This window comes from Oryctolagus cuniculus, chromosome 13 (assembly GCF_051225735.1).
Source record: "Oryctolagus cuniculus isolate XC-2025 breed Fujian yellow rabbit chromosome 13, ASM5122573v1, whole genome shotgun sequence".
Classification (NCBI taxonomy): Eukaryota; Metazoa; Chordata; class Mammalia; order Lagomorpha; family Leporidae; genus Oryctolagus; species Oryctolagus cuniculus.
Genome location: NC_142879.1, coordinates 36,335,443 through 36,479,621, shown reverse-complemented (window position 1 = coordinate 36,479,621; position 144,179 = coordinate 36,335,443). Strand labels below are relative to the sequence as shown.

General features: G+C 41.7%; 1 long non-coding RNA gene across 2 annotated transcripts; it reads left to right on the top strand.

The window, feature by feature from the left end:
* The first annotated feature begins 77,896 nt into the window (after nucleotides 1-77,896).
* LOC149122543 (uncharacterized) lies at nucleotides 77,897-125,279 on the top strand. 2 transcript variants are annotated; one of them, XR_016219671.1, is made up of 2 exons: nucleotides 77,897-78,371; nucleotides 125,032-125,279. It is a non-coding gene; the product is annotated as an uncharacterized LOC149122543 (long non-coding RNA). The 2 variants fall into 2 exon arrangements; XR_016219670.1 differs by lacking the exon at nucleotides 125,032-125,279 and adding an exon at nucleotides 89,907-90,241.
* Nucleotides 125,280-144,179: the final 18,900 nt, after the last annotated feature.

The following is a 144,179-nucleotide window of genomic DNA, read 5'->3' as shown; positions in this document are numbered from 1 at the left end:
AACAGCCCTACCTACTGATATCGTCACTTAGAGGGTTAGGGTTTCAACATGAATTTTGAGAGGCACAAACTTACAGACTGTATCAGTATTACTCACATACAGTAACATTTACCTATGTTCAGTATACATTTTATTAATTCTGAATCACACATCATTTTATAACCACCACCACCACCACCACAGCCAAGACTATCTTCCTCACCCTTAGAAGTTCTCTTGAGTTCCTTAGTTCACCCCTTTTTCCCAGGCCTGGCTCCAAGAAAGCACTGACTTGCTTTCTCTTCTCTACTTCTGTTGTTTTCCCCCCAGAGATTCATATATACGGAATCATAGATTATGTATCTTATTATGTTTTTTCACTTAACATAATGATTTAGAATCATTCATGTTGTTACATGCATTAATATTTGTTCCTTTTATTGCTGAATAGTTCTCCATAGAATGAGTACACTATAACCAAATCCATTCTCAGTGGATGAATACCTAGGTTGCCTCTAGTTTGGGGCTATTACAAACTATATTGCTGTGAACATTAGCATACATATCTTTGGACACATGGTTTTATTTCTTTCCAGTGAATTCCTAGGACATATGCTAAGCGTATTGTAAATATTTTAAGAATACTGACATTTTGTTTTCCAAAATGAGCATAACATTTTGCATTTCCACCAGCAACATATGAGAACCCCAACTGCTCATATCCTTGCCAACACGTGGTATTGCTGGTCTTTTAGTTTTAGCAATTTTATGGGTTGTGTAATGGTACATCATAAGGGTCTAAATTTTAGTTTCTCCAGTGATTATTGATGTTGAGCTTCATTTATGTGCTTGTTGACTGTCGCTCCCCCTCTTCGCGGAGGAACGACATAGGACCCTGCGCTGTTCTTTTGTCTGCTCGGCCCTCCCCGGGTTTGCTGCTGGTTCTTCCCGGGTTGGCTACCGACCCTTCCACCTCCATGGAAGGGCGGGCCCCCCTACCACTTTCCCCACTTCCGCGGGGGAGCGGCACACCACCGGCCAGCTCTCTCGGGGGCTGCTCAGGTGTTCCTTCAGATAGATGTACCTGGTGCACATTGTCTCTCTCCTCCTTTATAGTCCTCTTCCACCAATCCCAACTCTGCTACCCACACGCCGAGTACGCTGCTCTCCTCCAATCAGGAGCGGGATCAGCTCCTGCAGGTTACTGGTTGAACTGGAGGCAGCTGTGTAAAAGTTGTTTTTACTCCTCTCCCAGCGCCATATTGTGGGAGAGCAGATGCATAGAATAAGTCTTAATTCCAGTAACTTAGTCTAGTCCGAGTTGCTCCCCACAGTTCCCCCTTTCTTTTTATTTTTGGCATTGATACGCGCCTGTCTTCGGTGCCCCGCGGCACACACTCTGCTCTGCTTGCTGGAGTTGCCCACAGGTGCTTACAAGCCCTACCAATCAGGCAAACCGAATCCGGGTCCTCTCTTCGCCATGTTGTGAGGAGGTTTTTAGGCGCTGATGCGTGCCTGTGTTTGGTGCCCTGCAGCACATGCTCTGCTCTGCTAGAACTGCCTGCAGGTGCTTACAAGCCCTACCAATCAGGCAAACCGAATCCGAGCCTTCTCATTGCCGTATTGTGGGGAGACTTATTGATGTTGATTCGTGCCTATCTTCGGTGACCTGCAGCTCATACTCTGCTCGAGCTGCCTGCTGGTGCTTATCGCCTAATCAGGCAGACTGAATCCAAGCCCTCTCATTGCCGTGTTGTGGGGAGGCCTTATTTTTCTCTATTTCTCTATCTCCGGGCATTCCTATTTCTCTTATTTTACTTCTATCTGCCAGCATTCCTATTTCTCTCATTTTACTTCTATACTTCTGTTTCTCTTATCCCCATGGCTTCCCGGCGCCCGCCCCGAGGCAGCTTCTCGGCGCCTTGCCCCGCGGCGGCTTCCCAGCTCTGCACGGCTTCCCGGCTTCGCATGCTCCGTGGTCTCCGCGCCCTTCGCGCCCGCACCACGGCCTTCGCGCCAGCCCCACACTTCCTATCTACTCGCGCCCTGCACGCTCTCTCTGTGCGCGCGCCGAATCACACAGCCTAGCTCACGTTTCTGCCATCGGTTGGTTTAGTTTTCAGTCTAAGTTCCCCGGGCTAACCTGACGAATTCAACCTAGCTTACGTCTCCGCCTTTTGGTTTGGCTTCCCGTCTTTTGCTCCCCGGGCTAATCTGACGGATTCCAACCTAGCTTACGTCTCCACCTCTGGTTTTAGATTTTCGCCTTTTGCTCCCCGGGCTGACTTGACGAATTCCAACCTAGCTACGTCTCCGCTTCGGCCTGCCCCCGTGGCTTCATCCTCCCTAACATATTTTTCTCTACCCAGTATGTTTCCTAACTTTTCTTCCAACAATATTCCCCTCTCATTTCTCCTGGCTTCTCCCCACAGTCTGTATCTGAGTCTAAGTTTCTTCTAGCTTTCACTTTCGCTTTCAACCATAGATTTCTCCTAACTTTCCCGCCATAGTCCGTATCCGAGCCTATGTTTCTTCCAGCTTTCACTTTCGCTTTCAATCCTAACTCCTTCCGGCACTTTTTCCGTCAGGCTTTTCCCTAGGCTCTCTCTAATCTCTCTCCAGTATTTTCCCACTTTTTCCCGCTTCTTCCCTCCTAGGTTTCCTATCCAAGTCACGGCACCATTATGTCACTCCCCCTCTTCGCGGAGGAACGACAGTTGACCACTCATATATTTCCTTTGTGAACTGTCTGATCAGATCATTTGTGTATTTTAATAAGTTGTATGTTTTCATATTACAGAGTTATAGAAGTTCTTTATATGTCCTGAATATAATCTCTTTACAAATGTGTTTTGTGGGCCGGTGCCGTGGCTCAATAGGCTAATCCTCCGCCTTGTGGTGCCGGCACACTGGGTTCTAGTCCTGGACAGGGCGCCGGATTCTGTCCCAGTTGCCCCTCTTCCAGGCCAGCTCTCTGCTGTGGCCTGGGAGTGCAGTGGAGGATGGCCCAAGTCCTTAGGCCCTGCATCCGCATGGGAGACCGGGAGAAGCACCAGGCTCCTGGTTTTGGATCAGCACGGTGCGCAGGCCGCAGTGCGCCGGCTGTGGCGGCCATTGGAGGGTGAACCAACGGCAAAAAGGAAGACCTTTCTCTCTGTCCACTCTGCCTGTCAAAACAAAAACAAACAAAACAAAACAAAACAAAATGTGTTTTGTGAAAGTTTTCTCCTGGCTTTCAAATTGCTTTTATAACTTCCTTAACTATAACTTGAAGAGAAAAAGCTTTTACTACTCATGGGATCTGTTTTATCAATATCTTCTTTTGCACTTTTTTTCCCTGCTATTGAGAAATTTTGCCTAACCTATGTAAACAATTTTTCCCCTTGTTTTATTTTAAGTTTACTGGGTTTTTTCTTTGATTTTACAGGGATTAATGGGGCAGATCTCTCAGAGACGTACCAGTCATAATCACAAGGATTATTGTAACTGAAAAAAAACACAAAATAAAAAATGTTGGTGACACATAGATAAACTGGAACCCCATAATTCCTAATGCTGATAGGAATATAAAATGATGCAACTATTTTGTAAATCATTTGGTGGTTAATCATAAAGCTAAATATAGAATTACATGTGGCCTAGACATTCCATTCCTCACTATATGCCCAAAGAAATAGAAAGCTGGGATTCAGACATATACTTGTAAACAAATATTCATTATCTATTATTCACAGTAGTCAAAAGATGAAAAAATCTCATGTGCCTTAATATTACAACAAAATAGTATTCAGCCATAAAAAGAGAGAAGTTCTGAAAATACTGTAACCTAGATGAACTTTGAAAATATTATACCAGATGAAATAATCCAGAAACATAAAGGACAAATACTATAATTTTCCACTTAAGTAGGGCACCTAGAATAGTCAAATTCATGGAGGCATAAAGTAAGTTAGAGGTTATCATAAGTTGATAAGTTTCTGTTTATGAAAAATTTTTGGAAATGGATGGTGATAAAAAACTGTGAATGTCATTAAAACTAGTAAAGTGTACACTGAAAATGGTTAAATATTATAAAGTCATATAACAAATACCATTGGCTTTACTTTTTAAGCTGGCACATTTTAAAAAGATGCTACACTTAAATGGATGAATTGTATGGCATCTAATATACATATATATATACACACATATGTATATCAATGTATTTATATATGTCATTGTGTATATATAATATAATGTTTTGATATATTGATATATAAACATATATATGAAAATAAGAATATATGTGTATATATACATACATATGTGTGTATATATATCAATGAGGCTTTTTTTCCACAGAAACTTTTTATTTAAGGAATACAAATTTCTGCATTTCATAAATACAGCTTTAGGAATATAGTGATTTTTTCCCATTGTACCTGCCCTCACACTCACACTCCCATTCCTCTTTCTCCTCCCTCTCCTATTTCCATTCTTATTTTTCACTAAGATCTATTTTCAATTAACTTTATAGACATACAATTAACTCTATACTAAATAAAGTGTTATACACATACAATTAACTCTATGCTAAGTAAAGTGTTCACAAATTTGTATGAAAAGAAAAACTGTTCCTTAACAGTTGGGACAATGGCTGTTCAAAGTCATTGCATCTCAAAGTGTTAATGTCACTTCTATAGATTACCTTTTAGGTGCTCTATTTGTTATCACAGATAAGGGAGAGCATATGGTATTTGTCCATTAGGGACTAGCTTACTTCATGCTGCTAGCTTACTTCATGCTGTTTTCCAGTTTCATCCATTTTGTTGCAAACGACCAGATTTTTTTTTTTTAACTGCTGTGCAGTATTCCATGGTGGACATATCCCATGATTTCTTTTTCATTTTTAAAGATTTATTTATTTTACTTGAAAGTCACAGTTACACAGAGAAAGAAGGAGAGGCAGAGAGAGCAAGAGAGAGAGAGAGGTCGTCTATCCACTGGCTCACTCCCCAAATGGCCACAACTGCCAAAGCTACAATGATCCAAAGCCAGGATCCAGGAGCTTCTTCCAGGTCTCTCACATGCGTGCAGGGGTCCAAGGACTTGGGCCATCTTCTACTGCCTTCCCAGGCCATAGCAGAGAGCTGGATTGGAAGAGGAGCAGCTGGGACTAACAGGCGACCATATGGGCTGCTGGCACTGCAGGTGGCAGCTTTACCCACTATGCCACAGCACCTGCCCTCCCATGATTTCTTTATCCAGTCTTCAGCTGATGGATATCTGGGTTGATTCCATGTCTTAGCTATTGTGAATTGAGCTGCAATAAACATGGGGGTACAGATAATCCTTTTATATGCTGATTTCATTTCCCTTGGTTAAATTCCTAGCAGTGGGATGGTTGGGTCATATGGTAGGTCTATTTATATTCAGATTTCTGAGATATCTCCATACTCTCTTCCACAGTGGCTTATACCAGTTTACATTCCCACCAACAGTGAATTAGGATACCTTTTGCCCTACATGCTTGCCAGCATTTATGTTTGTTGATTTCTGTATGAAAGCCATTCTAACAGGGATGAGGTGATTTGCATTTCCCTGATGTCTAGTGATCCTGAGCATTTTTACATGTGTCTGTTGGCCATTTGGATTTCCTCTTTTGAAAAATATCTGTTTAAGTCCTTTGCCCATTTCTTAACTGGGTTGTTTGTTTTATGGTTTTGAGTTTCTTGATCTCTTTATATATTCTGGTTATTAATCCTTTATCAGTTGCATAGATTGCAAAAATTTCTTACATTCTGTTGGCTGCCTCTTCACTTTGCTGAGTGTTTCTTTTGCAGTGCAGAAATATCAATTTAATTTAATCCTATTTGACAATTTTGGCCTTAATTGCCTATGCTTCTGGGGTCTTTTCCAAGAACTCTTTGCCTACGCCAATGTCTTGCAGGGTTTCCCCAATTTCCTCTAATAATTTGATGGTATTGAGTCATAGGTTTAGGTCTTTAATCCATTTTGAGTAGATTTTGTGTAAGATGTAACGTAGTGGTCTTGCTTCTTACTTCTGCATGTGGAGATCCAGTTTTCCCAGCACCATTTGTTGAAGAGACTGTCCTTGCTCCAGGGATTGATTTTAGCTCCTTTGTCAAAGATAAGCTTGTTGTAGATGCATGGGTTGATTTCTGGCATGTCTATTCTGTTCCATTGGCCTATCTATTTTTTTTTATTTTTATTTTTGACAGGCAGAGTGGACAGTGAGAGAGAGAGACAGAGAGAAAGGTCTTCCTTTGCTGCTGGTTCACCCTCCAATGGCCGCCGCGGCCGGCGCACTGTGGCCAGTGCACCGCGCTGATCCAATGGCAGGAGCCAGGTACTTTATCCTGGTCTCCCATGGGGTGCAGGGCCCAAGGACTTGGGCTATCCTCCACTACCTTCCTGGGCCACAGCAGAGAGCTGGCCTGGAAGAGGGGCAACTGGGACAGAATCTGGCACCCTGACCGGGACTAGAACCCGGTGTGCCGGCGCCGCAAGGCGGAGGATTAGCCTAGTGAGCCACGGCGCCGGCCATATCTATTTTTGTACTAGTACCAAGCTGTTCTGATTATAATTTTCCAGTAGTATAAACTATCTTGAGTCTGGTATTGTGATACCTCTGGCTTTGCTTTTGTTGTATAAGATTACTTAAGCTATTCAAGATCTTCTGTGTTTCCATATGAATTTCAACATCATTTTTTCTATATCTGAGAAAAATGTCCTTGATCTTTTGATTGTTATTGCATTGAATCTATAAATTACTTTTTGTGATATGGACATTTTGATGATATTGATTCTTCCAATCCATGAACATGGAATATTTTTCCATTTTGTTGTATATTCTTCTATTTCTTTCTTTAATACTTTGTAATTCTCATCGTAGAGATCTTTGATATTCTTGGTTAAATTTATTCCAAGACATTTGATTTTTTGGTAGCTATTGTGAAAGGGATTGACTTTAAAAGTTCTTTCTCAGCCATGGCATTGTCTGTGTATACAAAGACTGAATTGTGTGTGTTGATTTTATATCCCCCCACTTTACCAAACTCTTATATGGGTTCCAATAGTCTCTTACTGGAGTCTTCTATATATAGAATCATGTCATTTGCAAATAGGGATAGTTTGATTTCCTCTTTCCCAGTTGTATCCTTTTGATTTCTTTTTTCTTGCATAATGGCTCTGGCTAAATCTTCCAGAACTGTATTGAATAGTAATGGTGAGAGTGGGCATCCTATTCTTGTTCCGGATATTGGTGGAAATACGTCCACCTTTTCCCCATTCAATAGGTTGCAGTCCTATTGGTTTGGCCTACGGGTTTGTCATAATTTGGCCTATGGGTTTGTCATAATTGGGTTTGCTGGCCTATAGGTTTGTCATAAATTGCCTTGATTGTGTTTAGGAATGTTCCTTCTATACCCAGTTTGCTTAGAGCTGTCATCATGAAAGGTGATTGTATTTTATCAAATGCATTCTCTGCATCAATTGAAATAATCCTATGGTTTTTGTTCTTCAGCTTGTAATGTGATGTATCACATTGATTGATTGATTTGCAAATGTTACTTTGGATTTCCTTTGTACTTTTTCAGGGAGATTTTCTGCCTTCACCTTTTTTCATAGTGATGACCATGTTTTTGTGTTTCTTTGTGTAGCATATCCTTAAGCATCTTTTATAAGGCTGGATGAGTGGTGTTAAATTCTTTCAATTTCTGTTTGTTATTGAAGGCCTTATTTCACCTTCATTCATAAATGAGATCTTTGCAGGGTACAGTATTCTAGGTTGACATTTTTTTCTTTTAAGATTTGGGATATATCTTGCCATTCTCTCCTAGCCTGTAGGGTTTCTGATAAGAAATCAAATCACCTTTGGGTCTAATTGGAGATCTTCTGAAAGTAATGTGATGTTTTTCTTGGCACATTTTAGAATCTTTTCTTTATGTTTTACTGTGGAGAGTTTGACTACAGTGTGTCATGGTGAAGATCTTTTCTGGTCATTTCTATTAGAAATTCTTTGTGCTTCCTGTACTTAGACATCCCTTTCTTTCTCCAAATTAGGGAAGTTTTCTCTAATTATTTCACTAAAAAGGCCTTCGAATCCATTCTCTCTTTCCATGCCTTCAGGAACTCCTATGACTTGCATTTGGGTTATTTGAAAGTATCACATAAATCTCTGAGGCTGTTTTAGTTTTCTAATTTCTTCTTTTTTTTTCTCTGACTCTAAAATTTCCAAAGATTTGTCTTCTAACTCAGATAGTCTTTCTTCTGCCTGATCAAGTCTGTTACTAAGGCTTTCAATATGTTTTCATTTGTTCTATTGAATTCTTCATTTCTAATTTTCATTTTAAAATCTCAATTTCACAGGGAAATTTTCATTTATGTCATGTATGGATTTCTTTAGTTCATGAATTTGCTTCTGATTATTTCTAAGTAATCCTATGATCAATTTTTGAATTCCATTTCTGGTATTTTGTTAGTCTCTTCATCTTCAGATTCTTGTATTGAATTGTTGCATTATTTTGGGGTCATCATGTTGTCTTCTTTGTTCTTGTTTCTTGAATTGCTGCAATTATTATTAGACATTTGTGGTGATACTTTTTTTTTCCTGTGATGGCTTTTATCTTTGGACTGTGGCTTAATGGAATGTCTGCTCTTTCAGTGAATACCCAAAGACTTGTGTTGGGCGTTGTTTGGGAGTTCTGTTCAGTGTTCCAGGGTTAAGGAAGTGTCACCTTGGGTGACAAGTTGGGCATGGTAAATCTTTTTTTTTTTTTTTTTTTTGGTCTTGGGAGAGGTTTGTTCTGAAGTACATTTTTGTCCCACAGGGGCTTGCCATTTGCAATAAGACACTTCCAACCGCCCAGTCCGCAACTCATGGGTGACGGGCTGCCAGGAAATGAAAGGGTTGACAATGAGCCTCATAACATCTTTTCTGCCAGATATCTTTCCCTTTTTAAGGGTTTCTGAAAGATTCCACCTCTCTGCATTGAATTATGGCCTTGGGCAAATGACTTTCCATTTCTGAGTCTTAAGGCAAATGGCTTTGCATTTCTGAGTCTTAATTTCCTTTTTTATAAGTTTAGGCTAATAGTTCTCATCATTGACACTTCATACCTGATGTTCTAGATCTACTGAATGTGTCCTGTCCTGGTCTCTACTATTGGATTCTGAGCTCTTGGAGAACAGGGACCCTGTCCTCCTCTTTGGGAGGTTACAGTGTCCAACACAAATGTTCATGGAGAATCTCTGAATCACTGATGTCCTGCTACAAGCTCATTTACTACAAGGGAGAGAGAAAGTCCTCCAAAGCCACTGACCTGGCTACCCATTCTATGTCTTGGATTTCCCTCATGATAAGACATCAACAGGCAGGCTGTCTTAAGTTTAAAGACTTCCAGTAAAATAAGCCTAGCCACTTCAAGGGATGGTTATTTCATGTTTGAAAATTCTGCTTGGTATAAACTTCTTTTCTGTATTTAGCATAAGATTTTGTTAGAGTCATCAGGTTTTAGATTTGTCTTTGGCATTAGATATGCTTTTGTCCCCATATGTCAGTGTTGAGAGTGTAAATGGGGGCAAGAGGGGCAGGAGTAATGAAAGAGTGAAATTGGGTTAGGGGCTGATAACCCCAACAACATTCCTCCTATGACTCCTGGAGTGGCCAGGCAGAAAATCACTATTCCATATGCTAAAAATAACCCCATATTGGTACCCCCTTCTCTACAGGCATTGATGCAATTGGCTGCTTCCTAGAACAGTCAGTTGAGAGCTGTCCTGAGGCCACTGTACACTACCAGCACAGAGAGAGAGAGACAGAGAGAGAGAGAGAGATGTTGGAATTATTACACTGACACAGATCTCCGGGAGCACCTGGCCTCTTCTCTCTCTACTGCGTCCTCCCAACTCCCTTTTCTGTAAATTCAGAGGCTTGAAGAAACATAAAGCTTTCTAGGAGGGCTTAACAGTATTGTATATTGCTGCTGCTATTCCTAATGCTTCTTCAGGGAATTGCTATGACTCTACCTTGTGTATACTTTTCTCCTGTCCCTTTTCTTACACCCCACTGAGTTTGGCCTGACAACTTTGGAAAATAGAGGCTTACAAAAAACTAAACAGCTTCTGGGCTTGCATGTGTTGCTTTCCTTGTGCTCCATCCACTGGGTATTTTCTCAGCCAGACGTGAAAGCTAAGTCTGCTACCTATCTCTCTTACCTCTGGGTTTCTTCAGATTTGTGGGATATGGATGTGTGGCATCAAAGTGCGCTTTAGAAAGCCAAAGAGCTCAGTGAGTTGACAAAGTACCCATGTGTTATCTCACTGATGTGTCCCATGGCTCAGAGTAGGTGGTTGGATAGATGATACACACCCCAGTTCCAGATAAGGAAGGTCACACAACTTTTCTAGACAGAGGTCTACAAGAATTCACAACTGAGATTTCAACCTCTGTCCTTTGACTCATATGCTGCAACTCCATCATTCTATTTTGTAAAGTATTAATACTATCTTTGCTCATGTGCCCAGAGATTTAAAATCCTTACATCTTTCATTCACAAATACTCTGTGTGACTGGTATAGCAACTATATATTATATGCCACACCATCTAAAAGCCATACCTGATGAAAATATTCATGTCTGATGAAAATATTCCCAGTATGTCGTCATTATCTCTAAATGAGCTTAAGTAGGCACTTCAGTTGCAATTGCACCAATATTAGGGGAAACATATAACTAATTCTTCTAAACAACAGGTGCAAACCAGTAACATTCCAGGTGAATTGGAACATACATTCATTCTCATCATTAAGGAAGAGGAAAGAAAGGAGAAAATTATCAGATTTAAAATCCTATTATGTGCTTGATGTTGTGCTAAGTATTTAACATATTTTAGATTATCAAATTAGTGCAGATGTGGGAAAATCAAGAAGTTTCTGCTAGACAGTGAAGGTTAGCGATTAAAATTGCTGTCAGAAGGAGAATTTCTAGCACATTTATCCAACCAGTATTTACCAAATACATATACTTTACACACAGTTCTAGCCACTGGGGATAGAGCAAGAATGGACAAAGAGCTTAAATTAAGTAGATCTTAAAAACCAAAACAATAATTTATTAAGTAAGATAAATAGTTGTATCATCCTTTCATAAGCAGGTGGTGATGAATATGAGAAAGAACAAAGCAGGATAAGGGGATAGGAGGATGGAAATGTTACTTTAAGACTGATCAGACGAGGCCATTTGAACAAGTCCTTTGAATAGAGATCTAAAGGAAGTAAGAGAGTGAGTAGTGTGTGTGGGCAGTGGAGGGAAGTGTGTGTCCAGGCAGAGAGAAAGCAAATGCAACGGCCCTGAGGCAGGAGTTTGCTTGGTGTTGTGTAAGGACAGCAAGGGGGCCAGCAGTGGAATGAAGGAAAAGGAGTGGTAGATAATGAGACTTGAGAGGCTACACAGGGCTAGAAAACTGGAGTCCTTGAGGTAAAGACTCTGGATTTTATATGGAGACAGAAAGTCACTCTTCTGTTTTGAGCCTAGGACTTACACAATCTGACTTGCAGTTCTTTAGAACAACTCTGGCTGTTGTATGGAGTTTTCAACCAGAGTAGTAGAGGTATGGGTGGTAAGCACCAGTCCAAGTGATCAATTTCAGTTCACAATTGATCACACTGATAGGTCTAAGAGTCAAAGGGATCACATAAACAAGACTAGTGTCTGCTAATACTAATTGATAGAATAAAAAAGGGAGAGAATGATCCAACATGGGAAGTGGGATACACAGCAGATTCATAGAATGACAGGTGTCCTAAACAGCACTCTGGCCTCAGAATCAGCCCTTAAGGCATTCAGATCTGGCTGAGGAGCCCATGAGAGTATTTTAGGCATGGAAAGCCAAGACACTCTGGCAAAAACAAAAACAAAAACAAAAACAAAAACAAAAACAACAACAAAAAAAACACCTAAATGAAAGATCTCTGCGAGTGAGATCCCAGTGGAAAGAACGGGGCCATCAAAGAAGGAGATACCTTTCTCTGAAGGGAGGAGAGAACTTCCACTTTGACTATGACCTTGTCTAAATAAGATCGGAGTTGGCAAACTCAAGAGGCTTCCATAGCCTTGGCAACTCATGACTAGAGCCTAGGGAGATTACTGACACCATAAACAAGAGTGTCAATTTGTTAAGTCAACAATAGGAGTCACTGTGCACTAACTCCTCATGTAGTATCTCTGTCCTTAATGTGTTGTTTAATGTGAATTAATGCTATAACTAGTACTCGAACAGTATGTTACACTTTATGTTCTGTGTGGGTGCAAACTGTTGAAATCTTTACTTAATATATACTAAATTTATCTTCTGTATATAAAGAGAATTGAAAATGAATCTTGATGTGAATGGAATGGGAGAGGGAGCGGGAGATGGGAGGGTTGTGGGTGGGAGGGAAGTTATGGGGGGTAGAAGCCATTGTAATCCCTTTGAGATTGTAGATTCATATTTAATAAAAGTTTAAAAATGCCAGAGAAAAAAAAGATTCCAGATTTTTTTTAATTATTTTTTTTTATTTATTTATTTCATGAATATAAGTTTCCAAAGTACGACTCATGGGTTACAATGGCTTCCCCCCATACCGTCCCTCCCACCCACAACCCTCCCCTTTCCCACTCCCTCTCCCCTTCCATTCACATCAAGATTCATTTTCGATTATCTTAATATACAGAAGATCAGCTTAGTATACATTAAGTAAGGATTTCAACAGTTTGCTCCCACACAGAAACATAAAGTGAAAAATAATAGATGATTTTTTTTTAATGATGATGAAATCAGATCAGACCTATTGTCATGTTTAATCCCAGTGAGAGTCAAGTTGGGAGTTGATAGTTTCTTTTTTTTTTTTTTTCTTTTTTTTTTTTTTTTACAGAGGATCAGTTTAGTATGCATTAAGTAAAGATTTCAACAGTTTGCACCCCCATAGAAACACAAAGTGAAATATATTGTTTGAGTACTCGTTATAGCATTAAATTTCAATGCACAGCACATTAAGGATAGAGATCCTACATGAGGAGTAAGTGCACAGTGACTCCTGTTGTTGACTTTACCAATTGACACTCCTGTCTATGGCATCAGTAGTCTCCCTATGCTCCAGTCATGAGTTTCCAAGGCTATGGAAGCCCTCTGAGTTCTCCGATTCTTATCTTGTTTAGACAAGGTCATAGTCAAAGTGGAGGTTCTCTCCTCCCTTCAGAGAAAGGTACCTCCTTCTTTGAAGACCTGTTCTTTCCACTGAGATCTCACTCACAGAGATCTTTTGCCAGAGTGTCTTGGCTTTCCATGCCTGAAATACTCTCATGGGCTTTTTAAATTAAATTTGTTTTCCAAAAATCGGATAAAAATAGCACATGTTTATGGAATACCAGGGATGTTTTGACATATGTATACATGATGTAATGTCCGATAGGGTAAATGTATTTTCTCAAACATTTAACAGTTCCTTCTAGTGAAAAAATACAAACTCCTATCTCCTAGTTTTTTAAAAAATTTGTTGGAGCTATTATATTTTTAGAAAACTTTTATTTAATAAATAGAAATTTTGAAAGTACAACTTTTACATTACAGTGGTTTTCCCCCCATAACCACCCTCCAACCACAAACCATCCATCTCCTACTTCCTCTCCTATCCAATTCTTCATTAAGATTCATTTTTAATTATCTTTATATACAGAAGATCAACTTAGTATGTACTAAGTAAAGATTTCAACAGCTAGTGTGTTGGATGTGAAATATGAGAGATTTATAGGAATCAATGATGACTATAAAAATTTTAACTTGAAGAGTAAAATAGTCATTTCCTGATATGGCAAAGGCTGTAGGAAGAACAGACTTAGGGGCCCAAATCAAGAGTTCTGTGTTGGACATGATAGATCCAAATGACTGTTAGACTTCCAAGTAGAGATATCAAGAAGTGTTTGCTTCATATTTATTTGTTAAACTGTACTATGTATCTTGTATACTCTTCTCTTTGTAAAACGTTAGCTCCAATAAAACAAACAAAACACATCAGAGGAAGAGGAACACTGGAAAGGATGATAGAAAATGTTTTCAAGAGTTTTACTGTAGAGCAGAGCGTGGTTAATTGGAAGGTCAAAGATTTTGTTTTGTGTTTTAACACAGGAGGTATGTTTGAGTGCTACTGGGGATTACTGAACACACACGGGAAAATCATTGGTTAGAAGTGAGAGAGGCAGATCGCCTCTATCCATATCCATTTATAAAGTTCTGGGTTTGAATAGGCTTTCCTAATCAAGCCTCATTTGAGGCTTGGTCCCCAATGTCATGGTATTGAGAGGTGGTAGGACCTTTAAGAGCATTTTGGGGCATGGAGTCTCCACTCTTAGAAGGATTAAGGCAAGTCTCAGAGAAATGGGTTAGGTCTGATGAGACTGGGTTAGTTTTCCTTTCCTTTCTTTTTTAATTCTTTAAAAATTTTATTTGACAAGCTGAGAGAGAGGGAGAGACAGAGATCTTCCATCTGCTGGTTTACTCCTCAAATGCTCAAAATGGCCAAGGCTGATCCAGGCTGAAGCCAGTATCCCAGAACTCCATCCAGGTTCCCCATGTGAGTGGTAGGGAGGGGCCCACATCTGGGCCACCCTTTGCTGCCTTCCCAGGTTCATATGTAGGGAGCTGGATTAGAAGCAGAACAGCTGGGCTGGAAACAGCACTGCAGTATGGGATGCTGCTGTTGCAAGTGGCTGCTTGCCTTGCTGTGTTACAGCACCAGCACCTGGATTAGTTTTGCTGAGAATGAGTTGCTATAAAGTGAGGCCATCCAATGCGTACGGCCTCTTTTGCACATGTGTGCTTCTCTTTCTGCTTCTCTGCTGTGTTAATGGGGCTCCGGAGCCCTCACTAGATGTCAGTTGTGCATTTGGACTTTGCAGCCACCAGAACCAAATAAGCTTATCTTTATGTATCATCCAGCACCAGGTATTCTATTGTAGCAACACAACACAGACCAAGACAGTACACAATTTGCTCACCTCTGATTTATTTCCAAACTTCTGTTCCAGCACCAAAGTTCGGGATCTACCTGTGTACATGGTCTGTGTTCCTTGGCTTGTGGTCAGGCCCCTTAGTGCTTCTCAGAGCTGTGGCCCAATTCTTATAAATCTTCATATATCTGAAAGACTATGTTACGGCTAATGCAAGGCCATGGCCAACGTGGGCAAGATTGCTGAGAGGATAAAGAGAGGGGTATGGAAATCACCCCAGGATCAGAAGACCTGCGTTCCAGTCCTATCCTTTCCTCTTACTGGCTATACTTGTATAATGTTGGACAGACATTTTACCCCTCCTGGCCTCAGATTTCTCAACTGTAAAATTGTGATAATAAATGACAAAATTGTGATGATGATAATAAAATGATGTATAACAATCTTATGAGAGAATTCAATAGACATTGAATTCCTTTTATAAACTGTGTGAGATGGCAGGGCAATAACTGTGACTAAGACCTGGGACCTTTTTTCCCAGGTGTGATGGAGGAATACTGGCCTAATGGAGTGAGAGAGAGGCTTCAATAAATTGATGGAAAATGAAATTAAAAGAGCAAGCAAATTGTCCATGAACTTTTTGAGATCCCCTTATATATGAACATGCTTTGTATTGCACTGCATAAATGCGAGGGAAAATAATTAATAGAGGGATTGGAAGAAAGTAATGCACTGTTTGGAATTAGTGGAATACACTGGAGAGTTGATTTGTCAGTAGGCAATTACCTATCCAATATAATTACTGGTAAAATTTTTAAAAATATGAATACATGAACTTAAATCCCAGACATTATAATTTAATTGGTAGTGGAGGATACAGGCTGTGATTTACAAGACACATGAACTCCAGAAGATTTTCTTGATCTGCCAGAGTTTAGAGCACTTTGCTTCATGATTTACCCAGCTAAAGAGGGAGGGGGTGTTTGCCACTGTATATTTCAATCAGGTGTTACTAGGTGCATGCCTTTTCTCTTATAACATGGCTTTAGATATCTGCCCTTGACTCCATAGCCCTGTGTCTCTGGGAGAGGCGGGGCTTTCTACTGCATCTTTGAATTAAATGGAAGGTCCCCCAGACTAGATGATATTGGGAATGCCAGAGGAGCCAGGCTATTAGTTACCACAAACTCAAGACAGATGGAGAGTGTCAGGATAATTCTTAGAGCAGCCGAGTTACCAAGGGAGGCAAAAAGAGGAAAATTAATCAGCAGCCAGGAGGGAAGGGATACCCTGGGGTGGGGAAGTGGCTGGAGGTGTGTTCCGGATACCAAGCCAGAGGCTCACAGATCAGTGTAGAAACAATCAGAGGATTTGCAGATTTGGTCAGCAGTGCTGTCTGTCCCTGGGACACAGGGTCTGGGGCCTCAGCAAGCTGAGACTGCAAGCACAGTCTGAGTGATGTTTGTACCCTCCAGTGAGAGACACTGCTGCCTTCTCTTGTGGGCTCCCCCAGCACTGTTCCCGGCCACCCTCTTCAGGGCAAGAAGGATGGCAGCAGCCTTGGTGTGAAGCCAGGGACAGCCAAGGTAGCAGGTCACCTACTGTCTCTATTTGGTCAAGTTCCTCCTGCTCTCTGTCAGCCCACTTTGTAGACCTTGACATCAGTCTCAATGTCTCTCTTGTTTGTCTGTTTCTTAATGTGGTCAAGGGTTCTGACCTTGGCTTTGACATTTGTACAGAGTATTTCTGTCCCTCTATCAGTAGAGGTGGGACATTACCCTTCAACCAAGCCCTAACAGTGGTCCTGACAACACAAGACCACTCTCAACTCTCCCGGCCACATCTACCTGTCCATCCTCAGGGCAACACAGCTACTTTGAATTCCCTGCTTGCTCAGATTGCCTGAGCTCATGGTCGCCTGAGGCCTAGAGAGAAAAGGTTTGAAACAGGCTGGTTGAACAGCCTGTTGGGCCTCAGCCTCAACCTCATGCTGTGAGAATAAGGATCAGAGTTAGGTGACCAAACCCACTGAGTCCTGAGCTCCCAGGGCAGGGGCTGGACTTTGCAGCCAGGTGAGTGCCCCCAAACCCAGGTGGTCTGACTACTCTTTGGCTTTGGAGATGCCAAGGATGTGTCCTACATCATCCGCAGACTAAGTCATGGTCTTCCTCCAGGTACCATTATCCCTGCCAAGGCAGCTGTGAGACTCTGAGAGCAGATGAGATGGTGTATGTGCAAGTGCTCATGGGTAGCACAGCACTCTGTGCTCACAAATCTTTCTTAGCAAATTGCACACATTTGCTTGTTTACTGACTTTCCTTCCCAGTCCAGCCCTGCTTTGGAATCCATCAGCTGGATGTCTCAAGTGAGATGACTCACTGCTGAAGTGTGAATATGGTGGACTGGGCAAGACGGGGCACCAAGTTCACCTTCCTCATGCCGCTTGCCCTCCCCAGCCCTGCTTTTAGACCACATTTAGTCATCCCCTTCTCTATTGCAAGTGAGAAAACTTAGAGAGTGATTTTTTTTTGCAACTTATTCCTGTATACACATTTATTTGACCACTTTATCTTGATTTTCCATTGATAACCCTACCTTCTCTTTCCTTTGAGCTCCATTATAGTGACAAGGGTCCAGTACCTGGCATGGGAATAGCCAGGGTCAGTTAAATCTTATCTGTGTCACCTCAAGACAGCCTTGGGCCCTGTGGACTCTTCATTTGGAAAGTATATACCATGTAAAGTCGTGCTTTATTGGTGATAACACACTTAGTAAATGTAATGCTAGGCTTATTGGTCTAATAGGCCTTATGCATTGTGGTCTATATTACTAAGCTCCTCAGTGCATCAGTATTTATGACTCTCTTCTCCCTGGACACATGGACACCACAGCTCCCAATTCGTCTGCATGAACCAGAAGGGGAAATAACGTGTCACTTCTGAGCTGAAGCCCTTCAAAGCAGAGACATGAGTTGCTCGCTGTGGCCATGGGGAGACAAATGCTGAGATGGGCATGTGTGGCACTTGGGTCCTGTGATGGTAGAGAGTTGTGCTTGACTTTTGCTCCCTGGGCAGAGCCTATGTCATTGTCAAGCTCTAAGCCAGCACTGTCACCAAGCGACTATAGCAAAATCAGATGCCACCTCCCTCCAGCCTCCTGCTTACTGTCTACTGGGTGTCATGAAATTCTCCAGAGGAACAAAGCAAAGTTAAGGGAAGAATTTAATGGGGTAAGTTTGAGTTTTGGCAAATCCCACAGTGCTGTCTTTATGTAGGAGAACCACATGGCACTGGGGCTTTCCCTGAAGGGTGACTTGTGTCTTACATAGCAAACCACGACCTGCCTCCTGCCCCATCTAATCAGTGATTTCATCATGCACATCTTAGATTAATCTGCCAATCTAAGCAAGAAGTGTGGCTGCAAGAAGAACATTTGCCTGCAGAAGTGAGAAACAAGCCGTCTCCAGGACTCTTTTAAAATGGGCTGTTTTCACTTCCTTGGCTCACAGGCCAGCTGCTGGACTCAGGCTTGCATACGGATGCTGACCAAGACTAAAAGAGTCATGATTGGGCAATGTCACCAGTTGCCTTAATAACTGCTTTGGGTCATTAAGATGCCTGAATTGGATTTATCACCAAGGATTGGATCGATTACGTGGTGCTCAACTGCAATCTACATCTTTCTGAACCTCCACTTCAGTTATTTCATTAAGATGAATGTGCCGGTTATGCCACCCCCTTGGGAGGCTCGGCTGGAGAGTTCTGCCTGAATGGAGCCTTAGACACAAAAATAAACTGGGCATGCAAGGGGCAAAGGAGCTGAGAAACAGGATTCTTTGTTCACATCCCTGGTGCCCAGGAAGCCACAAGGCCTGCCGCTGGTGGTGACAGTTCCTGAGGGCTCTCAGGAGGCACTCCTTCTCCTTACAGGGGCTGGCTTTTGTGGAGTGTGAATGTGTTTGTGTGGAGGTCCTGGAGGTCTTCAGAGCTCTTGATCCCAGGACTGGCTTGCACCCTACACAAAATTTGTCTTCCAGTTCTGGTCTCTGTCAATTTTACTAGGTCCATCCTGCTATGCTTGGGGACAGACATTACTGGAGAAGCTAAAATAGCTAAATACCCTTCGTGTTAGAGTCCTGTGGTTCCTGTAGTAACTACAACAGAACAGCACAAGGAAGCAATAGCTTCTGGTTGTTGTCCTAGTAGTAATGATTGGCATCCTAGCAAAGACCCTGCAGACTGCCTGCCTTGAAAGGCTCTGACTTATCCTTTGTAGACCATTGATCTTTGTAGGGGCAGCCCAGGGATCTTGGATGTACAGCTAACTTGGGTCATTGCTACCCTCACCCTGTAGGATTTCGGGATCCCAAGAGGTTCCATGCTCCCAAATCAAACACAATGCTGCTCTTGTGTGTATTTGTGTAACTCTGAGTGGTACATTCACTATAACTTCACAATCTCACTTAGCCCTTAACAATCTTGGTGGATGGTTTTTGAGACCTTGACCATCACAAGAAGAAGACTCTACTTGTATTTCCAAGAATATAAGTAGAGCTTGAAGTGAGTACATACGTATCTAGTCTCTTCACCCAAGAGTATCTCTAGGCCCTAGGGCTCTGTCCATGGCTGTTACTCACAGGTAGCCTGACCCCTGCACTGGGAAATGCTCCTAGGCTTTTGACTTTGGAGGCAGGCTTTTATATATATATATATATATATCATTATATTTAATGATATTTCACAATATCATTTTAAACTTTCTTTGTATATAACAGTTCCCTTTTTTGAGATCCATAGTACAGCACCTCTGGGTGAATAGCCTGCTTGGGCCTGTGAGGTCCCTTGGGCTCCCTCTCTTAGCAAAGGGGCCATGGCTACTGAACTGACCAGCATGCTGGACCTGTCTTGAGAAAGACAACCTGGTTACCCCTATATGGTTGCCTGTCTCTCAGCTCTTCCTGTTCAGTTACAAACAAATTCCTTCTCTTTTCTCTTCCTCTACCTACTTCCTTTTTTCTCCCTCTCTTTCCCCTCTCTATCCTTTCTTCCCTTCCTTGGAAAAGAGTATTTAATCTTAATGACTCCAATGCTTTCACTCTAGAGCATGAAACTATTGATTGCAAACAGCTCTTTGATGTTCATGAAGCCTTTGGAAGTTTTTAATGAGCTTCTGAAAGTTCTTTGGATTACAGTGATTGTTAGCAAATCTAAATGGCCTCATTTGATAGGGGTTAGGAGGTTGTTTGAACTGAGGTTTTCCTTAGGAAGAAGCTGGCCAACCCTCAGTCTGTGGGACAAGGGGACAGTAACAATTATGGTAAATTCATATACTTGTTAAATGCTGCCATTGGTCTAAGTGCCTTACCTGTCTTTCATCTCATAGAATCCTCTGAGCCACCACCCGCCTCATGAGATGGAGACGAGGCACAGTCTCTCACCATCCACGTGGCTTCCATTTCTCTGACCAAAGTGACATAGAAGCTCCACCAGTTCCTATTGTCCTGCTATTGAAACCCCATAAACAGCCATTCTGCCCCCCAAAAGTCCTGGTAAGCATGGTTTTAGAGCAGAGAAGCCACAGGAAAAGGCTTCCGTTCAAGTACCAGCCTTGATACTTCCCATCCAGGTGACCGGGGCCAGCTGGTGAGCCTCACCGAAGCTTGTTGGTTCATGAAACAGTTTCTGAGAGTCTGCTCCTTAAGGAAATGTGCCACATTCTATACAAGTGCTCAATAATAATGGCCATGATGACAGTGGCCATGGGAGCTACCATGCACCGAGCTAGTAGCATGTGTTAGGCACTAAACTATGAGTTTTTTTTAACTTTTATTTATTTATTTTAAATGGAAAGGGGGGGGGGAGAATCTCCCATCCATGGTTCACTCCCTAAATGCCTTCAACAACAAGGACAAAGCCAGGCCAAAGCTGAGTGCCAGAAACTCAATCCAGGCCTCCCACAAGGGTGGAAGGTAACCCAATTACCTGAGCCATCACCTGTTGTCTCCCAAATACACATCAGCAGGAGGCTGGAATTGAGAGTAGAGCCAGGATGTGAATCTAGACACTCTAGTATGGGACATGTGCATCCAGAGCAGCATCTTACCTGCTACATCTAATGCCTGCCCCTGGTCCCTTCATATGACTTTTCACTTGATTCTTTCATAAGCCTTTAATGTAGGCACTGTCAACACTGGGGAAACAAGAGCCAAGACAGTCTAATTAGCTTCCTTCTAAAAGTCACACAGTTTATAAATGACACAGCAGAGAATCTGTCTCAGCTCTGTTGGACTTGAAAGTCATTGTTTCAAATCACCAAGTCACTAAAATGACTCACATGGTAATCCTCTGTTTAAATGTTTAGAGATTAAACCTGTGTGTGACTAAGATTGGTGTCTTCAGAAAGATAATAACTTATCAGACGACAAATGCTAAGATGCTAAGAGCTCAGTCAATAGAGAAACTGTTCCAGCCTGGGGATCAAGGAAGACTTTGTAGAGAAGTTGCCATTTAACTTGGAAAGCCTGTTATGGTTTGAGAATGAGATATGTGTTTATTTATTTTTAAATTTTACTTAATAAATATAAATTTCCAAAGTATAACTTTTGGATTATAGCAGCGTTTTCCCCTTATAACCTCCCTCCCACCCGCAACCATTTTGTCTCCTGCTCCCTCTCCCATCCCATTCACATCAAGATTCATTTTCAATTTCTTTATATACAGAAGATCAATTTAGTATAAATTAAGTAAAGATTTCAACAGTTTGCACCCACACAGAAACACAAAGTATAAAGTACTGTTTGAGTACTAGTTATACCGTTAATTCACATAGTACAACACATTAAGGACAGAGATCCTACATTGGGGAGTAAGTGCACAGTGACTCCTGTTGTTGATTTAACAAATTGACACTCTTGTTTATGGCATCAGTAATCAGCCGAGGCTCTTGTCATGAGTTGCCAATGCTATGGAAGCCTCTTGAGTTTGCCAACTCCAATCTTTTTAGACAAGGCCATAGTCAAAGTGGAAGTTCTCTCCTCCTTTCAGAGAAAGTTACCTCCTTCTTTGATGGCCCATTCTTTCTTCTGGGATCTCACTCACAGAGATCTTTCATTTAGGTTCTTTCTTTCTTTCTTTCTTTCTTTCTTTCTTTCTTTCTTTCTTTCTTTCTTTCTTTCTTTCTTTCTTTCTTTCTTTTTTGGCTGAGTGTCTTGGCTTTCCATGCCTAAATCACTCTCATGGGCTTTTTAGCCAGAACCGAATGCCTTAAGGGCTGATTCTGAGGCCAGAGTGCTGTTTAGGACATCTGCCATTCTATGAGTCTGCTGTGTATCCCGCTTCCCATGTTGGATTGTTCTCTCCTTTTTTAATTCTATCAGTTAGTATTAGCAGACACTAGTCTTGTTTATGTTATCCCTTTGACTCTTAATCCTATCATTATGATCAATTATGAACTGAAACTGATCACTTGGACTAGTGAGATGGCATTGGTACATGCCACCTTGATGGGGTTGAATTGGAATCCCTTGCATGTTTCTAACTTTACTGTTTGGGGCAAGTCCGATTGAGCATGTGCCAGACTGTACATCTCCTCCCTCTCTTAATCCCACTCTTATATTTAACAGGGATCACTTTTAAGTTAAAATTTAAACACCTAAGAATAATTGTGTGTTAATTAAAGGGTTCAACCAATAGTATTAAGTAGAACAAAAAAATACTAAAAGGAATTAAGTGCTGTCGAGATATGTGTTTAGATAATGATGAGAAGGAAGGCCCTTCCTGTTCTGGGAGTTCTAGCAGGTGCTACACTAGAAATTTGTGCAGGTAGAATAGAGGTCTGGGGGAAGAAAAGGATGGTTCAGTTTGGTGCAGCAATTCTTCGTGAAAATAAATATATGAATTAAATTTATCTTTGTCATCTGTATCTACCTACACCTGTATCTCTTTACTTCATCACTCTCATGGGCCTAATTTCACCCCTGAGAATACATCCCGACAAAATTCCTCACACAGACACAAAAATGTGTACCATGGTGTTTTTCACCATGCTGTATATATGTATGTGTGTATGTATGTATGTATGTGGAGAGAGATGGGAGGCACACTGCAGCCCCTCATGTCACCACTGGAATGCATATAGCAATGTGCATGAATCATACAAGTACAGACCTGAGTAGAAAAGGGAGATACATACACATTACTATTCATGTAAGCTAAAAATCTTTTGAGAGTTAGCCCCTAACTCCCCGCTCCATTATACTACCTGGACGGGGAGTGGCATCAGGAAAGGCTGCACCCTGATTACAGCTTAGGTGCTTACTTGGTGTGCAATGGATTACCTGATCATTGAACATGGGTCTGCACCCAAGGTCTGGAGAGTCTGCATAACAAATAGGCCTGGAATCTGAGGGACTGAATGAAACAGAAAAGGGTCTGATCTGGATGCTGTTTGTGTATGTGTTGAGTCAGAGAGAAGAAATAAAGGTCCAGCCAAAGGATAGGGAGAGCTGACTGGAGAGAGAGGGTTTTGGGGAGGATCTGAGTATAGAATGCACATACCTGGCAACGAGATGGAAGGGAAAGCTTGGTACTCAACGGAGACTGGGAAGCAGTGAGTGAATTCTGTTTATACGCAAAGCTTCAGTTGTGTTGCTTAGGCTGAAGTGGCCCCTTAAAGAGGTTTCTCCAGGACAGGTATCTCATGGAACCCTTCTCCCTTGCTCCACCCTCTGCCTGTACACCAGGACTCCCCATGTTTGCTGAGGGACTTGGTGCTGCCCTTTGGAGGCTGAGGCTGAGCTGGCTCCTAGTGAAGTAGGCAGGCATACAGGTTAAAATTGATCAGATTTGTGAACTGGAAGACCACGCCTTTGCCACGCCCCTGTGTGGCCTCATCCCCTACCTGGCCACACCTGGGTGCCCACCAGCCAATCAGGTTCATTAACCACTCCCCTTTGGAAGTGGGTTAAAAGCTGGGCCACGGTGTGGCCTGGCCTGCTCTTTTTCCCTGGCCTCTTGCTAGGAAGGGGCTTGCTGTAGCCCCGTGCCTCCAGGGTACATGGCCTTCGGGCCATGTGCTCTAGGCTTCCTGGCCTAGATGCTCTTCCACGTGGCTGGTTCCTGGTGCTCGGTATGATCCCCCATTCACTTCTCTCTCTTAAATAAAGCTCTCACTCTCCTATGGATCTTTCTCACTAAATAAAAGCTTAAAATGTACCATGCTGCCTCGTTTATCTGTGCCTGTATTTAGAATTCTTCTCTAAATATTAGGCAAGAACCCTCTTGGGCTTCTTAATATCAGGGATTTAGTAATAAGCCCGTTGTGAAATCGTAAGGCACCCCAAATTCCGGTAGCACATGTGGCACCCTGGATAGCATTTCTAGGGAACTTTAAGGGGCCACATTTCAGGGTAAATTTTAGGGGGTTTTCTCCGATTTCAACTGGGCTCAGTCCTAATGATTCCCAATTGTTGATATGTCAAGGAGCTTGCCCGTGTCAGGGCTGGATCCTCTCACAGAATGCACTGAGTTGTTCACACTGGAAACAGACTGAGACTTACTGGCATCATCTAGAGTTGAAATGGACTTTGGGGGCAGTGCCCTTCAGTGGCCTCTTCTCTGTCATGGGCGTGGTCAAGGCTTCCCTCTACAGAAGTGAGGCACCCAGCTCTCCAGATGCTGCACCTCAGACAGGGGAGTCCACTCAGGAGACAACACCCTGGTCACCCACTTCACGGGCACCCAAAATGGGGAGGTTCTCAGGTCAACTTCTGAGTTTTCTTTTTCCACAATTGAAATGATAATTGTTTCCACCATGTCCTCATAGAGCCCATCTGTTGTTCTAAAAAGAAAATGCAGTCATTAACAAAGGCAAGAGGATGCCTGAGGTAGAGTGTGGGCAAAGAGATAGGTGTGCTGCAGCGGTAGGAGCAAGAGAACGTGGCAGGTGATGGGGCAGTGGGGAAGAGTCTCAGAGGCTAGTGGCCACTGCAAGGACTTTGGCTTTCATCTGAGTGAGATAGGAAAACACAGCAGGGTTTGGAGAAGAGAGGCGACGTGATTTTACCTAGAATTTAAACTATTTTGGAAAACAGGGGGCCTGTCTTAATCATCTCTGTAAAAATAGTGTCAGCAAATTCTGACAAACTCTGGCACCAGAGATAGGCTTAATAAATTTGAACAGAATTGTTAGTACACTACTAAGACAAACAGATAAAAAATATAGCAATGTCCCAGGTCATTGATAGAGAACTAGTCATACTCAATGAATTAAAATTTATTAAATTTGTCACTTAAATGCCTACATCCCAATAACTCAGCTATTGGATATCCAATCAAAGTCAGCTCCTTGTACAATATTTGTAAAGCTTCCTACAGCTCATGAATCTCTGTGTCTACCTTGTACCTCTGCTCGATCAGGACTGTTTTCAACAGTTTAGTTTCCAGTCCTCAGGTTGTGAAAAATATCAACCATATTCAGAAGTGCCTTGGTAATTGGACCATAATTATTATAATCCCTAGGAAATCATGGAACCAAAATAGTTTTATCATTCAGCAAAAAGTAAGCTTTTATCCTCTGTCCCCAGCTGACATACTTTTATGGAGGGTTGTCTTTGATCTGCCATCGTTATTTTTGGTTTGTTTGGATTAAGTTTGTTCCCTCATCAAGGCTGTGAGCTCACTAGAGACTTTCTTCAGGAGAGAAAGCAAATGAAGTTCTGACTGTGAATTTCTAGGCTTTTATGGCAATTTCAAAACTACCCCTTTCAAAAGGGTCCTAAGTACCATGGGTAGAAGCCTGGCTGGGGAGTCCCCAGTAGGTATAGCCTGATCTAGCACTAGAACTTTGGATTTCAAATCCTACATAAGGGTTCCAGTTCTGACTTTGCCATCCATTAGCTGGTGACACTGGGTAAGTCAAATTGTCTTTCAGCACAAGGTGCAAAGGAATTAGCTTCCACTGAACTTGTGTTCATGGCTTCAGCCCTGGAACAGTTGCTAACATTGTGATAATCTGTTTCTAGCCTTTATAGCAACTTTAGGAAACAAATATTTTTCATGTTACAGGAAAGGGAATGGAGGTTCAGAGAGCTTCAATAAGTGGCTCAAAGAGAGTTGACTCATGAGTTTTTTGTTATTGTTGTTTTGTTTTGTTTTTCTTGACAGGCAAAGTGGACAGTGAGAGAGAGATAGAGAGAAAGGTCTTCCTTTGCCGTTGGTTCACCCTCCAATGGCCACCACAGCTGGCGCGCTGCAGCCAGCACATCGCGCTGATCCGAAGGCAGGAGCCAGGTGCTTTTCCTGGTCTTCCATGGGGTGCAGGGCCCAAGTACTTGGGCCATCCTCCACTGCACTCCCTGGCCACAGCAGAGAGCTGGCCTGGAAAAGGGGCAACCGGGACAGAATCTGAAAGCAGAATCAGTGTGCCCCCAAAGACAACACATTTGCATGGCCACCTTTCTCACTTAGGCTTATTCCTTTGTAAGATAAATTCATTCCTCCAAGGTCCTTTTAGCTCCAAATTTTGATTGAGTGTGGTTGGACTCTGATAGCGTGGGAGTTATTGCCTAGCACTGTAAATCAATTATGCTCATAGCAAACCCTGCTCCTTCTTCTACCAAGATGTCCCATTCATACAGGCTGGCCCCCGACTCCCACCTGGCACCCTGATGTCCCTTCTTATCACTCATATTTGCTTCATTCTGGCAGTGTTTTCTTTCATCTCCAAAAGCTGTTCGTTTTTCTTTTCTTCTGCCTCAAAACCTTTTTTCCTTATCCTCCTACCTGCCTATATTTTGAAATATCCCTGTATAAAACTCACCTTTTCTTGTTTCAGGCATACCTCACTTCTTTCTGGAAGTCTTCTAGTTACATAAACTGTCTGAATGGCTTTGGAAAAGTCATTGCAAATCAACACTTAGTTTTCACTTGTAAGTTGAGAATGCTGGCAGACATGGTCTCCCTGGTTCCTTCCAGTGCCAATGCTCTGTGATCATAAATAAAACTCTAATCTCTTCCTTTCTCCTTTGTCCCCTTAACATCTGTGGGTTTTGTTTTTATATTTGGTCAATTTGCAGTTTCCACTGTACTTCTATGCTCTTATTCTTGGATTTTTGCCATTTGCAACTTTTAGGTAGTTCTAACTAGACTGTAATCTCTTGAAAAGAAGTGACCATATGACTTCCGTCTTCCCATCTCACTCTATTCCTAGTCCATAGGATAAATCCAAGAACTCAAGGGTTGTAATGCCATCAACTGCTGGATAGATGACAGATGGCAAGTCACATCCACAGCCTTATTTCCTGATGTCCCTGCCATATTCCTGACACTAAGTGTTTTTTAAAATAATATCTTCAGTTACCTGTATGTATTAGAATTAAGTTTTAGCTAGTGGCTATTCTATGAATGGCTCTATTAACAAAAACAAGCTGAATCTGTGTTTGTGCCCTTAGTTGGGAGGAGAGATTCAGATAGAATTGTGTTCTTGTGGTGTGCTCTGGATTTCAGGAATGAAATTTGGGCCCTCTTTGAAAGGATGCATAAGACCTGCATCTTAATCAGAGATCTGTCAGCACCTTAAAGTTACATTTAACTAATTTACAAAATGTGGCTATCCATGGGATCTAGTATCTGTATTGCATTGATGAAAGATAATATTTAATCATTCATGCAAAAATTATCTCACTGAGCACTTATTATGTACCAGATCCTGGGAGTACACAGCAAGTAAACTTAGTTCTTTCCTCTAAGAAATGTTTGGCCAAAAAGGAAATGGATACTGAAACAGTTACTACAATACATCAAGATGCACTATCATGTAGTATAGACAAGAGGCTCTGAGGAACTTAGAATTGGTTATAACCCAAGACATCCACAAGATGTCACAGAGTGGGTAAATTTAGGTCTAATTTCTTGTAGGATTTGGCAGCAAAAGGGCAGAGGACATTCCAATCAGAAGGCACAGGCTGTGTAAAGACATGAGGACAAGTGGTGAGAATGAGCACATGGGATAAAGGGACCTGTGAAAATCAGGTTAAATAGCACCTGAGAGTGAATGACTTTGAACGTCCTTCAGAGAAAATAGGCCAGTGGCTCCCAAGCTTTAGTAGGTTGAAGGCTCATCCAGATGCTTGGTTGAAAATTTAGATTTTGGGGACCCAATGTTTTAATTCTGTTGCTTTGAAGTAGGGCTTAGAAATGTGCATTATAAGCCAATTTCCCAGAGGACTCTGATTTAGGCAGTCTGTTAATAGCCTTGTGAAAACATTACTGTGGGCAGTGGGAAATACAAAGTGATATCATCATACTGGGGCTTAGAAAAACAAGTCTAGCAGGTGGGTTGAAGGAGAAAGGCTCAATGTGGGATGGTTAGGATCCTTTGATGGTTCACATGGGAAATGTTGAGTGTTTGTGGCACAGGCAGGCAGTGCTAGTGCAGAGAAACAATTTGAGAAATCTTATACAGGTAGTATCCTTGGGCATTAGAGAATGACTGGAAGTTGGGGAGAGGACGAGGGAAGGCTCACAGGAGTCTCTAGAAGTTCTCATAGGCAAAATTATGATCTGGTGGGGCCACTAATAGAAAATAAAATGTTTGGTCTGGAGCATATTGAGTTTTTGGTCTCCATGATGCTACAAATAGAAATTTAATTGAGGTCTCCATATTTTCTTTTAGGAATGGTGATGTGTATTGATTATTGTTGAAGCTATGGGAGTCCGTGAGATGACTTTGGGAGATAATGTTGAGAGACAGCAAGAGATTAGAAAAAGCCAAAGACAGGACCTGAGTCACTTCTAACGAAGACTGTGAAAACAGGTGAGTGGAATCTCACCTAAATTAAGGAGAGGCATTTTATGCAGGGCTTGTTCACATCAGTCTGAGACTGAGGCACAGTTTGCCCCCTAGAGGGAAAAAGGGACATTGCGTTGCAGAGAACTCCATACAGTGCTGAAAGACACAGGTGTGCTAAGGATTCAGATGATGGGTGTGTTGAGATGTGTCTGTGTGTGTATCCAAGTGCACATAAATGTGCATTTGTGTGTGCACCTTGGTGTATATGCATCTATGAAATTTTTTGCTCATTTATGTGATATGTATGCAAAAAATAGCCTTCTATGTGCCAGGAATCTGACAACACCCTGAGTTAGGTGAGAGAATAACAGCCAATTGTGGAGCACACCACGGGCTCATAAGTCAAAGAGCAAGAGAAAATGAGGGGCAGCAGCTGCTGAACCAGGCAGTGGCCTCAAGGAGTTCCGGAGAGCGGTGCTGACTCACATGGGCAGGTCAGCAGAAATCAAGTGTGGCCAGAGGTGGCTTCTCAGGAGAGGGTAGCTGTGCCAAGTGCCACAGAGGAACCTGAAAAACTGAGAAGTGGCCTGGAGATTGTCATTTGGAAGGCCATCGGTGACCTTTCACAGTTTGTTTTCCGTGGAGCCCAACCTAAGAGTGAGTGGAGGATGTGGAAGCACTTTGAACAAAAGGAAGGGGAGAAGTGATTTTCAAGTTGGGAGCAGAGATGAGATAAGGCGAGGGAATTTTGCCTGTTAAACTTATTGTGAGGAGTTAAGGAAAATTTGTTTTGGACAACTTGCATTTCAATAATTAGTCCTTTTCCTAAGAAGATGTTAATTGTGCTAAGTGAAATAAGCCAGGCACAGAAAGACAAATTCCACATGTTTTCTCTCCTATGGGGAGATTATATATATATACACAAATACTGTGTTGATGGCACTTTTTTTTTGTATATATGTAGTTATGTGTTGTTTCACTGAATTATACTCTTTACATAATAATATAACCTTCTTTCCTCACTTTTTGTTCCTTATAATGAATATCATATTATGTGACAATAATATCACCAAGAAAAAAAGATGAAAAATAAAGTGTAATCATAAAACATACTTCTTTGTAATATTTAAATAGTTTCTGGTCCTGACAGTTGTTAATACCCAATACTCACTTCTCCAGGAATTTTAGACCTTTGGTAATAAATCAAGTAACTATTCTAACATAGAAAATAAAATTGCTTTTCACTCATGAAGTATCTTTTATAAATAACTTTCGTGTTAACTGTCTCCTGGGTATATATATATGAGCGTGTAGATACGGGATGTGTCTCTGTGTATGCTCATTGAATCAACTAATATTTTTCATACTGTGTATGTCAAACAGTGAAGGTGCTGATCATATACCAGTAAACAGGGAAAACATGATTGAGCTAGTTATTTAAGTGAGTTGAGGTGAGTGTGTGTGGCCAAATTCTTTTGCGTTGCATTGGCAAGGAAGAACTAATTAAAAGTAGGGAGCTCAATGAGCCATGACATGAGTAAGTTTAAGATGCCTTCTATTCCCAAATAAGGATGATCTCATGAAGTGTGCTGGTTAGATTTGGGGATGCAGGGAAAAACCATGATATGTAGCACGTGCCAATAACCATGGTTTATGTACTCTCACCATGGCTGATTTCAAACTACCAATGTGATATCACTGAGTTTGGAGGGAGGGGAAGAAGTGTACACTATTGGCTTTTGCAAGCTAGCATGAACTAACTCCAACATATCACTAACCATTTATGCCAGCAGAGGAATTCTGATAATAATAATTCCTTTCATTTGTGGAGCTGCTTACAGTTCAATAGGTGCATTCTTAACCTACACAACACCTTAAGCGTGATTTTAGAGAATATGACTTGAAGAGGATGGAAAGCTCTTTGGTGAGCCACAAAACCTTAAATTAGCAACAAGGAAACTCACTCTGTTATTACATTCGTAAACAGAGACAGCGTCTTTTAATGAGTAAGATATACGGCATATAAATATTGTTAACCTAGGATAAGATAAGAAAGATCATCATTTTAGGTTACCATTGGATTGAGAAGAGACACCAAAGAGGCCATTGAAAAGGAAGGTTGGGTAGCCAGGTAAAGAGAATGTTCAAAGGAGAAATATAAGGATACTAAAGATATAAATTTCCTGTCACAATTTTGCTTATGGTATGGTCTGTTCCTAGATCATATATCTTGCCAAATATAGTTCATGCTTCATTATCCACTCTAATGGAGGAATGTTGAACAATATAATTCAAAACAATGGACAACCTTGAAAGGTCTGTATGATTGGATTTGTAGAGGAGATCGGGCCTGTTTGTTGCTATCTTTAACATCTTTGTGGATGGCTTACCTATTTTCCCTGTGGAGCTTGAAGAACCTAATCATAATACAGTGTCTGGTAGAGAATTACAAGAAGTCACAGGATTAGTTTCAATCTAGGCTTTTTTTGTATAAGTAGGTATGGGATTGAAGTGGTTATATCCCCTTATGTGGTATAAGCTATTTAATAAAGTTTCATGTAACAGTTTCAAGTAAAGGATAAAAAAACTCTTGTTCTGGAAATGAAAATAATTCCTCTAGGAGAAGCATGTTTAATTAATTCGACTATCAGGTTTAATTCATTTGACTATCAGGTTTATAGGGTATTTTTGTGTGTGTGTGTGTGTGTGTGTATACAGAGCACATACAAGTTCAACTGCTGCTGACTATGGGAGAAATCAATATCTGGCCGCTGGCAGTTTTGGGCTGTTATCACTTGGTGACAGTTGATATATTGGTGGCCAGCAATGAGGATAAGGGTGGGTGTGCATCCTATCAATTTTTAGAGCATATTTTATCTGTAGCAGTAACAGTGGCTCAGCATTCCATTTGTCTTTCCTGCCCTTGAAAGTAGGATTTGATAAATGATAATATCTTGTAGCCCAGCAAACCACATGCTTCTCCACATCCCACAGCTCTGTCAGAGTGGAAAGATAGAAAGAGAATTCTAATATGTAATGAATTTGGGGGTACCAGGATATAGACTTGGGTAGGAAATGCAAGCCCAATGGTGACTTCAGTAAAAAAGGATGCAATTTTGGTGACTGCAAGTCCCTGTGTTGAATTTTGTTTCCTTTGGTCATCATTAAAGAGAAAACTTTTTTAATTTTATCTCTGTTGCTCCAGCACCCACCAATCCAATCAGAGACCAACCTTGACTTTTCTCTTCAATGTATTCTGCCTGTTTCTAGCTATCAAAACTTTTCTGCCTCCAGGCCATTCTAGGATTTTATTAATTTACATAGGGATAAATATAATACCTTCCTGATGGTAATGCCTAAAATCTGAAGAGGTCACACTTGATGGGAGACTCTCATCTGTGATGTTGGAGAGAGAGCAGCTCAAGCTTACACAGTTGTCAAGTACGGATGAATTCTTACATTTAGAATCCAAATTAAGTGTGCTGTCCCTCACCTAGATTTTCCCAATCTCCTTTTGTTCTCCTGGCCTCTCTTTGCTTAGATATACTTGTGATGGGGGTACGTCCTGATAAGCCCATTGTCAGTTGAAAATATGGCAAGTTGAAAATGCATTTAAGATACATGACTTACTGAACATTGTAACTTAGCAACAGAGCACACTGTACAGTGTGGATTGTTTACTTGTGGCTGATTGGAGCTGCCCTCGCTGCTGCTGCCCAGCCTTAGAAGAGAGGATTGTATTGCTAGGCTGGGAAGAGAGCAAGCTTCAGAAATTTGAAGTAGGGTTCTATTGAATGTGTATCACTTTCACGGCATCTGTAAAGCTGAAACATCATGAGCTGAACCCATGCTAAATCAGAGATGGTTTGTACATAGTTGCTAGAACAATCGCCCCTTACACTCTCAGTTTCTGTGAGAACCTGTTTGGAGCAGATCTAGCCTAACCACTTTTGTCTTTTTGCTCAGACCCCCCTGAGCACTCAAGTATGTCCTGGATAACCATTGGCCACTGGTTTCTGCCTAAGCTGGATTTCATACTTCCCCACCTTATCTCATTTAATCCCTGTAACATTCTTATGATATTCCATGCAGGGCATAGGATCAATGAAAATGTCTGAATCTTCATGAAGATTTATGAATCACTTGGTCACGTGACAATAGATATTGATAACACAGAGAGGAAAACTGCCAATCAGAAAAGTTCCATATCTTCTGCTTTGAAATAGCCTTCCTTCTTGCATCTCTGTGATGAATATCTGCATCCTTCAAGGCTTCTCTCACATGTCATTTTTTCCTGGGATATTTTTCTGATTCTCCAACAAACATGATCTCCCTATTTTTCTACCTTTTTGTTACTTGTTCTGTTGACATGATTTTTGTTAGTTTTCTCTTGCTCTCTAGTAAATTTGTGTAATTCTTGGAGTTAATAACAAAGAATTTCACAACAATAAATACTGAATTCAATTGAAATTCATTAGTCTGAAGACACTCCAATCCAAAGAAGCCATTTTATTCAATGTGGTTTCTACAATATCTTTTAGTTAATGTAAAAGATACATCTACATGGGCAATTTTTAAAAAAAGCTATATGTGTACCATAAACCATTAAACTTAAAACCTACTTTTATTTGTCTTTTTTTTAACGTGGAAACAAGAACTACTCTTTGAGTTTGGGTTCACTGATGCAAATTCTTATTTTTTTCTTGTACTAATCATACTCATAATAATTTTTTTAAAGATTTATTTATTTAAAGGCAGAGTTATAGAGAGAGAGGGAGAGGCAGAGAGAGAGGTCTTTCATCTACTGGTTCACTCCTCAAATAGCCAAAACAGCCAGGGCTGGGCCAGACTACAGCCAGGAGACAGGAGTTTCTTCCAGGTCTCCCACATGGGTGCAGAAGTCCAAGCACTTGGGCCATCTTCCACTGCTTTCCTAGGCATGCTACCAGGGAGCTGCATTGGAAGTGGAACAGCCAGGACTTAAACCGGAGCCCATATGGGATGTCAGCATGGAAGGTGGCAGCCTATCCCAGTATACCACACATTGGCCTTCACGATAAATAATTTAAAATTTCCAATTTAAGTTTCTTCACATGGAAGGAGAATTTACAGACATTTAAAATTCAATCTGAATGCAGTAATGATCTATTAAAATCTCCTGCCAATCCATAATAGCTGTTTCTATTAATTAAACTGCAGTAACTTAGTTTCACTGTCTAACTGAGAGTTACATTGCCCAATACAGTTGCCACTAGAAACATGGATATTGAGCAATTGAAATGTGGCTGATCAGGGTAAGTTTTATCAGAAGTGTCAATTACACACTGGATTTCTAAGACAGTAAAGTGAAAGAATATAGGATATCTCATCTTATTTGATTATCTGTTGAAATAATAGCTTGAATATACAGTGTGAGTTAATTACAATAGGTTATTAAAAAGTAATTTCATCTGTTTCTTTGTAGTTTTTAAATGTGACTCCTAGAAAATGTAAACTTACCTATGTGGTTTGTGTTGTATTGGATAGCACTGATTCACAGTCATGTTTGTTGATTCCTCGCAAAGCTCTCAGTGCAGCTTTCATGGAGACAAGGACTCCTTCCTCGTTAATTTAAATTTCTTTTCTTTTTTTTTTTTTGACAGGCAGAGTGGACAGTGAGAGAGAGAGACAGAGAAAAAGGTCTTCCTTTTGCCTTTGGTTCACCCTCCAATGGCCGCCACAGCTGGCGTGCTGCGTCCGGTGCACCATGCTGATCCAAAGGCAGGAGCCAGGTGCTTCTCCTGGTCTCTCATGGGGTGCAGGGCCCAAGCACTTGGGCCATCCTCCACTGCACTCCCTGGGCCACAGCAGAGAGCTGGCCTGGAAGAGGAGCAACTGAGACAGAATCCGGTGCCCCGACCAGGACTAGAACCCGATATGCTGGCGCCACAGGCGGAGAATTAGCTTAGTGAGCCGCGGCGCTGGCCTAAATTTCTTAAATGTACCTAAAAGTCAATTAAGTTGCACCATTATGGTACGAGGCACAACTTTAATAATCAGGTCTGCAAGCAAACACAATGGGATTTTTAGCATGCTCACTGTTCAGCTTGTGGGAACAGAAGTCGATGGGCTATTTAGAATCACCTCCTTGTGCATTTAGGTGCTGCCTTGTCAGTCAGATTTTACTGAACAGGGCAGAAGGTGAGTGTGGTTTATTTGGTGAAGCAGTTAAGTGGAGACTGGTTAAGAGCTTCTGCTGGGCTCTGTAATCCTGATATATTAATAGCAACAGCTGGGAGATGTTGGCTTTTTGATATGCTGGTTTTTTTCTTTTTTTATTTGACAGGTAGAGTTATAGACAGTGAGAGAGAGAGAGAGAGACAGAGAGAAAGGTCTTCCTTTACCATTGGTTCACTCCCCCAGATGACCGCAACGGCCAGAACTGCGCCGATCCAAAGCCAGGAGCCAGGTGCTTCTCCTGGTCTCCCATGGGGTACAGGGCCCAAGCACTTGGGCCATCCTCCACTGCACTCCCGGGCCACAGCAGAGAGCTGGACTGAAAGAGGAGTAACCAGGACAGAATCCGGCTCCCATATGGGATGCCGGCACCACAGGCAGAGGATTAACCAAGAGAGCCATGGTGCTGGCCCATGCTGTTTTCAAAGGGCAATATCACAACATTGGTTTCCATTAATTCTCTTGACACTCTCAGAACTGTAGACTTCAGAAGCAAATTTGAAGAATATGCTGGTGAAATTGAAAACGAATTCATTCCCTTATGAGAAAACCAAACAAATAATGGTTGTCTTAACAGAAATGACTAGCAAGGAGTATAACCAAGGTATCAGAGACAAGACATTGTCTTCTACCAGGTAGTTAGTCCTTAAGAGGCTGTTGGGGTTTTGGGTTGGTTTCAGGCTGCAAGGGTAAGAAAAGAGGCACTAGTCTTGGAGAGAAATTTGCTTTTGATCAGGATCTGGCCTGCAGTCCATAGTCATCCTCATCCTACTTGCTCTGTTGCAGTCTGCTGGAATCATGATGAAGTACTTACTTCCATATAAGAAGACTCTCCTTCACCGGCAACCTTGTGCACCTAGAAGGGATAAATAGTTTGGCAGTTATGTTATGTCTGTAGGGCATGTGAAGGAGGTCTGGGGAATCTGCTTGAACATCCTCGGTCTGACCAGGACATGAGATGTGAATTGTCTCCTCCATGCTGTGGGTGGGGATCGGGAGTGTGTATGCACTGATCCATCTGTACCTTACCTCTCTGTGTCTGACAGCACCTCACTGTGGTGGAGGGCCTGTGCAGGAAATGATGCAGATCTATTGTTGTGAATCCTAGTGTGTCCAGTTTGAGCTCACCAACTACAGTGACAGAGGCAAGACAATATTTCTTCAATGATCCTCTCTAATAGACCTTTCTCCCTGAGTACGCAGTGCTATGGGAATGGGTGTTTTAAACCTAGATGAGGTGGGTATCATGCAGACCTAATCCTAAACTCAGCAAATGTCAAGGCTGGACCACTAAGCTCATTCAGGCTATTAAATTGTGCAGTGCTCAGAGAGACTGCACCATAAGCTGATTTCAGAGATAGAAGGCTGGTTAGGAGGTGCCTTTTGTTGAGTGCTATTGGTTTGCAAATGACAACAAAGAAATAATAACTGCAAGAAAAAAGATTGAAATGAAGCTCTCTTCTATCCTACTCTGCTGTGTAGTAGGTACATGGAGCAAGCACATTGAATCTCCATGGTGTGTTCCTTTTATGGTAGTTCTGTTGCATAGGTTCCCTCCTGGAGGACGTGTGAGATGCCAAGCTGTGAGCTGGGGAAAGTTGTGCTGAGAAGGACTGTTGGGGTCAGGGGGGCCTTGCAGATACCAGAAAGGGAGTGACCTCTGAGCTCCCTCTCAGCCTCCTCGCTTTGCTGGGAGGCTGAGAGGACCCCAGCGGCCTCCCCTCTCACTGTAACTCGGACTCCAGCCCAGATCCTGCGATGAGACTCTGAGTCTGTGTGCCCTGTGCAATCCTGCCTTTTCAGGTCTCACCCGATTCTTCCCTCCCGTGTGAGGGAGTGTATCTGGGAAGGAAGCCTCCATGTAGTTTAGCTCTGGAGAAAGCAGAGTCTATGACGCAACTTCCCTCTTGGATATAAGGACAGAGGAGAATGAAGTCTTCCAGAGGATCAGGAAAACATGAAGAAGGAAGTGGTATCCAATACTGAAACAAAAACCAGGTTCCTCAATTTTGAGTGTGTGAGGAATACTCATGTTTGTTTCTCCATCCCAAATTTGAGAAAGGGGAGGCAAATATGTTTCTGTTGCAATCTAAATAACTGTACTTCTTTGTGTAAAGCTTAGATATATAATGCTCACACTGTGGCTAAATGAAATACTACGACCAGCAGTAGGGATGCTTGTTACAAATGGTCATATAACTTTAAAAAATTGTTTTATTTGTGTTCCTTTTACTTGAAAGGCATAGAGACAGAGATAGGCTTGTGTGAGGTTTGGGGGAGGGATTTGAGAGAGGGAAGAGAGAAAGAGGCAAGGAGATACCCTTCATTCACCAGTTCACTCCCCGAATGCTCACAATAGCCTTGATTGAGTTAGGCCAAAGTCAGGACCCAAGAACTCAATCCCATTCTCCAACGTGGGCGGCAGGGGCCCAACTACTTGAGTAATCAGGGCTGCCTCCCAGGGTGCACATTAACTGGAACCTGGAGTCCAGAGCATAGGCAAGTCTTGAACCCAGGTGCCCCACATGGGGTGTGAAAGTACCAGGTGGTGTTGTAACCACTGCACCAGATGCCACTTCCAGTGTGCACATTTTAGATACTTAGAAACTATGGCCTGTGATACTTACTATCCTGGTCATTTTATTCAGTGGCTGTAGAATTTGGGGCAGTATTTCCAGTCACATTCTGTTCATTTTTTTTTTCTTTAAGGTAATCATCACACAGATTAGACTATGGGGGAAGCATATGGGGAGAGGACATAGCTTTCTTAAAAATCATCCAAAAATGCCGGAGCCGCGGCTCACTAGGCTAATCCTCCGCCTTGTGGCGCCGGCACACCGGGTTCTAGTCCCGGTCGGGGCGCCAGATTCTGTCCCGGTTGCCCCTCTTCCAGCTGTCTGCTGTGGCCCGGGAAGGCAGTGGAGGATGGCCCAAATCCTTGGGCCCTGCACCCGCATGGGAGACCAGGATAAGTACCTGGCTCCTGCCATCAGATCAGCGCGGTGCCGGCCACGGCGGCCATTGGAGGTTGGTTCCAACGGCAAAGGAAGACCTTTCTCTCTGTCTGTCTCTCTCACTGTCCACTCTGCCTGTCAAAAAAAAAAAAAATCATCCAAAAGTAAGCCTAGTGATTTCCTTCTGTTTACCTTCTGTTTACCTCATGTACTATGTGTTTTCTATGCTCAACTTAGAGGTTTAGTCAGTTTAATCAATTTGGAAAGTGAAAGTCTCAAAGAAATTGACCAGCATGTTTATTTCTAATAATAATGCAGTAATTTTATTGTTATTATTAAGGCAAACATTTACTGTATTCTAGGACTGGCTACACACTTTTTTTTAGATTTATTTATTTGAAAGTCAGAGTTACAGAGAGAATGAGAGGCAGAGAGAGAGAGAGGTCTTCCATCCACTGGTTCACTCCCCAATTGGCCGCAATGGCCGGAGCTCAGCCAACCCAAAGCCAGGGGCCAGGAGCTTCTTCTGGGTTTCCCCATGTGGGAGCAGAGACCCAAGGACTTGGGCCATCTTCCACTGCTTTCTCAGGCCATAGCAAGAGAGCTGGATCAGAAGTGGAGCAGCCGGGACTCAAACTGGCACCCAAATGGAGTACTGGCGCTAAAGGCGGTGGCTTTACCCGCTACTCTACAGCACTGGCCCCTGGCTATACACTTTATGTATAGCACTTTATCTAATTTAATCCATACAACAGTCTGAAGAAAGAGCATTGCTATTTCTATATTCAGATGAGGAGACCAAGGTGTAGGGAACTAAGGTCATTTGCCCAGAGCTACTGAGCTTGGAAACGATGGAACTAGCATTTTAATTCACACACTCACATTCTTAAGAACTACACTGTTTTACATTAAAACTGCTAAAAAAGCTGTTTTAAATCAATATTTCAAACACGAATCAAAATATAACCAGAAAAGTCCCAAGACCAATTTCCATCCTGATTTCTTGGCCTTGTAATGCTGAGTGAAAACTGCTGAGTCTTTATCTTAGAAGAAGCATTTGAAGTGCAACACAGGAGAAAATCTTGATGCCAGGAGTTGTCTCAGGTTTGCCTTTAAACCATAATGGCCTGGAGCGCCAGGGCTGGAGTCAGATTTATTAATCACTCATCATGTGCCAGCTACGGCAGTCCCTCTGGCTGGTAGAAAGTGTTTTACAATTGACAAGGCACACTTGCTTACATAAATCTACATGCTGAATCCTGGAGCCAGCTCAGCGTACACAGCAGAGCAGGAAACTGAGGCTTAGAAAAATTGAGATCTCAGCTTAGGGTGTGTAAAAGATAGGGCTCAGATGAAATCTCCTGTTCCCAGACGGAGGTCTAATTTCCGGATGCTCCTTTCCCTTATGCTTCATGGCCTTTTCCATCCCATTTTCATTCTTTCTTCAGCAACAACCCTGCATTTGTTATTGTTGCTCTCTGATATCTCTTGAATTTGTTGCTTCAGCACAGATAGGGTTGATTTGAATGGTCTTAGTAAGTTGTTGATAAGTGCACACCACTTTTTTTTTTTTCCCTTAAAAATACTGTCCATGGAGTAGATGTTTAACCTAGCAATTAAGACATTTTTATCTAACATTGGAGTATGTAGGTTTGATTCCTGATTCTGGTTCCTGACTAGCTTTTTGCTAATGCAGACCCTGGGAGGCCACAGTGGTAGCTCCAGTAAACTGGGTTTTTGCTACCCACTTGGGAGACCTAGATTGAGTTTTCAGCTCCTGGCCTTGACCCCAGCTCAGCTTCAGCTGTTCTGGGCATTTGGGGAGTGAATCAATAGGTGACGGTTCTCTGTCTGCCTTTCTTTGTGTCTCTTTCTCTCTCACATAAATAAATAAATAAAAATTTTAAAAAATGTACAATTATAATGAATGAATTATTGTTTTTTGTGTTTTTTTTTAAAGATTATTTATTTGAGAGGTAGAATTACAGACAGAGAGAGGGAGAGACAGAAAGAAAGGTCTTCTGTCCACTTGTTCACCCCAAATGACTGCAATGCCCTGAACTGAGCTGATCTGAAGCCAGGAGCCAGGAGCTTCTTCTGGATCTCCCACACTGCTGTAGGGACCCAAACACATGAGCCATCTTCCACTGCTCTCTCAAGCCATAGCAAAGAGCTGGATTGGAAGGGGAGCATCCAGGACTAGAACTGATGCCCATATGCCAGCACCACAAGCAGAGGACCAGCCCACTACACCACAGTGCCAACCCGCTTTTATATTTTTTAAGATCTCTTTATAGGATCTAACAGTGATTAATACTTAGTTGTCTCCCTGAGCATGATAGTTAGCCAGTTTTCCTCCTCCTTTAGACTCTCTCCAAGGGACCAGCAAATGAGTTTGCATCCCTCCTAACCCTGAAGGCTCTGCGTGGCTTCCTGTGTTCTGCCTTATTTGTTTCTTTTTCATCTTCCCACTTCCTTGAAGGCCTGTATCTCTCTCAGTTGTGTAGCCCTCTGTTATTTAAATCTCATTTCATTTTTTATTATGGAAAATCTGGACATATGTGGAAATAAAAACAAGTAGAATGAAACTAATATACCCAACTCCAACAATGATTATTACATAGATACTATTCCATCATCTATATTCACACTCATCTACCACTGATTAGTTTATTTTGGAATAAGAACCAAATTCATGCAATTTCATCTGTAAATATTTCATTTGCATCTCTAGAAGATGAAGAATAATTAAACATAATAATATTACCACCTATAAATAAATCAAAATTCATTCTTTATTATGATCACATATCCCTTATAGGCATGTTTCATTGGCTGCCTTTCTAACTTTTAATATGCTTGTTTAATATCCAAAAACATCCTAACTATGTCATAGTTTGATGCATCTCTTCTAATGTCTTATATTTCCATGTTTGTTCTATACTTAATTTGTTTTCTTGTGGTTGATATGAAAGAATCTAGCTTCTTTTGCACAGTGGATTAGATTCTGCAGAAATTCCTTCTAGTTGTCAGTTTACCCGTCTTCTTTCTTTCTAGTACGTATGTATCAGTGGTTCTGAATTCTCCTACTTTCAGGGCTGTCTGAAGCCTACTTGCCTTCCTTCTACTTTTCTTACACAAATACCTAAACGACAAGGACTTGATAGATATCAGAGGTTAATTTCCACATAATTTTTAATTAAGGGTTTATGGGGATACTTTTTTGCCTAGGTTTTGTTGTAGCAGATTTCAATGAATTTTTGATATTGTTATTCTACTTTTTAATTCAGCAGATTGAACATTTTTAATGAAAAAATACAGCACCAAAACCTATCCAGATTTAGGTGAAATGCTGCCACTTTATTTAATGACATGATTTAAAGGGTCTAATATAAAAAGACTTCTGCTACTATTCAGGATGTTTTAAAAAGTTCCTGTTAATGTGCACCAGAACAAAACTGAACCCTCTATTATTCTGATAGATGATCAGAACATGTTTTCTCATGAGTGATCTCCAGTAGTTAGACCAGCAGTGAATGGCTCAGCTATGAGGGTGTGTGTGTGTATGTGTGTGATGAATCTGGTGTGAATGTTGGCTTTAGTGTGTTTTTTAATGTATTTTAGGGGCTGAGCTTTTTTGCTCTAAGCTGCTAGGACTGTGTACTAATGATTTTTGTAAAGAGGAAAGTAGACATTCATGCAATTGCTCCTCTTATCCAATACATACGCTAGTCTTTTTGCAGAAAATTGTAAACATCATCTGTTACTGGAATTTATATTCCCTGGATCTTTGTTGTCATGGCTGAGGTTCTTTGTGTAAGTCAAAATCCATATGTGGGAGCTGAGGTATTGAGTCACAAAGTATTTAAATTTCCTTGAGTAGCCTCTTTAACACAGTCAGGAAAAATAGATAGCAAAACTTGAACTTATGGATGAGAATTACAATGGAACTAACAGGGTATAATCCTGAACTCCAAGTGAAACTGGGTAGAAAGAAATCATCGAAAGCCCCCAAAATTTCTTTGGAATCAGTATCTGTGCAGGAGGAAGCTTTGGAAAGTGATGCAATTGTGAAGCAGAGAAGAGAACTACAAAGAGCCAGCAAATGTTCACGGGAAAGCATTGGGAACAATTTTAGAATTGCTAACAAAACTCAAATAGGCTTTGCTAATGCAAAATAGTGGGCTCAGAGTGAGTCACTGGCGTGTGGAGCAGAGTTGGCCCTGGGCACTCTCAATTTTCCAGCTGTCTCAGGACAGTGCGTTACATGGAGGTGCAATTGTTAAGAGTGGGGTCAAATGAACCATGACCAAGACAGTAAGTACAATGCAAAGAGGATGTGTAGACAGGAATATGGGAGACAACCAGAGTAAGTCCCAAAAAGCAACAAAAACAGCAGAAAAGGGAGCTCTGTGAAGTTAGAAACTCTATCTTTTTTAATATTTAAATAATTTGTTCTTTTTTTAAGATTTATTTTATTTATTTGAAAGAGTTACAGAGAGAGGTAGAGATAGAGAGTGAGAGAGAGAGGTCTTCCATCCACTGGTTCATTCCCCAAATGACCACAAAGGCCAGAGCTGAGCTGATCCGAAGAGGGCTGGATCAGAAGTGGAGCATCTGGGACTCGAACCAGTGGCCATGTGGGATGCCGGTGCCACAGGCTAGGGCTTTAACCCGCTGCATCATAGTGCTGACCCCTGGAAACTCTATCTTGAAGCAGGCCTCTTTTTAAAATTCAGGAACCCAATTTCACATAAAAGTAACAGGAAAATATGAAGGTGAAATGTAATACAAAATTACTTATGCAAAAAGAAACAAAAGCCGGGGTGGCACTGTGACGCAATGGGTTAACTCTTGGCTTGAAGCGCCAGCATCCCATATGGGTGCTGGTTCGAGACCTGGCTGCTCCACTTCCAATCCAGCTCTCTGCTATGGCCCGGAAAAGCAGTGGAAGATGGCCCAAGTCCTTGGGCCCCCATAGGAGAGACCCAGAGGCAGCTCATGGCTCTGGGCTCTGGCTGTTGGCAGCCAACTGGGGAGTAAACCATCGGATGAAGGACCTCTCTCTCTCTTTCTCTCTCTCTCTCTCTGCCTCTCCTCTCTCTGTGTAACTCTGACTTTCAAATAAATAAATAAATCTTAAAGAAAAAAAAGCCAAATAGCATTCCTAAATACAATAAGAGAATATCTGAATGATATATTGACAAAGCAAATCTAGGCCGGCGCCGCGGCTCACTAGGCTAATCCTCCGCCTAGCGGCGCCTGCACACCGGGTTCTAGTCCCGGTTGGGGCGCCGGATTCTGTCCCGGTTGCCCCTCTTCTAGGCCAGCTCTTTGCTGTGGCCAGGGAGTGCAGTGGAGGATGGCCCAGGTGCTTGGGCCCTGCACCCCATGGGAGACCAGGAAAAGCACCTGGCTCCTGGCTCCTGCCATGGGATCAGCGCGGTGCGCCGGCCGCGGCGGCCATTGGGGGGTGAACCAATGGCAAAGGAAGACCTTTCTCTCTGTCTCTCTCTCTCACTGTCCACTCTGCCTGTCAAAAAAATTAAAAAAAAAAATCTAAGCTTTAACTTACTTTTTAAAATCAAGCTGAAAAATATTAATATCACAAAACTTAACAGAACAACACAAATAAGAATTAGAGAATTCAGAAATATGACAATAGAAGTCAGGAAAGAATTTGAAATGGAAGGAAAATAATTTCAGAAAATAACTAAAATAGAATAAACACAGCAGATTATGTTTTAAGATAAATAATAACTAAAAAGCAAAAGTTTTTAAAAGTCAAAATGAGGGGCCAGTGCTGTGGCACAGTAGGTTAATCCTCTTCCTGAGGTGCTGGCATCCCATATTGGCGCCGGTTCTTGTCCCGGCTGCTCCTCTTCCAATCCAGCTCTCTGCTGTGGCCTGGGAAAGCAATAGAAAATGGCTCAAGTGCTTGGGCCCCTGAACCTGCATAGAAGACCAGGAAGAAGCACCTGGCTCCTGGCTTTGGATCGGTGCAGCTCCAGCCATTGTGGCCATTTGGGGAGTGAACCAACAAAAGAGCTTTCTCTATGTCTCTCCTTCTCACTGTCTGTAACTCTACCTCTCAAATAAATAATAAATAAAATCTTTTTTAAAAAAAGTCAAAATGAAATAGCAGCTAAGATAAAAATGAATCCATGAAAGTGACAAATATTGAAGACAGACAAAGAAGGTCCAACATCTAGGCCTAATCCTTGAAAAAGAAAATCAAAATATGAGTACAGAACAAATATTAAGCTATTAGTGGATAAAACTTTCCTGAAATTAAAGCTTTGAACTATATATTGAAAAAAACTCATTGCATGCTTGACAAACCTCAGGTATATTATACTAAAATTACTTTAAGTTAAAGTAAAGCAAATAAACCAAAAAATTTTCTTTAGGCATCTTGACAAAAAAAAGTGATCAATAGGAAAAGAAAATTAGATTTTTTTTCAACATCAGTACTTTGTGCCAGAAGAAAATGAAATTTAGTGTAATCAAAGAAAGAAACTTTGCCAAACATTTTATAGCAACCAAGACTTATTTTCAAGTAGGTAACTCAGAAAGCAAAATGTTGGCATCATGCAAGAGCTGAGGGATGATTGTTCTTGTCTGGCATTTCAGGGGAATATGCCTGAGAACAAACTCAAGACAACCAAAAAAATCAGAAAAGCATAAACATAATTGCTGGTGGTGAACACTAAATATTTATTTGCTTATAGGACTTAGACTAAAAGAGGACTGAAAAGAGAGAGAGTATAGTATGCAATAATGATATATTTTTATAATGTAGATAATAGCAAAATATGAATTTAATAGAGGCACATTGGAGAAAGCAGAGTAGAAGACATTTAAGTACTTTAATATTATAATTTTTTTCTTAGGCTGTTGAGCAACACAGATGAAGCACGTTAGTAATTATAAACTATCCTAATTCTATTTTCCCAGTGTCCTTGAAACTAGGAGTCTGGATCTAGAAGGAAGGAAACACAAATGGTATATAGAAGAAGATTATGCATCAGTATGGGTTCATGAAGAACTTAATCTCTGAAACAAAAGTCTAAGTACATGTTTCTAACTCTTTCCACTGAAGATACCTAGAAGTAATTACTAACTCAAAAACAGTAAACCTCTTAATCCCATCAAACACTATGATCTTGATAGAAACTTGGATTCTTGAAAATTTGGTATAAAATATGTACAAAGTGAGCCCAAGATTTCTTGTCATATCAGATCTCAGATTATCTATTAAAAACCCTGAAGTTTATGTTAAAAACACTTAGGACATCACCTTATTTATTTTTTTTTAAGATTTATTTATTTATTTGAAATGCAGAGTTACAGAGAGGCAGAGGCAGAGAGGGAGAGAGATAAAGTCTTGCATCTGCTGATTCACTCCCCAGATGGCCACAACTGTCAGAGCTACAATGACCTGAAGCCAGGAGCCAGGAGCTTCTTCTGGTCTCCCACATGGGTGCAAGGGCCAAAGGACTCGGTCCATCTTCTACTGCTTTCCCAGGCCATAGCAGAGAGCTGGATCGGAAGAGGAACAGCTAGAACTAGAACCAGTGCCCATATAGGATGCTGGCACTGCAGGCTGCGGCTTTACCCACTACGTCATAGTGCCGGCCCCTAGGACATAACTTTATGAAGCTTCCACTAGCCAAAATGGGAAAATTTGAACTACAGTAAAAATAGATTCATTAAAACTCATCTGTAATGGTTAAGTGCATGAATTTATAATATTAAGAACTTAATTTTTTGTTTTTTAAGGGTGATAAGGGACAAATTTCTTATGTTGAAAAATGAAGATGGAATCAAACATTTTAAAATGATGTTCGTTGATGAAGTATAACACCGGGTAACTTAATAGTAGATAAGAAAAAATATTACATTATTATTATAGCATTCCAGCTAATAACTGAAAAAAAAAAAAAAAACAAAAACAAACTAATGACAGAATTAAAATATTAGCCGGCGCCACGGCTCACTAGCCTAATCCTCCGCCTTGCGGCGCTGGCACACCGGGTTCTAGTCCCGGTCAGGGCACTGATTCTGTCCCAGTTGCCCCTCTTCCAGGCCAGCTCTCTGCTGTGGCCAGGGAGTGCAGTGGAGGATGGCCCAAGTACTTGGGCCCTGCACCCCATGGGAGACCAAGATAAGTACCTGGCTCCTGCCATTGGATCAGCGCGGTGCGCCAGCTGCAGCGGCCATTGGAGGGTGAGCCAATGCAAAAAGGAAGCCCTTTCTCTCTGTCTCTCTCTCTCACTGTCCACTCTGCCTGTCAAAAAAATAAAAATAAAAAAAAGAATTAAAATATTACCATTGAGAGATGTAGTCATTAAACTCTTATAATATCAGAAACAAAGGAAAGGGAAAGAGGCAGGCATGTGGCACAACGGTAAGACTCTGCTTGAGATGCCTGCATCCTGTAGCTTAGTACCTGGGTTCAGGTCCCACCCGGCTTCCCATTCCAGCTTCCTGCTAATGTGCACCCTGGAAGGCTGCAGGTGATGGCTCAGGTGCTTGAATACCTGCTTCCCATGTGGGAGACTTGGACTGAGTTTCTGGCTGCTGGCTTCAGCCTGTCTGGCCCTGGCCTGCTGCAGGCATCTGGGGAGTGAACCAGAAAATGGAATATCTCTGTTTTTCAAATAAGCAAAATATTGATTTAAAAATAAACAACCAGACATAATAGACCTTCTGATGAAAACACATCGTACCATCACCATTTTTGCCTAATGAATTGAACCTGAGTATGGTTTTATTTTTATCTGACTGTAGGCAATTCAGAGGACAGAGGACATGTTGAACTTCATTGTGGGCTTGTACCATCAAATGAAACAGAACTGAGCAATAGTTAAAGCAGTAAATTTTTATTCAGAAACTGTTGCAATCAGAGAGAAGAAATTCAGTGTAGAACTGAGCTCAATCCCAATTTATTTCCAAAGAGTGGGGTGCAAAGAGGTCAATGGATGAAAATGACTAAGAGGAAACATTAGGATAGGAAGACTTTTTTTTTTTTTTCTAAAATGACTTAGAATTCTTGCTGAAGACAGACCAGAGTGATTTGATATCAAGAATGGAGCATGGGGAATTTGATAAGATATTGAAGGTGATTAGATATCAAAGGTAGGAGATTCTTACAAAAATGACTCCTAAGGATTCTTGTTACAACTGAATTGGGCAGGCCAAGGACAAAAACCAAGGAGACATAGTAGAAAGAGGGCTCAGGGGAGTCTCTCTAAACTTGGGTCAAGGAAGGAGCTGGAGTGTGTGATCACTCACTTCAAGATGATGAGAAACTACAAACTAAATGGCCTGACTCTTTAACCCATACATTGTAAGGAAAAGAAACGAACAGAGAGAAGTTCCTGTAGTGTAAGATAGATTTAAAAATATAGCAAGTTAAAAATAATAAGTAGACAAAATACTAGGGGCCAGCACTGTGGCACAGCGGGTTAACGCCCTGGCCTGAAGTGCCGGCATCCCTTATAGGCGCTGGTTCTAGTCCTGGCTTTTCCTCTTCTGATCCAGCTCTCTGCTATGGCCTGGAAAAGCAGTGGAAGATGGCTGAAGTCCTTGGGCCCCTGCACCCATGTGGGAGACCCAGAAGAAGCTCCTGGCTCCTGGCTTTGGATTGGCGCAGCTCCTGCCGTTGCGGCCAACTGGGGAGTGAACCATCGGATGGAAGATCTATCTCTCTCTGCCTCTCCTTTCTCTGTGTAACTCTGACTTTCAAATAAATAAATCTTTTAAAAAATACTAAACTATTGAGACTATGGACTTACAAATGGTCTAGTGGTTGAGTAGAATCCTCACCACCACCCAAGACATACTCAAGTCCTTACTATGTAGCACCTGAGGATGTGACATTATTTGAAAGTACAGATGTGAGTGAGTTAAAGATCTTGGGATGAGATCATATCGGATTTAGGATGGCCTCTAAATCTAATGGCTATATCCTTATGAGAGGAAGGAGGGAGAGATTTTAGTTCCATAAACACAGAGGAGAAAGCCATGTAAAAGCATAGCAGAGAACAGACTTTCCCTTACAGCCTAGAGGAACCAACTCCGTCAACATTTTGATTTTGGATTTCTTGTCCCCCAAAATTGAGAGAAAACAAATTTCTGCTGTTATAAGCTACCCACTTTCTAATAATTTGTTATATAGCCCAAGAAAACTAATACCTACAGTTTTATCAAGAAATACAAAAATATGATTTCCATGCAAGCCAAAAATATGTCCTTGTGCAAGGGTGAGGTTGGGATTAGAATGAGGTACATAGAAATCGTCAATGGAAGCTGAAAATTTCTGTTCTTGACCTGATAGTGGTCAATGGCATAATACAATAATTATTTAGTTCTACAATTGTCTTATTTTCGGTCTGTGAACCATATTTTCAATAAAAAAGTTTTTAAAGTTCACAAATATTCCATCTATATCTCCATCCCTGAATATAATTCCTGTCATTCTTTCTAGAAGGAGATTATATTTTTCTCATAATTTATTCTTTTTTAAAAAACATTTTATTTATTTGAAAGTCAGAGTTACACACAGAGAGAAGAGAGGCAGAAAGAGAGGTCTTCCATCTGCTGGTTCACTCCCCAATTGGCTGCGACAGCTGGAGCTGTGCTGATCGGAAGCCAGGAGCCAGGAGCTTCTTCCAGGTCTCCCACGTGGGTGCAGGGGCCCAAGGACTTGGGCCATTTTCTACTGTTTTCCCAGGCCATAGCAGAGAGCTGGATCAGAAGCAGAGCAGCCAGGTCTTGAACCAGCATCCATTTGGGATTCTGGCACTGCAGATGGCGGCTTTACCCGCTACACAACAGCACCAGCCCCTCGTAATTTATTTTTGACAAATCCATGCTAATTATAACATTTTACTTTTTTTCTTTCTTAGAAAGTTGATTTATTCTCAATTATTTCAAAGGTAGGGTGATGTAGAGAGACAGAGATTGTCCATCCGCTAATTCACTGGGTCTCCCACATGTGTGACAGGGACTCGAGTATTTGAGGCATCATATACTGCCTCCCAGGGGATGCATTAGTGAGAAGCTGGATTACAAGCTGAGGTGGGACTGAATCCAGGCACTCTGAGATGGGATGTGGGCACCACGATGCCTGCTTTCTTTACCAGTTAATACTCTGTCATTTCTTTTTATCTTATCATGTATCATAAATATCATTACATGGAGGCAGGCACTTGACCTAGAGGTTAACATGCCCAAGCCACATGTTTTCTATATGTATCTAAAACACATTAAGATCTTTCATCATAGATACATTTCTAGCTCTAATATTTCTAACAGGAAACCTAAGTTCTAAAATGACATGTTTAAAGCAAAACCAGATTCAGACCAGTATTTCCTTAAGTTAATGTTTCACATGTCATGTCCCTAACTAAGCCTACAGACTAATATACAAGTGGATCTTCTCAAATAGAAGGGAGCCAACAAATCAGTTAATCCAAAGGATATCTCTATACTGCTTCAGGGCCATATGACAGAAGAGCAATTGGCTAGGCCTCACCTTTTTTCTTCACAACTTTCAACAAACATATACAGAGACAGAGAGAGACTAAAAATTTCTTTTTTTTAATGATAAAATTTTATTTTCATGGAATATTTTAAAAAAACATTTTACAGTATACATACCAAAAAATGCATGTTAGTATGCAGATAAATGAATTTTTTGTCCTCTGATCATACTCATAACCAATACTCAAATTAAGAACAAAACACCACTAGTACCCCAAGAATCCTCTCTATCACCCCCATTTCTTTTTTCTTTAATTTGAGAAAGAGGAGTATATTGTCATTTACGTGGTATGATTCCCACAGGTAAGGAAAGGAAAAGCAGAGCTAGAATCCCAAATCAGCTCAGTTTGGTGTCTTTGGTACTGACGATCATAATTGAGGGAGAGACCTTGGAAAGGTGCTTCAGGAATCAAAGAGAAGCCAGTTTATAAACCCATTCAATGTATTTGCCTCTGAAATTATTGGGAGTTTTCCTTCCTCTTTCTCATTTCAGCTTAAGCCAGTCTTCAAATGGGCCTCCCAGGGGGAGAAATTAAAAAAAAAAAAAAAAGCAGAAGGAGCTGCATGATACCATGTCAAGATATGGACAAATCAGCGATGACTGGACAAGAAATTGTCAAAGTGCAGTCTGATTCTCGCAAAGTGAAATACAACTTTATTGTGATTCAAATGCTATGATGTGGACAAACAATATGCAGTCTATCTAATAAGACACACAGAAGCGATGGGAAACTTTTATTTTCTTTATTTCCCAAAGAGAGGGCAGGTAGGCCAAGAAGGATTTTCTATCCTCAATAAGGAGAAAATGAAAACTAGATAATAGAAAATATTAAAACTCAAGGAGAAACATTTAATGCTATTTTTAGTCCCCGTTTTGATACCAGCTTTTCAAAGGTCAGCTGAGATATGGCATATGCATCGTTTATGAAGGAAGGTAAAAACCAAATTGGACAGAGAAGGAGCATTTCAAAATTGCTTTCTAAAATGGTGTGTCCACATCAGCAAAGGGCAATGACATACATCTGGGGGTGGTCAATTGCTTCAAAACTGGGAGTAAAAAGGGCACTTTCGGAAAGAGGGAGAGAAAGATATACATGTGAGAAATAAAATCATTTATATAGATGGAGGGAGGGGCAGTGAGAGAGGGCAAGAGCTAGCTTCCATCTGCCTGTTCACTCCACAAATGCTCGCAACGGCCCCTGACTGAAGCCAAAGCCAGGATCCAGGAATTCAGCCCAAGTACCCCCCACCCCCCTCAAGTGATTTGCAGGAACCAAATCACTGGACTCATCACCACTGCTTCCCAGGGCCTGCATTAGCAGGAAGCTGGAGTCAGGAGCAGGGCCAGTTATGTCAGGTATCTTTGCTTTCTTCATGTCCTATTTCTTTTGGTTTCCTATGCCTACCTCTCCTTTCTTACGTGTCCTTTGTGTTCATCTTTGACTGCCTCACTTGCATATCCTATCTCAGGGAAGACTTTCTTGACTCTCCTGTCAACACAAGTGACTTGATACTGGTATTTCTGCAATCAATGGTTTTTTAAAAACTTGATTGATTTATTGATATATTTATTATCTATGTGAGATGCAGAAAAAGAGAGAGAGACAGAGAGATGGACAGGTATCTCTTAACCACTGGTTCACTCCTCAAATGCCTGCAACATCTGGGTCAGGCTGAACTCAGGAGTTGGCAACTCAATCTGGATCTCCCATGTGGGTGGCAGGAATCAGGCTATTTGAGCCAAGGCCTTCTGCCTCCCAAGGCATGTGGTTAGTGGGGGGCTGGAATGGAGAGCAGAGCTGACTCAAACCCAAGTCCTCTGATATGAGGGCATCACAAGTGTTATCTTAACTACTGTGCTAAATAGTTGTCCCAATCATCGGTTCTTAACGCCCTATGATCTTTTGTCTCAGATATAATTTGGCGATTCCCTAAATGCTGGTGTCCCCTTATAGATCACAATATCTGGAAGGTAGTTAATGTTCAGCCATCTATACCAATTCTAGATTAAAATACATGATCAGTAAATGTTGAGTGAAGAGATACATTCTGAGGACAGGGACTGTCCTCAGTTCTTCATATAGATGTCTTCTCCATGGTGCCTGACCCATTGTAGATGCTGGTACAAACTGTACATCTGAACTTGTAGAACCAAAATTAAAGGAGAAAAAAAGTAAGACAATTGCAAGGGTTTAGTAGTAAAGGTTGGAGGTAAAATAGGATAGTATGTGTCATAGCATTCAAATTTCATGCAGTTTCCTGAAGGAGGGGAGGGGATGGAGGACTGAATGAAGGTCATCGATGTTAGGTTCAGGCTGCTATGAGTGACCTGAGAAATATATAGAAACGAGGGAATGGAGGTGGTAGAACAAACTTGAACAACTTTGTCCCTGAAAGAAAATTAAACAATTGCAGAAGGGCTACTGGAAGAAATGTTTTAAGATGATCATATAAAAACATATTTGTAGACTGAGAGGAAGCACCTGGAAAAAACAGCAATTACTGGGGCCAGTGCTGTGGTGTAGCAGGTTAAAGCCACAGCCTGTAGTGCCAGCATCCCATATGGGTGTCAGTTCAAGTCCCAGCTGTTCCACTATTGGTCCAGCTCCCTGATAATGTACCTGGGAAAGCAACAGAGGATGCCCCATACCCTTGGTCCCCAGCACCCACTTGGGAGACCCAGAAGAAGCTCCTGGCTCCTAACTTTGGATCAGCTCAGCTCCGGCTGTTATGGCCATTTGGGAAATGAACCAGTGGATGAAACACCTTTCTCTCTCTCTCTCTCTCTCTCTCTCTCTCTCTACCTCTCTGTAACTCTTTCTCTCTCTCTCTCTCTCTCTCTCTCTCTCTCTCTCTCTTTCTTTCTTTCTTTCTTTCCCTCTTTTTGACAGGCAGAGTGGACAGTGAGAGAGAGACAGAGAGAAAGGTCTTCCTTTGCTGTTGGTTCACCCTCAAATGGCCACCGTGGCTGGCGCACCACGGCCGGCGCACCGCGCTGATCTGATGGCAGGAGCCAGGTACTTATCCTGGTCTCCCATGGGGTGCAGGGCCCAAGCACTTGGGCCATCCTCCACTGCACTCCCTGGCCACAGCAGAGAGCTGGCCTGGAAGAGGGGCAACCAGGGCAGAATCCGGCGCCCCGACCGGGAGTAGAACCCTGTGTGCCAGCGCCACAAGGCGGAGGATTAGCCTAGTGAGCCGCGGCGCCAGCTCTGTAACTCTTTCAAATAAATAAAATAAATCTTTTTTAAAAAAGGACAGCAATTATTGATATATGGCCAACCTCCAACAACTTGGAAATATTTCTTTTCAAAATAATCTAAACATTTCTTCAGTAATCTTATTTTTTATTTCCTAGTTACTAAGTTTTATGTCCTTAGACATCCATTTCTTGAGCTTAATATCCTTGTCTATAAGAGGGATAAAAATACCCTCCTACAAGATTGTTGAGTTGCATAAGTTGCTGAATGCAAAACATTGCATGGTACCTAATACTGTAAGAATCACTTCGACCATGGGTGGTTTTGGAAGATTACCTCTGTTGCTACTCCAGTTAAGTAACAGAATAAGAGACCTTGGAGGAGGTACGCTTATTACATAAATTTAATTATTGAAAATTACTCCGAAGTTTCACAGAATTAGGAGCAGTTATTAGACCAAAGAAGATAAAATATTGTTTTACTTAACTGTCAGGAAAGTTAAAGTCATATAAGAATCTTTATTTATTTATATTGACAAACAAAAATTATATATACTGATAGTGTGCAACTTGATGTTTTGGCATATTTATACATGGTAGAATGACTAAAACAGGCTAATCAATATATGTACTAGTTCATTTATTTATCATTGTTTTGTGATGAGAAAGCTTAACATTTATTCTCTTAACCACTTTATATTATTAACTAGAGTTATCATGATGTACAATAAATCTCTTGGACTCATTTCTCTGTAAAACTAAAATTTTGTGCCATTTGACCAGCATCTCCCTAATACCTCCACTCCTCCAGAGTCTCCCAATTGAGGTCATTACGTGATGACTTACTTCTATCCAGAATCTAGTGGCTACTTTGAAGTTAATTATGCTGCAATGCATTTATATTATCCATACCTTTTGTAGATCTCTTCATGCTTTTCAGAGAATTAGGAGTTTTTCTTAGCTGCCTCCAGGCAAAGAAATTGTGGCCCAACACTGTCAATGAGAAGCAAAGTAGAGAGGACTTTGAAGTTGTTCAAAATTCAAAATTACTGGAGAGTAATGCTGCTAGAAGGGGCTTCTTTAGAGGGCTGATGCTTGATCAGATATAATCTTAGGGGATTTCAGCATCATTTCATCCCATAAAGAATAAAGATTTTGGCTTTGAATACATTTGGGTTGAAATTCCAACTCTGCCATTTAATGGCTGTGTGGTCTTAAACTGCTCTGTGCATCAGTTTACTTACGTATAGAATAAAATATAACAAATAGCTCATTTATGAGACTATTGTGAACAATAGAGGTAATTTCTGTTGGAGGTCTAATTTAGCTCATTATTTGTGGTGGACACAATGTTACTTTTCTTTTAACAACGAGATAAAATTAGGCACTTTCCCAGAATGCAGAAAGGACTTTTTCTGACCATTTTTTATGTCCGTAGAATATACTTTCTATGAAGCTTTATGTTTTGTAGGGACTGTGATTATTAATCCTGCAGGACAGAGATCAATTCTGTTTTATGATACAGGTTTGAAGTACCTGTAGATATTTTGCAGCGTACGGTGGCAATGAAGATCACCGATATCATCTGTTGAACTTTTTCAGTTCAGTGAGGCTCTATAGTTTACAGAAATAATAATGAGAAACAGTCAGAAAATGTAGCTTCTAGATATAGGACTGCTGCACCACCTCTGGGGAAACCTTTACAGAGACCGATGAGAAAGCTGCTCACCAGAGTATGCAGCTCAGGAGCGCCATCTAGATCTAGCTCACTCTCCAAGCGACCACCCCGCTGGGCCTACTCATCTGTGAATGGGACAGGTAGTAACTATGTTATTTACTTCAATTAGTGGTTAATCAAGATGATGCAGTTAATTTGCACCATTTGTGGATTCCATATTTTTTAATTCACCTGCTTGTTAAAATGTATGTATAGTTCCCAAATCAACATTCACCTTAGTTTCTTGGTCATTCACAGATAGACGCAGAGCTGTGCAAATCTGAGTCTCTGATATTCACAGTCCCTGCTGAGGTTCAAGAAGGAGGTGCTCTGTGTCCAGCTTTCATACTGTCAACAAATGTCCTGTCTGAGTCTAGTTAAGGCTAGGCCTTTTGAATTTTTTTGTCTTTTGTTAGTGGTTCCACTGTTAAAATAGGCTCACATGTGTAGTGCTGAAGCACTGTCTAGTGTTCCTAAGTCACGGAAGCCTGTAAACACCTTCTGGGGAAAATAAGTGTGTTAGATAAAGTTTCTTCAAACATGAGTTATAGCACTCAGCCTGGCTGTGAGCTCAGTGTCAATGAATCAACAAGAGATGTTAAATAAGATGTCTGCCAGGAGAAACACCACGTAACATAAGGTTACATAGTGTATTTCCCCTAGGAGAAATGGTTCAGTGTTTGCTGATTAAGTTTTCATGGCAATGTTCTAGAACGTAAAAAGATGAACTGCCCCTAAAAACTTGCAAAGCCTTCAAAAGAAATGTCTACGGAGTCTGTCTGAGGAGTATCTGCACAGAGCTGTTAATCTCATGCAGCAGGTCGATTTGGCTTGGGTGATGTGCACATCTTAGCCATCTAGAACAACACTACATAATCCTTTGTTCTTTATCTATATAATCCTCATCTATGCCCAGAAGTGTCCCTCCTAAAATTAGTTAGTAGCCTAGTTTTCAGCATACCCTTGTCTCTAAGGGTTTAAAAACAGTTAATCTCTCGCCTGTGAGAAACTTGTCCCCTCTTAGGTCATGTAAGGAAAAGGAGCACAGAACAGAGACAGGATACGAACGAATTTATTAAGAAAAATCAGTTTGCAGGGTGATCAACTGCCATCATGCACTCAGACTGAACACATGGCAGAGGGCGCAGTCCTCAGTGGACTGGGCCTTATATATCTTAGGGTAGGCTAAGGGTCTGCAGTGGGAGTCGGGGAGCAATAAACAGGTTTTTCAGGTTTTGCAAGGGCATTCAAACCTGTAAATGATTGCAGTGGGTGGGGTGGGGAACAATAGAGGATGTGAGGTTGAACTGTTCTCTTGACTGAAGGCAGGGGTAAGGGTTAAAATGGCTGAGGCTTATGTCCTTGTTCCATCACCTAAAACCCACCATTTCTGGGCCAAGCCAATGTATGGTCACTGTGTAATTAAAGCTGAAAATGTACTGTCATGGAATACATAAATTTTGACTAGAATTTGGCCACTTTGGAACACTTCCCAAAACTCATTAAAAGTCACTCGACTTGGGTCTCCTGGGTTTAGGTCACCCTGAATAAACCTTATATTAACCTTTTTATAGAGTCTGTTTATTTCCATCCACAATCACTACTGTGAATAATAAGGTCAGCTGCATATATAAAATCATTATTGAGCAGTGTGCTAAAAATTTTATGGACATTTTCTCTTTGGACTATAAAAATAACCCAATGAGGGTCAGTACTATTGGCATTCTCATGCTACAGGTAAGACAACTGAAGTACAAAGAGGTCAAATAACCAGCCTGTCTAATGTCCCCAGCAGACAGGGAGGAGCTGAGGCTGGAACACAGGCTGGTGGCTGTGGACCCTGCACAAGCTCTCACACTGGACCAAGGTGGCACTGGGATGTCTGTGGATGATTTAATAAATAGTTTATTAAATATGACTTACCATCATTAATATTGACTCAGGGTTTTTTTTTTGTTTCTAATTAGCATTAAAAAGAAATCTCAGAACAATGGACAGTGGTCATGAAATCTATCTAGCATAGAAATTGCAGGTCCCTAACTAGACTCTAGAAGAGACAGATGCTTGAGAGTAAAACTACCTCTTAGTTCTTAATTTGTGAAAGGTTAAAATACCAATGGCCTGAGAGCCAGTCTGAGATCTAGTTGTAAAATGGCTGTCTTGTGAGAAAAAAGGAACAAAGACAGGGAAAGAAGTCCTAATCCTGTCTGCAAGGGTTACTCACTTCCAGAGCATGTCCCTCCCTCCCCCTTCCACCAAGAGACCTTCCCATCACAAGCTTTTCAAAAGCCACATGTTGTCAGCAATTTACGAATGTGAATAATGTGATTTACATTCCTTTGATTTAATATAATGATTAAGCTTCTTTGTACTCTGTTCCAACTCACTGAAATGAAACAATGCATTTTCTTTAAAATCTTTTGTCCTTTATTAGTAATTTTCCCCTTCCAAATTTGCTCGACTTTGGCAAATGAAAGAAAGATAAATTTTTCTTTGATTTGGTGGCACAGTGAACACAAAGGGGAATTAAAACATTAGTGAAAAAGCACAAGGGAATTGAACAGGGAACAGGAATTAAGTCAGTTGAAGCAAATTACCTTAGGGCTGTAAATCAACAGGGATTCAGATAGATGCAAGGAATTTATTTCTGCTTCCAAATAATTATCTTTGATTTTCAATAATACCACTCTCCTGTGTTCCTACAGACCTTTAGCTACTCTGTATTCAACCTTTAATTAAATAGAGGGGATGCCTTGGACTCTAAGTATAACTTGATCAGTCCATGATGGTTTGGGATTTGGGAATTAGCGCAGCCCTTCCCTCTTCCTTCTAACCTTTGAATGACCCAGAATTCACCCCTAGTGAATTTCTCATTTAAGAAAATATGAAAGTAAAAAGATTTAAAAGAGGCTTTAGAAAAGCCTAATAAAAAAGAATCAAAAGGCCTTATTGGAAGGGATCCTTTGAAATGGAGACTAGAAAGATGGAATTGGGAGTCTGGAAAAGAAGGAACTGGAGTATTTTTCCTGGGGAGGCTTCCTGCACTCAGCTATTTGCTGCAGGAAGAAGGGGGAATGGGAGGGTGGAGGAGGAGCAACAGGTGCTCTTGCATAGAAGAGTAGGGTACCTCTCTCTTCCTCCTTTCCTACCTGATGCACCAGGCCTGCCTGTAGCTCTGGTTCTATGAATTTGGGCAAGACCTTTAACCTCTGGTCTCCATTCTTTTGTTTGCAAAAAGAGATTAATGTTTTGTGCTTTGCCTGCTTCAAAGGATTTTGGTGAGGGTCAATTAAAGCAACATTTGTGAAAACGCTTTATGAAATGTAAGACATCTACAAAATAGAGAATATAAAATATATTACCTTGCAGTGGATCTTTGGAATAGTAGTTAAAATGCTGCTTGAGATACCCGCATCCCACATCTGAGTGGGTAGATTTGAGTCCCAGCTCAGCTCCTAAACCATCTTCCTGCTAATGCACACCCTAGGAGGCAGCAGGTAATGACTCAAGAACTTGAGTCCATGCCAGCCACGTTGGAGACCTCAATTGAATTCTTGGCTCTTGGCTTCAGCTTTGCCCAACTTTGGCTAATGTGGGCATTTGGGGAGTAAACCAATACATAAATGAACTCTCATTCTCTCTCTCTCTCTCTCTCTCTCTCTCTCTCTCTGTGTATGTGTGTGTGTGTGTGTGTCATTCTCTCTCTCTTTCTCCATCTCTGTGTCTCTCTACCTTTCAAATAAATGAAAACAAATTAAAAAATATACTACCTTGATTATAGAAAGTAATTCCTGAACTCTACTTTGTGCTAGGCTCACCCCGTATGATTTTTTTTAAGAAATTACATCTTCTCTATTCAAGTTTTATCCTCAAATTGCAAAGAATGGGGCTTAAAATCATTTTTAAAAAACCAAGAGGTATAGAAACAAAAGCATAGAAAATACAAATGTATTGGGCAGTGATGATAATGATGGCAATGAATGTATTCACTAGGCTAGAATTTGAGTGAGAAGTGGAACAGCATTTTGTTTTTCCTAATCCAGTGGAGTATAACTGAAACTTAGTCTCTATCATATCAAATTGGAGGAAACCTTAGGTGACAGGTGTTTTGTAGAGAACAGAGGGACCAGATCCTGGCTTTTGATGTTAGTCCTTTCATAACAAAGAAAGAAAGGAAATACACCTATTTTAAGGGCCTTCTCTGTACCAGAAACAGTGCTAAGTGATTCTTAAAGATTTATTTATTTGAAAGGCAGAGTAATGGGGAGAGAGGAGAGAGGAGGTAGGGGAGAGAGAAAGAGAGAGATTGAGAGAGAGAGATTGAGAGAAATAGAGAGAAAGAGAGAGAGAGAGAAATCTTCCATCTGCTGGTTCATTCCCCAAATGGCCACAACATCTGGGGCTGGTCCAGGCCTAAGCCAAGAGCTGGGCAGACCTGGGGGTTCTATTGAGCATCAGTAAATTTTTTAGGCCATCTTCTTACACCTCCTTGGTGAGCTGGTGCACCTACTATCTTTTAGGGGCAGCGTAAATATCTCTCCTTCGCAGGAATAGTATGGTACTTAAACTAATTCTGTTAAAAATTTGAAAGAGTAGACAAGGTATTGTGATTGAAGTTCCCACAATCCCAAGGAGAGAAGGAAACAGAAGTATGTGGCCTCTGCAGATCAATGCTGTATTAACATGAATAGCCTTACCCAGCGCACCATCACAACACACAGGCTGTGCTTGCAAATCGCTTCCACATAAATCTAAAGATCAGAGCAGCTTAGAACTTTTTGGTCTCTACTTCTGTTCACTTATTCCTTAAGGATCACAGCTGACTGTTTCAAAGGAGCCACAAACAACTGTCTATTCTTTTTGCAGTCAGTCTGTGATAAGTTCACATTAGGCATCTCTCCAAAACCACTTCTTTTAGGGTTGCCTAGGTCACAGCAGGGGGCCTTAAAAGAGTATTCCAAGAACATTTAAAAACAGGTTGCACATGCACATTTATTATTTCCAGTTGCTTTAAAAAACTGATGGGATTTTAATCTCATTACTTTTATTTTCCTTTTAATAAAATAACTGCTGTTTGAAAAATATCCCTTGATAATAAACAAACTCAAGCCAAATTGTACATCCTTTTCTCAAGTCATGAAAAAAATGTGAAGGAAATTCACCAGTTATCTTCAAACAACAGCTAAGATTTCCATAATGATTTGAAAATGAAAGAACCATTTGAATGCCAGAGATAGTGACTACACAGTGGGGGGCTTCAAAAAGTTCACAGAAAATGTGCATTATACTTGAATTCCATTTTTTCCATGAATTTTTGAATCCTCCTTGTATAATGAAGTATAAGTTCTTTCCCCATGTTTTTGAAATCTCCCTAAGTCCTAGTATTCGTGCATGTGTGGGTATATCCTTTTTTAGACTTCATCACTAGGCTAACACAATCTAGGTCAGTACGTTCACTTTGTGACACACACGGTGCAACTTAATTTTGTTTGCCATCACTTTTTTTTTTTTTTTTGACAGGCAGAGTGGACAGTGAGAGAGAGAGACAGAGAGAAAGGTCTTCCTTTTTTTTTTTTTTTTTTTTTTTTTTTTTTTTTTTTTTTACAGGCAGAGTGGACAGTGAGAGAGAGAGACAGAGAGAGAAAGGTCTTCCTTTTGCCGTTGGTTCACCCTCCAATGGCCGCCGCTGCAGCCGGCGCACCGTGCTGATCCTGGCAGGAGCCAGGAGCCAGGTGCTTTTCCTGGTCTCCCATGGGGTGCAGGGCCCAAGCACCTGGGCCATCCTCCACTGCACTCCCTGGCCATAGCAGAGAGCTGGCCTGGAAGAGGGGCAACCGGGACAGAATCCGGCGCCCCAACCGGGACTAGAACCCGGTGTGCCGGCGCCGCAAGGTGGAGGATTAGCCTATTGAGCCACGGCGCCGGCTTGAAAGGTCTTCCTTTTTTCTGTTGGTTCACCTCCCAAATGCGCTGATCCGAAGCCAGGAGCCAGGTGCTTCTCCTGGTCTCCCATGAGGGTGCAGGGCCCAAGGACTTGGGCCATCCTTCACTGCCTTTCCGGGCCACAGCAGAGAGCTGGACTGGAAGAGGGGCAACCGGGACAGAATCCGGCGCCCAGACCGGGACTAGAACCCGGTGTGCAGGCGGCGCAGGCAGAGGATTAGCCTAGTGAGCCAGGGCGCTGCTGACCCTTGCCATCACTTTCAACTGCCAAATGTCTTCTCAATCCGTTCTTGTTTCTCCATTCACCCTAATGCCTTTGGATCTCGTGTCTCGCTGGGATCTCATAGCTACTCTCTGTCTGTCTTGCCTTGCTTTGACATTCCTCTCACCCCACACTATCTAACCCACAAATCCTTCTTACCACTCTTCTGGTCTCTTCCTCCTGTTCATAAGACCCAAGTGTCTCAACCCTGCATGCAAATGTGCTGTGTGAACTGATCACTATTGCATCTTAAGTGTCAACTTTCAATATTCTCCTTTCATGAGCTACTACTTGTAATTTCCAAACGTGTTGTCATTTTTATGTAAAAGCTTTTTTTAAAAAATCATACATTCTCTCTTTTCTCATCCATTTTTAGAAGTTTTGAGACGTTCTTCTTAGGAAAGCTACTCTATCAGTACTTGTCTTACCCTTAGAATTGGATTAGTTTTACTCTTATTTCTTTGCTCTCCAATGGTTTGCCCTCTATATTGGTTTATTCTGTTGACAAATAGACAAACAGCCCCCTTAGTATTGGGAGAAAAGATTCCTACACTTAGCCTTGCTGGGCCCTTTATCCATTGTCCTTTGGTCTCCTTCTTCTGTATCCAGTCATCTCAAATGAGTGGTTTCTGTGTATTGGCTGAGTTCCCTGGCAGATGTGTCTGGGCACAGTGATGTTTTCCAGTTGAAGTTTCAAGAGCTGGAATGGGTATTTAGCCTAGCAGTTAAGATACCTGTATCCTGCATTGGATACACAGGTTCAATCCCTGACACTAGCTCCTGGCTCCAGCTTCCTGCTGATGCAGAGCCAAAGAAGCAACAGTGCTGATTCAAGTAGTTGAGTTTCTGCCACCCACATTGGAGATTGGATGGAATTTCTGGCTGCCAGTTTTGGCCCAGCTATTGTGGGCATTTGAGGAGTGAACAAGAAAATAGGAGCTTTCTTTTTCTCTCTATGCCTCTCAAATCTGTTTCTCAGCCTCTTTAATTACAAAACCAATTTAAATAAGAAGAAAAATTTCAGGAGTTCCAAGATCCTGGTGGCCAGGGAGCCACTGGGTTTGTCACTGTTGGCCATATATGTGGCTTGTGTCTTTCTCCTACAATGCACTATATAAAAATATTCATCTCCTATGTTGGCTATTCATGACATGAAAATGTTTGCGAAGCCCATATGAACCGTTTCTCACTATTCACTTGACTCATAACCCCATTCCCTACACTATTGAAAAGCCTTGGGACCAGCATCCTAATCCAGAATCTAAGAGACCGTTTCATCCCATCATTTCACACATCAAGGGTCTTCGTCATTCCCTCTTCTTGATTTGCTGTGATTTTATGTTAGTTGACTGCTTCAACTTCTACTCTGACTTTTGTGGTAGCATGAATTTCACAAAGGTCCTCTCCCATGCCCCTTGTTCTGATAGTGATCGTATTTTTTTCTTAAGATTTATTTATTTATGGGAAATGTAGAGTTACAGAGAGACAAAGAGAGATTTTTCCATTTGCTGGTTCACTCTACAAATAGCCACAATGGCCAGGGATAGGTTAAGCTGAAACCAGAAGCCAGAAACTCCATCCAGGTCTCCCACTTGGGTGTCAGGGATGCAAGCACTTGGGCCAACTTATGCTGCTTTCCCAGGTGCATTAGCAGGGAGTTGTATCAGAAGTGGAGCAGTGGTACTGGAATCAGTGCTCATGTGGAATGCCAGTGTCTCAGGCAACGGCTTAACCTATTGCACCACAATGCCAGCCCCAGTGATAGTTTGTTTCTCTCTGTTTCAGAGATTTAATCTACCCTCTGGGCTTCCGTTATTTTCTCAGTGTTGAAAATGATGGTACCTGTGTTTCTGGTCATGCCCTCTATGAACTCCTCCTGATTCTAAAATATCTCCCTGGATCTTTCCAATCTGTGCCCACCATTATTACACACTTGATATGTTCAGTGCCCAACTCTGTATGAGAATTTAATCACCTATCTGTCATTTGCAACATGACTTCTTCAGGCAGTTAGGATTTTCCATATCCTATGGCTGTCACTGTTGGATTCTGGGTTATAGAATCCTGGTTCCACTGACTCAGTTAAATACAACTGGGGATATATTCCAGTTCCACAGATCACCAGAGGGTGAGCTGAGACACTTATTGTACATGCACCATAGCCCAAATCTCCCTTTGGCTCTATCTTGCTTTCCTTACTCCCCTGAGGAACGTTCCTGTGTGTGGTAGTCTGTCTCAGTGTCTGCTTCAGTAAACCCCATCTGTAACATCTGTAAATTCTCTACATTTTCCCAGATAAACTATTGAAGTCCATTCTGAGCTGTTGTAGCATTTATGTTTGTGTGGGTAGAATAGGATTAACCCCACTAAAATAGAGTTCATTTTAGACTCCTGTCCTTGCACTAGATGACTAGGGATTGGGGAGATACTCCCAGTATTCTCCACAATACTGGCCTACTGATTGGCATTTGCTCAGGAACAGACACCTGACTGTCGTTGGCTGGGTAGAAGCACCCTTTGCAACAAATCTGTTAGAAACAGATTTCTTCAGACCCTCTCGCTTATCTCATGTATCAATCTGGCGGGGCTGGGTTACACAATATTAACAACTGAACACCCTGGTGATTTAAAACAACAAATGTTTACTCCTAACTCATTTTTTGTACCTATTGCAATTGAGCTAGACATTTTCTTCTGCTTTATTCTCCTTTCAAGACTTAGGCTGACAGAAAGTCACTGTCTAGGATGTTACTAGTTTCTGTGGCTGAAGAAAAGAGCTCCGTAAAAGTCTCACCTCATCTAATAACTGCTTGGGCTCAGAGTGGTCACGTGACATCGGTATTCCCAAGCCATTTGTTAGACATAGTCACACGGTCCCACCCAATCCTAAGGTGGCTAGAGGTGCAGGTCATGTGCCTGGAAGACCAAGAGCTGAAAACATTTGGCAACAGCTCCAAGACCACCAGCATCATTGGAAAACTGTGCCCTTGTACCAAGTGTGCTGGACATTCTGTGTCTTCTTTCAGCACCAACAGTCCAGTTATATACTCTGGAAGTTTCTACAATCATGACATAATTTCTGACTCCTCTTAGCCCTGCAGTCATTAAGAAGCTCAGAACTGAGGTGCAGGAAGCAGATCTCTTGAGAAGGAGGGCTACTTTGCCCTCCATACCTTTCAAGGGAAGTTTTGCCCTGAGAATACATTCCTCCATGGCAAAGAAAGGGAATGAGAACAGTGTGAGCAAAGTAACCTGATGGTCATTGAACATTTGATTTTTTTTTAATCTATTGACATCTGACCTGGTCATATGGGAGTGTTATTACTTTACATTCAGGAAGTCAGGTCAAGGCCTTGTCCCCATCATATGAGGGGTGCTGGTGGTGCTGGTGTGGGGCTGTGGTCACCGTAGGTCTTTCCAAGTTAGAAATCAGAAACGACAGTCCAAAGGTGGCCACCCTGTGGAGAGTTTGTTCTGTCATTGTAAACAGAAAATCTTGTCTCCTCTTGACCAGAGAGACACCCAAGGGTCGGATCAGTCTGTTGGTGAAAAGTCAGAATTTTGATGCATTCATATACACCGATATTGGTCTACATGAAGCAATTCTACAATAATATATTTGAATACATTCTGGACTCATAGTGGCCTAGCAAGGTCCTATAGGGACATGATTTATCATAGCTTTTAAAAAATTAATTGTCCTTTTTGGGTAGTTTAAATAAGATTTTTAAAATTTGACTTTTCGGAGCTGGTGCTGTGGCATAGTGGGTGAAGCTGCTGCCTGCAGTACCAGCATCCCATATGAGCACCAGTTCAAGTCCCAGCTACTCTACTTCTGATCCAGCTCTCTGCTCTGGCCTAGGAAAACAGTGGATGATGGCCCAAGTCCTTAGCCCCTGAATCCATGTGGGAGACCTGGAAGAAGCTCCTGGCTCCTGGCTTCAGATCAGCTCAGCTCCGTCTGTTGTGGCCATCTGGGGAGTGAACCAGTAGATAGAACTCTCTCTCTGCCTCTGCCTCTCTGTAACTGCCTTTCAACTAAATAAATAAATATTTTTTTAAAAAAATTTGACTCTAAAGGCTAATTTTTGTGTGTAAATTTGCATGACTTTTATGGAGGACTTTCTAACCAAAGTTTAAGAGAGTTATTTGCTTGGGTATTAGGTGGTATGTAGGCTGTTTCTATACTTTTTTCCATATAAAACATAATTCATGTGTATAAAAGTAATAAGACACTTCCATTTTATTTCCTGAAATACTTCTAAACTGGATGCAGAGAAAGAACAAATCCTATTTTAGTGTTTTAAATAATTGTCATAAAGGATCAGCTAATCTATAGATGTCCTTGGGCATTTGTGTGTATTTTTGTACTTTAGACCAGCATAGTCCAATTGAACTTGTGTGATGCTGGAAATGTTCCATTATCTGTGTGGTTCAATGTCATCACCACTAGTTCCATGTGATTATTGAACCCTTGAGGTGTGCCTGGGGTCACAGATGACCTGAATCTTTAACTTCATTTCAGTTTAATTTATTTAGATTCAAATTTCGTTGTGGCTGTTGACTACCATGTTGGAGTGTATCTTTAGAACCTAGACCACAGGCTGAAGGATCTGACAGCCTGGGAACCTGGCTTCCTGACCCGACTATGGGAATATTTGCCTCTCTGCACTGCTGACCTCACTCTATAACCTTCCCATACCACTACACGCATAGAAGATTAGAAAGCCCAGAAAAGATGGGTGGCTTTTTAAAAAGTTATTTCAATTAACTTATTCCATGCAGTTTACTTAAGATTCCTTAGACTCCTAAGATATTCTGGCTTCTGGGACAACGCACCTCAGTGTGAGACGGTGTCAAGGGCAGAAAAATCCTGTCATGGACCAAAAAACTTCTTAAGTCCTCCCCACTCTTCCTAGCTTCCCACTCAGGTCACAGTTTAGTTTCCTTTGCCTATGACACTACTTCTATGCACCAAGGGATATCTATTCTATTTAGGCTTCTTGACTAGACAATTTAGGTATATTTTTGGCAGGCAGATTTTCTTTTCCCCCTCATCACAATTATGAAAATTAAAAAGAAAATCATCGAGACTCCTAGGAAACATGGAAGGAGGTCAGATTTCTCACGGGGTTCTCAGTATTCCACATCATCCCAACTCCATTTTATAAAACTGGGGCTTGACACTCTGCAGTCTCCAGCAAACTAGAGCTTAACCCATGCAAATCCAGAGAATTCCTTTCCAGTAGGTGGATTTCAGAGCACATTTGCATTGAAGTCACTATACACAGAGACCAAAGGTTGAAGGACTTCCTGGTGCTGGGAGGATGAGGTTAAAGGCAAAATCAGAGAAATCCCCGTCCTCACTGACCCCCTTTATTCTCTTTATCAGAGAACAAATACAGTTTAACATTGTGTTTAATTTAATATGATCGATGGCTTTGAAATCACGTGCCTCATATCTTTTAAAATAAAGTCAATACTGTATACAACTAACAAACATGACTGACTTTCGTACAACCATTTAAGAATGTCATCAACATATATTTTCTTCTTCAAAGTGGACAACTCAGGAGGGGAGCTCCTTATTTCAACAACATTGTACTTGCTAAATGCACTTTTGGATCCATCTACTGGATGTACAGTCAACACATTCTTTGGAATATTTTTCTGGCCATTAAATCAACATCATTTTTTGATAGTGGATTTGATGTGGAAGAGTAGTGGGTGATGATAAGGATCACACGTAATCACAAGTAGATTTCATTTCTTTTTCTTTTTACATTTGAACAGCCAGGTTTCATTCCTAGTCACTTATGTAAAGACAAGTGCACTGATAACATTTGGCCAATGTTGGCCAAAACCTGTGCTTTGTTTCATGTTATTTAACCTTCCCAGCAACCCACACAGCATATGTGATCAGGCAGAGAATACTCTCTGAACTGAAGTGAGCTGATGTTAGTTGGGCTAGGAAATGAGTTGCTGCATTTTAAAACAGTCATTTAATACAGTGGTGCTCTTCTGCTTTTCCCATAGGTGACAGGAGTAATAGTGGCTGGCACCTTTGCACCACACAAGGAAGCCTGATTACTTTGCTTTCCTCTTGTCTGTCTTGCATTTCATCCCAATGACCTGGCCTAGGCTTTGCTTCCTTTAGGAAGGCCTGGCCAAACCTCTTACAACCTTTAATCTGTTTTCAGTCTCTCTCCTTCATGGGGTAGGCAGAGGGTAATTAGATCCTGGGATGTGACTGTGGGCTAAAACTAGGATAGGATAGCGTAGGTCCCCACTTAGAATGCCAGATGTGGCCACGTGATACAATTCAATTAACAGATTCTTTCTAATTGGGTTCAGAGGCATGGCTTGTGCTTAAAATGAATTATTCCTTTGCCTCCTTTTGGTAAAATGCTTTGTGTGTACAGCTCCCTCAGAAAGTGAGAAAGGATGATCTTGATTTCCCGTTAATAGCTCTCTGCTGTGAGTTTGGATATGGTTTTGAGTTTGTACCCCAAGCGTTCTTGTATTGGTAGTGTGGTCCCCAGTGTGGCAATGTTGGGAGGCGGTGGGATCTTAAAGAGGTAGAAACCAGTGGGAGATCCTTCCATCATTGCAAGTGCTGCCCTCAGAAGGGATTTAGGCGGTTGTTGTGAGACCTCTTAGTTCTTGAAGAAGGTTGTTATGAAAGCAAGAATACTGGTCCCATACCACCCTCTGGCTTCCTGTCTCCAGATGTGATTTCTGCCTTCCACATGAGCTCCTGCATTTGTAACACTGTCCTCCTTGACGGAGGCCAAACCATGTGATGTCATGGATTTTAGCCTCCTACTGTGAGCTGAAAGATCTTCTCTTTATAGGGTTACCCAGTCCCAGGCATTTTATTATAGCAATGGAAAACTAATACACCCTTTAATCATGCTATCATTTTCATTATCCTTAACACTTTATAGAAGTAGAAATTGATACCCAGCAAGGCAAAGTGACTTGCTTTAGTTCTTATACTGGGAAGTTATGAACTGGAATTAGGATAGGGTTTATTAGAGGTGGTGGGCTGGGCCTGGCTGGCAACTGGCTCTTGAGAGCCAAATGTTGTTACATCCTACTAATCCCATGTGCAGTAACATTATGTTGATATCTTGAAATGAGCCACCATGGGAGTATTTATACCAAATAAGCTGGAAAAATGCATCAAATCAGTGCTTCCTTCTTCTCTCCTGGAGAATTGGTTGTTAAACATTGGCTGAAAACAGACAAAATTATATTACATATATATATATGGACGTATCCATATATATATCCAGCACTCCCCTGGGTCTGTGTGACTTGAAAGTCTATATTCTTTGCACTGTTTCATTGTTCTTCATATAAAAAGACATTGTGATCTTGAAAGAGTTGAGTTTCTCAGGTTGCCATATCCAGATTGATGTATTATCAGAAATACAAGGGATCTGTCCCAGCGTGGACTAGGTAGCAGAATTTGGTAACCAGGATCAACCGCCTGATGGAGAAATACCTTAGCATAGACTTCCCTTTTGCTCCAGTATCCCTGGCTCCTTACATGCATTCTTCCCATAAGAGGGACTAGGTGAGAGTGGCGAGCTCTATGTGAGTACACTCCCCCCTGATGGAAAATTGTGAGTAGTCAGTGGTGCTCATTTCCCATACACAAATCAATAGAACTCCTTGTTGTTCAGGAGACAACAGAGTATGGACTGTGCAAGAAGTAGTGTATGAGTTCAAATTCTGAACTATATCACTGATTCCGTGGCCTTGGCAATTCACTTAATTTTGCTATGCTTCTGTTTCCACTTCTGTAATAGGAAGGCATTATCATTCTTGAAGTGAAGGTAGCTAGGTAGATATTAGCCTGTGTGTGTAAGAGGGACTGAAGAAAAGGGATGAAATGAGAATTTTTGAAGAAAATAACTTTTTGTGCAATGGAACAAGGAAACAAAGCTGAAAACAGGCCAGCAATTACACCTAAAGTAATTGCTCTTGTTCAATAACCCTGTTAGATGGGTTTTGGCCCCCTCCCTGGGGGCAGCTTGGGGGAATCCCCCTGCCTTGAACAGGGGAGGCTATTATGTTTGATAATGCTGTGCTGAGAAGGAACTGGGAGGATTTTTAGGAACTCCGTCTCCAGAAATCACCCACCCACAGTTTCCCAGAAGAGGGAGGAGGGGAGAAGAAAAACCAGAGCCATACTCAGGTCCGTAAAAACTCCAGTCTGAATGCAGATGCAGTCTTGGTTCTTTACTGAGACACCCGCCTGCTCTGTCAGCTGTACTTCTCCTCGTTAAACTTGGTTAGCATGCTTACACTACTGTCTGAATTCTTTCCTTCATGAAGACAAGAACCTCTGAGCAACCGCCTCCATCAATGTATTTTTCCCTTAATAGAGATAGTATATGAATGAAAACTAACCTACCATATTGGTGTGATTAGGCACATAGTAAGTGCTCCATAAAAGATGGATTTTAAATGTGGACTTAGAATAATGACCTTGTGCCTGATTGCTTTTCCTGAATATGTACTGGTAATATATAACATGTCCATGTTTGTCTAGTCTCCTAATTAGAAAGCCCACTCCAAGCAAGAACCACATCTGAGTCCAACTTCTGACCCAGAAGTTGTATTGGATAGTGGCAGATCGAGTTCATTTCAAATGTCAGCTATACTACTTACGGTAAGCTTACAATCTTTTGGCTCCTACATTTTAGTTTCTTTCTATAAAAACAGGAATAAATAACATCACTTAACTCACAAACTAGTAGGACTAACAGATTTTTATGAAAGTGCTCAACATGTGCCTTGATATATAGCTTGGTACAATAAATATTAGTGGTTTTTGCTATCATTATCATCATGGATTTTCAAAGTCTGAAGTGGTGATCAGCACATGTTTAGAATAAGTAGTATTTCAGAGGTCAGTGTGGCTGAGTGGAGAGCATTAGAAAGAGAATCTAAGGAGTCTATCACCTGAGAACATGGGAATGGTGCAGACTAGGAGTTATGAATGAAGACCCAAGTTCCTGACTTAATTACAAAGACAGTTAATAGGCAGTAACTTTATAAAACAAAGGAAGAGAAGTTTTACTCCATATGGTCTGGGCAAGGCCAGGATAAACAATCTGAAAATGCTGGATCATTTGTTACCATTTGACTTATGTCTTGAGTGATGGTATTATGCTCTTGTTGTTTGTGGATGGTGTTTCCTAGAAGCTGTGATGCTAAAGGGAGGTGGGGCAATTCAATACAGATCAAGATAATTGAAAGCAAGTTTTGCATGGAGAGCCGAGCAGTACACAGCAGCTTCCTTTGTGCTGTTCTCAATGTGGGAATGTGCATCTGCTTATAATTGAATAAACATGTCCTTGAGGACAAATCAAGTGCTGCCAATTTTTCAGCCTCTTTGAAGAATTCCCCAAGTGTTAAGAGATTTTGAAATTAGACTGAGTGGCTTACATAATGACTAATTTGGTTGCAGGATTTTGCCTGTTCCCAAACAGGCTACTGCTTTCTTGGGTCCCTCTGTGACCCAGCTGATGGCAGACTTAGCTGGATTCTTACTGGACAGTGCCAGATAGAGAGGTGTGGCTGACCTTGCAAGAGGCCCTAAATTTCTGTAACTAGTGATGGCATTAAAAGATTGTATTGAAAAATAACAGTCCAGAGTTTAGCAAAAAACTTGGCAACCATTTTGTTGTAAATTTACTTTTCTGAGTATCAGTTTTCTCCTACACAAACTGAAGGCTTTGAGCTCTAGGTCAATCGTAACCCCCAACCCTCTTCCTGGTTCTGATGAAATATATGGCTTCTCTCCCTATAAGAAAGTACAAATGCACATGTATTCAATTTCAAGTGTTTCTGGACTCTGGGCTTCAAACTCTTGCTTCAATTATTGCAAACGTTTGTTTTAATTCTGGGATCAAGTACCAATATATATTCTTAAGAAAATTTTAATGATTCTTTTCATTTCTCCTTAGTTAGACAATGAAATGATACCAATTGATTTTATTTCCCTGTTCTCTCATCCTGCAACATCTATTCCACTGGATATTTGCTTCAATTTCCTAATATTTTCACTGAAATTAAGACTGCCAAAGAATGAAGCATTGTACATTCTGCCAGTGTTGTAAATCTTGCCTTGTAAGTCACTGAATTTTGAGCCAAAATGATCTGTTGCATAACTTTGCTGTATCCCTGCAAATAAATGGTACAAAACTTTTGGCTTGGGTGAAAGAGGTTATTGTCCATGTAGTTTCATAGGGGCCTTGTGACTCTACTCGATGTTCTGTAATATGAGGGATATTGTATCTATCCTGTATGTCTTACAGAGAGAAAATAACAATTTTCCTTTTTAGGAAGAAACTAGTTGTTGAGAATTATTTTCATGGAAATAGGGTCCATGCTGATCACTTTGCTGAATTCAGATCCCTTTTAGGCCATGAGCAAAGTAACAGTGAGGGGGCTGTTGTCCATTTTCCTGCTATGGAATCCCTGATGCATTCCAGGCCCTACTATACTTGTATGGTGTGTTTGTCTGATTTTTGTTACTATATTAAAATACCCAAGACTGGGTAACTTTACAAAAAAAGAGATTTATTTTGGTTTACTGCTCTGTTTGAAGTTCAGGGGAACAAATATGGTAATGACTTCCCTTGCAGAGTTGAGAGGATGAGGAAGAGATAGAGAATACATATGTGTGGGCTCCACCCCAGTGATCTAATCTAGTCTTGATCACCTCCTAAAGGCCCCACCTCTAAACATCACAAGTGGATGACATTTCCATCCTCTTAACACTTCACAATATGGGTTAAATCTAGCATAAACCCTTGAGGCACGTTCACACTGTATTCACACCAGGGCATGCATTTAGTGGCAGTGTGAAAGCTCACTGTCCAGTTGTTCCTGTTGGGTCTTGTCATTCTTCTTGACCTCAACTTCTAGAAGTTTGGCTAATGAAGAGCTTCTCTGAATGCCAGGCATTGCTAATTTCCCCAGGCCAGGTGTTAACACCTGGGAAAGGTCAGGCTGTCATGAGGCTTTGTGTTCTAGTCCTAAGGACCTGCCTAAGTGCCAAATGCCTATGGGTTCTGGCTTAGGCATTTCCAACTCTTTCTGGCTTCAAGCAGAAGATCTAATGCCTGGAACAGACTAGAGGTCATTTCCCACTTCTCTGCTCCAAGTGGTTCTGGCTTTGCCAGAAAAGTTTGAAGAAAAGAGGTCACAGTTAACTCTGATGATTAACTAAAATAACGCATACACAAGATGGTCAAGACATTGCAATGCAGTTGGAACTGGAGTCAGCTCCTTAATGTCTTTTATAAGTTCATCTGGTCTTACATCTTAGAATACCTGCATTTCTAATGAATTCAAGAACCCCAAATTAACAACTGCCGGAGATTCTGGTTTAAGTGTGAGAAGATGCACAATTTAGTGGGCTCAGTCTTTTCAATCTCATGTTGTTACCTTGACCAAATCAGTACCCTGTCTAGGATTCTGCATTCTTCTTATATAAATTAAGTATTTTTAGAGAAATAATGAGCCATTGTTGAAACTATCAGCTCTTCCTTTTTAGGTTGAAATATACACTACTGGTGTAGAGTAACTCACTGTCATGTGTTGAGTAAGAATTGTCTCTCCAAAGCTCATGCAGATATGGAAACTCTAATGTCTAATGTTAACGGTTGATGGGTTAAGGGTGGAGACTTGATCTAAGAGTCACATCTGAGAGGTGGGTTTAGTAGGAAGTCTTAAGACATTGGGGGATGCCCTCAGGGTATGGTTCTTGTGAGAGAGCTGATTCTTTAATTCTGGCTAACTGCCTCTCTGCTTCCTGGATCACCATGTTATCATTTTTCTGCACCCACCATGACCAATCTCCATAGAAGCCAGACTATGGGGCAGCCTGTCCCTGAACTGTAACTTTCAAACTATAAGCTGAAATGATTTTTTTTCTTTCTCAGGAAGCTCCTCTTGACTATTTTAAAGTAATGAATGACAGACTAAAAACACTCATGAGCTCATTTAGCAATTATATGATTATACTTTTTGCCTCTTTGGTTAGCTTACTTAAAGGCTGGGTCTTAAAGAGCTAAGAGAGAGAAATATTTAACATGGAAGAATAGAATAAGGCTAGCAGTGAGCATGTGGCTTGGAGTCCTCTGTGTGAGGACCTGGGAAGCCAGTGGTCTACGTGGGGGCCTTGCCTGCATGAGAGTTCCTGGTTGGAGGAGCTGGCAGGAGCAGATGTCAAAGCTTTGTCACTCCACAGTATTTTCCCCTCCTCTGTGGGAACCACACTAATATCAAAGCAACAATGGTAATAGCAAAAAACAAAGCCAAAAAACCCCACAAAAATTATGAAAGATTTTTATCTTCCTCGTTTAATACAAGATTCCTGGAGAAAGGGTGGAATTCAGCAAAACTACCTGAGACAATAGTAATTTATGAATAAAAACAGAAACTGAGACATACAAAATAAATATTGGGAAAGCAGGCCAAGTCCAGGGGTAGGGACTGTGGACTGAATGGCAGAGATTCAGATCATGAAGTTATCAACAGATTTGAGCCCAGAAAACGGAGACCCAGACAAACAATCAACCTACCCTTTCCTGTCTAAGGAGAAAATATACCAATTCTTCAGGGGAAGCCAAGCTTTTCTTGTTTGTTAACTCTGCAAGAATGTCTCACCCAGGCTTTATGCACCAGGATGTGTACAGGCTTCATTCTCTGCACCATCTGCACGTTAAAAGGAAATGATTTTCCTCAGGCAATTGACCGATCTCTCCACAGGGCCACACTCCCATGTATTCCTTTAGTGAAGGAAATTCTGTGGTGAGCCACAGAAACTTGGCCCAGGATGTAGGTCTCTGATGGCCTCTCCAGTGCTGAACAGAGCACTAATGACCACCCCTGGGCAGAACTCTGTGCAGACTAACACCACCCTACAGTGAAAGGCTTAGGAACGTTTACTTAGAAAATCCGATCTCACCTCTGCCTTTTCCTGGCTGTGTGACTGTGGGCCCCTCCGTGATGTTTAACCTCCAAGACTCAATTTCCTCACCTGAAAAATGGGTTGATTGAGTCATGAGATTGTTTTGAAGGCAATGAGAAAAAGCACAGTACCTGTCAGGTAATATACCACACACAAAACACACTATCACATCATAAAAGTTCCTCCTCCACAGGCAGCCTGCTCCAGGAAAAAATGTAGCATGGTGATATTCAACCTTGTTGAGTACAAGAAATCTTTTCATCATGAACTATTTCTCAGACTCATACATGAACAGAAGCACTGATAGAGAAAATGTATGACTGCACACTTCAACATGAGTTTGCAGTTTTTTCATGCTAATAGCATGTCCACACCTTCACAGCGGCATCATATGATAGGCGTGAGGGGCAGCACCCCCCTGGTCAGGCACAGGTGTGATTCCAGGGCTTTCACCAGTGGCTCCACCAGGGCTCTGTGGCCCGAGATACCACCACTACTCCTCATCCAGAGACGGAAGGAGCACCAGGTGGTGGGGTTCTGGTAGCTGAAGCCTCACTTCTCAGGAATTAGGAAATAAGGGGTTCATTGTCAGATGCCCTCTCCCACAATCCTTGTCTACCCAGAACCTCAGTAGGGGACCTTGTTTGGAAACAGATGTGAGTTAAATAAGATGAGAGTATGCTGGATTAGGGTGAGCCCCAAGTCCAGCGACTGTTGTCTTTATACAAAACCATGATTAAAGGAGAGAGAGAGAGAGAGAGAGAGAGAGAGAAATAGATTATGTGAAGACAGGGGCAGAGATGCAGAGATAGGAGGCGTGCACTCATGAATTGGGAGATACAGAAGATTGGCAGAAGCTGGGAGGGAAGCAGGTTCTCCCTCAGAGGCTCTCAAACAAACCAATGCTGCTGACGGCTTGATCTCCCACCAACGGCCTCCGGAAGTGTGAACAAAGCCATTTCTGCTATTCCAGCCACCTTACTTGCGGTACCTGATCAGGGAAGCCCCAGGAAATGAATATATCATGTGTGCTGTTGCTTCCTAATTTTTATTGATTGATTCTGCCTTATGACCAAAATAAAACATATTCACCATAGAACACCTCGGAAATATATTTATATAAAAAGGAAAATGTGTCACCTCTTATTCCATTACCTAAGGACAGCTCTTATAAACATCGTTGTTTTTTTTTTTTTAAAGACTTTGATGATTTTATAACTTCTTACAGAAAGGCTGGGCTTTTATATATTTATTTGTTGTTTATTTGAAAGTCAGGGAGACAGAGAGGGGCAAAGAGAGTGTGCACTCCCATCTTTCGTTTCACTCCCCAAGGTCCACAACAGCAGGGTCTGAGCCAGACCGAAGCCAGTGGAACTCTACTGGGAACCCAGTCTTTTTAGTATTTCCATAATAACATGCCTGACAGCTTTCAATCTTTCCTAAATGAGAGCATGACCCACTCAGCAGGGAGGCCCTCCCATTTGTGAGGGACAGACACTGACAGGTCCCTTGTAAATGTAGCACATAGCTGTAGCTCTCTGTTCAAGTTCACTGTGCCCAGGAGATTAGATGAAACTGGTAGACTCCTTGGCACCCTCTGGGCTCCAGGACTTAGCATGTCTTTATTATCAGGTCTGTTTACAAAGCAAAGTCTTTTGAAGATTTTCCCTGCAGAATAGGTTCTTTTTCTTTTTTCTTTTAAACACCATATGGTGAAAATGTTACATGAACTCCCAGCAGCCTCGGCTGTTCCTGAAAGGTTATGGGGGAAAATTGCTCTTGACAGCCCAGAGCAGCCCCTTGAATTTGGGGCTTTTTAGCTCCCTGGCTATGCAACAGTACTAGCTGCATCTGCAGGTGATGGCGGAGAGAGCGGGAGTAAACAGGTGCCATCCTTGGAGGGCTAGACCGGCAGAGGGCTCACTGTGCAGCTTTGGTTAGGAAGCAGGTCTCCTATCCCCCAGCATGCAGCCAGTCAGCTCAGGGCATTGCAGTGGGTGGGTACAGAGTTTTCCGTTCTCACTACTCACAGAGAATTCACCGTAAGGGAAGAATCACTGAGCCATCCTGAGAGGAGGGGAGGGCCTGGAGCTTTCCTGTGGGCGCTGTGTAGGTGCTGGTTTGTCAGCACAGAGCTGGTCAGCCTGGCCAGGCCCGGCAAGTGCACATGACAGGCCTTCGAGATTTTCTTTCTCTTTTTCTGTCCTTCCCTGTCTTCCTTCTTCCCTCCTTTCCTTCCTGTTTTCCTTCAAGCAATTCGAATTATTTGCCAAACTACAAAAAGTGAGAGATTTCATGCCAAAGGTGGTGGGGGGTGGGGTGGAGAGAGTTCTCTGGCTTTCCTAGAAATATCCGATTTGGCATCACTTGCTCATGATGTTTGTAGGGCAATTAGTGGTCAAAGCTAAGCAGTGGCCTTTGGCTTTAGATGGGACCTGTGCCGTCCTCTGACTCAGCCTTCCCGCGCCTGTGATTGCCTGGCTCCAGGTGACACTTTGAGGGTGCCCTGCCTGCAGAAGTGGGGTGTGCTGTGTTCTAGCCATGTCCTCGATGCCTCATCATTGCCGTCGTCAAAGCCCTTTGTTGTTGGCTTTTAAGAAACCCCAACTTGGTAGTTGTTTCTAAATTTTATTTAAGGTATACAAATTCCATGTACTTCATATATACAGATTCAGGAACACAGTGATACTTCCCACCCTACCCTCCCTCCTGCCCGCACTCCCACCCTTCTACCTCCTCCCTCTTCTATTCTTATTCTTATTTTTTTTACAAAGATCTATTTTTAGTTAACTTTATACTCCTAAGATTAACCCTACACTAGTTATAGAGTTCAACAAATAATATAAAGGGAAATAAAACACTATTCCTCAACAGTTCTTGCTGTCTGTTTTACAGATGATAGCAATGAGGCCCACAGAGGGCAGATTCTCTGTCACGCAGCAGCATCGACAGCCTTTTGGAAGGTAAGGGATGCAATGCGAGAGAAGTGCCCACCAGGCAGTGCAGGGCCTGCCGCACAGTGTGGGAAGAATGCTGATGTTCCCTGGGGATCTCATTTGTTACTCACCCTTTGATGATTCACTGTGAGGAATCCCTGTGTCTTTCTGTCCTCCACTCAGTAGTGAAAGAGTTCACAATCACGGATTCTACCTGCGAGTATGCAGGACAATCACAGGGTCCTGACCATAGCTGTGGTTCTGATTGCATAGGCGTGGGGTCAGACGAGGAGCAAAGACTTTTGGGAGATCCGGTGATTCGCATGGCTCCTCCAGGTTGATGTTCCCTTTCTGTTTCTCAAGGTCTCTTCCCAATCTGATATCTGCTTCTCTCTGAAAACGGAGGATGTCCCCAAGGCCTGAGTAGTAGGGGCTGCAAGTTTCCCCTCCCGAGGTGTGCTGGAATCTTGGGTGAATGGAAAGCAGCCAGCAGTGCCTGTAAGTGGCAACTCTTCTTTCTGTGGACCAGCCCCTCTGAGCAGAAGCTGCACAAGTAGGGGGAACTGTGCAGCCATTGCAAACCTTCAGGGCTCTTCACTTTCACTGTCACTAAGCAAGATACACCACTGCCTCCCTATGTGATAAATCTTTTAGCTATTCACTATGTCACAAAAGCAAAATTTCCAATTTCCCATAATTTACTTCACTTGTTTTTATTTTTGATATCTTGGCTAGTAGTAATATATTTGCATGACAATTAGTCTGCTTTGAAGAAAACACTTGGGTGATTTTTCTGGAAATTTATGGCTGTCCAGTAAATAGAATGTTTAAAATGAAAGCCTCAAAGCAAATACATGGTATATGCACAGTATATAGATAAACCTCATTTGGTTTCACATCTTCTGGCTTTCAGTATAACATGAAAATAGTGAAATAGTTAATTGCATTTCATCATTCAACAATGTCAATTAAGGCCATCACTGCAGTCCATTTTTTGGAGAAAAAAATGCTCTTCCCTTTGAGGGGCCTAGAGTTCATGCGAATGAGTCAGGGAAAACCACATGACGAGTTTGCAATGGAAATGTCGCTTCTCTGTTATAATTACAGCCTTCACTCACAGTGCTGACACTCACGGCCAAGGACCACAGCAAATAGCCCCAATTGGTAAATGACATGTTTGGTGAAAATTTCCCAAACAAAGGCTTTCCTTAGTGACCTGACTTCTTTACACCCCTCACTCTCTCAGGGAAACAACTGACCAGATAAAAATCTGGGGAAAAAAACAACCACCAAAGGCTGGTTTTGTTTCTAGAGGCCTATCGGGGATCAGTTATCCTAAAAGTCCACAGCAGCTGACATAGCTATGCCTGCCCCACTTGTTATGAACACGCAGGACCTATGTGCCTCCTGAGTGCAAGATCTGGGGCCCTTGGGCCCAGGCTGGTCTCCAGAGTGGAGCTTAGGGAATGAGATTTGTGTGTGTTCTGTTGGGAGTACAAGGAGCATTATGATTTGAATAATGGTTTAGGTGTCCTCTAAAGACTCATGTCTGTGGGACTTGGACCACAAAGCCTTATGTTAATGTTTCAAGGACCGAGGGTGGAAATTTGATGTATGGTGATATCGAGGGGGTGCACCAGGTGAGAGGTCTTTAGGTCATTAGGGGCATGCCCTTGGAAGGCGGATCTCTTGAGTAGGTTGGTTTTATAAGCTGAATTTAGCCCAGCCCTTCACTCCCTGGTTTGCCATGTGATTGTTCCTCCATGCGTGTTAGGCCATTGCCAGTCTCCATCAGATGCCAGACGAGTGAGGACCTTTGATGTCGGGCTGAAAACCTCCAAACTGTAAGTCAGAGCAAGCCTTCTTCTTCCTTCATAGCTGCTGTCGATGTTCTAGCTGGTTACAAACAGCTGACGTGTTGAGAGGTGGGGAAGAGGATAGGTTGGAAGAAGTCTAAAAAATCATTTTTTTCTTCTTTCCCTACCACAGCCAAGAGATAATGATCTGGTCCTTGTCTACTTTTAAATGAAAACCACCTTCCACAGGCTCCCTAATAGGAATTGAGAGAGGATTTTTGAGGTCAGTTTGAGAGCAATGACTTCAGTTATAAACTTGAGCTCCATATAGGCCAAAATCCTAGGTTTCATTGAGACAGGGAAGTACAAGAGTGTGAAAGTTTGTATCTTTCTTAATGAGTCCTTGTACTTTGTTAAAGATCATAGTAATAGAAATAAAATAATACAAACAATAACGTTGCTGCTGTTGTTAGTGCCCAAAGTTACTAGTAGGTTGAATGGAAAGAGTCATGGCACATGAAAGCAACCTTGTTTTATTTTCCCCAGTCTTTTTAAACTCACTTGGCTCTAGGGAGGTCTTCCTTTGTGTGAGAGCCTAGAAAGGCTTACAGGCTTTTCTGATCACTTGCAAGCTCTTAAATCAGTTTAAGTCATACACCGGATCAGTTCAATAATTAACAGCATCTGGTTCTGGATCAAACAAAAAGGAAAAAAAAAATCAAGTCTTAGCAAGGGTCTAGAGCAACCAGAACTATTATTACTGTTGGTGGAATTGCAAATATTACAGTGCTTTAACCCAGTTTTTCATGAACTTTTTGAAATATATAAATATATGTGATTTTCTATGACCCCATCAACTCAATTTCCAGGTTAATCTATTTATCTGAAACGAATACATAGATTTACCACATGCCATATGTTAAAATATTCAAACCACATCATATGTACTACTCCTAAACTACAGACTACTCAACTCAAACTCTTGCATCAACAGAATGGCTAAATAAGGTTAGGTATAGCCAATCAAGTGAATCCTACACAGAGAAAGCATAGTCTGTAAGTGCAAGCAAAAATGTGGATGACTCCATCAACATGATGTTGAGAGAAAGAAGTCAAAGTTAAGTGTATGTAATTAAAAATTCCACTTGTATAAAATACAAAACCAGGCGAAATCAGTCTATGCTTCTGGTAATTGCCTATAATAGTTGCTTAGTCACTATGATAGTTTCCTTGTGGTAGAACAGGGCGGGAGGTGACCAGAAGAGAGCCTGAGGGGCATTAGGGTTGCTGGAATTTTCTGTTTCTTGATCATTGTGGACACAGTGGCAGGTGTGGTCTGTGAACACTCTTTGAGCTGTGCACTTATGATGTGTCCTTTTCTATGTGTGTATTGTAGTTCAGTAATACACAAAAAGATTTGTAGTCCTATGCAATAATCAAAGTTTTCAGTTTCATTTAAAGTTGAGACTTCTCTAGGAAGACCTCTTCAGGTGGGGATTTGCCATTTGGGAAGGAAGTGTGTGTGGCTCCCTCACTTACTGTTTGTGACACTTACTCTTTGGAAAGAGCGAGGAGGAAGGGGATGAAAGGAGAATGAGGAAGCCCTTAGTCGACTGGTAGGCAGCTGGTAGAGTGAGTGTGGCTGATGCTCCTCTGAGGTCGCTACCCCACCAGGTGCTGTGAATTTTGGCTGCTCAGGGCTCAGTGATGCCCCTTCAGGAAGAATTTGCATTTGGCCAAATGGAAGCCCTTTATCACTGGTGATGACCTTTGCCTCTCCTCCAACTCCCTCCCCCAGTACTTCATCCCTTTCCCCGATGTGGCCAGCACTAGCCAGTAACAAACCAACACTGAGGTAAAAGCCTGGCTCTCCCTTTCCAGGACTGATGGAGCTCACTGTGGGAGCAGTGAGCAGCTAGCATCTAACAGAGACCACATCCTTATTTTGCTTCCCCTGCCTCGCCTCCCTCTAACCCCATCCTGCTTAACTCTGCTTCCCCTGAGAGAGCACTCGCTCATTAAACCACTTTACAAGAATCCCTATTTCAGGCTCTGCTCCAAGGGAGCCTAACCAAAGACAGCTGTCTTTGAGCTTGTCAAGCCTGGGAAAGATTTAAGGCTGATGCTGCTAACTCCTGATTTATTTGTAGGGCTTCTCTGCTAGCTGGTGGTCTTTTACCTGCACACCCCATGCTCTCTCTTCTAATGGTCACCTACTCCCTGGTTAGTTCCTGGAAGTCTTTGCTGACCACCCCATACCTGCTCCCTTACTGGCCTACTTCAATTCCCTGTAAATACTCCAGGTGCTTCACCTTGTCAAACTCTAGGGGTACAAGGTTCTGAATGCTGTCACCGTCCTGTACTTGGCCAGGCCTCACATTTTAAAGGCTGTCAGCTGAGAGAAAGGTAGTAGTCCACATTACTTCCCTAACTACAGGGGGACCTATAACAAATCCTCTATGTCGCACCATTGGTGCTTCTCTAAAGAGAATAGAGGGGAGGCATAGATGCCCACTCCCCCGACCCTCTCTGAGGAAGGCTGTGACGAATTCATCTTCTCCAGAGGCAGGGTCATGGGGATGTGAAATTGTTAGAGGGTGGCTTTTATGATAATTTTATATCCTGTATTATTAAATCTCAATACCACAATTAAAACCTCCAATTGAACCACCTGTTACAGTACCATATTTGAAGAGTGCTTTAGAGAAGCACGTCTTGCATATATTATTACACGATGTGGCAGCCCCTAGCTTGTCCTGGTATTTTACCTCTGTAGTTTTCTTGTGGGGCCCATTGGAGACTTTGAATTCTCCCCTTGGCCTATGGGTGAAAGAAAATCTGGAAGTTACTTCCTACTTCAAGAGGATCCCTGAAGACATGAGAACCCAGGTGCTGCCTTGACCATCTGGGACACTGGCTCATGTTGCCACACTGTACCATTCATTGGAATGATTAGGCGTCAAGTTCCTGAGCCTGGCTCTCTCTCAAGATGCCGGGTAACTTACTGGGGAGTGACAAAGTGGGAAGAGTCCTGCTGATTCTGTCTTCCACTTCTAGTCCAATGCTTCTGTCCTTAGTTTCTTGCACTTAAAGAAGCAGTTGTACCATGCCACCCCAAGGTCCTGTTCAGCTCTAATATTCTGATTTTAGTTGTTTTGAACTAAATTCAACTGATGTATTTAGAAGAAATAGTTGGCATCGGGACACAGTCTCAGTCTTACTGTCTGGTATTTGTTGTGATGATGTGATGATTTGCGATGGGGGAAAGAGATTTGGGCAAATGCTAACCTGGGTGACAGGGCTGTGAGGCTTCTTTTAAATATCTCAGAATAATCTTAGAAACAAAAGTTAAGCAACAATGTAGGTTAGGGAAGCTGGGCCCCTTTACAAATAGCAACCCTGTGGGCTCATATAAACAGGTCTGATGCAGCTCCTATTTTAATTGAGTCACCCACTTGGCAACTGAACAACAACAGTAAACTGTTGCTGGCTTCTGTCTCTGTCAAAAAAAATTACTCTCAAAGACTTGCAAGTTTTTCTTTATTAATAAACCTGATAAATATAGTTCAGTAACAATGTGGTCCACGTTGGATTTATAGTCAGTGTTGTAATCTTACCACAAAGGGACAGAGTGAAATAGCCCTATTCCTCATTTTTGTGTTGTTTAAAGAAAACCCAAGAAAATCGGAGGTGCTTGGTGTCCTGACTCAGTCTCCCAGGCCTGGGTGGCTGCCCCTCTATGACTCTGCCACCATTTTAGACCCTCCTCCCTTTGACTCCTTTTTGGAGCTGCCTGGGGCCTTTGCTCATGTGTGCAACCTTTTCAGAGGCCTGTTGACAGGTTTGAAAATAAAGCAGGCAATGTAAAGAACAACACTCAAGTCATAGATACATGAAAATCAACCGGTTTGGCTCTACAGCCTGGGGATTAGCAAGGATCAGCTGTTCAGCCAGACTGCTCTGGGGAGGCAGACCTCCTCCTGGTTGAGGCTGACGTGGTTGGGCATGCTCTGCCTAAGCCATCCGGCCACCGCTCTGAGCCATCTCTGTCCATTCTTAGATACTCTTGAGCCATCTCAGAATGCCAGGGCTCACTGGCCACCAGATCACCCAGGTAGACCTACCAGTTGTCAAAGATATGGTACATGGAGAGAGCCCGTTCTCAAAACCTGGTCTACTGTTTCCTCACAGTGAAAAGCGGGACTTCTGCTGGGAGCACAGCCCTGGGGCTGGAAGGCAAAATGAGAGGAGCAGGGAGAAGACCCATTGGGGCAAACAACACCCAGAGAATGTACTGCTTTTGTGCAGGGTCAGCTTGTCTATGACTAGATACTGGGAGGAAGAGAAGGACTATCCTCTGAAAGCAGTAAGGGTTCTGGGGTGAACAAGCTGAGGATACTCAAACCCTAGAGGTAGAGCAATACATCTCCCTTTCTTCCTATTTTCCTACTTCTCCCTACTCGTTATTCACTAATTGCTCTGCCTCCAAAAGTCAATGATGGATATTTCTATTTATTTCTGCAAATATGTCAAAAATTTTCTGGAAAAAATAAAATAAATCATTTACAGCCTTGGGTACCACTATATATTATCCAAAAGAACCCAAATGATGACAGAACAATGAGAATAACTTGTAGTGATGTATCACTTAACTACAGTACTCATGGAAGTCTTTATTTTTTAAAGATTTATTTATTTGAAAGAGTTATAGAGAGAAGTAGAGGAACGAGAGAGAGAGAGAGAGAGAGAGAGAGAGAGAGAGAAAGGAAGAAAGGAAGGAAGAAAGAAAGGAAGAAAGAAAGAAACAGGAGAGAGAGATAGGTCAGTCTTGGCTGCAAAGGCTGGAACTGAGCCAATCCAAAACCAGGAACCAGGAGCTTCTTCCAGGTCTCCCACATGGGTGCAATGGCCCAAGCACTTGGACCATACTCCGCTGCTTTCCTAGGCACATTAGCAGGGAGCTGGATTGGAAGTGGAGCAGCTGGGACTCAAATCAGTGCCCATATGGGATGTTGGTGCTGCAGGCCAGGGCTTTAACCCACTGTGCCACAGCACTGGCCCCAGGAGTCTTATTTTAAAAATGTGCTTTTTCATTAGCTTGTGTCTCATAGCCCACCTGTGACCTGGCATCCTGGACCCTCATCCTTAGCCCCATGTAGAGCTTGCTCTGTACCTGTCCAACATGGCTATCGGGTCTTTTCCAGTCTGACCAAGCTGCCTTCAAGGATAGAAACCAGGATTGCAGAGGTTACATAAATGAGCATGGAATCTCTAGACTTCTCAGTAGGTAGAAGTTTTCTCAATGTGTTTCTCTCTATAACTAAACTGGGTAATCACATCGCTGTCATGAAACCACAAGGTTCATCAAAGAGTCTGGTGATCTAGAAGAACTGATGAAACCGGAGTAGGATGGAAATAAGAATGAAAAGTGATTCCCCTGGAGAAGAGAAGGCTGAGAAATTGAGTGATTACAACAGAAGTTTCTGTCCTTAAAGAGCCTACAAACTACGTGGAATTATTGAATGTATGCTGATGAAAATCTAGAAAACCACAATTGGATGCAAAGGCTGACTCTAAGAGGAAACTTGAGGGCCTGCCTTTTCTCCCATAATATAATCTCTTATTCAGTTGAACTAGACCTGACAGATATTCCTTTATTGTCCTCTGCATTCCTCTTTTCTCAAATGTTCTCTTTTCCAGGAATGAACTTTCAATAATATTTTTTACAGTCAGTATTTTCTGTTCCTTCCTTCCTTCCTTCCTTCCTTCCTTCCTTCCTTCCTTCCTTCCTTCCTTCCTTCCTTCCTTCCAGAAACAGAGGAAGAGGAGGGAGATCCCATCTACTGGTTTATTCCCCCAAGTACCCACAACATTGGTGACTGGGCTAGGACTTGAACCAGGAGTTTGGAACTCAATCCAAGTCTCCCACATGGGCAGCAGGAACCTAATTCCTTGATCCATCAGCACTGCCTCCAAGGGTCTGCATTGGTGGTATGCTGATGTCAGGAGCTTGAGCTAGGAATTGAGTCTAGGCTCTCTAATGTGGGTTGCAGGCGTCTTAACTGCTACTCCAACAGTCTATGTTTCTTTAACATTGACGTTGTGACAAGTACTGAAAGTTTGCGTGTTGCATCAACTATTTGATTCATCCTCATAACCACATTATGAGGTAGTTGTTACCATTAGCTTCTTCTTAACAGCTGTGGAAACTAAGGCATAGAGGCTTAAGCAACTTGCCTGAGCTTACCATGGTAATAAGAGACAGAGCTAGGGTTCTTCTTAGGCAGTTTATTCCTAGATACTGTGTCCTTGACTCCTGAATGTGCTAGCAAAGAGAATGCCACTGTCCTGAGACGGTGTTCAGGACCAGCTCTGTGAGATGTTTTTTTTCTCCCAGAATCCCCAGGATAAAGCCCTCCCTTGTTGGTGGCCCCAGAGTCCAGGCTGGTACCAACATGGTGTTCCATGCTGGCCTGCGTCAGACTACTTGTTTTCCCACATGTGCTCTTTACGAAGGCTTGACACTGCCCTATTATGTAGTCTACGTATGCCATAGTCAGTGCCCAACAAATGTCTTTTGATTTTACTAGTCTATTAAAAAGTCAAAATTTTTAAAAAAGTGATACTTTACTATTAAGCTTCTGCTGCATATATAACTTATTTTATCCATATATCACTTATTTTCATTTTTCAATGAGGAACCAGACTCAGGAAGATTAATGACTTGCTCAAAATCATAGAGGCTGAGAGACGGTGTAAAAATCCAGCCGCCAATTTGTCAGATTCCACAGCTTATCTTCCACCCAACCTTTACTTCCAAGTTCTGGGAGAGGGAGAAGAGAAGGCCGTGCCAGTGCTGGATGAGACCAGCTTGGGAATACTTCTTGGAAGTGAGCTTCCTGTGAACAGGGCTTCCTGAGACCCGTGATTCTGTCTTTCATGAGTCACATGAAAATATGGGAAACCAAGTATTCACTGGGAGAATCATGCCAGCCCCAGAAAAGCCAACTGAGCCCAATAGCCCCAAAGTAAGTCTAGTTGCAGTGTTGGAAAATTGCAATTTAGCTGTTCCCCTTGCCCTTAAAGTTGATATCAAATACATAAAACATCACCTGTAATCATGAGCATTTGTGGCACTTTGCACCATTAAAGCTATGTTCTGCTATTCCTGGGAAACATATTTTTAGTTTAAGCTGGGGTGTAATGAGATCTCTAAAAATAACACCATGAAAGGTGAGGCTAAGTGTAGGGGCTGAGTTCACCCTAGTGCTGAGGCAATAAAACATTATTCATGGTCCATTTAAAGCTCTTCAGCCCTGGGCCAACTTTTTTGCTTGAACAGAAGTTTGGTTCATCCTGTTTGGACCTAACTCACTTTCCATCGAAATGGTGGTGGTCTGAGGGAGAGGAACACAGAATACGGATTTATAGCTGCCAAAGAACAGGGTCATTTCTCTCTTAGGGGCTCTGGTTACACTTGGGTGAGAGGGTTAAATATGGAGTGTTGAGACCACCCGACAGCCTGGGCAGCTCACTGCCCTCCAGCAGGACGGCGCTTCTCAGAATCATGCTTCCCCAAGCTTTGGCAGCCTCTTTGGCTACAGCAATAATAAATGATCTCCCACTTGGCAGTAGGAGGCTGTGGACATGCCTGTAACCTCAGACACAGAATATGGTACTCAATAGCATGTAGAAATTATGATACCAAGCTCATAACAGATGTGAGAAACTTCAAGATTTTAATAATTCAGGGCTTTGGAAGGGATATAGTTTTCCTGGATGGAAAAGCACCATATTAAGTGTACCACCCACAGTTCTTTAAACTGTCTTTTCACACACGCGCACACACACGCTCACACTATACAAAACACATTCGTGTGTGCATCTGTTGCCAGGGTTCCTGCTCCCTTATTTAAGGTAGACCTGACATCAGCAGCAGATGGCCATTATCAAGTTTCTTATCTCATCGTTGTCATCCAGTGCCATAATTTCTTGTGTCCTTGGGGCTGTGCTAATGAGTGTGAAGTTACAGGCTGGGTTCTGTTGAGCCAGTTGACTTCACTCTCTTTCATGGTCATAAATGTTGTTTGCTTGCTTATTTATCTATTTATACTTAACTCCTACCAAATATAGATCTTGGATGAGACTATATACCGTGCTGTAGTTACTAGTTCACAAACACCTTGCTTTGATTTTAAACATGGTTCATTAGGTTCCAGTCCACTACAGGAAAATGTACCTGTGGCCCAGTCTTTACGGTTGATGCTAGCAGGATTATGGTAGGGAGGATAGCACTGGAACACTAACCAAGCCCCAATTCTGTATATGCCATTTCAGGCCAAAGCAGTGCTAAGAATGGATTCTGTGACCTCTAACATATACAGGGGCAAATGACTACACTTAATGTGCCTTATCCAGAGGCAAGCAAGAGCCACTTAAAATTTTTGGTGTAACTTGAATAAACTGAAGAAATTGTTTTTGCTACACTCAGTTCCTTAAATGGTGCTTCCTGGGGCTGAGGTGGCCAACCACGTGAGTATTTGTAAATGTGTAATGCTTTCCTTTCTCTGTCATCGCTGTGCAGAAATAAGCCATCTCCCCTTCTCTTCCTAGTCAGAGAAGTGGGTGCCTGGTCATTGAATTTTTAACTTTAAAGACAACAGAGAATTTTTAGATTTCCAGGTCCAACTCTGCCATTTTTTATAGCTGCCATCACAGCCCAGGCTGGAGAGAAGTTAACTTATTCAACATCACCTGGCATTTAGTTTAGCAGGGAGCTGGAGTTAGGATCTAGAGTGAGGAATGAAACCCAGGTACTTCAATATGGGGTGCAGGTTTGTATACTGCTAGGTTAAACACCCCCCCCTCACACTGAGGTTTTAGTTTTCTAATCTGAATCTGAAAGGACAAGGAAAACACAGGGGTGTGGTGCATTAGGTAAGAGGAAGCATCAGAGGCAGCAGCAAGGACATCTGTCATCTCAGGGTTGAGAGACTTGAGCTGGTAAATAAAAATGTGCTCTTCAAGGTTGAACCTAAGTCGAGCCAACTCCCCTGTGCACATCTTTTCACTTTGCCACACTGAGAACTGGCTTTAAAACCAGGCGGAAGGAAGAAGCTGGCATAGAGTGGAAGACTTTTGAGCTCATGAACATGCTAGCTCCTGTTTGACCAGGAAGAGGGTATGCATTTTGACAGGTACATTTCACAGAAGGAAACAGGGCTCAGAGAGAGGAAGCCACTTGTACAAGATCACACAGCTTGTGAGAGGCAGGTTCATAGTCTAGTTTCTCAGGTGAGGTATAAAAAAGCATTAGGAAATGTCATTTGACATCTTACTAGGTTGGGGAAATATTTGTGAACTTCCCAGTTCATATAGTTAATATTTTTTTCCCTAAAATGTGTGTGTGTGTGTGTGTGTGTATGTGTAGTTGTTTCTCAAAGGAGTTAATATATGGCTAAGTTTTGCTTCTCTGATTAAAAAGAATTCTTTATTAGAATGGGCATTTGGCCTAGTGGTTAAGACACTGGTCCGGACACCTATAATCCACATCAGTGTGCCTGGGGTTGACATCCAACTCCAGCTATTGATGCCAGTTTCCTGCTAATGCGGACCCTGGGAGGCAGTGATGATTGCTCAAGTAATTGTGTTCCTGAGGCCGGCGCCTGCAGTGCCAGCACACTGGGTTCTAGTCCCGGTCGGGGCGCTGGATTCTGTCCCGGTTGCCCCTCTTCCAGTCCAGCTCTCTGCTGTGGCCTGGGAGTGCAGTGGAGGATGGCCCAGGTCCTTGGGCCCTGCACCCACATGGGAGACCAGGAGGAAGCACCTGGCTCCTGGCCATTTGAGGGGGTGAACCAACGGAAGGAAGACCTTTCTCTCTGTCTCTCTGTCTCTCTCACTGTCTAACTCTGCCTGTAAAAAATTGTGTTCCTGATAGGTAAGCAGCAGACTTGGACTGAGTTCTGGTCTCCCAGCTTTAGTCCTACCTAGTGTGGCTCTTGGACAGTGAACCAGTGAATGAGAGCTCTCTCTCTTTTTCTGTCTCTTCCTCTGAAATACAATAAATTTTAAAAATTAAAAAAGATTCTTTATAAATTAATGCTTAATGATTCCAACAATTGTTTTATTTTACTCAAAGTTGAATTTCAATGATTCATCCTTATTAGTAATGGTAGAGATCTTGGGTTTGAATTTAATCCCTGTTAGCACATGACAGCCAAAATGTGTCATCTCTCCATACCCCAACTAAATGGAAACTGGCACAGATTAAACATGAATGCGAGTACCACCCTCAGTTCTCCAGTTGGTGGACTTTATTCTCCCTCTATAGCCCCTGGCACAGTTAAGCTGTGTTTATTGGTAGGCTGCAGTGTAGCTTGGAAAGCCTTTGTCAGCTACACACATTTTAAATACATTTTGGGCAATGTACAGACACAGCCAAATGAGAGCTTGGAGACAGCTGGCAGAAGTATGCAGGAGATGCCCACCCGTTAGGAGTGGGATTGTTTTGACTACCACAGAAGTGTGTATCTGCTCCTAGAGCTGAAAGGGACGTTAAAGTTTCAACTAATCATTCCTTGACTTTGGAGAAAGCCATGCTAGAGTCAACCTAGGCAAAAATCAATCCTGGTGTTTTAGGTCCCAGGGCAGCAAATATTTTCCATAAAACACAGAATAGTAAATATTTTAAGCTTTGTGAGTCATAAGGTCTTTGTCACAACTATGCAACTCTATCCTTACAATGCAAAAGCAGCCACAGACAATATGTAAATGAATGGGCATGACTGTGTTTCAACAAAACTTTACTTATAGAAACAGGTGGCTGTGTATTACCCACAGGCAGCAGTTTCCTGATCCCTGCTTTAAATCGCCTTTATGGTGGGGCATTGTTTACTGTCTCTTGGCTGAAATACAGTCTCCATGTATCCTCTAAGGAGATGGAGAACATCTGTTTGGGGGCATTTTTGTGTTGGAAGTACTGACTCTGCCAAGATGAAAACCATGACAGACCAGCACAAATGTCTACTGGAATGAGGGTGTGCATTTGTGTCCTGGCTTCACCACTTACTTACTGTATGATCTTAAGCAAGGTACTAAGCCATTCTCTGCTTAGAATTCTCATCTGCAAAATGCTTCTACTCATGGTACTGAACTTGTGGTGTTTTTTGAGGACTAAATGAGACAGTACTTTGTAAAATACTAACCCACAGCTTCAATAAATGTAAGATGGAAGGAAAAGGGTGGGGATGGCAGAGAGAACTGAAAAAGTAAAAGTCTCCTGACATTGAAAAATGCAATGATTTGAGGACAAATGAACTTGGAGATTTTAGGAAAGAGAACAAAGATAGACTTATGTGTTGGGTTGAATGATAACCTTTCTTTCACACTGCTTTTCACTTCCCTTCATGGTGTTTTCATTATTTTTCTAACTAGAATGTAAACTTCTGGAGGGAGGAGTCATGTCTGTGTTGTTCACCTGTGTGTCTCCAGTACTTGGAATAGTTCCTGGGACATAGCAGGTATTCAATAAATAATTGAATGAACAAGTGAATGGAGAAGTGTTTTTTTTTTTTTTTTCTTCAGAGTACCCAACATCAAGAAGAATCCAATGTAGTGAAGAAAGAGCCTGCTTCTAGCCAGCCAGCATTATCTGAATGAATGAATGAGGGCAGGCATTTAACTTGGGGGTTGAGTCACTGGCTAAGACCCCTGAATCTCATATATGTATGCCTTAGTCCAGCTCCTGGCTCCAGCTCCTGACTCCAGCTTCCTGCTAAAGCAGACCCTGAGAATCAGCAGTGCTTCCTGCTACGCACGTGAGAGATCTCGATTGAGTTCCTGCCTCTTGGCTTCAGTCTGGCCTGGCCCCAGCTATTGTGAACATGTAGAGAATGAACCAGTGGCTAGGAGCTCTGTTTCTCTGCCTCATAAATAAATAAATGAAAATAAAAAAAGAGCAAAGAATGAATTGATGCTGGCGATCACCCTCATGTTAGACATCAATGCCAGGGATGTCTGACACTGCTGCATTGAGATTTAACCCCAATACCTCACTTATTTACTCAGTCCATTCTCTCAGATGCATATCAGGGTTAAAAAGTAGATGCTTTCAAAAACAAGTGGTGGATTTTCAAAGAGCAAATTGATGGTCTCCTTTTGAAATGTATATATTTACCTAAAGGGTGGGTTGTGTGGGGAGCAACTCGGACTAGACTGTTACTGGAATTAAGACTTATTCTATACATCTGCTCTCCCACAATATGGTGCTGGGAGAGGAGTAAACAGTTTCTACACAGCTGCCTCTCGCCAATTTGATTGAGTGAGCTGCAGGAGCTGATCTTGCTCCTGATTGGAGGAGAGCAGCGTGCTCGGCGTGTGGGTAGCAGAGTTGGGATTGGTGGAAGAGGACTATAAAGGAGGAGAGAGACAACATGCACCAGGAACATCTATCTGAAGGAACATCTGAGCAGCCCCCGAGAGAGCTGGCCGGCGGTGTGCCGCTCCCCCGCGGAAGTTGGGAAAGTGGCAGGGGGAACCGCCCTTCCACGGAGGTGGAAGGGTCGGTAGCCAACCCGGGAAGAACCAGCAGCAAACCCGGGAAGGGCCAAGCAGACAAAAGAACAGCGCAGGGTCCTGTGTCGTTCCTCCACGAAGAGGGGGAGCAACAGGTTGGATGAAGAAACAGCACTCTCTTTTCAGGATAGCTAATGTCTTGCCTGATTTTGTGCATTTGTTTGTCTCCTTCTGAAGGAGAATAATCCACAGGGAATGATTTGATTCATCTGATGTGGCCATGGCCCTGCTTCTACCAGCAGTGTATAGAGGCTTGAAGTGCTCCCTACTCTACCTCCTTTTCTTTGTTCTTTCTTCTTCCCTCTCCACAGCCCATTTTTAATTCATATTTATTGACTGGATGACTAAATACCTATCATAGTTTCAGATATACATCTCTCTTTCATTGAAAAAAGAACAGATGTTATAAATGAGGCAATTGCCTCCCATGTATAAAACCACCCATCCAGTCTCAGACACTCAGGGACCGAAGGAATGCCAGCTGTGAGCAAGGGGACTCATAGTGTGGTCAATCTGAAAAGGCTTTCCCTGCAAATAGATTCATGCCAGATCGGGCGAGGATGGCTTAGACATCACTTAGTGGAAGGAGAAGGTAAATGGAGAAAGATCAGAAGTTAGATAAAAGGCAGGTACCAAAGTGCACACAGTGCACATTCAGGACAGAGATAAGAGTAATATTTAAAACATTTTTATGGAGCAGGTACTTTGTATGTCAGAACTATCCCAGGGATTTCAACTAAATTAAGACAGGTGGGTGTCTGGCCTAGCAGTTAGAACACCAGTTAAGAAACTCATATCCCATATCAAAGTATCTGGTTCCATACCTGGCTGTAGCTCCAAACTCTAACTTTCTATTAATGAAGATTCTGGAAGGCAGTTGTAATGGCTCAAGGGATTGGCTTCCTGCAACCCAGGTGGGAGACCTGGATTGAATTCCCAGTTTCCGGCTTCAGTTCCAGCCCAAATAATAACTACATGTTCCTGTAGTGAAGTGATGAATGGGAGTTGTCTTTCTTTGTTTCAAATAAGCGGATTAAAAATAAAATAAATTCAGAGACTTGATCCCTGTCCTCGAACTGCTGAAACTGTAATGTAAGCGGTTAGTAGATAATCTCCAGCCAAACTTCATGTTCAGACTGCTCACTTGAGTTGCTTAAAGGCCTTTCTCTATTTTGACACCTCAGCAGCCAGCTGCTTCTTTGGTGTAAATAACTGATAGCAAGGGAAGGGTTGAAAGGGTTAACTAGTCCCAACAGCTCCTTAAGTTGACAAATGACAGTGGGAGGGTATTTTGGTTTTAGTTTGTGGATGTGGTTTCCATAAAGGCTTCCTTCATACCACGCCCAGAATGTGGCCTCAGCTGCATCCTAACAGCTAATGAAAGAAGCACTTGGTGAGCCCTCAGGCCTGTCAAACCATTTGCAGCCCCACTCACAGCCAGGCTGTCTCCCAACAACCCACCGTGTGGGTCGTCTGTTCAGATTTTGGAACCCCTGGGTGTGTCTAGATACATTTTTAAGAGACCTGACCCAGAAAAAGAACAAAAACCCAACATGTAGAGTTCAAGTGTTAATCCAGAGAGGTCAACTTTGTTACCCATACGTTCTTACTTTAAATGGACATAGATCTTTTTCTTTCCATTAGACTTAGATTTTTCAGAAGTCTATCACTTTGAAAGTAATGACACAGAAAGTAAAAAGAATTTTGATTTTTTTTTGGCCAATTCATGGTTGGTGGGGTGGCGCAAAATAACTTTTGTTAAGGTCGTACTCCTCCCTTCCAGTACTTTTTAATGCAATGCATATTTTCCAATTTATATTTCATTAAAGAAAAGAAAAATAACTCAATTTCTACACAGGAAAACAGTCAGAAGAGGTATACCTTGGTCATGTTGACAGCCCTATAAAGAGGCAACACTAAGCTTTGGAGCCTATATTCTCTTTAGAAGATACGATCTTTCCCCACTAATCCACCCTGCTTTTCGTCTATTTTATTGGATTATCTTAGAAAAGAAATTGCTTTTTTTTTTTTTTGACAGGCAGAGTGGACAGTGAGAGAGAGAGTCAGAGAGAAAGGTCTTCCTTTGCCGTTGGTTCACCCTCCAATGGCAGCCGCGGATGGCGCACCGCGCTGATCCAATGGCAGGAGCCAGGTACTTATCCTGGTCTCCCATGGGGTGCAGGGCCCAAGGACTTGGGCCATCCTCCACTGCACTCCCGGGCCACAGCAGAGAGCTGGCCTGGAAGAGGGGCAACCGGGACAGAATCCGGCGCCCCGACCGGGACTAGAACCCGGTGTGCCGACGCCGCAAGGTGGAGGATTAGCCTAGTGAGCCGTGGCGCCGGCCATATTGCTTTTATTTTATATTGTACATCACAGGTTTATTTTTTTTCAGGTTAGTTTTACAAACACTTAAGGTAATTTACATTGTATACAAACTTTTCCAGATGACAATAAAACAGGAAATACTTCCCATCTTATTTTATTACTCTGAAACTAGACAAAAATTGTACAAAAAATGTTCAATGTATATTATGGACATAAATGTAGAAATTATTGACAAAATATTTTAGCCAACAATGTATAAAATGGTAATGCTACAAATAGTATATTATAATCATAATTATTTCAATGAAAGAAAGTTTACTCAGATATTAAAAATGTATGATTATTTTACTAGATGAAGAAAATGCATTCAATGAAATTAAACACCCATGCATAAAAACAAATTCTTAGGAACTAAAAATACAAAGAAAACTATATTACTTCATTCAGCTTAGCCATCAAAATCTTCAGCAGAAAGCATATTTAATATTAAATATTCAATATTAAAATCAGAAAAAAGGATACTTATAGAACAAAATGGTCATTAATTGAGGATAATATTTTTTCTACACAAAAATTCCTTATTCTAAGCACAAATTGCTAGAATAAAATTTGAGTTCAGTATTTTAAAAATTAATTTCTATATGCCAGCAATAAATATTTACAAAATGCATTTTTAAGAAGATACCATTCACATTGAAGAACAAATAACCAAGAATAGCCAAAACGCTCCTGAAAGGAACATGTTGAGGAAACATGCACTGTGTGTTACTTGTGGTCTTGCTAATCAAGACAGTGTACCAGCAGTAGAGGGAGAAAACAGATCACCAGGCTATATGAAAGACCTGGGGAATCCACCCCTGCACATACAACACTTGGTAGAAGACAGAGTCTGAACATGGGAGACCATGCTGCTGAGAAGGCTGATTATGTTTGAAAAATAAAATTGGAGGGGCTGGCACTGTGGCATAGCAGGTAAAGTTGCCGCCTGCAGTGCCGGCATCCCATATGGGCACCAGTTCGAGCCCTGGCTGCTCCACTTCTGATACAGCTCTCTGCTATGGCCTGGGAAAGCAGTGGAAGATGGCCCATGTCCTAGGCCCCTGCACCCACATGGGAGATCCGGAAGAAGCTCCAGACTCCTGGCTTTGGATTGGCTCAGCTCTGACCATTGTGGCCATTTGGAGAGTGAACCAGCGGATGAAGGCCTCTCTCTCTGTCTCTCTCTTTCTGCCTCTGCCTCTCTGTAACTCTGCCTTTCAAATAAATAAAATCTTTAAAAAAATAGAATTTGGAACTGATATGATTCCCTACATAAAAATAATTTCTAGATGGACTAAAGATTTAAGTGGAAGATGAAGAATCTTGAATATTTAGAGGGACATTTTGTCTGATGTATTAAAAGATTCAGAATATGGAAGGAGACAATTAAATCAGACAAAATTATAAAGCATAAATTAAAATTTTGAAAAATCTATACTAAAACTTAAAGTTCCCAGCAAAACACACTATTAATAAAATAAAACAAAATGATCCAAAATTATGATGAGGAAAGTTTTTGTAGCATAATGTTGACAAAATGTTGGTATCAAATGTACATAAAAAGTTTCTGCAAGTCAACTAGAAAAAGAAAAAAACATGTCAGTGTACTGGTAAAAAGTATGACTAGATTGTTCACAAACAAAGGGACAGAATGTAGGTTAAACCTAGGACACAGTACTCTCCCTCATTGGCAATAAAATAAATACAAATTAAAACTACAGTTAAGTATCCCTTTTGACTCCCCAGCAAGATGTGAAGTGCCTAGGAGAATATCAAATGTCGATCAGTATGTAAAACACTGGGGGAATTTAGTGTACTCTGATAGGTGTGAACTGCTTTGCTAGCAAGTTCTCAAGACAGTACTAGGAATAGTTGAAGGTGCCCATCCTTCAAGGCACAGAAATTTCCTTTTATGCACATGCAGTCATGCTTAGCATAATGAATTTTAATCAAAACAGATCGAATATATTATGGTGGTCTCATAAGACTATAAAGAAGCTGAAATATTTTATATCACCTAGTGACATCATAGCCATCTCAATGTCATAGTGCAATGCATTACTCAATGTTTGTGCTGATGTTGATGTAAAAAAAAAAATCTACATTGCTGGTAGTATAAAAGTGTAGCACCTGTAATTGTGTACAGTGTGAATAGATAGCAATTCTTAATGATAATAAGTGATTGTTACTTATTTGTATATTTACTATACTTTTATCATTAGTTTATTAAAAAATTTATTAGAGAGGGAGAGATCAATCAATATTCCAAATACTAGTTCACTCCCCAAATGCCCGCAACAGCTGGGGCTGGGCCAATCTGAACCCAGAAGCAAAGAGCTCAATCTGGGTTTCCCACATGGGTGATAGGGTCTCAAATATTTGAGCCATCATTACTGCTTCCCAGGGTGTGCATTAGCAGGAGGCTATATCAGAAGCAGAGCTATGGGATTAGAACTCAGGCACTCTGATATGGAATGCAGGCATCCTAAGCAGCATCTTAACCACTGCTTTAAACACTCACCACATATCATTATTTTAGAATGCACTCCTTCTACTTATATATAAAAAAGCTTACTGTAAGAAGGCATGCTGCAGTACTGTCATTGCTGCCACCTCATACCCCTTGTGTTTGTGTAAACACTCTGTGATATTCTCACAATGCCTAACAATGTGTTTGTAGAATGTATCCCCATCATCAAGTGATGCCTGACTGCACCCTGCAGAAACTGTTGCCTTCATGCACATGTAGGAGAATGCTCAAATAGCATTGTCATCCTAGTAAAAAATACAAAAATGTTTCAGTGCCCATCAACAGGAAGACTGTATGAGTTGTCTGACAGTAAACCTCCTTATCCGAGGTTTCACTTTTCTGTATATACCAACTGTTTGGGGTGTGTGTGTATGTTTACTATATCTTATATCTAATCAATATTTTGTAGATGCAAGAAATAGTCTTAAAATTTATAAAATATTCATAAAATTTATAAAAGGACATTCATATCATTATTGTAAATCAGTGTTAGTTGCACTGGTAATAAATATATTGAAATAAAAGAAAACCATAGGAATAAAAATTCATGTTCATGACATTAAAACTGTCTAATACCATTTGTGATATAAATATCTCACTTATAAAGTCACTATCCTAGGGAATGGTGTCAGGAAGTATAATTGGCCCTAGAAACTGATGTGACCAGTGTAGCCAATTTAGCCATGTTCCAAAAGCTGTGGTGCTGGTGGTAGCTAAAGATGGGAACAATGTTTTATCTACATGTCCATCTCCAAAATGAGAGCAGCAAATTCCAGTGCCCATAGGGAACAGACAAATAACACTGAGGAGTTGGGGGTGGGGTGGTAAGGCTCTGGGAAACCTACTAGCTTGTGCCCTCTCTGTACATTGAGGCAGAGCTGTTCATCTCAAGCTAGGCGTGGCTCTTTGGCAATTCAAACCTGGTACTGATAGGATAATTTTTTTTTCCAGAAAAGTTGAGAACTCAGATTTTATTGGAAACCCCCTGATGTGTATATCTTGGCAAATAATTCAAATATTTAAAACTAAACAATGTAGAGCTGCCAAGCTAGGTCTTCAAAATGCCAAAGTCTATGGACCTTTATTTCATGGTCTTGCTGTAGAATCCAGAATGGCATCTTGCGCTCTATGGTGAACACCTGCTACAGCTATGCTAAGGTAATTATTGATGGCTTAATCTTTATGCCAATAGCACATGGCTGCAAATTCTTTTTCTGTTCTTCCCAATGGGAAGCAAGGTCTGTGTTCTCTCTCTTGTCCTATGTAATATCTGATTGCTTAAGAGATACAGTGGAGATGTGCTGCTATAAGAGAATGGAAGCTTCAATTTCCTTCTTTTGGGAATACTTGTTCTGTGGAAAGCCAGCCATGCAAAAATTCTGACTTCCCTGAGTCCACCATCCTGGAAAGGCTATGTGGAGGTTCTCTATTAGGCATTCCCAGCTGTGGTCACTCTTCCAGGCTTCCCTGGCAAGATGCCAGACATATGAATGAAGCTACCTTAGACTCTGCATACCAATCCATTTGCCAACAATGTGCTCCCATGCATAATTCCTCTATGCCATGAAGAACAAAAGCATTATCCATCTGAGTCTGGCATGAATTCCTGACTCATGAAATGTGAGAAACAATTAAACGTTGGTTGTATTAAACCACTGAATTTTGAAGTAGTTCATTATGCACTAATAGATAACTACTCTCAACTTCTTCATTTAGCTTCTAATTGATCTAACAGTGAATCATTGTCTACTGAAAAATTTCATTATGGTTTGCTTTGAAGAAGGAAGCAGATTCTTAAAAATAAATTTCACCTGCATTATCTCCAGGAAAGAGGCCTTGACAAATGTATAAGAAGAAAGCAGTTGCCAAAGGGCATTATGTCTGAGGCTAAGTTGGGAAACCAGAGTCCATACCTTTTGTAGGATGGCTATATTTATCATTTGGCCATGAACAACATGTCTAAGGATCTGTGGGGCTAATTAATTTTCTTTTTAAAGATTTATTGATTTATTTGACAGGCAGAGTGACAGAGAAGGAAAGGGTTCGGGAAATGGGGAGGGAGAAGGAAAGAGAGAAAAAGAGAGGGGCAGGTATCTTCCACACATGGTTTCACTCCCCAAATGGCCATGAATGCCAGCCAGGTCTGGGGCCAGGCCAAAACCAGGAGCCAGGAACTCCATTTAGGTCTCTCACATGGGTGATAGGGTCCCAAGGATTTGGGATCTTCTGCTGCCTTCCCAGGCACATTAACAAGAAGCTAGACTGGAAGTGGAGTAGCTGTGAGTTGAACTGGCACTCTGAAATTGGATGTCAGTGTCACAAGTGATGGCTTTATCTAAAGTATTTTGATATAAAGTATTTAGACATATGCATGGTCTGTGGGAAATCTAGATTTTTGTGAGTAAACCTAAAGTCAATATATAACCTGACTGTCATCCATGAAGAATGTGGACACATACTGTCAACAGAGCTAATAATAATGTACTGGGGGGGATCACAGGTTAGGGAAGGCTCTGGTCCCTCTTAAAAGGGCCAGCTGCTTCATACAAATGTAAGAGACCTTTCCCAAGAAAAAGCCTGAAAGGTGAGGAAATGGAAGAAAACTCCTTTACAGAAAAATGGGATGCCCAAGATAGAGATCAAAAGAAATCTTACTTGCATGAAGATGTGCAGATCTCTGTGAGAAAGGCAATAGTTGCCATTTTTAAGGTTGCCAATATTGAAGGGCCCAGAAAAGTGAGGTTGCTACTTTATTTGTGGCTTGAGTATTGGCGTAAATGAAGGTGAGAAAACTGGGCTGTGTCATCTAATACTGCTCTAGCTGGATAGGCTGGGCGTCCTTCTAGAAAGTGAGGCAGCTGCCTCCTGGACTCAGAGGGGTAAAAGCTGATTAGAGGTAGAAGGGTTTTCTGTAGGTGTGGAGCTGCCACCTGCCTTGTCCCTCACATTAATCCTCTGGGAACACTTTCCAAGTTTGAACTGTAGGGAACAGAGATTATGAGTGTAAAAGAATATATTTTTAAATATAATACAGACTACATGAAACAGAATTTCACAGCCTCTTTGTCATGGAGCCTTGGAAAAAATATTATACCATGGGAGAAAGGAGTCTCTGACCAAAAACAATACCGATTGTATCAGCTGTAGCTGGAACAGCCATGATCTGTCATTACCTACATCATCAGGGACAGCAGAAACTACAGAATAGGGCTGCCTGCAGGCAAGCACAGATGGTGCTGATCGTGCAGGAAGAGCCCAAGATCATGGTAGATGCTCTATTTTCTGTAGTCAGTTCCGTGGACATTGATGGTCTTCTATGTGAAAGGTACTGTCTATAGTACTTAAGACTTGAGAGAGTAAGAAATACCCTAACCCTCAAGAGGCTGTTAGTCTAGTTTAAGGAAAATTTGCACAATTAATTTTGATGTTGTTGGTAAGTGTCACAAGAAAGACACATATGAGAAGTTATGAAGACACACAGGAGAAACAGATAAACCAGCTTGCTGCTTGGGTTAGGAGGAGATGGAAGAGGGAATGATGGGATTGAGTTTTGAAGACGTTAGTAGGAGGTTCTGGCTAAGCTATAGACTCACTAAGTGTGTTTTTGGCAGAGGACACAGTATTAGCAAAGTTATTGAAGTGTGAAATAGCACTGCATGGGAAATGGAATACAAACTGTTTTTGTAGAGTGTAAAGTTCAAGGTGAATAGAAGAAGAGTAGCAAGAGCCATTGCCTGCAAGTCTGGGAGAGGCTCCCCTCCTGGGGCCCATGGAAGCTGCAGGTGGAGCAGTGACATGATGGATTTTTATTTTAGTTAGAACATTCTGATGACAGTGTGCACAATCGATTTGTGGGGGCAGAGGAGGCAAGACCAGAAGAGGGGGACAGATAGAAAGCTATTTCCATTGTCCCAGCAAGTTTTAAAAACTCACGCATGGACAAGTTACTGTGGAAGGAAAGACAAGATTAACAACATAATCAAAAGGGAAAATTGGCCAGTCTGTGACTGATTTGTTTTATGGAGGAAGGGGCAGTTTAGAGGGATTCACTTGGGCAACTGCGTGGATTATGATGCCATTCACTGCGTTTGAGGATACAGGAGGAGGGGCCGTCAAGGGGAAGCATGGTGAGGCATAGGTGTTTTAAGCATTTATTAGACAGATAGACAGACATAACCTTCCATCCATGGGATCACTTCCCAAATGCCTGAAATAGCCAAGGCTGGGCCAGGCTGAGGCCAGGAGCTGGGAACTCCACTTGGGTCTGCCGGGAGGATGGTAGGGACCTAAGTACTTGAGTTATCACCTATTGCCTCCAAGGGTCTGTATTATTAGGAAGTTGGACTTGGGAATGGAGACAAAAGTTCAACCTAGGTACCTTGATGTTGGACGCTGGCATCCCAATCAGTTTCTTAACCACTAGATTAAACTCCCATCCTGAGGTGTAGTTTTGAGATATCAGCAATTACAGTGGTAGGAGCTCAGAAACCATAAAAAAAAAAAATGATACTATGTTACATGTTATTTTTAACCCTAGTCCGCTTTATCCCTTTAGGAAAGGTCTGGGAAAGCAAGGAATATATAATGTTATAATACATTTTAAAATTAAGATAGTGGACCTCTCTTTTAGGAACTTAGCCATCTCCCAATCTCATGTACTGGAAACACACTGTTAAGTTATGTGTCATATCTACCAGAGGATATGGAACATTATTCATTGACAATAAATGCATTTTCTTCCTTTTCCAAATCTAAAAAAATTTTTGGCAGCCAATTCCATAAGATCTAAGTATTAGAACTCACAAGGTTTGAAATTGTAAGGTGCTTGTATTAATGGGGACTGTCACAAAATTCCCTACTATCTTCATTCAGAGTCTCTGTTTACCCTTTTTAAGCTATTGTAGGAAAAAAATCATAAATCTAAAAGCAAAAGAGGCAAACACATTACTGACAGTGAGAAGTAACAACTCATAGAGAGGGTACAGTTTAAATCTAGAAAAAATAGTCGAGCAATGGGAATTACAATAAAGGGACTAATAGCTAGTGGCAACAATAAACCCTGAACATGAGAAATAGTGAAATGGATTTCATGTTCTCGGTTAAGACAGTGTACACATACATGTTTTAGACAGATTTCCATCGAAGACTGAGGGACTGGGCACACCAATCGTGGTAATGTAATCCCATCTACGTGCAGCTGCCCCATTCAACTGCCTGAGAGGGGAACAGGTTGCCAGAAAAAAAAATATAGGATAAGCAGTTGAATTTGAATTTCAGGTTAAGAAATAATTTGTTTACATGAGAGTATGTCTCAAATATTGCACCTCATATTTTCACCTGCTAGGTCTTGCAACCTTCATAGGGGGCAGCCTAATGTAGGTATGTTTTGATGGACACAGTCTTTCCTCTTCCCTCATCAGAAAACAAAACAAAATCAAGCAGTCAAACAAAAAACCGACTGGACCAGGGTAGCATGTTATAAAAAATGACCTGTCGGGGCCGGCAGAGTGTCAGTGAAGATTAAGCCTCTGCTTGCAGAGCCGGCATCCCATTTGGATGCCAGTTTGAGTCCTGGCTGCTCCACTTCCAATCCAGCTTTCAGCTAATGTGCCTGGGAAATCAGTAGAAGATGGCCCAAGTGCTTGGGCCTCTGCACCCACGTGGGAGACCCTGAAGAAGCTCCTGGCTCCGGGCTTTGGCCTGGCCCAGCTCAGGCTGTTGCAGCCATCTGGGAGTGAACCACTGGATAGAGGAACTCCCTCTTTCTTGCTCTATCCATATCTTTCTCTTCTTCTTTGTCTGTATCTCTGCCTTTAAAAAAGACAGAAAAAAATGAGCTGGCATGAAAAAAATATATATCAGCTTCAGCAGTGAATGGTGATTTGCCAGTTGAATTGTTCTCTGTCATTCATTCCCTGGAATTTGACTTGGAAATCAAAGGGATGTAGGAAGCATCCAGTGATGAAACTAAACACACACATGTACACACAACACAGCACAAACACAGAGACACACAGACACACATACACATAACCACAGCATGGCTAAGATGGGCTCTCAGTTAAGTCAACACCATGAATAAGGCAATGTTAGCATGAAATAACATTATGAGCATTACTCATTGTTTATTCATTCCCTGAAAATATTTGTTGAGGTGCACCAAGGGTGCACAGAGTACTGGGGTAAAGCACGGAACAGGTGATGACTGTAGACAGAAGGTAGAACCTTGCAAAGCTGTGTAACCAATGAAAGGAGGTTGTGGACAACCACCTGTAAAGGGAGCGGGGCCCACTCTCCATCTCTTTACTACTGCCAAGCTTGCTGCTTTCCTAAATGCTGTTTGTGCCCCAACGTAAACTCATTACTTGGGGTGCCCTGTGTAGCTCTCTATTTCTTGCAACAAAAGAGACTTACGAGTATTCACAGATGAGGCAAATGTTTTGGTGCCAGAGGTAACAAATTTTCCACAATGGGAAACAGTTCTCCAGAGCTGGAAACAAGTCCTCCTGAAAAATGTGAGGTAATTAGGATTTCAGGATATAAACTTTCACTATGTTTGTCTGCTCCAGAGATTAGACAAGGGGTTCCACTTCCTGATCTGTTTTGCAAGTCCTCCCTGAGCACAGTTACTCAGATCGGCTGTGTATACTGGCTGTGAGACTTAAGTATGCTCCACATATGGCACCCTGCAACTTTATTGGCTAAATCTGGGATTATTCCTGGAGAGAAGCTTAAGGTAGGTAAACTCTGAGCAGCATATTCAGGGCATGCTGGATCCAACTCTTAGCCCAAAAGAGTTCAGTGTGTTCCACCTTTCTTTTTAACAACCTCTCCCACCCCACCCCACACTTTTTTGAAGAATTTTCAGTAGGAAATTGAGGCTATGTTTGGATGAAGTGATGCCTCCCTGATGCTTCCATTGGAAACATTTGTGTTCTTAAATTTTCTTTTGTTAGAAGCACAGATGTGAGGGAGAAGGTTGAACTTCCACTGTTTAAGATTTAAAGCTCTCTGATTCTCTTTCTTTATCTTCTCCTCTACTTCTACTCTGAACTTGGCCATTCCAACACAGATAACAACAGCAGCATTCCAAAAAGACCAAGAGGTCTAGACGAAGGGAAAAGTTCACTGCCCATCTTGTTGGAAGATGTAAATGCACTCCCAGTAAAGCCAAAGGTGAGGACTGCTATGGTGTACTGGCTTAATAGTCTGCAATTGCTCAGTGTGTGAAGGACAATTTTCTGAATGCATAAAGGGTACACAGTAATTCAAAGGAACACAAATCAGGACAAAATGGCTTTCTTGTGATAAAAAACAATCTAATCATAGGATCCCATAGAAATCACTTCTAGGTGGTTATGTTAAGCTCACTATTTTGACATAGCAGCTGTGGTACCCTATTCTCCTCCTCCTCCTCCTCCTCTTCCTCCTTTCTCCTTCCTCCTTCAAGATCCCGTGATTACCCAATCCTGCCTGTTCTCAGGCATTTAAATTCATATTAGTGACCCTGGAACTTGCAGCTACAGTGACCACTCAGCTTCATAATGTCTTGATGGCACTGGGGTAATGAATTTGGGAGATGGACAAAGCCAACACTGGACACGATCAGCTAATCCTTTAATAATTGAATGTTGTGAATCCAAAATCCAAAGTAACCCCAACATTTGATTTAAAAATAAAGAGAAACCTTGAAATCAAAACTAAGGTAAAAGATACATTCGCTTAGTTTTAAAGTACAAACAAAAATTACAGCTGATATAGAATAGGTAGGCCACTAGCTAGGTCTATTGAGCTAGAATTCACAAGCCCATATGTATAATTGTATCCTCCTACTTGTCAATCAAAATGCTGCCTTTCACTGGGCTGCATCTGCTTCATCTAGAACCTAAAGGGGACACCATGAAGATTTGAATATTAAACTCCATGTGGACCCTGTGAAGGTGCCATATGATTCCGAGATGGTGTCACACCTGGAGGCACCACCCACAAGCTCACAGGAGGAGCTCTGTCTCTTCAGCTGTAGACCATGACTGGAAGGGCTGCCAAGTGCTCCCCTTCTGTCTCCAATTCCTGATCTTTTCTCCTTTTGGGCAAATCTTCTGGCCCACTTCCCAGTCATGGTAGATATTTGTTTGAGAGGGGCAACCCGTGTTTCCGTGTGTGTGTTATCTTTCTCACCTTTTAGATACATTTTACCACTCTGGGCACCTTATATGTGTCACTATTTTGCATATTTGTCTTTGTGCATAACAAGAGCATAGAGTAAAGTTTATACTCTCCTCCCCTTTGATCACAGTACAACTCACAAACTCACTGAGCTTAATGAATCAAACCAAATCTCCTAATCCAGGCCACAAGATGTCCAAAGAAGCCTAAAATGATTGTGTGAGTTGGGCTGGAGAGCTTGGAGACAATATCTTTGCTTAAAGAGGAAATTCTCCTAGACATGGAAGTATTGTAATTTTAATAGGATTTGATTACAACGTATCGTGGTGAGGATCTCTTTTGGTCATGTTTACTAGGGGTTCTATGAGCTTCCTGTACTAGGATGTCTCTGTCCTTCTCCAAACCTAGTTCTCTACAAGTATCTCACTAAAAAGGCCTTCTAATCCTTTCTCTCCATGCCTTCAGGAACTCATAGAACCTGAATGTTGGGTTTTTTAATAGTATCCTGTAGATTCCCAACAGTATTTTTTAGATTTCTAATTTCCTTTTCTTATCTCTGGTTTGACTGTATACTTTCCTGTGCTCTGTCTTCTAAGTCCAATAAGTCTCTCTTCTGCCTCACTGATTCTGTTTTTAAGGCTCTCAAATGTGTTTTTTATTTGTCCTATTGAATCTCTAATTCTTTTGAATTTGCTGAGACTTGCTTTATGGCCTTATATGTGGTCAATCCTAGAGTAGGTTCCATGTACTCCTGAGAAGAATGTAAATTCTTTATGTGTAGGATGAAAAGTTTTGTAGGTATCTGTTAGATCCATTTGGTCTATAGTGTCATTTAAATCAACTGTATCCTTGTTGATCTTCTGTCCTGTTGATCTGTCTATTTCTGAGAGTGGAGTATTGAAGTCCCCCAGTATTATTGTATTGGGGTCTAAGTCTCCCTTTAAGTCCCTTAACAAATCTTTTAGATAAACCGGTGCCCCGTAGTTAGGTTCATATACATTGATAATTGTTATATCTTCCTGTTGAATTGATCCCTTAATCATTATATAGTGCCCTTCTTTGTCTCTCTTAACAGTTTTTGTGTTAAAGTTTATTTTGTCTGATATTACGATGGCTACACCATCTCTTTTTTCATTTCTGTTGGCATGGTATATCTTTTTCCAGCCTTTCACTTTCAGTCTGTATGCATTTTGTTGGAAAGATATGTTTCTTGTAAGCAGCAAATAGATGGGTTTTGTTCCTTAACCCATTCAGCCAATCTGTGTCTTTTAACTGGAGAGTTGAGGCAAGTAATGTTCAATGTGACTATTGATAAGTAGTAAATTTGCCCTGCCATTTCCCAAAGGTATTTTCTATATATGCTCTGAACTTCCTGTGATCTTTTGCTGTGAGGTTTCCTTCCTTTGCCTTCTTTCATATTGATACAGCTTCTCAGACCATAGGGGAATGAAGTTGGAAATTAGCAACTCAGGAATCCCTAGAGCATATGCAAACACATGGAGATTGAACAACATGCTCCTGAAAGATCACTGGGTCATAGAAGAAATCAAAAGAGAAATCAAAAACTTTCTGGAAGTAAATGAGGATAACAGCACAACATACCAAAACTTATGGGATACAGCAAAAGCAGTGTTAAAAGGAAAGTTTATAGCAATAGGTGCCTACATCAAGAAATTGGAAAGGCACCAAATAAATGAGCTTTCAATTAATCTCAAGGATATTGATGACTGTGTTTCTGTGTGTAACACATCTTTAAGCATATTTTGCAGGGCTGGACGAGTGGCAACAAATTCTTTCAATTTCTGTTTGCTATGAAAGGTCTTTATTTCACCTTCATTCACAAATGAGAGCTTTGCAGGATATAATATTCTGGGCTGGAAGTTTTTCTCTCTTAGTACCTCAGCTATGTCTTGCCATTCTCTTCTAACCTGTAGGGTTTCTGATGAGAAGTCTGCTGTGAGTCTAATTGGAGATCCTCTGAGAGTAATCTGACATTTCTCTCTTGCACATTTTAGAATCTTTTCTTTATGTTTCACTGTGGTGAGTTTGATTACAATGTGTAGTGGTGAGGATCTCTTTTGGTCGTGTTTAATGGGGATTCCAAATGGCCAACAGACACATGAAAAATGTTCAAGATCACTAGTAATCAGGGAAATGCAAATCAAAACCACAATGAGGTTTCACCTCACCACAGTTAGAATGGCTCACATTCAGAAATCTAACAACAACAGATGCTGGTGAGGATGTGGGGAGAAAGGGACACTAACTCACTGTTGGTGGAAATGCAAACTGGTAAAGCCACTATGGAAGTCAGTCTGGAGATTCCTCAGAAACCTGAATATAACCCTACCATACAACCCAGCCATCCCACTCCTTGGAATTTACCCAAAGGAAATTAAATTGGCAAACAAAAAAGCTATCTGCACATTAATGTTTATTGCAGCTCAATTCACAATAGCTAAGACCTGGAATCAACCGAAATGCTCATCAACAGTAGACTGGATAAAGAAGTTATGGGACATGTACTCTATATAATACTATACAGCAGTAAAAAACAATGAAATCGGTCATTTGCAACAATTTGGAGGAATCTGGAACACATCATGCTGAGTGAATTAAGCCAGTCCCAAAGGGACAGATATCGTATGTTCTCCCTGATGGGTGACAACTAACCAAGCACAAAAAAGGAACCCTGTTGAAGTGAAAGGGACACTATGAGAAACAGTGACTTGATCAGCCCTTGTCCCAGCTGTTGATGTACAATTTAATACTTTATCCCTTTTAGTATTTTTTTTTTGGTTTGGTTAATACTATTGGTTGAACTCTATATTTAGCACACAATTATTCTTAGGTGTTTAAATTTAAGTGAAAAATGATCCCTGTTAAATATAAGAGTGGGAATAAGAGAGGGAGGAGATATACAATTTGGGACATGCTCAATCGGGCTTACCCCAAATGGTGGAGTTAGAAACGTGCCAGAGGATTCCAATATGTACCCATCAAGGTGGCATGTACCAATGCCATCTCACTAGTCCAAGTGATCAATTTCAGTTCACAATTGATCATACTGATAGGTCTAAGAGTCAAAGGGATCACATAAACAAGACTAGTGTCTGCTAATACTAACTGATAGAATAAAAAAGGGAGAGAACGATCCAACAAGGGAAGTGGGATACACAGCGGACTCATAGTATGGCAGATGTCCTAAACAGCACTCTGGCCTCAGAATCAGCCCTTAAGGCATTTGGATCTGGCTGAAGAGCCCACGAGAGTATTTTAGGCATGGAAAGCCAAGACACTCTGGCAAAAAAAACCAAAACAAACAAAACACAAAAAAACCCACACACAAAAAAAAAACCAAACAAACAAAAAACCTAAATGAAAGATCTCTGCAAGTGAAATCCCAGGAGAAAGAACGGGCCATCAAAGAAGGAGGTACCTTTCTCTGAAGGGAGGAGAGAACTTCCACTTTGACTATGACCTTGTGTAAATAAGATCAAAGTCGGTGAACTCAAAAGGCTTCCATAGCCTTGGCAACTCATGACTAGAGCCTAGGGAGATTACTGACGCCATAAACAAGTGTGTCCAATTGTTAACAACAAGAGTCACTGTGTACTTTCTCCTCATGTAGGACTCTGCCCTTAATGTGTTGTCCAATGTGAATTAATGCTGTAACTAGTACTGAAACAGTATTTTATACTTTATTATCTGTGTGGGTGCAAACTGATGAAATCTTTGCTTACTATATACTATAATTATCTTCTGTATATAAAGATAATTGAAAATGAATTTTGGCCAGTGCTGCGGCTCACTAGGCTAATCCTCCACCTTGTGGCGCCGGCATACCGGGTTCTAGTCCCGGTCTGGGCGCCGGATTCTGTCCCGGTTGCCCCTCTTCCAGGCTAGCTCTCTGCTGTGGCCAGGGAGCGTAGTGGAGGGTGGCCCAAGTGCTTGGGCCCTGCACCCCATGGGAGACCAGGATAAGTACCTGGCTCCTGCCATCGGATCAGTGCAGTGCACCAGCTGCAGCGCACCAGCTGCGGCGGCCATTGGAGGGTGAATTAATGGCAAAGGAATACGTTTCTCTCTGTCTCTTTCTCTCACTGTCCACTCTGCCTGTCAAAAAAAAAAAAAAAAAAAAAAAAGAAAATGAATCTTGATGTGAATGGAATGGGAGAGGGTGCGGGAGATGGGAGGGGTGTGGGTGGGAGGGAAGTTATGGGGGGGAAAGCCATTGTAATCCATAAACTATACTTTGAAAATTTATATTTACTAAATAAAAGTTTAAAAAATAGGATTTGACGCCTTCAATTCATGCATATGTTTAATCCACAAAGTCATAAGTTTATGATACTGTAAGGCTTGACCCAATTATGGTGTTTAGCAAGTGGGCCTCATGCAAGGTTCTTAGGTTATTGGGAGTGTGTCCTTAGAGGGTAGTTATCCCAAGAAGATTGGTTATAAATGATCTGGTGGGCCTAAACTCTCTCTGCTTCCTGGAGCGCCATTTATGATACTGTAAGGCTTGACCCAATTATGGTGTTTAGCAAGTGGGCCTCATGCAAGGTTCTTAGGTTATTGGGAGTGTGTCCTTAGAGGGTAGTTATCCCAAGAAGATTGATTATAAATGATCTGGTGGGCCTAAACTCTCTCTGCTTCCTGGAGCGCCATGTGATCAGGTCTTTGTGCATGCTTTGCCAGATGGCATGACCAATTGGGTTGCCTGGCTTTGTTCTATGAACCTCCAAAACCAAGGGTCAAAACAAACTTCCTTCCTTCATAAGGAGCTTATCTTAGGTGTTTTGTTGCAGTAATGAAAGGCTGCTGAGTACACAGAGTAACTACAGTGAAGTTTCTCAGCTAACGGAGAGAGCATGCAGTAACTCAAATTAAAATAGCCCCTCTAGCAATGAGAGAGAATGTCTAGTTCTCTCAGTGATTCCTCCAGGAGTTTTAACTAAGGCAGTATGTTGTCATGAAGAGCACCAGGATTCAGCTGTTCATAATAGTTGTTAACCCTGCTTCTTCCACCAATAGAACTTTGCCCTTTGGCAAGTCACTAAACCCCTTTGATTTTCCTGTCATCTGTAAGATGAGGAGGCTAACAAAAGGACTCACTTTACAGACTGTCAGAATTTAATGGCTACTATACCAGGGTACTTCAAAAAGTTTGTGGAAAAAAAAATTAAAAGTGAGATTATTTTGATGCAAAGCTGTTTTGATATTTATGTATAGTTTGTTGATAATATGTAATTTCTAGTAGTACTTTTCAAAAAATGGTTTTTTAAAATTTTTTAATAAAAAATTAAAATTTTATTTAAAAATTTTTTTATTTTTATTTATTTGAAATCAGAGCAAAGGGGAGGATTGATTAATTGATCTTCCATCTACTGGTTCACTTGCCAAATGTTCACACTTGAGGCTGGGCCTGATTGAAGCCAGGAACTCATAATTTCATTTGAAGTTTCATCCTACATAAGTGGTAGGGACCTAAGTACTTGAGCTATCATCTTCTGCCTCCCCTGCATGTTAGCAGAAAGTGGGAATCAGAAGTGGAGCAGTAGGCTAGCACTGTGGTGTAAGGGGTTGAGCCTCTGCCTCCGGTGACGGCTTCCCTTATGGGCACTGGTTCGAGTCCTGGCTACTCCACTTCTGGTCCAGTACCCTATTGGTGGCCTGGGAAAGTAGTGGAGGATCACCCAGGTGCTTGGCCCCTGAACCTACTTGGGAGACCTTGAGGAGGTTCCTAGATCCTGGTTTTGGATCTGCCCAGCTCTAGCCATTGTGGCCATATGAGGAGTGAACCAGTGGATGGAAGACCTCTCTATATATATATGTCTCCCTCTTTCTGTCTGTAACTCTGCCTCTCAAATAAATAAGTCTTTTAAAAAAAAGAAAAAAGGTAACCAGGACTTGAACCCAGACACCTTAATGTGGGATGCCAGTATTCCAAGTGGCAGCCAAACACCTGTCTCCATACATTTTTGTGACAAAATAAACATACTTTTAATTCCAATTTTTCACAAACTCTCATGTTTAAGTGGGTTAGAAGAATAAAGTAAAAAATAAAAACACAGTAATGTGCAAAAGCCTCATTGTCATTTGTGCTAACTACTAAAGAAACAAGGCTCAGAGAAGGGGGCAGTCCCAAAGTCCCAGAGCTGGGGGGGTAGCGGGGTGGGTATCAAGGACTTAAACTCAGTCTGCATGATTCTGAACCTCATCCTCTAGTAAACCTTGTTTAGAACACAGCTCATAATAGGTGCTTACTCCACACTTGTCCATTTGGTCTCTTATTCATTTATTCACCAATGAACAATAAAAATTTTTTATGTATTTGAAATGCAGAAAGACAAAGAGAGAAGTAGATCAGGGGGAAGACAGAGAGCAAGAGAGAGATCTCTCATACAATGACTCACTTGCCAAATGCTTGTAATAGTTGGATGTGGGCCAGATTGAAGCCAGGACCAGGGCTCAATTCAGGTCCCTTGAGTGGTGGCAGAAACTGAACCACCTGAGCCATCACCTGATGTCTCCCTGGGTACACATTAGCAGGAAGCTGGACTGGGGAGCAGAGCTGAGACTTGAGCCCAGGCACTCCAACATGGAATGTGGGTGATCCAAGTGACATCGTAAGCACTATACCAAATACCTGCCCCCAATAATTTTTTTTCAATTAACTAATTTATTTGAGAGGCAAAGTCACAGAGAGAGGGGGAGACAAAGAGAGGGGTCCTCCATCTGCTGGTTCACTCCCCATGTGGCTGCAATGGCCGTACCTGGACTGATCCGAAGCCAGGTGTCAAGAGCTTCTTCTGGGTCTCCCATGTGTGTGCAGGGGCCCAAGCGTTTGGGCCATCCTTTTCTGCTTTCCCAGATTATCAGCAGGGAGCTGGATCAGAAGAAGAGCAACTGGGGCTCGAACTGGCGACCATATGGGATGCCAGTGCCTCAGGTGGAAGCTTCACCTACTACACCACAGTGCTGGCCCTAACATTTAATTCAACACCCAGTTTGTGGAAGATTCTCATATGAACTGACAATACAATAATGAATAAGACATAGTGTGTGCCTTAAATTGATAACTTGACTGGACTCCAGGAAGTGTCAGGGATCAAAGTTGCTGATGTTGGTCCTTGAGTGATGGAAGTAGTACAAAATTGCTCTGAAAAAACTTGGAGGATGGTTCACTGGAATACCAAGAAATCACTGCTTCAGTCCTTTGTGCTAGTAGGAGCCTCGACGAGGACTCTGATAGAGAGATTATCTCTGTTTCTCCTGTCTCCCAAGCCTGGTGTGACAACAGTTGTCTTGACCTGGATATTGATGGGGGCTTGCCTGCTTCTGTTTGTAAGTGAGAATATCCTACATTTGTACTGTGCTGTTAGATTTCTGTGGTTCTTAACAGAAGCAAGTTTGGCAATGTCTTCAGTGTTCTATATCGTGACTATCAAGAAGTAGAGGAAGGATGCTACTGGTGTGTAGAAGGGGGAGAGCAAGCATGGTGCCAAGCATGCAACAGCACACAGGCCAGCGCCGCGGCTCAATAGGCTAATCCTCTGCCTTGCGGCACCAGCACACCGGGTTCTAGTCCCGATCGGGGCACCGGATTCTGTCCCAGTTGCCCCTCTTCCAGGCCAGCTCTCTGCTATGGCCCGGGAGTGCAGTGGAGGATGGCCCAAGTACTTGGGCCCTGCACTCGCATGGGAGACCAGCAGAAGCACCTGGCTCCTGGCTTTGGATCAGCACGATGTGCCGGCTGCAGCGCGCCAGCCGCGGTGGCCATTGGAGGGTGAACCAACGGTAAAGGAAGACCTTTCTCTCTGTCTCTCTCTCACTGTCCACTCTGCCTGTCCAACAAACAAACAAACAGGACAGCCTCCTTCAATAAAGAATTAACTGACCCCCAAAGTCAATGGTGCGAGATTGTGGAACTCTCAGCTGCCTCTTTTGTCTGGTTCTGGAGCTCTGTAGTGGCTTCTCCTTACATTTATCACTTATCTTTCATATTTGGTCTGTTTTGCCTCTGAGCTTCGTTATGTCTTTCAGAAACATATTTCAATATTTTAGCTTCTATGCTGTGCATTTAGCAGTGGCGGTATGATGGTAGATATTCCTAGGTGTAAATACATGTGCACTGTTTGTATTATTTCAATCTGTGAGTTGGGTAAATGTGATTCTACTCCTTAGGGATAGATCACCTTTCCTATCTCTAGTAAAACAAATAGATGTTCCAGAGTCTGTAAGGCTTAGGACCATGCTCTGGTAATTCTGAATTCATCTGGATAAATGCCACTCAAGAATGAACTTTGGAGGGAATCAACACGGTGTTCTCTAAGGGACAATTATCTCCTCACCTCCCTCTGGGCACCCTACCTTAATGTACAAGCTATAACTGATCCTCGACCAAGTTTACCAATAGCCCTGGCTGTGACCTTAAGTCACATTTTTTTCTGAGCTTTATTCTCATTATATGTAAAATGAGTGATTGGAATAGTTGATATCTAAATGCTAATGTTCTAGAATTCATGTTTCTGTTGTGATTTAAGTAAGGTAGAGCTAGTTATTTATAGTTAACTTCAGAATAACATGGTTAATATCTAGGCGTCTATGATAGAAGAACTTCTTATGGATGACTCTTATCATTATGGCTTCATCTTTGATGTCTGAGAGCTTGCTTAGGGTGGCAGAAGGGCCTGATTCATTTCTTAACATCTTTCTTCTCCTGTATCTTATCTGAAAATGGCTATAAAATATGCCTACCTCTTATGATTGTTTTAAGAACTAAATGGAGAAATATATATAGTAAGGTGTCAATTGATATCCTTTTTTTTTTTTTTTGACAGGCAGAGTTAGACAGTGAGAGAGACAGAGAGACAGAGAGAAAGGTCTTCCTTTTTCCATTAGTTCACCCCCCAAATGGTCACTACGGCCGGTGCGCTGCACCGATCCAAAGCCAGGAGCCAGGCACTTCCTCCTGGTCTCCCATGAGGGTGCAGGGCCCAAGCACTTGGGCCATCCTCCACTGCCTTCCCGGGCCACAGCAGAGAGCTGGACTGGAAGAGGAGCAACCGGGACAGAATCCGGCACCCCAATCGGGACTAGAACCAGGGGTACTAGCACTGAGGCGGAGGATTAGCCAAGTGAGCTGCGGCGCCGGCATAATTGATATCCTTTTATAAGACTTCTAAACTAATTCATGGATCAGTGAAATACAGTTGGATTGTTGGTCATCACATAGATCAAAAACAAATTTTTTGAATACTTCTATGACTGTCCACCCAGTGTTGTTCATCAAAATAAAAATTGCAAGGATGAGCCAATAACTCCCCTTCCCCCAACCAAAAAGAAAAAAATAAATAAAGAAAAACCCAAAGAAACAAAAAACCATCATGATAAAATCTCAGTGTTAGTGATAGTCTAGGAAGGTGGAACAATTTCAAATATGAATCTACAATTTCTCTTCAGCTAGAATACACAAACTCAAAGCTCTCTAGACTTGAAAAGAATTTACCAATTTTTCTCTGTGTGTGTTCTTACGCGTAAGTGGGAGTGCAACATTTTGGCTGGATTTTACAACAAGAGCTTTACATATAATGTGCAAAGGGAAGTTTTAGTTCAATCCACATCCAAATCCAAACACATATGCCCTATTTGCAAATTGGAATCTGAGTCAATCCCTCTGAGGCTTGCCTATCTCTAATTAGCGGCTAGTTAGCCCCTGTGCCTAGCTGGGAACATCCAGAGTGATGTGTGCTATTGGCAAGATAAGGGTTTGTCTGGGAAAAAATGTGCATTTCTTCTTGCAAGAAATGTATGTCTTCTCTTACTGCAGTTCAATTACTTTAGAGCATATGGGAGGAAAAGAAGCTATTTTAGGTGGTAGAACATGAGCCTGAGAGAGGGAATATGCCTTTAGTTAAGAGGACAATAAAAAAAAGGAAATGAGCTTAGTCAACTGTGGCTTTTCCTAAAAATTCTTGGTACGAAATTAAGTAGATTCCCACTAAAGAAGTTTAAGCATATGGGAGAAGTAAAAGGCCTTGCTCTATAGCAGATGAGACTGTGGCACTTTTAAGAGGCTAACGACAAGAAGATACAGGACTTTCATGTCCAGTGACAGATTAGGTTCTAGGAGAAACCGTTACATTTGCAAAGAAATGCACTTCTTATACCAGTTAGCTTTGTAATGTAATAGAACAGCACACAATGTAATGACTCAAAACAATGATTTATTATTTCTTATGATTCTTGGGGTTTCTGGAGTCAGCTGCATGGGTTTTCAGCTGGTGTTATCTGGAGTCACCCAATTAGCCGTAGTCACCTGGCAGCTCACTGGGCCTGGAGGGTTAAAGATGACATCACTCCCATGTCTGGAGACCAACACTACTTATAATCTGGCCTTACTCTACATGGTTTTCATCATTCAGTATACTCTCTTGGGCTTCCTTAGGTAGAGATGGGGATTCTAAGAAGGTAAAAGCAGAAACCACAAGAACTCATAAATCCTACCCTCGAATGTCACACGGGATCATTTCTTCAGCATTCTATCTGTAAAAACAAGTCACAAGGTCTATCCACATTTGAAGTAAAGAAACCAACTCCATCTCCTGATGGGAGAAGCAACAAATCTTAATTCAAAGAGATTTGGACTTGAGGGGACATGCTTTATTGGGGGTCATTATTAATATACTCTACACATTCTGATCCCAGTGTGTAGAGTTAGGGGGAAATTGTATATGCATTACAGCACTCGCCCACTAGGGAATGTCCACCAAATGTCCCTCGCCAAGGTTAGACTTGGCTTGGGCAGTAACTGACTTTTTAAAGTGTAGTATCTCATTCCTTTTGCCAAACCCCAGAGTGATCAGCTTTTCTGTATGATACAGTTCTTTCAGACTTATCCCTAGTCCCACCCATGGTTCTCTGGAGTAGACAAACTTAATAAGCATTTTTGGCAGGAAAGTATACAACACTAGAGTGCAGAAAGGTGTGCCTTTTTGACTTCCCAGTGACATTGCTTTAACTTTTTTTATTACATATGCTCTTCTGAATTATAACTTCATTTTCCTGACTCATTGTCCTGAAGGATACAGTTTAAAGTAAAGATCAATTAGCTTCATTGATTGGCATCCAGGCTGGATGGAACAGGCTTCACCAATACAAAAACCTGCACAGCAAAGACATATGAATGGAGATACTGAGAACTCACTCCCCTCCCAAAGGGAAAATACTACTCTTCCCAAAAGGAAAATGAGAGGAGATGAGCTATGCATGGCCAGTGTATACTTTTATTGATTTTTAAAATTTCTTTATTATTATTTGAGAGGAAGGGGTGAAGTGTATGTATGGGGGGGGGGGAAGAAAGAGAGGGAGAGAGATCTTATCTATGGTTGATTCCAAAAATGCCTTCAAAATCCTGGGAGCCAGAAATTCAGTCTGGGTGTGGGATATGGATGGCAAGGACTCAGTTCCTGAGCCATCACTTGCTTCCTCCCAGGGCCTGTATTATCAGTAAGCTGGATTTCAGAGTGGAACTAGGACTTGAATCCAAGCACTCATATACAGGTTGTGTACATTCCAAGCAGCAGCTTAACCATTGCACCAAATGACTACTCCAAGCCAATGTAGTCTTTGCAAATTTAAGTATCAGATAATTTTGTCCTCCCTTCACTAATGAACAATAAATAAAATTGACAGATATCAGAAGTTTCACATAAATGGAGCTCTCTCCACCTGAAATATTAAAATGGTATGTGTTTCTAAACTTTGGCCCATTTAAGCTACCTTGGAATGTTATTGAATTATGTCACTTATTATAACAGGGTTACTTGAAGAAGATGTTCATGTCTTGGTTGAACAGTAAAGAGGACTCAGATCATTTAATGATGTCCACCTTGACCACATTAATGGGAATGATGTCAGTTTCCATATTTGACAGTCCTGTTACATATTATAGTATCTATATTGGCCTGATACACTTTATAACAACTTTTTATGTTAGCTTAACAGTTCACTCATCTCCCTAACTTTACTGACTGTCATTTACAACTTTCTTTGTTAAGATTCATAACTCAATATCTATTATACCAATTTATATTATGTCATTATTTATATTCTTACTCAGTGTTGTATCTCCAGTGGCTAACACTATGCTAGCACAATTGCATTTTGTGAACTAAACTGGGCTTAGCTTCCACCACAAGCTTTGAATAATTCCATTTGCCCGGGTGAATTTTGGAGACAATTTTGGCAGGCTCATGGACATTAGCTCCAATTCTCCCTATAACAAAGTAGGTTCTATAAGGGAGATTCTCGAGCAAACTAGGGTTAAAGTGGATTCTATCCATTGAGTTTCAAGAGATTCACACAATACTGTGAGCCTCACTTGCAAAACTAAAAACGACGAAAGGACAGCTAACTCCTCCTCAAAAGAATGGAGGCAGTCATAGCTTAAATATGAAGCGAGATCTTGGGTCTTTTACTTTTTGGGAGGGTAGTGGCTAACTTACCACTACCTGGAAATTGCTGCTTGTCTGTAATTTACTAAAGGTAATCTAATCAACAGTGAAAAGACACCCGTGGAGTGGGAAAAAATTTGAAAACCATATACCTAACAGGGGGTAATCTACAAAATGTATAAGTAACTCATAATTCAATTAGAAAAAACCCTAATAGCTCAATCAAAAATGGGGGGTGGGGGCTGGCATGGTAGTGTAGTGGGTTAAGCTGCTACCTATGATGTTGTTATACCATATGGGTGCTGGTCCCGGACACTCCACTTTTGATCCAGCTCCCTGTTAATGTGTTAATGGCAAAGCAGTGGAACATGGTCCAAGTCCATGGGCCTCTGCACCCTTGTGGGAGACCTGGATGAAGCTCCTGGCTTTGGCTTGGCCCAGCCATGGATGTTATGGTCATTTGGGGAGAAAACCAGTGGATGGAAAATCTCTCTCTCTCTTACTATATAACTCTGCCTTTCAAATAAAATAAATAAATCTTTGTAAAAAATGGGGATGGACTTGGTGCATTGTTTACATTCCTACTTGGGATACCCGCATCTATATAGAAGTGCCTGGTTCCAGTCTTGTCTACTCCTCTTTTCATCTAGCTTCTGGCTAACACACACTCTAGGAGGCAGTAGATGATGTCTCAAGTACCTGGGTCCCTCCCATTCATGAGGGAAACCAGATTGAATTCCAGGCTCCTTTGGCCTGGTTCAGCTCTGGCTGCCATATGCATTTGGTAAGTAGACCAGAGATGAAAGATATCTCTTTCTCTTGCTCTGTCTGTTTCAAATATGAAATGAAACACAAAAATTAAAAAGTCTGCAAAATTCAATAAATATTTCTTCAAAGAAGACATAGACATATCAACAGGTATGTGAAAAAATGCTTAATGTCATTAACCATCAAGGAAATGTAAACCAAACCTCATAACTGTTAGGATGTCTACTATTTAAAAAAAATACACTGTTGGTAAAGATGTAGAGGAATTAGAACCCTTGTATGCTGTTGGTGGAAATAGAATAATGTTGTAGTCACCATGAAAAACAGTATGGAGGCTCTTTAAAAAATTAAAGATAGGGGCTGGCATTGTGACACAGCAGGTTAAACTGCTGTCTATGATGCTGATATCCCATATGTGTGCCAGTCTGAGTCCTGCCTACTCCAGTTTCAATCCAGCCAGTGTGCCTGGGGAAGCAGTAGAAGATACCCCACATGCTTGGGCCCCTGCCACCTACGTGGGAGACCTGGATGTTGTTCCAGGCTCTTAGCTTTGGCCTGGCCCAGCTCCAGCTGTTGCATCCATTGGGGGGAGTGAACCAGCAGATGGAAGATCTCTGTCTCTCTCTCTTCTGTCCCTCCCTCTCTCTCTGTAACTCCATCTTTCAAATAAATAAATAAATCTTTAAAAAATTAAAAATAGGGCATGTGTTTGACATAGCAGTTAAGACATCACTTGGGACACCTACATCCCATGTCAGAGTGCCTGGTTTGAGTCCCAACTCTGCTTCTGGTTCCAGTTTCCTGCTAATGACCCCTGGAAGGCAGCCCATGATGACTCAATGACTCAAGTATGAGTTCTTTCCACCTACTTGGGAGACCCAGATTGAGTTCCCAGTTCCTGGTTGTGGTCTGGACCACTCCTGCCTGTTACAGGCACTTGGGAAGTGAAGCACCAGATGGAAGATTTCTTCTTTCCTTCTTTCAAATAATGTGAAAATAAATAAATCTTATGAAAAATGTAGATTTCACACTGTGTTCTTAGCTTGCCTCACGGGATCTCTCCTTCTAAAGGACAAGGAAAAAATGGAAGACACTTCTGAGAGTGACTGCGGGGCATATTTACTGTAGTTTCTGGTTTGCTTTTAAATATTAGTACATGGAAGAGTTACTAGTCTCATGGTTATCTGGCATAAACCTCAACACTCTTACAGTATGGATTTTTCAATAACAAATCAGTGTGTAGAGTGGACAAAAACACTGGTTGGGCTCACAGAGCCTGGATGTACTTACAATTCTGCCACGGATGTCATGATGGGAGCCTTACGTTAGAGGCTCAGAGCTTCTTTTCTTATGTGAGACAGAAGAGGGTGATGCTACCCCGTGTACCCACACAGGCACCAGGCCTGGAGGTATTTATGGAATATTGTATAAAACAGTGACAGCCTCCAGGCCTACTAAGAATTATTTGACATCTGTGTTATTGTTTTCTTGTGAGCAAGTAATTATGATGGTTTTTCAAATATTTGAGTGTTATATTTATGAGAGTTTGCTATTTTCAGATGTGAGCATATAACTCTGGAAGTGATTCAGTTCCAAATGGAGCTTTTCAATTTTGGAGCAGCAGTGTGATAGTTTTCTCCATTTCAGGATCAAAGCAATGGCCCTTGTGCATGCATTTGTCAATTGTTGTCCTGTTCATAGATTATTCAAAGGAAAGAGAGAAAGTTGAATAAGCCCAGGAAAGCTGACAGGGTTAACCCTGTCTACACTGGGCCATCTTTTCCACACTTCAGCTTGTGCTTAGCCTTGTATCTTTCCATCCAGCTAGGATTAGTTCATTTGAATGATTTTATTTAATAATCTCTGAAATGAGCCTTTAGCTGAACCCAGCTGGTCTGAACGGCCTGTGCAGACAGCTGAAGTTCCTGCCACACATGAAGCTAGGTTACAAGGAGGTGAACACTGGACATCCAGGCCATTTCTCTTTTTCTGCAGTCAAAACCTAGGTTGAGATCCCCAGCATAACTCTTCTTGTTTATCCAGAATGGCAGTATCTTTGGTTTGAGTTCTACAGGGAAGTAGAAATCATCTGGGGATCTTCTTGAAAGCCCTCTGTTCTGATTCAGTAGATGCACATTACTAAAAATCTCCATGCCCTAGTTCATGGACAACACTTGGAAGAGCAGGACTACACCAATAACAAAAATAACAGTTTTTTCAAAGAACCTCTCCCATTGACAAAATTCCCTATAACTACACAGTTCCAGACACTGTAGCTGTTTTTTCAGCTGGTACATATGAAGTAAGGTTGTAACTTGGAAGTAGAAAATCTGTCCAAAGCAATGCATTGCCTGAAATGTGTTTTTTTGTGTTTGAATAAAGAAACAAATAGTACAGATAGAAGAACTGTCACTCAGTGCTGAAATACAAGGTTCTATAGATAGCTCAAGAGGGAGTAGATGCCTCATCTCCATCAAGAGGTAAATTATTGGTGTTGTGGTGTAGTGGGTTAAGCTGCCACCTGCAGCGCTAGAAACCATGTGGGTGCTGGTTCAAGTCCCAGCTGATCCACTCTGATCCAGCTCCCTGCTAATGTGCCTTGGAAAGTAGCAGAGGATAGCTCAAGGGCTTGGGCCCCTGCACCCATGTGAGAGAACTGAAAGAAGCTCCTGGATCCTGGTTTTGGCCTGGCCCAACTCTGGCTGTTGTGGCCATTTGGGGAATGAACCAGCTGATAGAAGATTTCTTTCTCTGTCTCCCTCCACCTCTACCCATAACTCTGCCTTTCAAATACATAAAAGAAATCTTTAAAAAAGAGATAAATGCTTGAATGCAACAAAAATACCAGCCAGATTCCTTACCTTTCCTTATTTATTAATTAATCTATTATACCAGTGACTTATTAAGAATGTACAACGTTTATTTGTACAACTCTTTATCAATGAAATATGAAAACAGTTTGTTTTATAAGTGTAAATGTCTTTGGCTCTGCCAAAAAAGCTTTTAACTTTTTTGGTGGGAGCTGTGTTGTATTTGTGTGATGCTAAAATAACCAGTTGGAAAATGAAAAAACAAAATTACATAAAGAAGTTGATTATTTGCCTCTGTGCCAAATAACCTAGTTTAACTGATTTTTATGTGTTTCCTTTGGCAAGAATTCACTGTCGGTTTTGGTCTACTAATACTAAACTTAAATCTCGCTCTCATGCCCAACATATCCAATAAAAATGGGAAAATATTTGCCTCTTCTTTTCTTCCAGGAGTTATTATAAAATTTGGCAAAATCATGAAAGTAATTTCAAAGAAATCACTGTATCATCCTAGCATTCACTTCAATCTTTTCTATTTTCATCATCAGCTATGTTAGAAGATTAGCCTTTACTGGTGCAATCTGTGTCTCCCACAGGGGTGGCAGGGACCCAACCACTTGAGCTATCACCTGCTGCCTCCCAGCGTGCCCCTCAGTAGGAAACTGGTATTGAGAGCAGAGCCAGGATTCAAACCTAGGCTCTTGATATAGCGTAATGCATATCCCAAGCAGGGTCTTAACTGCTGTGCCAAATGCTCCCCCTCACATCTTTGTTTTGACTTACGTTTAACCTTCAACATCCCTACATTTTCACCACACAGGAAATCTAAGGCCCATTCCTTGTGTACTCCTGGTATGTTCCTGGGCATTTCTATGAATTAAGTCATTCCCTCAGTGAGTTTGCAAAATCATTACAGATATATCTGTAATCACTTCTACTTTCTAACACTTAGAGATCCTCTGATTCCAATCTCATTGTCAAGTAATTAATGATCATTAAACTGATACTTGTGTGTGATGTGTCATTTGAGTTGTTTCCCTTGCGGTAATTTGTTTTGAAGTTTCCATACCTACACTCTGAGCTATCGTGAAGATGGCTTTTTGATATACCTTCCTAAAACGTGTGGAGCGTCATTCCCCTCTGTTAGCTTGATCTCAGCTTTAGGGACTCTCTCTGATGAGTAGTATGTGTTAGAAGTGATGGTGCGGGATTTATGGGACTAGGTCATCAAAGGCATCCTTCTTGTTCTCTCTGCCTCTTGGATCACTCACTCTAGGAGATATGGGCTGCCATGTTGTGAGGATACTCAAGCAGCCCTATTCAGAGTTTTACATGGTGAGGTCCTAAGCCCTCCTATCAATTGCAGTCTGAAATGCAGGCCTCTTGCCAACAACTGTGAATGAGCCACCTTAGCTGAAGATCTTCCCACCCCAGACAAACCTTCAGATGATTGTAGCCCTGACCAATATCTTGACAGTAACCTCACTGAGAGAGCTCAAGCCCAAATCACTAAGTTCCCAAATTCCTGAGCCACAGAAACTGTGTGATATAATATAAACCTATTGTTTAAGCTACTAAGTTTGTGGTATGACTTATTATGCAACAACAGAAAATCAATATAGGAGCCGGCGCCGCGGCTCACTAATGCTAATCCTCCGCCTGCGGCGCAGGCACCCCAGGTTCTAGTCCTGGAAGGGGTACCAGATTCTGTCCCGGTTGCTCCTCTTCCAGGTCAGCTCTATGCTGTGGTCCGGGAGTGCAGTGGAGGATGGCCCAAATCCTTGGGCCCTGCATCCTCATGGGAGACCAGGAGAAGCACCTGGCTCCTGGCTTCAGATCGGCGTGGTGCACCCGCCACAGCGGCCACTGGGGGGTGAACCAACGGAAAAGGAAGACCTTTCTCTCTGTCTCTCTCTCTCACTGTCCACTCTGCCTGTCAAGAAACAAAATCCATACAGGAATTATACTTGCTAATATGAAAGAGGCAGTCACTGAGGTATTCCAGAATATTTAAGGAAACTGGATATGTTAGGTATTCCTATAGAAACAGCCATATGTCACGTCCACATAAGCAATGGAACATGAGTGAAGATAAGGCTTAACGAGGAAGTCCCTCACCCCTTAATGATCATAAGCCAAGCTTAGTAAGTTACCACTTTGCATTGAGGTCTGTGGTGCTCGCTGCTGTCAGTATTGTACAGTCTCCTGATCTCTGAGAACTGCCTGTGGGATGAGACGGAAAGGAGATCTGGGGGCCTTGTTTGGAAGGGGAGATCTGAGGAGTGGTTGCGGCCACTCTTGCCCAGTGAATAATGTGCTCTCAGATCTGTGGCTGCAGAGTCCACATCCGGACCCCTTTTATTCTGTCGGGTCCAGTGAGGTTTGAGTGCATTGCTCTGTTCAGTTTACACTCGTCCACAAAGCACAACCAGGAGGAGCCTGTTAGGAGGACAAATGGCTCCTGCTGAGCACATTTTCTCCCCTGTAGCAGACGTGTGTGATGGTGCAAATTGATCCTGCAGGGTTCAAGGGGAAGAGCATTTCTTTTGGGAAGTCTGCCTGGGGACTCCATCTCTTTCAACTAAAAGGGACTCTGTTTCTCACCTGAACTTCTTCAGAGGGGAGGCTGAAACTCTGGAAAAGATCCCAAACACCACCCACCTCCTTTTGCTATTTTCTTTCTCTTCACCTTCTTTTAATGGCACAACTACGACCAATTTCCACATTTCTGAACCTCAAGGAATATTCTATCCATGGAGACACAGGGCTACGGCTTTGGGTGGTTGTTTTTAACACACTGCATTTTGAATCATTGAATGTTGGAGCTGGAGAATGTCTAAGGGACCATTTAGTCCACTGGCTTGCAAACCAAGTCCCATAGAGCCCTGGGGTTTTTCCGCAAGTGCTTTGTGCCACTGCAGTTTTATCTTTCTTCCTATGCTTGTGTTCTAGCCATATTTATTTAAACAAATGGTTCTGAGGCATTTTTTTTCTATAAGATTATCATTTAAGATGCTTATGCTGAGGTACAAAAAAATCAAATGGACTTGTGCAAAGCCATGTAGTTTGTAATGGTTGCTTTGAGCAGAGCTTCCAATGCGAAGTTTCAGACAGCCTGGGATGGTCTTCAGACACACAGCACCATCTTCCAAGTATCTGGGTAAATGTTCCATACAAGTGTCTGATAGGTAGAATTGACTCTGAGTATGAAAAATAAGGATGTGACTGGCTTTGTATTGCTTTCTTCTCTTCCTTCCCTCCCAGTCTGTTGATTGTACCATAATTGGAAAGGTACTTTTCCTTTATCTTGGTTAGATTTTTAATTACTAGTGCCTTCTGGCAATTTTTGCATGTAGCCAAATGCTTTTCTTTGAGAATTGTTGGCACAATAAAATAATTTTTTAAAAGGCCATTAAAATAAGTTTGAATGGTTAAAAATATAACTACCACCACCCACCAAAAGATGTTTTTCCCTAGGTTGATATGAACAATGTAAAAGTGACTCAGTAGGTGGCTCCCTTGAGCAGAAGTGAAACGATCTTCATTCATTGCTTTTGCAGTTCTGAGATAACACCTGTGGCTTCAGGAATGGGGACGACTCAGGCTGTCTCCAGGGGCTGCTTCATCAAAGGGCTAAAAGGCATCACATCCTCTTCAGTGCAGTCCAGCTGCCATTCAGTACTCAGTGGCTATAGGAAACCTTTCTATGGAGATTTTCAATATAAACACTGCCATGATGTTTTAAAGGAATCAGTTTAATTATAAAGCAGGTAGTCATGAAAGTTATTCCTGATTTTTCCATGTGAAGAACCACCTCCAAACTTTGGTCACATTTATGTTATGTATTGGACAGATAAAAGGAAGTGGTGCTGTGAGTTTTGTCTTAGCCCCAGGTTTCTGGTTCTCTTTTCCTTTCTGCAGATGACAAGCCATTTTGGTATCTGCAACTAAGTGAAGCAGTCTTTCTGTGAAGCTAAGGTGGTGAAAAATGTCAACAGTGAAGGCATTTCTATGTGTTAAAAATGAGACCAGTTCTGGATCACATTTTAATCTTAGTCTGAAAACATTTTATCAGGAAACTCGAGCTATTTACTATCAGTATGTAAAACTGGGTCAAAAATTGCATTCTGACTGAATAAATTCTCCAGTACCTGAAATGGTTCAGTGTTCCTGTTAACTTGATCAGATTGATCTGTGGACTGTAGCCATGCATTTTTATGTGACTATAACTGATTAAACTGCCTTTAAAATGTGGCATGGTATTCATTTAGGGATTTACTAGGCACTCCAAGGAAACTAGCAAAGATATTTAGATTAAAAGGAAAAATAAGTGCAAAAGAACAGATTTTATAAAATATTACCCAACAAGTGAAATATTTATAATTGTTATTGTTTAGTGAACATTTATCATGTGTTAGTTTCTATTAACAGTATCCAACAAACTTTGATGATATGGTGTTTATAATATGTAGTATATCATTTAATTTCTCCCAAAGTTCTGTGTGGTAGACATTGTTAGTATCATATTGCAAATGAGGAAATTGAAACTAACAGATGTCGCTATCATGACATCACTTATTTGATATGGGACTAATCAAGGAGCTAGAATTAGGCTCATGAGCTAGAGGCTACAGCTCTTGCCACCATGTGACCTCACCTGTATCTACCCAGCTGTCACTTAGACCATATAACTGGCCCCCTGTTTTGCTGCTGCCTGCTGCTGTCCCTCCTGTGTGTTCTCCCTCACTTGCAGTTCCTGGCCTGCTCCCTAGAAAGGCTGGTATGGAACTCCCCAAATGGCTGCAATGCCTGGAGCTGAGCTGATCTGAAGCCAGGAGCCCATGAGAGTACAGGGGCCCAAGTGTTCCTGGGCCATCCTCCACTGCTCTCCCAGGCCACAACAGAGAACTGGATCAGAAGAGGATCAGCCTCAGGGCCGGCGCTGTAGTGCAGTGGGTTAAAGCCCTGGCCTGAAGTGCTGGCATCCCATATGGGCACTGGTTCTAATCCCTGCTTCTCATTTTCTGTTCCAGCTCTCTGCTATGGCCTGGGAAAGCAGTAGAAGATGGCCCAAGTCCTTGGACCCCTGCACTCATGTGGAAGACCTGGAAGAAGCTCCTGGCTCCTGGCTTTGGATCAGTGCAGCTCTGGCTGTTGCAGCCATCTGGGGATTGAACCAGTGGATGGAAGACCGCTCTCTCTGTTTCTACCTCTCTCTGTAACTGTCTTTCGGATGAATAAAATAAATCTTAAAAAAAAAAAAAAAAGGAGAGGAGCAGCCTGGACTAGAACCCAAGCCCATATAGGATACCAGCGCTACAAGCGAAGGATTAACCCACTATGCCACAACGCTGGCCCCAGATTTATTTCTTTTCAATGAAAAATCCAGAGGTAGATAGATGTATTTTGGTGTTTTTTCAATAAGTAAATAACTTTGGTGATATATCTACAAGTCTTGGCCATTCTCTCATGTTTACAAAATGACTGCGCTGGCTCCAACCAGCTGATTGTGAGCAGAAGAAAGGAGAAGATAGAGAAGTGGTTATTTTATTTTATTTTTTATTATTTAGAAAATTTTCATTTAATAAATATAAATTTCGAAAGTACAACTTTTGGATTATAGAGGTTTTTCCCCCGGTAACCTCCCTCCCACCCGCAAACCAACCCATCTCCTACTCCCTCTCCCATCCCATTCTTCATTAAGATACATTTTTAATTATCTTTATATACAGAAGATCAACTTAGTATACACTAAGTAAAGATTTCAACAAATGGCACCCACACAGAAACACAAGTGTAAAGCACTGTTTGAGTACCAGTTTTACCGTTAATTCACATAGTATAACACATTAAGGACAGAGATCCTACATGAGGAGTAAGTGCACAGTGACTCCTGTTGTTGATTTAACAATTGACACTCTTGTTTATGGCATCAGTAATCACCCAAGGCTCTTGACATGAGCTGCCAATGCCATGGAAGCCTCTTGAGTTCGCCAACTTCAACCTTATTTAGACAAGGCCATATTCAAAGTGGAAGTTCTCTCCTCCCTTCAGAGAAAGGTACCTCCTTCTTTGATGGCCCATTCTTTCAGAAGTGGTTATTTTAGCAAACTTCTGCTTACAACTTACTGGTTAGAACTTTGTCACATGGCTGTGCCGCTTGTTACTGATAGAGAGTAATGTCAGTTTGGGCACAGTGTTAAATAAATATTTGCTAAATGACTACATAAATAAAACAAACTAGCTAAAGTGAGGTCAAGGATGTTTAATAAGTTAAATCTTCTAAAACTGGGTAGAAAAACAACAGATACACAAAATGAAAGGACACAAAGGGGACTCAGAAATTGACAGACAAAATTTTCATAGGATGTCTATCATGCCCCTCTCACACTTTGAAAAATTAGGTAGTCAAAAATCAAGAACAAAGATAGATGGGCAGTTTAACTTAACAGTTAGATTAATGGATAGTATTGAGTAAGAATGGCTTTATACATATATTAACAAATAGGATATATATTTAAAATATTGATATAACATACAAATCAAATATATGAAAATTTCAGGAAATTTCAAGATAAATGTAGCATAATGTGGCATTAATTCATTTTCTGACAACTGGATTTTCATCAGATATGAATTATTAAAATTTAAACAATTTAAACATTGATAATTTCTTTAAAATTTCTTAAATAACTATTAAACATCCTTGACCTTACTTGAGATATAGAACATAAAATTATCATTAAAGATCCTAAACTAGTATTGAGAAAATTATTTAGAAAATTACATGAGGTAGGATTATATTTATATTAAAACAACACTTTTTTAATGTTTTATGGTAAATAGAAGCGGTAAAAAATAATTGTTTCAAGTTGCAAACCAAAAAACAAATTTAAATAAAACAGAAAAAAGAGAAATAATTAGATAAGAAGACATATTCAAGAATTAGAGAACAAAAATAATAACAAGTATTAAAAAGTTCATGCTCAGCTTCTTTAAAAATGCAGATAGATTAAGGATAATCAAAGAAAAATGAAGGAGTGCTCATAAGTTGAAAAATAAGGAGTATAAAGCAAATCATGGAGAAGAAGCTTATTATAGAGTTATCTGTGTAACTATGGGAATATGGTTGAACATATAATTGTTCATTTAGGTCAGCTGGTTGAACATATAGGACATGTGGGAACATATAGGTCATGTGGTTGAACATATAATTGACTCAATGTGATTAAAAAAAAAGTAAAGACTAAAGAAAGTAAAAAATAAAGGACTAAAAGTTACCTGTTGAAGAAAATCAAAAATGTATAAAATAATTATTTCCACAGACTCTTCCCTTATTGGTGACTTTTTTTTCCATATTATCAAGACATTGAGATTTCTGATGTTAAGTAACTTTTCTAGATTATATAAAATCATGGACAGCTATGAAAAGCACTTATAATGCTAGCTTAACCTTGGTGTCAAGACTTGAATGGGGGGCCTGGCACTGTAGTATAATGGGTAAAGCTGCCGACTGCAGTGCTGGCATCCCGTGTGGGTGCCGGTTCTAGTCCCAGCTGCTCCTCTTCCGATCTAACTCTCTGCTATGTCCTGGGAAGGCAGTAGAAGATGGCCCAAGTCCCTGGGCCCCTGCACCCACATGGGAGACTTGGAAGAAGCTCCTGGCTCCCGGCTTCGGATTGGTGCAGCTCCGGCCGTTGTGGCCAATTGAGGGAGTGAACCAGCGAATGGAAGACCTCTCTCTCTTTCTGCTTCTCTTCTCTCTGTGTAACTCTGACTTTCAAATAAATAATAAAACAAATCTTTAAAAAATACTTGAATGGAATGAAACAAAATCACATAGCTACAGAATCAAGATTTTCATTGTGTTTCTTAGTAACCCACATCAAATTTTCTGGGGATATTTGTAAAAGTTTCAGATTTCAGGATCTACATCTCACCTTTTGAATCAAAATCATTGGGGATATGACACAGAAATATGCTTTTAAGTTCTTATCAAGGTAATATTTACAAAGTATATAGAAGAAAATGAACTTTATTTTGTTTTGGTAAGATTTATTTATCTACTTAAATTCACAGCAGCACACAGAGAGAAGGAGAGACAGAAAGGCCCTACATCCGCCGGCTCACTCCCAACCGGCCTCAATGGCTAGAGCTGCACTGATCTGAAGCCAGGAGCCAGTAGCTTCCTCTGGGTTTCCCACACGGGCTCAGGAGCCCAAGGACCTGGGCCATCCTCCACTGTTCTCCCAGGCCATAGCAGAGAGCAGAATTGGAAGTGGAGTAGCTGGGACCTGAACTGGTACCCACATGGGATGCCCGCACCACAGATGGCAGCCCCACCTGCTATGCCACCATGCCACCCCCAGAAAATGAACTTTAAAAATCTCAGAAAACCATTGCAGATTTTACTTCTTTATTTATATAAAGGGAACAAATTTCATTCATAGAGGTGTTTTTTTTTTTTTTTTTTTTTTTTGACAGGCAGAGTTAGACAGTGAGAGAGAGAGAGAGAGACAGAGAGAAAGGTCTTCCTTTTTCTGTTGATTCACCCCCTAAATGGCTGCCACGGCTGGTATGCTGCGCTTATCTGAAGCCAGGAGCCAGGTACTTCCTCCTGGTCTCCCATGCGGGTGCAGGGCCCAAGGACCTGGGCCATCCTCCACTGCACTCCTGGGCCACAGCAGAGAGCTGGACTGGAAGAGGAGCAACCAGGACAGAATCCGGTGCCCCTTCCGGGACTAGAACCTGTGGTGCCTGCGCCGTGGGTGGGTGGAGGATTAGTCTAGTGAGCCGCGGTGCCAGCCTTATCCATAGAGTTTTAAGAACATAAGATTTGGGGCTGGCATTGTAACATAGTGTGTAAAGTCACCACCAAGGACACTGGTATCCCTTATGGATGCTGGTTGGAGTCTTGGTTGTTCCACTTCTGATCCAGCTCCCTGCTAATGTGCCTGGGAAAAACAGCAGAAAATGGCCCATGTACTTGAGCCCTTGCACCCATATGAGAGACCTGGAGGAAGCTCTTGGCTTCTGGCCCCTGGCCCCTGGCCCCTGGCTCCTGGCTCCTGGCTTTGGCCTGATCCAGCTCTGGCTATTGTGGCTATTGGGGGGGTGAGCCAGTCTGTCTCTCCCTCTCTCTCTGTAACTCTGCCTTTCAAATAAATAAATCTTTTTTTTTTTAAAGCATAAGATTCAAACAGTACAGAGAGGAAACATTCAGAAAGTATCCTTGACCTCTCCCACTTTTAACCTCCGCAACTCCCCCCTCATCTTATCAGCCTCCTATCCTCTAGAATAACATTGTGGCATGAAAAACAGAAAGGATTGCACAATTCAGCATCTGTCTTTATCTCTTCATCTTTTAGTACACCTACAAAAGGGTCAGAATATACCTACTGTGCAATTTGCTTTCCTTCATTTAATAGTTTATATTTGAAGCTTACCTTATCAGTACATATGCATGTGTTCTATTTCTTAGATATGAAAGGCAGAGAGACCAGTCCAGCTCTCTACTATAGCCTGGGAAGGCAGTGGAGGATGGCGCAAGTGCCTGGGCCCTGCACCTGCATGGGAGACCAGAAGGAAGTACCTGGCTCTGCTCCTGGCTTCGGATTGGCACAGCGCGCCAGCCGTAGCAGCCATTTGGGGGGTGAACCAACGAACCAACGGAAGGAAGACCTTTCTCTTCTGTCTGTCTGTCTGTCTCTCTCTCACTGTCTAACTCTGCCTGTCCAAAAAAAAGGCAGAGAGTGAGCGAGCGAGCTTCCATGTGTTGGTTCATTCTCCAAATGCCTGCAATGGCAGAGCCTGGGTCAAGATGAAGTTAGAAAGTTGGAACTCCATTTGGGTCTCCTTTGTGGCAGGTAGGGACCCAAATACTGGAGCCATCACCAGCTGCTTCCTAGGGTGCACATTAGGAGGAAGTTGCACATGCTGTGGAGGTGGCAGTTAAAGCCAGGTACTGGGATATGGGATGCAGGCATCCCAAGCAGCAGCCCAAGTGCTGTGCCACAACACTTGTGCCTATCCTTTAAAAAATATTTATTTACTTTTAAAATGGATTTTAAAAGTTTTAAAATTTATTTGAAAGGTAGAGTTACAGAGAGAGAGAGAGAGAGAGAAATAGAGTTATCTTCCACCTGCTGGTTCACTCCCCAAGTTGTCACAATGGCCAGTGCTAGGCCAGACCTAAGCCAGGAGTTTCATCCAGATCTTCCACGTGAGTGCAGGGGCCCAAGCATTTAGGCCATCCTCCACTGCATTTCCCAGGCCATTAACAGGGAGCTAGATTAGAAATGGAGCAACTGGGACATGAAGCAGTGCCCATATGGGTGGCAGTCAGTGGTTTAACCCACTATGCCACAATACCAGCCCCTTTTTACTTATTTAAATTGTTTACATTTATTAATTTAATTTAATTTGAAAGGCAGAGAGATAGAGACAGATAGAGAAAAGAGAGCTCCCTTGGAACTAGTGAATGAGAGATTTCGCTGTCTCTCTCTGCCTTTCAAATAGACAATAAAAACAAACAATCAAACTGTTCCCTCACAGGGTGTGCATTTACCAGAAAACTAGAATGGTGGTGGAGCCATAGCTTAAACCAGGCACTCTGTTACGGGATGCAGATGTCCCAAGCAGTGTCTTCACCACCTGCCCTCATCTATGTTTTTTAATGGCATACTATCCCATCAAATGGATATATCTTGATTTATTCCATCAGTCTTCTATTGTTGACTCATTGGTTGTTTTGGTTTAGTTTTTGCTTTCCATATCTATTTTGTGAGAAAATCTGTATGGTGCCTTCTTAGCAATAAAATTATTGGATCTAATGAACATAGATTTTAATTTGCTAGCTATTGCCAAATCCTCTAGCAACAACAATAATATAAATGCTTATTTCACTGTATCTTTGCCAGAATGGACTATCACCAAATGTTTGAAATTTTGCTACTTTTGCTAGCCAAAATAATCTCTCTTACACTTTTGAATTGTATTTTTTTAATTATTTTAAAGTTTGGGCATTGTTTCAAATTATATATCCATTTATAGCTTTTTTCCCTCTGTAAACTGCCCTTCATAATCATCATTCACTTTTCTATTGGATTGCTTCTCTTTTCATAATTGATTGCTTGAGCACTTTGTAGAATATAGAATTGATCTTCTGTCAGTTTGCTATTTTTAACACATTTCTATTTGTCTTTTGACAATGAAACATTTTTTTCTATAAGAGAATTACAATTATTCAATAACAAATTTATTTCTGTCATTTGTCTGGATTCCTGGGTTGTATAATCTTCATTTTAAAATTATTATCCTGGTGATATGCCTGTTCTCACATTTAAGAAACTTTGCTGATCTTAATTATAAATATGTATGAAAAATTGATATTTTGTAAAGAGTCACTGAAACTCATCCATTATAATGAAATAGAGTTTATCCCAAAATTCAAGAATAGCTTAACATTAGGGAATTTATTAATATATTATATCATGGTGATATTTCAAAAGACACAAATATATGATAGTTTCAACAGATGTCAAAAAATATAGAATACAACAAATCCTATTTATTACAGATGTAAAGGAAACTTAGAAAAAAAGAGTAGATTACTTCTGGAGATAATTTAAAAGGAGTGTCATCAAATACCAGCCGGCTTCACTTACTGGTGAAGCACTAGGGATAATCCCAATTAAAACTGGGAACTTGACCAGGGTTCCTGCTGCTGTCATCATTATTTCACATTCTTACAAACACACTGTCTAGCACAATGTGGTGTAAAGTGGAAAAAGGATGCATGAATATTTTAAAAGAGAATAAAATTATCATTATTTGCAAATTGACATAATTAAAATTCAAGAACATCCAACTAAAGTCTCTTAAAATTAATGTTGTTTTCAGAAATGGATGCAGTAAAAAAGTAAAATTATGAAAGGATTATTTTTATATAAATAAATAGTGATTAATTAGAGGAATTAATTAGATGAATTAATGTGAAAAAGATCTTAGTGTCACAATAATGACCAAAAGCTAGGTCATAGGCATAATCCTCATAAAATTTGTGTTGAGCCTTTCTGAAGAAATTTCAGACTCACCTAGAGAGTAAACAAAAAGATTGACTTGCCATGTTCTTGGATGGGATAAATACTTAAATGTATAAATGTTTCCCAGATTAATTTTATGATCAGCATTATTTCAATGAAAAACTCAATATGAGCAGATAACTTGGTAAAATGATTCTGATTCATTAAAGAATAATCAGGTAGGAATTATCTTAATATATGAAATTTCAAAATGCTTAATGATGATATTGCCATTAGAAGAGCAGATACATCAAGATAAATTTTAAAATATGCTCCATTTAGGTCCACAGTTCTTTATCTTAAATTCTTGGGCCTAGATGTGTATTGGAACTTAGATTTTTAGAAAGATTTAATCAAATCTTAAGTATTACTTAATATTTCTTAGGCACCAGACCCCAATGGGATCTGCGCTATTACTACAATGACAAGCAGTAGGAGTCATCAAAACTATGAACAGCCTCCTACTCATTTGGCCCATGTTTTATTCCCAAATGAATTTGACACCACATTGGTGGGGGAAAAATATCCCTTTCACGTTCAGGGCTTTACTGATTTTGGAATTGTGGGTGCAGATTGTAGGGCTGTGTGTGTGTCACAGGATGTATTCCTGGGAAGCTGACTCTGAGCTGGAGATGAGTCGCAGGTCATGCAGGTTATTCACTAGGGGGTGATCTAGGGTCAGCTTCGAGGGAGACATGAACATGAAGGTGGGCACAGGGAGGTCAGCTATGGCTTTCGTCACCGCAGAGATTTCAGCCATGCTGGGGGCTGGGGCAGCCACTCAGAACTGCCTTGAGTTGGAGGGAGAGGGCTGAGGCTTTATTGCCAACCCTACATGGCTTGATTGCAAGATGACGGGTGCCCCCAGAAGGAGGTGTGTCTCTAGACAAGGCAGATTTTGCTAGCTTGTTTTTTGTTTGTTTTTGCTAAACTGATTTCGTAAGAGCTGGCAGTTGAGGGCTGACTTCCAGCAGCTGGAGGACTAAGTCCCCCATTCCTGAAGTGGAGTATGGGTGATATGCCAAGGTATCTCTGGTTTATATTTAATAAGTAATACGGGCAATATCACAAACAAATGGATTAGTCAACAAATAGTTAGGGGCATGGTCTGCAGTTAAATCCCCACCTCATTCTACATGCAAAATAAACACAAGATGAATTATAAAGCTAAATTAAAAATAAAGCAAAACAACTAGAAAATATGAATAAACATTCTTCAGTCTTCAAACTTCTGAAGGAATGATTAACATAGAAGCATGGAAGAAACTGAAAACTGAAAACAAATATTTAAAAACAGGATTATAAATTTGAGTGTTAAAATCAAAATTAAAAGACAAAAACAAATGAAAAAAGTCCAGCATAGATAGCAAAGAACTAACATGCACATATATGTACAAATGCAGATAGCTCATATAAAACTCATGTGACTTGCCCACATTCATGAGAATGCCACCATAGAAACAGGCACAGGGCAAAAGCAGAGTATTTTATAAACATATGAAGCAATGTTCAACTGTATAAAATAAACTCAGGGAAGTCTTTATTAAAACATTATCACTTTTTGCCTAGGTAAAGCTCAAGAGTATGCTATTCCAAGTCAATACAAGTATAAATTGCTGTTACTTAGAAAAACTATTTGACAATTTATTCAAGAGTTTTAAAAATCTTTGTACACCTTTACCCTGAAATTCCTTTTTTTTTTTTTTTTTTGACAGGCAGAGTGGACAGTGAGAGAGAGAGACAGAGAGAGAAAGGTCTTCCTTTTGCCGTTGGTTCACCCTCCAATGGCCGCCGCTGCAGCCGGCGCACCGCGCTGATCCGATGGCAGGAGCCAGGAGCCAGGTGCTTTTTCCTGGTCTCCCATGGGGTGCAGGGCCCAAGCACCTGGGCCATCCTCCACTGCACTCCCTGGCCATAGCAGAGAGCTGGCCTGGAAGAGGGGCAACCGGGACAGATTCCGGCGCCCCGACCGGGACTAGAACCCGGTGTGCCGGCCCCGCAAGGTGGAGGATTAGCCTATTGAGCCACAGCGCCGGCCTCTGAAATTCCTTTTTAAGGAAGCTCTGATAATAACAACTACAACAATGCAAGGACGTATTTATGTGAAAAGATTTTCTCCATCATAGGAAATAAAGTTTGGGAATGATATCTCAGTAATAAAGAAATACTTAGTTAACTTATTATGCATGGGTCAAATTAAATGTTAGACGTGAATAGAAAACACTAGAAAAACAATGATGTGGAAATGCTTATAATATTTTCACAAAGAAAATATGATATATAAAATTATATACAATAACATTAACTATTTGTCCATCCAAATATCTATCAATCTATCACTTATGAACATAAAAAGGAGAATAAAAATAACAAACCAAAACATTAATGTTACTTATGTCTGGATGTTAGCGTATAGCTATTCTATATTTTTTCTTTATAACTTTATTTTGCAAATATATAGTGAACACGTTATCTTTATAATAAAAGGGAAATCAACGTTTATCATAAAGTAAAACAACATGCAAAATTTTACAACCTGTGATCTAAAGTTTTATCTAGGAATTTTCTACTTTAAAAATTTTTATTGATTAGCCGGCGCCGCGGCTCACTAGGCTAATCCTCCGCCTAGCGGGGTTCTAGTCCCGGTTGGGGTTCCAGATTCTGTCCCGGTTGCCCCTCGTCCAGGCCAGCTCTCTGCTGTGGCCCGGGAGTGCAGTGGAGGATGGCCCAGGTGCTTGGGCCCTGCACCCCATGGGAGACCAGGAAAAGCACCTGGCTCCTGGCTCCTGCCATCGGACCAGCGCGGTGCGCCGGCCGCAGCGCGCCGGCCGCGGCGGCCATTGGAGGGTGAACCAACGGCAAAAGGAAGACCTTTCTCTCTGTCTCTCTCTCACTGTCCACTCTGCCTGTCAAAAAAAAAAAAAAATTATTGATTCATACATTTATTTCTGTGAGAGCTATCTTCTATGCTCTGATTCACTCCCCCAAATGCCCAGATTGTCTGATCACCTGCTGCCACTCAGGGTGCACATTAACAAGCAGCTGGATTGGAAGTCGAGTTGGGACTTGAATCCAGGCACTCTGAAAGGAGACACAGGCATCTTAACTGGCTTCTTATCTGCCAGGCCATATCCTGTATCCTTCCTGGAATTTTCTACCTGCTATGAGTAGAAGATTTTTATAATATCTTGATGCCACTGAAATTTAAGTTTAAGATCACCCGGGGTCACCCATGCTACAGGCCTCTCTAGAAGATGGAGTAACTGAAGATGAGTTTGTTAGAAACCAGATCACTAATGGAGTCGGTAGGGTGTGCAGCAGGACCTGAGTCCTAGGACAATGGTCTTAAGTAGCCCGCAAACATCCTGTTTCCCTCTTTTCTCTTCCAGAAGAGCTGTGGGGCTGCAGAAGCGGGGAAGCACAGGGGCACACGGTGCTCACCTCCTCTGTGGTCCCATCCGTGTGGTAGATAGATGTCCAAGTGGACTTTAGTGTGGGTCCCACCCACGGCATGAATCAGAGCCCAGAGTGGTGGTCCAGCCCTCCTCCCTACTGACTGAGCTATACTGGAACCGAGGTAAGTGACACTGCCTGGTCCTGAGACTGTCTCCTAAATTCTCAAGACAGTGATGACCTTTTCTTACTACAAGCTCCATTCCCTTGCCTGGGCACGCTATACACAAGGGCATGTTAGCTTTAATCACACAAACCAACCAAGTCTAATTTACAAATAAACCATTGCTGGAGGAAGAGACTTGGCCAATGGTCCTATCCCAGCCTCAGTTCTTATTCCTCTGCAAGACTTCCCTGTTAATCTGTCTATGCCCATCCTGCTAACTAGCTAATGGGTCCTTGGTGAGTGCAGCCCAAACCAAATATTAGACTGTTAATCAGACTGGAATGTTCCTCAGGCATGTACATGGACAGTGTTTGCACTTTTGGGTTATCCACATGATCTGTCTCTCATTATCACAGATGACAAAGAACCAACATATTCATCAGCATATGAACATTACTCACACGAGCTAGATTTTATAAGCAAGGAGAAAAACAGTGAAAGGAGAAAAAAAAAAACCGATTAACATAACTGGAGTGAGAGTGGGAGGCTGGGAGAAAGAAACAAGTGAGAGATTGTTGTGAGTGCAAGGGACCTTAAAGGGCAATCTGATCTTCCAAACCCACATTTCATGGTTTCCTTGTTTTCATAATGACTGCACAAAGCAAGTGGTGCCATATCAGAGAGCTAGTAAGTGGCAGAGATGGGACCAGAATTCTTGTACCTTGTAGAGGTTTTCTAATGATTAGAGAGCTGTGCGTTTTCAATGCTGCCCTTAACTAAGGACTGAAAGGAGAAACTATTGGGTGAGAGTTAAATTGAAGAAGTGAACTTTTTTATGGAGTCTCTTGGTTTTTAAAATGAACAGGGAATGTTATTTCTATTTTCTGGTCATTTTCAGAGCCAATGAATTTGCTAATAAGTGAGTAAACTTGTCTCACTTTTGCCACATCTTCTTGGCCTCCATCTGGGTCGCTTAGGTTATAGGCTAGATCTGTGTGTGTCTAGAGCTCTGTGAAATCTCTTCTCTTCTGTCTTCTTCTAGTTGTCCCTCCAGCTTTCTTCTAACTCCACTGTGGGCTGCCTGGACTTTGCCCGATCTTCCCTGGAGACTGCTGTGGCCAAAACACTTGTGAGCACCGTGGCTGACACCACACAGGCTGAAAGGACCGATGTCTGGGTCCCTTAACTCTCTTCCCCTTTCACTCAAGGACAGTTGGTTTCCGGGAATCCTGTGTCCCTTTTCTGGATAACACTAGCATAGAGACCTGGCTGGGCAGCGACAGTTCTTCCTTCTAGTTAGAGGATATACATTTAGAAGGGTCCAGAGATACTTGAATCAAGTTTCCCTGGGTGTTTCTCAATGGATATTAGAATGCCCATTCAGCTTTGAAACTTTGAGGACCAGATCTGTTTCTAAAATATCCTTGTGGGAGTTTGCAAATCTTCGCAGCTTGATCTATTTTAATTCATGCCTATAATATGACTTCCAAAGATGTTGGCCCAGGTGTCAGTCCAGGTCTCCTGAGAGATCTTAGAATTCCAAAATATGCCTTCAGGACTTTGCTGGATCTCCTCCATCTACTGAAATGCTATAGATGGGGGAGCAAGAGCTGGCTCAAGCCTTTGTCTCTCCTGGCTAATGCCATCATCTTCTCACTGGTTCCCTCTCCCCAGCATTATTCCGTCAGCACCTGGAATTGAGTACGTGTATGATCATAATCTTACTCTTTCTCAACCCATCATTCACATTGTTGTCAAAGCAGCAGCTTTAAAGAGAAAAAAAAGTCAGATCAAGTTACTCCCTTTTAGTGGCTTCTCACCGCCTGGAGCAACGTATAGACACCAGGACAACTCCTGACACTGTCTGCGTCTGTCATAAATTGTGACCACTAACGTAAACCCAGCTCCACAATTTTGTACCTTTTCCTTCTGCCTATGTGAACTGCCCCTTCTCTAATGGCGAATGTTGTGATTACTTTGTTCTTCAGAGTCTAATATGGTTGAATACTGCCTAAGTATGGCTTTCTCACATAGTAACTCTGTGAGTAAGGAAATTTTTTACCTTCTTCATGCCCAATTTCTCTAGCTTTAAACTGTAAAAACTAATACTGTTTCATAAAGTCAGTGTGAAGGCTGTTAAGAGATAAGCTTAGGCCTCCATCCTATTTTAATAGGTTTGAACATTTGGTGAATCATGAATGGGGCAGCAAGTGGCTGAAGGGGCACCAGGGGGAACCTTCTAGAAGGTGTTTGAAGAAAGAAAACAAAGAAAATATTTAATTTGTTAGAGAGGAAAATCCCAAGTTACAGGTGAATTGGTGAGTTCTGATCACCTAAGCTTTAGTTTCCTCTTACTGTTTATACTGAGTTGTGTTTCAGTTTACTTAAGTAAGAACTCAAGATGCTGGAGCTATCACACCCTTATGGCCTCCCAATTAATCATCTTTTTTTGACAGAGAGAGAGACAGAGAGAAAGGTCTTCCTTCTGTTGGTTCACCCCCCAAATGGCTACTACTGCCAGCGTGCAGCACCAATCTGAAGCCAGGAGCCAGGTGCTTCCTCCTGGTCTCCGATGCCAATGCAGAGTCCAGGCACTTGTGCCATCCTCCACTGCCTTCCCGGGCCACAGCAGAGAGCTGGACTGGAAGAGGAGCAACTGGGACAGAATCCAGCGCCCTGACTGGGACTAGATTAGATGTATTTTATTTATTTGAAAAGCAGATGAGGCAGAGGCAGAGGCAGAGGCAGAGGCAGAGAGAGAGAGAGAGAGAGAGAGAGAGAAGGAGAGAGGCTGCAACGGCCAGAGTGGCACTGATCCAAAGCCAGGAACCAGGAGCTTCTTCTGGGTCTCCCATGTGGGTGCAGGGACCCCAGGACTTAGGCCATCTTCTACTCCTTTCCCAGGCCATAGCAGAGAGCTGGATCAGAAGTGGAGCAGCCAGGACCCATATGGGTTGCCAGCACTGCAGGTGGCAGCTTTATCCAGTATGCCACAGTTCTCTGCCCCCAGCCCCCCAATTAATTATCTTAACTGGATAAATACAACCAGCATGATATTGGGCAAGATGAGTCAATAGGCCACTTTTCCTCTTTCTAATAGGTGATAGTTTCCTTTTCCTTCTCTTTTGTTCTTTGAGGTCTTTCCAAACTCTCAGTGGCCTTAGCTGGGCTCTGGTGTTGCTGTTCTCCAAGGTCAATTGCTCTTGCTGGATGATGAGTGCTTTGAAGGCAAGGATCCCATGTTACCCTTTGCAGAGCCCAAGTCAAGTAAGGATTCAATTAAAAACAATTGCAGGAACCAGTGAGCAGCAAATATGTGGAAACCCTTCCATAGGTAGGTAGAAATGACAGTATAGGCAGAGTTGTAATCTCTTAGTCAGAATCAAAAGCTGTTCTCTGTTTGCTTCCTTGAATTATCTGCACATGAACAGCATGTCACAACTCAGAATTATAGAATCTCAGGGTATAGAGATCATCAGAACTGTAGCCTTGGAGCAGAGTACAGTCTGGCAAGGTGGTGACAGACAGAACCAACCCAGACCTCTTACATTTAGACTCCTAGGCCATAGCTTTCCTGCACTCTCTTTCTACCGATGCAGAGGAGTGCTGAAAAATTTGATGTTAACAAATATTTCCAAACTGCAGGCCTGCAAATTGGTCATGGTGGAGTCTTGACCTGACTGGTTGGCTGGAAAGAAGAATTTTATAAAGCTTATAAGAAGATAGAGAAAGAATATGCCTCTGTAGATTTTATATTGGATAGGACCCACATAATTTCCAACTCCAAATGCTTCTCAAATTCTAACTTCTCTGCCTTCAGAAGATCCCTGCTGAGAAGGGGAATGTATCTCCTCCTCCTAACAGGAGGAGACCCAAAGCTCAAAGCCATAGAAGTTAAGCCCCTTCCCTAGGATACCTAGTGAGTCAGTGGCAAGGCTTTAAATAGAACGCATCACCCCTACCACACCCACTTCCTCTTCATTAGACCACACACTCTTGATCATAGCAACACAAGCCCTCCGATACCATCTAAGGACAAAATATGCCCCTTGGGATTAGTTACAGGATTCCAGATTGGGAGGGATGAGTAAGGGAGGAAGGGGAGTAAGAACCAGTGAGGGCTGGCGCCGCGGCTCACTAGGCTAATCCTCCGCCTTGCGGTGCCGGCACACCAGGTTCTAGTCCCGGTCGCGGCGCCAGATTCTGTCTCAGTTGCCCCTCCTCCAGGCCAGCTCTCTGCTGTGGCCAGGGAGTGCAGTGGAGGATGGCCCAAGTGCTTGGGCCCTGCACCCCATGGGAGACCAGGATAATCACCTGGCTCCTGCCATTGGATCAGCACGGTGCGCTGACCGCGGCGCACCGGCCGTGGCGGCCATTGGAGGGTGAACCAACAGCAAAAGGAAGACCTTTCTCTCTCTCTCTCTCTCACTGTCCACTCTGCCTGTCAAAAAAAAAAAAACAAAACAAAACAAAACAAAACAAAAAAACCCAAAAAAAAAACAAAACCCAAAAACAAACAAACAAACAAAAACAGACGGAAGTGGCCATCTTCCCCTCTCTGTTTAGACTGCACATTCAGAGGGAGTCTAAGTATCAGGGAAGGTGAACAAATCCTGAGATCCTGAGCATATAAATGGTTACCCATGTGAGCCAAGCCACATATCCACAATCACCAGAAGACATGGTTATTTGGGGCCAGTGATACCTGTATGGCTGGTAATAGCTAGAAAAGTGAGTCTAGTATCTCTGATCTTATTGAATAAATTCTGCTCCTCACAGAGAATGCTAGGAAATCAATATATTGTTTAATCCTTAAGACAGTTATTTGAGGTTTTTATTAGCATATTTTTATAGCTGGGAAAAAGAAGCCACTAGGGCAAATCAGCTGCTTAAGTCACTCAGCTAGGCAGTGGCCAATCTAGAAATGGAAGTCAGGGGACCTTGGCCCTAAGTCTATCTTTAGCTCTTCACCAATGGTTCTCAAGGTACAGTCCTTGTGCCAGCATCTTTTGCATAATTTGTGGACTTAGAACTGGCACTGTGGCATAGAAGGCTAAGCCTCCACCTGCAGCACTGGCATCCCATATGGGCACCAGTTCCCTTCCTGACTGCTCCTCTTCTGTTCCAGCTCTCTGTGTATGGCCTGGGAAATCAGCGGAGGATGGCCCAAGTGCTTGGGCTCCTGCACCCACGTGGGAGACCTGGAAGAAGCTCCTGGCTCCTGGCTTTGGATTGCTCAGCTCTGGCTGTTATGGCTATCTGGGGAGTGAACCAGTGGATGAAAGACTTTTCTCTCTATCTCCCTCTCTCTGTCTGTAACTCTACCTCTAAAATAAATAAAATCTTAAAAAAAAGAAAAACGAATTCTTGGGCTCCTACACAGACTTAGAAATCAGGAACTCCTGGGATGGGGCCCAATGGTATGTTCTAACAAGTTGGAGCTTAAGTTTGAGAATTATTTTCTGTGCTGTGGCCTTGGGAAGCAGGAACAACCAGAGTGGAAGTGAGCAATGGGTTAGGGAATCAGCAAGGTGGACAGGAATCATCCAAGGCAGAATAGTGTGGCACCAAGGAGAGGGAAGGCTCAGATGAGCCCCTTTTCTGCCTACTGTGGGAAACATGGGCAACTGAAGAGATCACAATGAAGGTGCAGAAAGAGCTATAGAAGGGCTGGCAGAGGGAATTAGAATAATGCTATGGCAAATGCAAATTTCCTTAATGTTATACTGACTGATCCTGTAAGTTTCTGCAGGGGCAAATAGAAAGGTGAGAATGTTAGGAAATGAATAAGAATAGGGGAAGGATTAAACAAGCCAGGGAAGAGGAGATAGGAGGGGGTATCCTGTATTGTGTAGGCTTCAGTAGTAAAACTTTAAAAGGGGTAACATGGATTACCTTGAGGATTGATTGCCCTACCCTGCAAGGACGAGTTGAAGATGACTTAAAACAAGCTATTTTGGGGGAGGTAATGTGACCTTGCAGTTATTCTATTATTGGTCTCTCAGCTGGAGGAGGAGCATCAGAATTACCTGGCATTTTTTTTTTATCAAAAGACTTATGGTCAGACCTCACAACAGAATTACTGAATCAGAACCTTCACATTTTAGGAACTGGTAAGGGAATGATTAGCCATGTTTACTTTAGCACAGTTTTAAGAGTGAGTTTGATAGCATCTGTTAGTACCACCACACGCAATCACACAAGCACAGATACACTTGTAACACTACTGTTTTGTTTTTTTTTTTTAAAAGATTTATGTATGTATTTATTAGATATTTATTTATGAAATATTTATTCATGAAATATTTATTTATGAAATATTTATTTACTTGAAAGACAGAATTATAGAGAGGCAGAAGCAGAGAGAGAGAGAGAGAGAGATTTTCCATCTGCTGGTTCACTCCCCAAATGGCCACAATGGTTGGAACTAAGCCGATCTGAAGCCAGGACCCAGGAGCTTCTTCCCAGTCTTCCACATGGGTGCAAGGGCCCAAGCACTTGGGCCATCTTCAGCTGCTTTCCCAGGGAGTTCCATTGGAAGTAGAGCAGCCAGGACTTGAACCATTGCCCATATGGAATGCCAGTGTGGCAGGCAGTGGCTTACCCATTATGCCACAGTGCTCGCCCCACTATTTTGTCTTAAACTAAACAAGTCTTAGCTAGAATTTCCATATCTCAAACCCAGGTAGAACTGTCACCCTTTGTCTTGTACTTGTGAAGAATCCCAGAGCTTAGGGGTTACAGGGAAGAGAAGTATACTCCAGAACCTATTTTCCTTGGCATACCCAGTGCTTCTGCCTTGGTTTGAAGGTGCTTCCTGGCGCTGTATAGCTACCAAGGATTATTTGTACCATTTTTAGGGAACTCAGAAATTTTTCATCAGAATTGATGGGCTTAAACTTAGGCAAATGTTTTCGTTGAAGGGTTTCTGCTCTGGGATGTGTGTGTATGCGTGTGTGTGTGTGTGTGTGTGTGTATTGAAAAACACGTCTCAGAGAGCACTTCCCTGTACTCACCTGTTCACTGTCACAGTGTTTATGGTATTTGTTCTCTCCGGGTGTGGTGTTGTGTACAGAGTGTAAATGTTTGCTAGGGGAGTTTGGGATGCAGTAATGGTGGGGAAGAAGGTAGCAGGTACTTAGAATGGGATTATGAACTTTGGCCAGCTCCTCTGTTGCCAAAGAACAAGACCCCCAAAGTTATTTTGTTTCTTCACGCCCCCTCCCATTTTCCCTATTACTTCTGAGTTGCAGAATAGAGTTGGACCACAGCCAAGGTTGATAAAAGGCCTGTGTTCTGCTACCAGCTCTTGAGTACGTGCCGCTGCATGATAGGAGCTGTTCTAAACACCTCATGTGCATTCTTTCATTGAAAGATTTCCTTGACTACCCCTAAGATAGGGGCTACGATCCCATTGGTTAGATGAAAGAGTTGAGGTTATTGACATTAATTACCAAAAGTCCTCCATCCAGTAAATTCTACAGCATACAAAATACAACCTGGGCCAAATGGCAACCTTTTTAAAAATTAGTTAAGTTACAGTGACATAGTTCATGATTTTTCGAGCATTTTCTAATAATGTGTTATTTTTTTGGGTCTTGTAGTAATCTCTGTTTCTCACGTATTCTTTATGCCTGCTGATGAAAAGAATGGAAAGAAGCCAATTCTGACTGAGTTAGGCCAGGAAATTTCACTTCTGTCTATTCACGACTGTCCTGTAACTTAAGCTGTATTGTGTCTATTTTCACCAAAGATAACATGGAATGCTAGGGGAGACAGAGCCTTAGCCTAAGTTTTCAAGGCAGATCTGTGACAGAACTGACATTCAAACCCTGATATGTCTCATTACAAAGCCTGAGAAGCTCACACTTGAGTTGCCTGTGTCAGTGAGTCTCATGCAGGCACCCGATACTGGTCGTTTATGGATTTGATGTGACATCCTCTGTGATTTCAGATGAGCCTAAATGTTTCTGTGGGATTCTACAAGATGTGAATTTTGAGACATAGGGAACTGAAGCAGGTGCCCATGGCAAAGTTAATGAAGTGCATTTTAATTTTATTCAAATTGTGAAGAGTCTGCCATTTGAAATACTATCATCAGCATCAGTTGAAGTCTAGAGGGCAGCTTGCGAGTGAGGTTATATCCATATCTCTTTTCTAAAGAGATAGAAACTAAATTCAAATCTGAACACTTAGTCTCACCTGGGTGTTATGTTCTTGCAATACAAGTACTTTAGATCATAAAATTTTAAACTGCTCAATTTATTACACTATGATTCTCTCTCTCTCTCTCTCTCTCTCTCTCTCTCTCTCTCTCTCTCACACACACACACACACACACACACACAGAGGCATACATACACCCAGGCACCTAAAAAGCAAGATGAGCCTCAGTGCAAATCCACACCACTTCAGAGGCCCCGTGTGACAGACGTCATGGGTGATTCATACACACGAATCATTTCGCTCATTGAGGAATGGCATGACGCAACCCCACTACTGGACACATTTGTTCCTTTTGGTAAATCCCTTAAATTCT